The sequence below is a fragment of the Anolis sagrei genome, chromosome 1, assembly GCF_037176765.1.
Source record: "Anolis sagrei isolate rAnoSag1 chromosome 1, rAnoSag1.mat, whole genome shotgun sequence".
Classification (NCBI taxonomy): Eukaryota; Metazoa; Chordata; class Lepidosauria; order Squamata; family Dactyloidae; genus Anolis; species Anolis sagrei.
The window spans coordinates 101,225,653-101,369,831 of record NC_090021.1 but is presented as its reverse complement, the minus strand read 5'-3'; the positions used below and the strand labels follow the sequence as shown (position 1 = coordinate 101,369,831).

At 39.2% G+C, this 144,179-nt stretch overlaps 1 protein-coding gene across 5 annotated transcripts; it reads left to right on the top strand.

Annotated features, from left to right (window-relative positions):
• Positions 1-28,415: 28,415 nt before the first annotated feature.
• Positions 28,416-106,508, top strand: FUT9 (fucosyltransferase 9). Of its 5 annotated transcripts, XM_067467447.1 has the most exons (4): positions 28,762-28,849; positions 84,034-84,136; positions 87,399-87,628; positions 101,611-106,508. In XM_067467447.1, the coding sequence occupies exon 4, from the start codon at positions 101,619-101,621 to the stop codon at positions 102,693-102,695; it is 1,077 nt and encodes a 358-aa protein (XP_067323548.1). In that variant the 5' UTR covers positions 28,762-28,849; positions 84,034-84,136; positions 87,399-87,628; positions 101,611-101,618; the 3' UTR covers positions 102,696-106,508. The 5 variants fall into 5 exon arrangements, with proteins under 5 accessions (XP_060609038.2, XP_067323548.1, XP_060609040.2 ...); XM_060753057.2 differs by lacking the exon at positions 87,399-87,628; XM_060753056.2 differs by lacking the exons at positions 28,762-28,849; positions 84,034-84,136 and adding an exon at positions 35,657-35,672.
• The last annotated feature ends 37,671 nt before the right edge of the window (positions 106,509-144,179 follow it).

The window sequence follows — 144,179 nt, the reverse complement described above, 5'->3', positions numbered from 1 at the left end:
ACAGTTCCAAAGGCTTTGATAACAAATCATATTTAAACCTATGTGAAAAGAAGACAAAAAAGAGGACAGTGCTAGTGCCCATCGATTTTCAAAAGATATGTCACTCCACAACTTGGGTGCCACAGTAGAGAAGGCCCTTTCCACATCTTCACACAGCATATCGGACTTGATGGTGGGACACAGAGGAGTGTATCTCTAGCAGATTTCATTTCTCAGACAGGAACTCGTTCAAATATTAAGGTCCCAAAACATTTAAGGCTTTGAAAGTCATCTGCAGCTCCCTGAATTCAGTTGGGGAGATGTTGGCAGCCAATTAAATTCCTTTGAGACTTCACATTTGCAGTTTTGACTTTTGTAGATTTGATTGTTCACAGGTTTGATTAAAATGCCCTCTCTAGGATTTTCTATGTCATCCCATGTGATTCTGTGGTCAATTTCTAGCAGACGTTGACTATAAAGTCATGCTTAAGGTCTAGAAATTGCTAGAGCAATTTCATTATTCACCATTTTTCACTTTCATGGGGTCTTGTGCCCCTAACCCCAGTGAATGTGGAATGCTGATTGTAGGATTTCCGTAAAACCTCAAGTCAGCAATCAAGCTTCCATGCTGTAACTTTGAAGCAAGTTTAAAGAAAATATCCATATAAAAAAAACTGGTTGTCTTGTGATTTTTTTTTGCTTTCATTTCAGCATTCAATTTTTAGCCGTGTCAAGTGAACACAAAGATTAGCCTTAGCCTGTAAGAATTCTGAGTTATCTTTAGAATTTCTGTGATCATTGAAAGCTTCCCAAGTGTAAAGATAAAAGCTTCACTTGCAACATTTCTAGAGCTTCATGAAAAGGACACTGGAACTGCACCTAGCTAAAAAACATAAACTGCTTTGGAAAGAAGATTATTAACATACCAATAAGATATGGCTTTTCAGATTTTTTTTTTTAAGGTAGATCATAAAGATTGTGTGCATTTTAATAGGAAGTAGTTCTATAAAATGTTTTTAAGATCAGGCAGATTGGTATGTTGTCAGGATCTGTAGCCACAAATTAATATTTATTTAATATCCATAGCAACTAAACTTGATAGCCAAATACCCAAGTAGTGATAACTTTCCGCACACTTCAAGAAACTTCCTTGACTGGAGTAATTCAATAACCTGATATACAATAGAGGGGAAAAATAAACCTTACCTTGCAGATATTCAGCAGTCCTACTGATACAGTCTTTATTTAGACAACCCTAAAACTACTTGAACTCTTTTAAAACATTTTAGAAAAATTCATATTGCCATTAGACTACATATCATCCTGACTAGCCAAATATGTCATAAGATTGCAGGTTTTTATTGCAGAAGTAATCACTTCTTTTTCAAAAATAGAAATTACCTTTTGCTTTTCCTCTTTCTTTTCTGTCTCTTTTTATGCCTAGCAAAATAATGACTTTAGACAATAAATCCTTTCCAGTGCACTTGTGAGCATTTTGTGAGCATGATGTTTAATGTCCATTTCCCTCCATTGTTATTATTCATTTATTTTTATCCCACTTTACTTCCATATGTAGGATTCAAATGTGGTGTGCATGTTTCCCTATTTGCCAGATGTTCTTTATAATCTATAGTCTCCTACTTAACGTCCCCAAAATGCCTCTTTTCAATTGTTATATTAGTTATTTTGTATTCTATCTATAGAATCATCATTATATCAATCAATGCCAGTACTGCTATTGTTGTGGCAGGATGAGCTCAAACTCCATCCCACATATGAACACATTTGACATAGTGCCTTAAATCGGGGACTGTAGCCCCAAAGCTCCATTCTGGAACGTTCCAAACAGCAAGACAAGTCCATGGGAACTACCTCTTTTCCTCTCTTCATCCCCTTTTCATTCACTTAATACTTCTCACTGTCTAACAACCTTTATGAAGGAAGTTCATCTTGATGTTTAGGTGGAATCTCTTTTCCTGTAGTTTCAATCCATTGGTCTGTGCCGTAGTCTCTGGAGCAGCAGAAAACAAATTTGCTCCATTTTAGTACAACATCCTTTAAATATTTAAACATGGCTGCCATGTCACCTCTCAACTTCTCTTCTCCACGTTAAATATACCCAGCTCCCTAAGTTGCTGCTTTTGGGTCATGGTTCCCAGTCTTTTTGCCATTTTGGTTCCCTCTTCTGGGAACATTTCAACTTGTCAATATCTTTCATAAATGGTAGTGTCTACAACTGGACACAGTCTGGTTGGGGGGCCCTAGGTGAAGTCTAACAAGAGCAGAATAGATCTAGACCTTACACTTCTATTAATGAAGGGTAGGATTATATTGTCCTTTTTGCTGCCACATCTCATGGTTGATTCACGTTGAGCTTGTGGTTTAGTAAGACTTCTAGACCACTTCATACTGTTGTGAAGCCAGGTATCAACCATCCTATAGCTGTGCATTTCATTTCTTCTAGCTATGTGTAGAATCTAATGTTTCTCTCTGTCGAAACTACAGTAGAGTCTCGCTTATCCAACCTTCACTCATCCAATGTTCTGTATTATCCAACACAGTCTGCCTCCTGCTCAGATTCACAGCTGTTTCAATACTTTGCAATGTTTTGGTACTAAAGTTGTAAATACAGTAATTACTGCATGACGTTACCATGTATTGAACGGCTTTTTCTGTTTATTTGTTGTGAAACATGATGTTTTTGTGCATAATTTGCAAAATCATAACATAATTTGATGTTTAATAGGCTTTTCCTTAATCCTTCCTTATTATCCAACATTTCCACTTATTCAGTATTCTGCTGGCCCATTTATGTTGGATAAGTGAGACTCTACTGTTAATTTGAAGTCATCTGACAATCTGATAAGCATATTCTCTATTCCATCATAACATTCATTGATAAAGATGTTGACTAGCACTGGGTCCAGGACAGAACTCTGCTTCACACCACTGGTCACTGTTTATTTATTTATTTATTTATTTATTTATTTGTTGCATTTGTTGACCACCGTTCTCAGCCCTAGGGCGACTCACGGCTGTGTACAACATATAAAAAAAACAATTTACCATAAAGCACGACGAAAATCAACATATCACTAATACATACTAATATAATTACACTAAAATAATCCGCTCCGTCTTATCATAGAATCGTAACCAAACTCGTAATCCGTATTCCGTTCCAGTTGTCATTACCAGTTAATGTACACTTAGTTGAATGCTTGCTCAAATAGCCATGTCTTTAAGCTCTTACGAAAAGACATAAGGGAGGGCGCCTGCCTGATGTCAACAGGGAGGGTGTTCCACAGCCGGGGGGCCACCACCGAGAAGGCCCTCTCTCTCGTCCCCGCCAAACGTGCCTGTGAAGCAGGCGGGATCGAAAGAAGGGCCTCCCCGGACGATCTCAAGGCCCTCGTGGGCTCATAGGCCGAGATGCCGAGATGTTCTCCAGGTTGGAGCCATTGGTGAGCACCCTTTAGCTTCAGTCTATCAACAGCTAGCAATCCACCTAAAAGCAGCATAGTCTAGCCCATGAGCACTTTGTCAGAGGTCTTACTGAAATTAAGATATGCCTGCTTCGCAGTATTTCTTTCATCTACCAAGCTTGAAACTCTATGAAAAAATAAAGAGGTAAGTTTTGATTGACATGACTCTTTTTTTAGAAACTCATGCTGACTTTTAGTCATCGCAACATTCATTTCTGTGTTCTCACAGATTGTCTGTTTAATGATCTAGAGTCTTCCTTTGCATTGATTCTAGGATGACTGGGCAATAATTATTTCACCCCTCCCCTTTTTTTTTTTTTTTTTTTTTTGTTTAAATGGAGACAACATTTTCCTCCTCTAGTCTGCTGGGTCTTCTCCTGTTCTCTGGGAGTTCTCAAAGATTATCGCCGGTGGTTCTGAGATTACATTGCCAATTCTTTTAATACCCTTGGATGTAATACATCTGGCCCTGGTGACTTGACATTAAGAAAGCAAAGGAGAAAGCTTGCCAGATCAAATCTTTTCTACCTCAGGTTGTTGTTGTTCATTCGTTCAGTCGTCTCCGACTCTTCGTGACCTCATGGACCAGCCCACGCCAGAGCTCCCTGTTGGCCGTTACCACCCCCAGCTCCCTCAAGGTCAGTCCAGTCACTTCAAGGATGCCATCCATCCATCTTGCCCTTGGTCGGCCCCTCTTCCTTTTGCCTTCCACTTTCCCCAGCATAATTGTCTTCTCTAGGCTTTCCTGTCTCCTCATGATGTGACCAAAGTACTTCAACTTTGTCTCTAGTATCTTTCCCTCCAGTGAGCAGTCGGGCTTTATTTCCTGGAGGATGGACTGGTTGGATCTTCTCGCAGTCCAAGGCACTCTCAGAACTTTCCTCCAACACCACAGCTCAAAAGCATCTATCTTCCTTCGCTCAGCCTTCCCTAAGGTCCAGCTCTCACATCCGTAGGTTACTACAGGGAATACCATGGCTTTGACTAGGCGGATCTTTGTTGCCAGTCTGATGTCTCTACTCTTTACTATTTTATCGAGATTGGACATTGCTCTCCTCCCAAGAAGTAAGCGTCTTCTGATTTCCTGGCCACAGTCTGCATCTGCAGTAATCTTTGCACCTAGAAATACAAAGTCTGTCACGGCCTCCACGGTTTCTCCCTCTATTTTCCAGTTGTCAATCATTCTTGTTGCCATAATCTTGGTTTTTTTGACGTTTAGCTGCAACCCGGCTTTTGCGCTTTCTTCTTTCACCTTGATTAGAAGGCTCCTCAGCTCCTCCTCGCTTTCGGCCATCAGAGTGGTGTCATCTGCATATTACCAGATTGAATATGGTTACCAGATTGAAAATTGGAAAGAGGATTCTAGTACCTTGTCTTATTCTGCAGAAGAGGAAATTTCAGCAGATGCAGCAAAAGGAGAGAAAAAGATCATCAGGCTCTGCATTCTGTTCAAATTGCCATGTTCATGGTGCCTCAGAAGTGAGTTTGGGACCTAGACAACATACTTGAGCTTTGTGCAAGGCTGTTGTGGAATGGTGTGGTGAGGGATAGATTAATCATAGAACATCATTTAAGTGTACTGATATAATAATAACACTATCAAGAGATCACCACTTAATTAAATAGCAAAATTAATCAATTAAAATATTAAGTTAAAATTAAACAATTCAAATAATGTGTTTTTGAAAGAAATAGAAGAAAAGCATGGAATATCTTGTTTTTAAAAGGATAATTTGAATGGGAAAACACCAAGAAAAGTCCCAAAGCAACATTCTGTGACATTAATCTGTGTGGTACAAATGGGCACACACCAGCAGTCTAGATGAACCCTACAGCAAGCTTTCAAATTTATACTATGGACATTTTTCCTAACCAAGCACCAATTCTTATGCTTCAGGGTATTTTAATAATTGGAACACAAGGGCTTTGATCTTATAATTTTCAAAATAAATGGAGAAAAGGGGATGAAAATTCTTATTACATTAGCAGCATCCTGATATGCAATGTCTCCCAGGATAAATACCAACATGAATAAGGATTGTATTATATTTTTATGCTTCTGCTATTCTTGTTAATACCTATTAATATCTTATTCTTCAGGAGAGTTTTGTTTTGGCCACTGTACTACTATAGCTAGGACATACTTCCAGGTGGAGCTTTTATGTTTCCTCAGCCTGATTTCTTTACAAAGTTCTGCCCCATTCACAGAATTATAGCTGAAAGCCCACATGGCTTATTGCATTTATAACCTTCAAGTGTTTGCTCACTCCTTCCACTGTCTTTTCATTTCACCATGGGAAATTTGTTAGAGAGGTATAACCAAGTGATCTGTCAGATTTGACAGCTGGGTCTATCAAGAGACACGTTCCTCCTCCATCTTATCATCAAGGATGACACATGGGACTTCTCAGCTGAGGAGTAGCAATTAGTTTGACAGAAGGAAAATGGTGGATTCAAAGTAAAGCCCTTTCACCCTGCATAATTATAGTGCTATGATTCCACCTTAAATGCCATGATTCCATCTCATGGAATCCTGGCATTTGTGATCTAACGAGTAAGATCTGGAATACATGGCTGAAGAAGAGAAGCAATAGAAATAGCCCTCCTGCTATATCTCACGCGACACAGTTATATTTATTATTATTATTTACTACACTTTTATCCTTCCCTTTTCAACCCTATAGCTTCAATTTAACAACTATGGTAACATCCCTTGGCCTCCTGGAATTTATTTTTGGTCAGCAGCTTCAGCGTTCTCTCACTGAGACTTCTAATACCCATTCTCTAAACTACTTTTTTAATCTTTCTGCTAAAATTGTTGTGAAAACATTGTAATCATTATTTAATAAAGATACTGATCTATAGTTGCTTGGATTAGTTCATTCTTGTCCTTCTTTTGGTGTAAGTGTAACTATGGCCATTTCCCATGTATCTGGAATTTTACTTGATTCTAGAATTGAGTTAAATAACTTTTGCATAGGCCTTCTTAATTTTTTTTTCAAATTTCTTATAATGGATTGCTGAGTACTCATCTGGTCCTAGGAATTTATTTAATTTTCCGTTTGCTATTTAGTAATTTGGGTTTATTCAGCTCTTGGGTGAGTTGCACAGTCTTAGCCACAGAAAAACCCCTCTGAACAAATTCTGCTAAGAAAAACCTGTGATAAGTTCACCTTGATATTGTCATAAGTTGGAAATGACTTGAAGGCACACAACAACAAAATTGGAAAACAACTTCCATAGGTACTTGTCTGCTTTTCTGTCCTTGAGTCCCTCCAGGACTATGAAAATATCATTAATGTCAACAAGCAGTAAGACTTCAAAAGTGCTACATGTACAACCAGGCCCGTAGCCAGGATTTTGATTCGGGGGGGGGGGGGGGGGCTGAGTCTGAGTGAAAGAGGATCTACCCTAGCAAACCTTTTGTATCGTTACCCCAATACCCCCATGCATAAGGGATATATTGAGCATGGTGATCAGATCATGATATGAATAACATAACAGTTTAAATAATGTACCAGTAAGGACTTCTTGCGGACCACCATCAGAATTTGGGGGGGGGGGGGGGCTCAAGCCCCCCAAGCCCCCCCCCCCTTCGGCTACATGCCTGTGTACAACTCTGGTAAATTGAATATGGTCATTTTGCATTGGACAAAATGATCAACATAGGGGAGATTCCACATACATTAAAAACTGTTGATGAAAATTGTGTTCTCTAAATACTATGCAGTGCAAGCTTTATAAAGTCAGTTCCTACTTCTAGGAGAAGCAATTCACTTATATATATATATATATATATATATATATATATATATATATATCAGGACTTTTGGCACCCAAAACCCTTCAGAGGTAGACTGATTGTGGTCCAGGGCCTCATTTTCTCTGTTATTGATTTCAACAACTTCACAGTTAGTTTTAATGTAGCTAAGGAGGATGTGTGTGTCTTCAGGTCTCTTGACCTCTTATGGCAGCCCCATGAATTTCATAGTTTTATTTGGGCCCTTCCAGACAGGCCCTATATCCCAGGATCTGATCCCAAGTTTTCTGCTTTAAACTGGATTATATGTGTCCACACTGCCAGATAATCAGGGATAAACAGAAATTATAGGGACTGTCTGGAAGGGACCCAAGACAATATTCATAGGTGTGTCCCTTCCTCTGAAATATAGCCTATAGCACCTGGTATTCATAGGGAACAAATTCATTCCTTTACTGTTAAGTGTTGTACATGTTTTGCACAGTTGTCCCTGTGTTTCACCCATGAGCATAGCCCTTTTGACATGAATTAATTTTCCTCAATTTTGAGTATTCAGATAATCATCTGAGGTAATTTGAGATTCCTCCCTTCCAGTCCTGCCTGCAGCCTGCCTCCAACTGACCGCGTCTGCTGTGTCTGGATTGATGAAAGGTGAAGGTTTTTCCCAGTCAATCAAGGAAAAAATAGCGAAGAGGGAGAGGAAGGATAGTACCTGGACAGATCTGGGGTAGGAATTTGTTACTTATTAATAATGGAGACCCTCATGGGAAGTAAAAGAAAAAAAATACAATGTCTATTGAGAGGTAGAGTAAGCAGCAGCCATCTGTCTGGGAGGGTTCTAATCTTAAATTAAATCAAAACAGACTTACAGAGAGGGAGAGAAAGGGAGCAAACCTTTCCAATTAAAATGAAATTGGAAGTCACTTACGTCTCATTACAATCTCTAGCTACAATATACAAAGCATACCTTTAAGTCTTCCTCTATCAATAGCTCATTTACACCACACAGATGGACTGGAAAAGGAGTGGATCAAGACATTCCTGTAGCGAGACTTCTCTCCAGCTGTCACTGACAACAAGTGTGCCAGTCATCCTCCCCCTCCATGTGTACCTTTAACTGGAGGTAAGCAGCAGCTGATGGCATGCAAAACATTGAGCACAATGCTCCCACGAAATGCTTCACTTGCTGATTTCTGTAGAGCAATTTACTATTAAGAGCAGAGGGATAAGGCAAGCTATTTCTCCAGTAGCATAGCCATCCCACTACTAAATATGCCATACTTCCAAGTGTGGAGTTCAGCAACTGATCGGTGTGTGTGTGTGTGTGTGCAGTTATTCCTCTGTATGAATTTTTTCACATGACACAGGCAAACCAGCATTGGAGCTGGACTGATGCAGCATTGCAGCTACTGACTGCTGGTCTGTTTTCCCCCAAAACTGTATTGTGGGAAGGAAATATTTGCTTACACAGTTATGCAACTTGTTATGGGCTTGTCCAAATCTGGGGTTTTTATTGGGGGCTCAATCAGATATGTGCAGGCCCGTAGCCAGGATTTTGTGTCGGGGGGGGGGGGGGCTAAAAAATTTTCAGGGGGGGTTTCGGGGGGGGCTGAGTTTCGGGGGGGGGCTGAGTCTGAGTGAAAGAGGGTCTAGCTTAGCAAACCTTTTGTATCATTACCCCAATACCCCCATACATATGGGATATATTGAGAATGGTGATCAAATCATGATATTAATAAACATAACAGTTTAAATAATGCACCAGTAAGGCCTTTTCGCGAACCACCATGAGAATTTCGGGGGGGGGGGGGCTGAAGCCCCCCGAGCCCCCCCCCCTCCCCGGCTACATGCCTGGATATGTGTCTACTATCAATGATAATATGACTATAGTAGAATAGTAGGCTTGTGTGATACATCCTGTTCCCCTCTTTGCAGCAGAAATGGAAAATTGTTTGCTCTCCAAAAGCCTGCAGAAGTGACACTTCTTAAAATAAGACTGTCACCTACATTTGTTTTGTTGTAAAATATACACACATATACTGCAAAGGATTTTTTTCACAAAATGAGAAATGGAATACCTGTCAATTCCAGCTTAATTTTCTAAAGCTGTTCCATAAACTGGCTTCCATCCCCTTGAAAATTGCCCATTCATGAAGTTCAGCACTATCCAAAGTATTTCATATAAGAGGTTTGCCTATCATGATGCCAAACTATCTGGCATTTTTTTGCAGTTGTTGTTGGAAATATCAACCTTCTTCAAGCCCCTGCTAGCTATTTGTTATGTATATAATTCAGACTGCTTACTGTATTGTATATGTGTGTATTGGTCTGCAGTTTTCCTTAACTCTTTTGTTGTGGAAGGGGCTGCAGACCATGTGATCAGGTCAGGGCTTGTTCAGGACTTAGATTCCATTTTAGAAATGTATGCATTAGACTTTAGTAGGAACGCTATGCTTAGAGACTTCAGTAGGAACTGTATGTTTAGAGACTTCAGTAGGGATGTGTGCTTTCAAACTCTCAGACTGTACAGACTCCATTGGACTTTCAGACTAGATAGATACTCTATTAGACTCTCACAACAGAGAGATGCTTTGGACTTTGGACTGTTGATTATAAGAAATGACGCCCTGTGTTACCTACACAGAGAAATGACTTCAAACCCTATCTGTAACTGGATTACTATGCAAAGTAATCCATGCTGGGTACATGAAGTTTGTGAGTAAACCAACTATGTTACTTTTAAAGAACTCTACTTATTTTTGTCCCTTGAGACCATGAATTAAAGACAAATATATTTTAAGGAAGAGTAGATGTCTTTGGGCAACTAAAAAGAACACTTCTGAAACTCTGCTGTGTATATGTTTTTTGTGCATTGGCATATCTTTGTCCCTAACAGTTCAGTTGTCAGGAATTCTGGGAGGTAAAGGCCCAAACTGCTGGAGGGCTGCAGTTTGAGGATGCCTGCTCTACTGTAATAAAATCTCCAAAAAGTTATGGAAATTTCAATTTTCCAAAAGTCTTTTTTTAAAAAATTCTTCCACTTTCCACCAAAAGTGGGACTGAAAGCAATATACAGAATAAAAAAGTATACAAGGAAAACCATATGTATTTAAAACATATACTATATACAAAATGTTAAATACATACACCATTCCTATTTTCAGGAACCATGGGACCGACCTTTTAGATAAATCTACAAAAGTAATTTTAAAGAGGGAGGTCCCATGATGCTAAAAATAAAGGGTATTTGGAAAAGTAACATGCATAGAAAATTCAAGTAATGGGTTGAAAAGAGATCACTGGGCTAGCATCTCATTCAGTGACAACAACCAATAGCTAAATTTCTGACATCTTGCAAATCATCTCCATAGAAAGATTCAAGGAGCCTCTTGTGCTTAGGGTACTCAGCCTGTCTAGGTTGTTTCCTTAAATGTGACTCCTCAATGTAGACACTTGTTCAAATGAGGTTGCCTCCATGGAGGTTAGGCAGCAAGGTTGTTCATCCCCTTGTACAGGGCTCTCCTGTACTGCCTTTGCTGAAGACTATAGCTTGATATACAGGGTTAGTCAAAATGAATAGGCCAATTCGGGTACAATTAATTTTCTTATTGGCCTATTCATTTTGACTAACCCTGTATTGTACACTTTAAAGTACAGCTTTCTCCACAGTGCCTTTAGGTTATTTTTTCCATGATATTATCTGAAGCATAGTAGCAGTAAATGTGGTTCAAAGTGGTTTTAATGTATTTGTTATTTTTGTGAAAAGCCACATTTCTAAATCTGTGAGCCTAGTTTAATCAGGACATGGATTTTGAAAAAACAAAGAGAGCTAGAACTTCATTATAAATCCATTACAAGTCTTTATCTGCTGCTATAAGCAGAATGGATTACTTATTGAACTATACATGCAAAATCAAATTCTTTCATTTACGGTACGTTTTGAAGTACTGTTTGCTTTCTTGGAAAGGTGATTCAAGTGACTAACTCCTGAAACTTTTATCTTGTAACTCAAGGTCTTGTCAAGGAAATGGTTTCTAAAATCAACAACATGCATAGCACTTTACACTACAGATAGAGGTTCACATGATAGAGTTAGTGAGTTACCCTTCATGTTGCATGCCTTTAAGCCATTTATGACATATGGTTGTCCCAAGGCAAACCTATCACAGGGTTTTCATTGAAAGATTTGCTCAGAAGATATTTGTCTTTGCCTTCTTCTGAAGCTGAGATAGTGTGACTTACCCAAAGTTACCCAGTGGGTTTCATGGCCACTGGGGATTGGAGGCTTAGTCTCCGGTTGTAGTCCAACCCTTGTTCTCATAGGAACAAATGCCTTCTTTCTATAACAAAATCAAATTAATGCAGATGTATTTGTTTTTACGCATGCGCCATGAAAGCTCAGGAAAACAGAAGACATTTATTTCTTGGGAGGAGAGCAATGACCACTCCTGATAAAATAGTGAAGAGTAGAGACATCACATTGGCAATGAAGATCCACATAGTTAAACAATGGTATTCCCTGTAGTAACCTATGGATGCAAGAGCTGAACCATAAGGAAGACTGAGCGATGGAAGATGGATACTTTTGAACTTTGGTTCTGGAGGAGAATTCTGAGAGTGCCTTGGACCACAAGAAGATCAAACCAGTCCATACTCCAGGAAATATGACTGCTCACAGGAGGGAAGGATATTAGAGGCAAAAATTAAGGCCACATAATGAGAAGACAGGAAAGCTTGGAGAAGACAATAATGCTGAGGAAAATGGAAGGAAATGGAAGGAAAAAAGAAGAGAGGTGGACCAAGAACAAAATGGATGGATGGCATCCTTGAAGTGACTGGCTTGACTTTGAAGGAGCAGGAGGTGGCCACGGCCAATAGGGAGCTCTGGCGTGGGCTGGTCCATGAGGTCACAAAGAGTCGGAAGCAACTGGACGAATAAACAATAATGAAAGCTATGCACTTAGAATGGTAAATTTGGTAGGGACTACAAGGATCATCTAATTCACCCCCTTTAGAAGGCACACCATCAGGAAGTAACTTTAGTTCTTTCCAGAACCAAGGAAATCAGACAACTTTCCTTAGTGGTGGCTATTTCATCTTTTAAAAAATCCCTAAAAGAATTAAGATACTGTTGCCAATGCTTGGACTTCATCCAGTCCCACCGCTATGAAATCAAATGTGGGAACCTTATAGATGCCCTTGTGGTCCTGTAAGGGACTTTATTAATCTAACACAGGGGTCATCAGCTTTTTAAAGAAGATGGCTGGTTCACTGTTCCTCAGACTGTTGGAGGGCCAGACTATAGTTTGGGGAAAAACTTGAACAAATTCCTATGCACACTGCACACATCTAATTTTTAGTACAAAAAGAAAAAGAAAGAAAGAAACAATACTTAAAATGAACAACAGTTTTAACCAACATAAACTTACCAGTATTTCAAGGAGAAGGGTGGCCTGTCAAGTTAGTTAGGATTGTAGTTGTTGTGTGTCTTCAAGAAATTTCTGACTTATAGCCATCTTAAGTCTAAAGTTTAATGAACGGGCTGAGTAAATGACCTTGGAGGACCATATTCGGCCCCTAGGCTTTGGTTTGGGAACCCCTGATCTAATCTCTCCACTGAAAACCATCATTCCTGGTTAACTACTGCCACCCCATATACTTTGTGTTTGAATTCAAGTTTTCAAATAGCCTGTAAATATCATTCTCAGAGCTACAGGGGTCTGTATGTCTTCTGAGGAATTCCAAAATCCAGAATACTTCAAAATCCAAAATTGTGCACATGGGTGGCTAAGATAGTGCCACCTATACTTTCCAGAGGTTTAACAACAACAACAACAACAACAACAACAACAACAACTCTTATATACCACTTTTCTCCCAAAACAGCTTACATCATATTAAAATAATGCAAACAACAATTCATATACCTCAATAAGTATAAAACATCATAAAACAAGCAGTTTAAAACAATAATATACATTCATATTCTTATGGTATCATGTACATCATGTGCAACAGTGTACGTATTAAAATATTGTGGAGAAAATTGTATTTTGGTTATTTGTATAAGGTGGATATGAAACATTAATGAATTTTGTGTTTAGACTTGGATCCCACCTCTAAGATATCTCATTATTGTGTATATGCAAATACAGGTATTCTGAAATAGGCTGATTATGGGGCTGAAACCCCCTATAATCTCATGCATTTCAGATCAGGGACACTCAACCTGTAATAACAGCAATGGGTTGATGTTCAGAAATTGATCATCAAAAATATATCCTGACTGACACTAACTCTACTCACATATCTCACTCTGCTCCTCTCATATTCTCTGTGCCTAACTTCACTAACATCTCAAATTCTTCACCATAACAGTTGTAAAATCTGTCAGAGCTTTTTAAAAACCTCTCAGATAACCAGCCAATCACTAGTCAGTCCCAATGTTTCATTATCTCCCTCCCAGCACATACATATACCATATGCCTGCATATATAACTGTTCTTATGTACTTATGCGATCACCTCTATAGAATTTCAAATAACAATAACAGTAACAATAATAATTCTATTTCTTACTTGTCTCTCCTCAAGGCTCAAATAGTGGGTACAATACATCAATAAAAGCATAATGCCATTAAAAGAAATGCATTAAAAGATATAAATATTAGATGAAAATGTATTAAAATCACACATACTAAGAGTCATAAAATAAATCTGACTTGACAATTTCAGGCTACCTACTAGAGTTGGTTTTCTGAACTTAGGCAGAGTTGTGAAGAAGTAAAACAAGTTCTGGTCCATTTGGGTTTCTTTGCATGTTGTGTAATGTTAAATACAACATGCTATGAGTTTGTCAAATGTTTGGTCTTTTGTCTTATTAGTTTCTTTGTAATTTCAGTGTTAATCATTATTCTGTGCCAGAATAGCATATTGTTAAGTTGCTACTTAAATATGTTCACTTTCAGCTGAGTAAATAAATTGGGGTGTGAGTTTGAACCCATGAACAAGTGGGTGTATCTTAATATAAGAGATGTCCATCTACTGTGTGTTACCTTCTGTATATGAGGAATAAAATCAGATCCTGATTTGCTGAGAGAACAAAAGTCTTCATTTTCACAAGAGTTCAGGGATATCAAAGAAATAGATTGGGTTGTAGCACAGAAAGTTAAAAAATAACTCTGCAGACTCAGTTTCTGCTTTACCAATATATTTACACTTTCTCCACCTGGAAAAATTCCATATTCCATTAATATATTTTATTTGTCTCGGAAAGAATGGTGCCAAAGGGCTATCAAGTAATTTAGTCTTCTGCTGCATTTGCCAAGATTCGTCTTTCTGAGATGAGTAGTAGTGTCAGTCGAAAACATCAATTACGAGTTGTTGGGTGATTAAGTGGGGGGGTTTTTCTAAAAATATTCACTGAAAATTAATAGAGATCTGTAATTTCCTTGAATGGGAGACAAGACAAGTGTGTTCACATTTGGGGTCAGGAGACTGATGCTTAAATATTTCCAGCTTGGGGCAGGGCATAATTTGCTCCTCTGTGTATTCAAAATACTCATTTGGCAGTGAGCCATGCATGCACCTGTATAGGGCAAGCCATTCATATATTCTGTACATAAGTGCATGTGTGTGCCCCTTTCTATTACCATGCTCAAAATAGATACTCAAATAAAACTACTGAAAACAAATCAATTGAGAGGATTTCCTTATTTATTCACTTATTACTTGATTTATATTTCACCTTTCTTCCAAAATGGAAGCCAAACCATTACTTTTCTAGTTCTGACATTTAATGGCAATACTCCCTCTTGTCATTCAATAGTCTTTGTTTGTTGGACATGGAAATTGATCACCAGGGTCAGCAGAAATTGAAGAAATAGCTGATGATCTCACAAAGGCAGTCATGAATGCCTTTGAATTAATCTGTGAATTAGTACATAAACTACTCTAATTTCCTTTGCAATTAAGAGTTATTTCATTGATGATGCTGATGATGGCGAAAATGTATATGCAGGCTGTCCCCGAGTTACAAACATCTGACATTGTTTCAACAACAAATCCAAATTTTCTAAATTCTATTATCACAGGGACGGAAAGTAAGGTGAAATCTTCTGAACAGCAGCACAGACAGCAAAAAAATGTACCTGTTTGTTTAAACTTAAGAACAAATTTACAGAACCAATCTTGTTTGTTACTTGGGGACTGCCTGTACTTCTTTCAGTTATATCCCACCTTAGAATCCAGAGTAGTTGATAAAACCTATGAGATACTTTAACTGTGTTCTAAACGAATGCAGTTCAACACCACTTTAACTGTTATGGTTCAGTGCTGTGGAATCATGGAGTCATGGCTTTATGAGGTTTTCCCTGCCAAGGGGCTTCTTTGCCAATGAGAGCTGATGTCTAACCAAATTACAAATCCTACGATTCTGTGGCATTCAGGTTGGATCTAAACTGACCTATAATCCTGTTTCAGAATGTAGATTAACTGCATTGATCTGGATTACAGGGCAGTGTAGACTGATATAATCCTGTTCAATACAGTTAATCCACATTCTGAAACTTGATTATAGGGCTATGTAGATCCAGCCTCTGCCATGGTGGTTCAAGTGCAGTCAAACTGTTAATTCTACAGTGTAGATGAACCCCTAGAGCTAGTGAATGAACCAAGTTTTAGTATGGTGAAAATTAGGGTTGTGCATGGATCTGTTTTCGAAAATGGTCTTCAGCTGGTTCGGATGCCTGTAATAGCATGGGCTCCACCACATTTATTTTCCTGGCCACAACAGGACAGTGGTTGCCAAAAAATGGCTGCTTTCAGTTTCTTTCCGCTATACAGAATGAGGGAGGAAGGCAGCTGCTAAAAGGGAACGGATCCCAGAAAGGGTGGTTTCTTAAGCCTGTTGCTTTAAACCCAGGTCTCATTTAACAACAGAAGGGAAAGGATCCCAATGTTGTGACACAGCTGGAATCAGAGAGTGTTTCTGACGAAGATGATGGGACTCAGGTTCATAGTTTGATTCAAGATGTCCCTGCTATAGACAGTGAAGAAGAAGTGCCGTTTCCCACAGCAAGGCATGAGAGTGTGGAAACTCTCATATGATTGTATTTTTGCCATTTTAATTGTTTCAATGTTTTAATGTTTTAGTGTGATTTAGAAATATGAGGTTTTAATGACGGTCTGTAATATTGATGTTGGAAACCGGCCCGAGTCCCTTGAATGGAGGTGAGAAGACCGGTATACAAAACTACCAAATAAATAAATAATAAATAAACTGAAGATAGCAGCCAGGTGCAGATTGACTCCGAAAGAGAAGGTAGCTCATGCTTAGTTCTCAGCCTGATAATGAGCAAGCAGGAAAACAGGCTGCTAACGAGCAGATAGACCTTGATGATACGGGAACTTTAGATGGGGCCACCCGGTTGGAATTCCGTGTTCGAAGGAGTGAAAGGATAGCTAACAAGAGGGAGGCCAGAGGCCAAAGAAACGCTTTCATGTTTTGCAAAGGGTATTAAACAGGGGGTTTGAGACCAGATCTTTGTCAAAGCAACTTTTGCGTTTACCTAAGGAGTTTGCCTAAGCTAGGCTGGATTTACCTTGCAGTCTTTGTGTTCATGGTTCCAGGACTTTGTCATGTTCTCTTGGGTCTTGCCTTGCTGATGCCTATTGGATTATGCTTCAAGTGCTATGTTATCCTGATCTAAAACATTACCTTTGCTTTTAAGAACTTTTTACCTTTTACTTTTAACTTTTTACCTTTTACTCTGAGATGCGACACCCAGAAAGGGGAGTTTCTTAAGCCCTTGCCTTAAACCCTTGAACATCAGAAGGGAAAGGATCCCAGGAAGTGGGGTTTCCTAATCCCTCACCTTAAATCCAGGTCTCCTTGAAATACAAAAGGTAAAGGATCCCAGGAAAAGGGGTTTCTTAAGCCCTTGCTTTAAACCCAGTTCTCCTTGAAAGGCAGAAGGGAAGTATCGCAGAAAATGAAAGAAAGGGAAGCTTCATAAATTCCCCATTGCCACCAATCTTCCCAGATCTTCCCAGATCTTTTGGTTGCCGAGCTAAAACCAGCTTTTTCCCCCATTCGCTGATTTTGGGAAGCTCCCGAAAATAGATCCGGGTACCCACCAAAATTCAGATACCAAAAATGGATCACAGTCCAGCTGAATTGCACAACCCTAGTGAAAATTCTCCAATTCTTTCATCTTTCTATACAAGTTTCATCTTGCCCCCTTACCCACTGAGTAACCTCTCAAAATGTGAGTTCCCAACAGGCAAGTCATGCCCTTGAGAGTTTTGCTTGTCTTTTTCTACACATTGAAGTCTACATAGTATTTCAGATGCTGTCATGCCATGGATTTATCTAATAGCATAGGAACTGACTAATGACATCTATGAACAACCATTAATTCTTAATGGTAATTAAATGGTTGCACGCATATTTCCATTAGCTGATTAGAGCTTTGCATCTAAGTGGTCAGTTGGAAGCTGTAGTACAAGGTTTAAAAATGTCTCCTGAAATACTATGTCAGCACAACATCCACAGGTTTATCTTCTCCCGGGTATGATAGGGTACAGTGTGAAATGTGAGATGAAAAGAAAGTGTTTAAGGATACTGAAACCTTTCCAGGGACACAGGTATCACAAATTCTACTTTCCCTGCAATCTGTAAATTATGGGCAAATAATTTCTCCCTCTAACTATCATTCAAACATCCTTAAATATTAAAACTCTCACAAGCACAATATTACGTAGAAGTACTCTCCCACTTTGGAAGAAAGGTGGCATACAAATGTCATACATATGAATAATGTATTCAGTACAATTCTACACTGAATGGATTGTGGGCACCCTTTGTAATTTGGAATAATACCTGTCTTGATTGGTGTGTGTGTGTGTTTATATTTTAGTATACTTCTCATTGATAATTCTTGAAGAAACTGAAATACATAAAAATTTTGGTGATCCCTTATTTTCCAATTATTGGGAAGTGGCTCAGACACCCCTAGCGTAATCTTTGTGGAGTTTGGCCTTCATTTGCCCCAATGGTTTGAGTGTCATAGCTTGTGAGCTACATACAGCCAAAGAGTAGTTTCTTTCAGTCTCTGGTAAAAAAAAAAAAAAAGACCAAATTTTCATTATTGGAGGGGGCAGTTAGCCACTTAAATAAGTTTCAGGACTTTTCTGAAGTATCAAATTATACCTACCATATATACTCAAGTATAAGCTGATCCAAATATAAGCTGAGGCACCTAATTTTACCATGAAAAAACTGGGAAAATCTATTGACTAAAGTATAAGCCGAGGGTGGGAAATGCAGCACCTACTGGTAAAATAATAAATAACTTTGACTCGAGTATAAGCTGAGGGGGACTTTTTAGCCTTAAAAAAGGATTGAAAAAAGCAGCTTATACTCGAGTATATACAGTATTTTTCAAACCAGAACCACTTGTCTGGTTCCTTCCAATTTTTATTTGCAATTATTGGCCATTTCTGTATTTTCTGGTGGATTCCAGGAGCCAAAGACAGTGAACATCCTACCCTGAATTGTCCACCTCCTGTTTTAATGTCCTATTTCAAATAGGCAATCACCTGCAATCATTTAAAAATGCAAATGAAGGTTGTACATGGTGCATGTATTCATTGAAACATTGGTCAGTGACTATATATGAATACACATCTGCTAAAAACTGAATCCCTTGGCTAGAGAAGTATCAGATCTGCTCTACACAATCAGCTATTACTCCTTGAGGGCTATGTGTGGAATTTCCTTTTGTGGCCAGTTACAGTTTACAGAACTGGTGTGTAATTTTCCTACAAGCTGTCTTCTTCCTTTTCACCACAAAGATCCTCTTTTCTTCTCTATGTGACAAATGGTGTGGCCAGGAGAATGAATATTAGTCAGTGGCTTTCAAGTGATTGTGAAAAACCAGTGTTCTCCACAGTCCCAGAGGCATTTGCATGCAAATTAAGTCTTTCTTCTTTTATCCTTGGATGTGTCACAGGAAACCATGTGGTTATATATAGAATGTGCTACCGTAAGCCCAAGAGGAAATGCAGCCAGGTATTCCTAATTAAATACCAGTCTTAAAACATGTCACACAATTACTATACAGAACCCCAAGATGCAGCTAGCGCTTTGCAGATTTGTGGGCCTTGAGGCTCCTTTTCCATTCTCAGAAGCAAAGACAAAGATGTGCAGGTGAAGTTCAGAATGGTTCTACATCAACTGTTTTCAATATAAAAAGTCAGTGTAGCAAGGCAGTCATCCAGCTTAAGCCAATATGAGCTAAAGAATAATCATTTGTTCTTCCACTCCTCACCCCAAAGTTCCTAAATGTTTTTAATTGGTATTAGTATTATATCTGCCCTAATCCATACAGTTGTGTGCATTACATGAGAACTGCAGTGTTGACAAGAGCAAATGCAAACTCATAAAATCATAGAGTTGAAAGAGACCACAGGGGCCATCCAATCTATCCGCTTGTCAGACAGAGAATACACAGTCAAAGCACTCCTGACAGATGGCCTGTTTAAAAACCTCCAGAGAAGGAGAGTCCTTAATGCACCAAGTCAACATATTCTACTGTCAAACAGCTCTTACTATCTGAACATTCTTCCTAATGTTTAGGTGGAATTTCTTTTCCTTATTGTTTGAATCCATGACCAAGAGGAGGCCCAAATGTTGATCTTCCAGAGTCCTAGTCCAACACATAAACCATGGCAAATGGCAACAGTGAAAGTCTTGCAAACACGTAAACAAACAAGCAGGAGCATGCCCACTGCCACCAATTTTCAAGTCCCCTAAGAAGCAACCCACTGAGAACATCAGGGACATAGTGAGCAGCTGCAGCAGTGCTTTTGGGAACAAACCAATAAATGTGAAGGAGTACTTGCCACTACCAATCATCATATCCCTGAAGAAGCCACTCGCCACCACAAATTGCAAGGCAGCAAGCAGCTTCCATAAAACATGGCAAACAGTACTCCTCTTACAAGCAAGCAAATAAATGAGCAGGAATGTCCACAGTCCCTGCCAATCACCATGTTGCTCTCTCTTTCTCTCTCCCTCTCTCTCTCTCTATATATATATCAGATCCGTATTTGGTTAAACTCACAGATAAGAAATCAGTGGATACAGTGGACCCATTGTAAAAGGTTCATATGAGGTGGACAGGGGAAGAACAATGGGAGCAATAAGTAACTTGGAAGTTTCATGAAACATTTGTAATATTCTATCACTCCAGCAACTAAAGTGAGAAAGGGCAACATCTTTACTTTAGTATTGAATGCCTATTCTGAGTGATCAGTCTATTTAACACAGACACTGTAGACATTAAATTGGTATTCAAACATGGATGTCTTTATTTTGCATCGCAAAAAGGGTTCAAGCTACAGGACTAGAAAACAGTGAGGTTTGCTCTTAAGTAAAAATCTGCAAACTTTTTCATATTTTGAACATCATTACCACTTATTCTTATGCTGATTTTTTTTCCCTAGAGACTTTAGACTGCTTAAATTGAAAGGTTCTTAAAAGTGTTAAATCAGTGGTTCTTAACCTGTGGCTCCCCAGATGTTTTGGCCTACAACTCCCAGAAATCCCAGCCAGTTTGTCAGCTGTTAGGATTTTTGGGAATTGAAGGCCAAAATACCTGGAGACCCACAGGTTGAGAACCACTGTGTGAAACCATCATGATGTTCACTGCAGGAATCCTACAGCCCCAGCATCTCCAACAGATGGCTATCTAGCCTCCATTTAAATGTATCCAATGAAGGTGAGCTCAGTATGCTCTGCACTGTCAAACAACTCTATTAGATTGCTTTTTTTTGGGGGGGGGGGGAGTTTAATTAAATTTATTTGTTTTCAGTTTGTATACTTAGCCCTATCTCTTTTAGAACAATGGAAAACAAAGAGTGGGGGGGGGGGGGACAAAAAGTATACATCAAAAATTGCAAGGAATCAATGTGTCAGTATGTTTTCTAAGCTTGGTTTTGGAAGGAAGTCAGCTGTCTTTGGTTTTCTCTTGTTTCCCTTGACAATAGTTCCCAAAGTCCTGGATGACATTTATAAATCAAATTTCACTTATCACCAAACAAACCATTCACTTTTGTCTTGCTTTCCTCTTACTTTATTTATACATCAAATACCATTTTAAAACACAGGGAACTCATCACCTTTCTTTTGGTTGCTGCAGGAGTTGAAACTGCTGCCTTATGGAAGATTGGTGATCTCACTATTGAAAGGTGATGGTAAGGAATCTAGAACACATGGCTGCTTGAAAAACTTTCCTATAGGCTTGGGTAACCACAGAAAAATTTGGTTCTAAACTCGTTTCGTTTTTAGGGGGGGCCTTGCGTTTCGTTTTTTTAAAGAATTCCGAAATTTTCCTTTAAAAAAGTTCGAAATATACGAAATTTTGTAAAATTACGAATCGATTCGTTAATGGCGGACCCGATTGCGCAATATGCTAAAAAACCCTCCAAATGGGACAGGGGGAACTTCTGAAGCTTCCCTCTCCCTCTGTTGTTGACTGTTGGTGTGATAATTTATTTTTTATCACTGATAAAACAAACAACAACTATAAAACTTGCACCAGACATATGGAAATAATTACGAAACAATTACGAAACAATTACGAAACAATTACGATACAATACAAAATAAATTGGGAAAAATTGTTTCAATTTTTAATTACTCCTCACAGTAGTCCTGCATGGCTCAATATTGGATCGTAAGCTAATTTAAATACGAATTAATAACGAATTACGAAATTAATGAACGAAACTGCTCAAGCCTACTTTCCTACAACATCATCTTGTTTAATGGGAGCAAGAATCCACATTATTTATGTGACACTGATCAACATTAATTGATTATATTAACTCTAGATCACACCTGAAGTAGCCATGTTGATTTATAGAAAGTAGTATTTGATAAACCCAATCGTTCCTAGTCAGCTATGTACTCATTTTTACCAGTAACACCCAATGCAGTGTAGATAATTACTGTAGTAGAGCAACCTGTTTTGTATAGTTTGTGCCTTGTCTACATCCTGAGCCTTTCTGTATATTACTATATTTATTTTCTCTCTGTGTTATTTGATGTATTTGTTCTTAAATGTCAAATAAAAATAACGCACCTGTTGTGTCAAACTCCCTTCTAGTTTTCCATTTACTGTGTCAAAAGTACTGTACCTAATTTTGGGTCTAAGAAGTTCAAGATGTTAGGCATGGTTCAATAAACTAATTTCTATCATATACACATCAATGTAGCATGCACTTCATACTCTTTTTCCACTAAATCTGTTTATTTTAGACAGGGTAAGTCTTCCCTATCTGGAAATCTGAAATACTCCAAAACACAAAACTTTTTGCCACTGAAGCACCCACTTCCACTTTTGGGGAAAGAGAGCTAGTCACATGTCCAATGCCTGTTGAGTTTTTCCTAAAGGAGCTTTGATGTGGAAAAGAGAAGATGAACAAAAGGAGCAGACTCTTCTTCATAAGACCCCTGTAAAAAGCAGATGTTCCAGATGCTTCTACATTGACCTTCTGCCTCACCAGTGGCTCTGTGCTGCAGGGTGGGTGTCACCTACAATCACAGAGCATTCTGAATCTTACCAACAATAGAATTGGGACAAACTTCCTACACAGAACCCCCATGTGGGCCACAGCAACGCGTGGCAGGGGACAGCTAGTTTATTATAAGTAAGCAAATGTAGATATTCTATACTCTGGCAGTGGGGGGAGGGGGGTCCAAAATCTTTTTTCTAAATTCTCACCCTAAGCATTTAGTTAAGCGAGACTCAACTTGTTTAACATCAGTGCAACAGTGTTGCACTATTTGTACTATTAGGCTCACCCAGCTTTTCAAGTGGTGAGACGTTTTTAGGTGGAGTACTCACCTAAGTTTAATTCCCTATGGAAGGCTATCTCTGGTGACTTAATGTAGCTTTGGAGTATATATTTATTAAATGTACTGGATACTTAAACACTCCTCAGCATTCCTTTTTTAGATCCCTAGAGAAGGACCACCAGTTTCCCAAAATGCCATTAGCTTAATGAGCCTAGTGAAATAGTCTTTCTTAGCTCCTGACGCAATTTGCAGTATTCTCTTCCTTGCACACATTTGCCAGCTAGTAGTCGGAAGATAACAAAAGGCACATCCTACTGGAACACTGAGAGAAACACATCACCTTCATTCTCCCTGACAGGAGAGATATTTGGCCAGTTGCCTGAGGCCATTAAAAATGGATAGTCCACAGTACTTGGAGATCCACCAAACTTTTCCAATGCAGGTCACAGAGTTTACAATAGTATAGAAGTGCCACACCAGAATATGGTGTGGATGGTGCTATATAAAAGTACATTAATATTACAAGTACATTGTGAATTCAAAAGGAGAGTGGACAGCAAAGGTGTGGAAAATATTGTGAGATTCAGCTCTCAAGATTTCTTAGCCTTAAAACATGTGCACATTTTATTGTAGACAGGTGCTTGTGAAAAATAGGATTATTTGGTTGAATCATGTTTTGTTAACATTTTTCACATGGGATAGCTCATCTCCATCTCCCCAACTCCAGATTAACAGGAACATGTCCATGTTTTTCTTGCTCTTCAATGCACTATTTCAATGCAATTTTTTTTTAGTTTTCTCTTGTTCTAACAGTTGTGGATATATTTTGAAGAATCTTAAGTGTGGTTGTGTCAAAGTTTCATCTACATGCTAGGAATAAAAAGCATATTGATACACACACATACATTAAACATGTTTTGTAAATGTTCAGAAACCCACATGAGAAGAATCCTGGATTAACAAGAATTTTCGCAGCTGCAGGACCTATTCAGTGCAAAATCTGCACATGGTCCTTTCCCTGCAGAAAACAATATCTCTATATCTAAATACACTGTGTGTAGAAAGTGTTGTTTCTTATGTCAAAAATACTCTTGTGTATGTGTAAATCTTGCACGGAATAAGTCCTAAATTATGAAGAGATTTCAAAAGCCATGTAGTTTTTAAAGATTTTCTTACTGTGGGAAGAAAATTGCCAAAAATTCCTTGTTATTTTCTTTGAAAAGAAAATTACTGAAGAATTACATCCCTACTAAATGCAGTGCAGTTAGCAAGAGTAGATGCTGTTGAGAACTGCTTAAATATGAAGTGGTCTCATTTTTGTATAAAAAAATTGGATTCAGATCTATTTCTTCTTCTGGTAATACACTTCTTATTGTTGTTACATGCCTTTGAATCCATTCCAATTTATGTGACCACATTATAGGTGCCCCCCCCCCCCCCCCGCCGCCTTGACACGATTGATTCTGAAAAAGTTTGCTATTGCCTTCTTCTCAGACTAAAATAGTATGACTTGAACAAATTCATTCAAGTAGGTTTGGGCAACTGAGCAAGGATTTGAGCCCTAGTCTCTTAGTCCTCAACCACCACTCAAAATGGAGCCCTGGGTGGTGCAATGGGTTAAACCCTTGTGCCAGCAGGACTGCTGACCGACAGGTTAGTGGTTTGAATCTGGGGAGAGTGGGGTGAGCTCCTGTCTCAGCTCTAACTTCCCATGCAGGGACATGAGGGAAGTCTCCCACAGGATGGTATAAACACCAAACATCCTGGCGTCCCCTGGGCAACGTCCTTGCAAACGGCCAATTTTCTCACACCAGAAGTGACTTACAGTTTCTCACTCCTGACATGAAAAAAGCATTCAAAATGTTACATTACACCAGCTTTAACCAGTCCCTATCTGCCATTTATACTTAGTCATTGTTTTTGCTGCAACACAAAGGGTCTCTTGTCACCTGACAAACTAATCTGGGATGCAGGGAGTATGACAAAAGCTCTACAACAATCCATCTCACTAGACCGCTGCATGCTAAGCTTTGTTGCAAACAGTATATATGTGCATATGCTTCATTGGATGGAGAAATTGGAAGTAGTGAAGTCAGAGGGAAATGCAATACAAAAAGTTCTTAAGATGATTCTGACCTTGGATGCATGGGAATAAGAACTGCAACCATTCACAGCAATTGTGGCATAATGAAAAGGATAAAAAACATCAAAGCCAGAATCAATAGAGTTCAAGGAATGTTGTTGGGGAGCATACATAAGAGTTATTTCCTTCTCATATACTCCATTCTCATTGTGCCACACATCCAAACCAGGCTATCTTTTTTAGCTTTTTGCAATACAAAGCAGATGGAGACAAGTGTGGGGTTACACCTGAGCTTCCTTACATGTCTGAAGAGAAGACATTTGATATTCAAAATTACACTTGGCTGGGTGTGTGTAGTGTTAGGTATCTGTATGTTGGGGATCGTGTTCCTTCCTCTTCTGTTACTTAATTTTGCTCCATAAAAGTTTGACACAGAAAGCAGAAACACGACTCCACCTATTTAAAAAAGAAACGACATGACATGATGATACTAAGGACTATTTATTAATGATCATAAATGATCTGAGGTGCTACCTGCAGGTTTGTAACACTCTGCATTATCCTTAAACAAACTAACAAACAAAGGAAAGAGAGAGGGAAGCAACTCCCTGAACATGATGTCTTCTATCCAGTCAGTGTCAGATACTCATTTGTTTTGCTAAGAGGAATCAAATACAAATGGATCATCCTTTATCTGAAAGACTTGTGACCAGAAGTGTTTTAGAATACCAGAATTTGCAAAGACAAATATGAGCTATCCCGGAAATGGGACCCAAGTCTAAATACGAAATTCATTTATGTTTCATACAGACGTCAGATAACCTGAAGGTAATTTTATACACAATACAGGCATTCCCCAAGTTATGATCAAGGAAATGGTTTCTGTAGGCTTGTTCTTAAGTTAAATTTGTGTGTAGGTTGGAACAGGTACATTTTAAAGTGTAACTCCAGCCGTATATATAGAGGGGGGGGGGCAAGCTTTGAATAGCATAGAAATGGGAGAACATCCCGGTGGTGTTTGTTTTGCTGTCTGTGACCTCTTCAGAAGATTACCCTTCATTTTGTCCCTGTGAGAACTAGATTTTGAAAAAGTTGGCTTGTTGTGGAAACAAGGACTGACGAGAAAGTTTCAGTGGAGACACCTTTTTTCTCATGATAATCACTCTTTCAGGGGTGGATTTCCCTTCCGAGTGGCAGACTTCTCTCACTTCCTCTTGTTTCAGCCCCATTTGTAACTATGAGTTATTTCTAAGTCAGATGTTTGTAACTTGGGGACTGCCTGGACAATGGTTTTTGTTAACCTGCACTGGGGATTGGTAAGCATGGGATAAATGTAGTTTCTGGTTGCTTGAGAGTTACTACTGAAATAGGCTTAATAGTATACCATACCATAAACTCTGCATTGACACGATATCCATATTGAAATACAGTGTACAGTTCTATGTATTACGGAAACAGCATTGTGAATGCAGTATTAATTTTTGAAACCTTTTTGTTGCTCATTGCTTGAGACTGCAGAAGTCCAGCTTGCTTGAGTTCTATTTAACTGAGGTCCCTTCCATACAGTTGAACAGAATCCCACATTATCTGATTTGAACTGAAAATAGATATTGTGGATTACCTGCCTTGGGGTTTTAGGGCTGTGTGCCCAGAGTCTTAGTCCCTTTCACACAGCTGAAGAAAATCCCACATCTGCTTTGAACTGGAAAATGTGGCAGTGTGGAGTCAAATAACCCAGTTCAAAACATTGCCCCTGGTGGTGCAATGAGTTAAACCCTTGTGCCGGCCGGACTGCTGAACAAGTCAGCGGTTTGAATCCATGGAGAGTGGAGTTGAGTTCCCTCTGTCAGCTCCAGCTCCTCATGCAGGGGCATGAGAGAAGCTTCCCATTAGGGTAGTATTTATTTATCGTAACAGAAGCGAACCAAGGGTACATTTGTATTGCATTTAAAAAACGCAAAGTTTAAAAAACTTGGTATTACACTAAATGCCCTTTGTCGAGTAGCTGGCCACTTAGAGTGCCTCTGCTGTTGTTATAAGAAGGTCCTCCACTGTGCATGTGGAAGGATGGTAAAACATCAAACATCTGGTAGTCCTCTGGGCAACATCCCTGCAGACGGCCCATTCCCTCACACCAGAAGCAACTTGCAGTTTCTCAAGTCACTCCTGACACACAAAAAAGAAAAAGAAGAAACATTGTGCCTTGATATTCTGAGTTATATGACTGTGTGGAAGAACCCTGAGAGTCTATTGTAATTGACATCATGTTGTGTGTGTAACCAAGTTTGCATGGGTTGGACCACCAGAAAGCCAAGGCCCTGCTACTACTCCCTCAGCCCTCCTTGTGGACCATTTTGGAGTGTTTCGGTGTGGGAATCCCAGGCCAAGGGATGCTTCCTGGAGGCGCCCTCCTCCCCTTTCTTCTGATGGCGTGCCCCAAATTTTTGCCCGGCTTCACTTCCGAAGCAACGTTGAAACAGAGAAGTGGGAAAGGGGGAGGAGGAGGAGGAGGAGGAAGAGGAGCACGTGCGCCCGGCGCCGCTGCTTTCCGCCTGGCCGAGCATCGCCGTGTTTAGCCCGGGAAGCAACGGCATGTCGTAGACCTTTGCCTTGCGCCCCTCTGGCCCCCGCAGCTTCTCCTAGGACCCGATTTCGCAGGCAGGGAGGGGGGAAAGGGGGGATCCTCGGGGAAACCGGAGAAAGGAAAACGCGGCTTTCTTTGTCTAGTGCGGAACCCCGGCTCCGTTGCAGTCCCCATCGCTCCAGGAGCCGGTCAGGAAAGCCAAGGAAGGGACGCGCTTTCGACCCGAGGCCACCCCTCCCCCGCCAAAATAGTGAAGGCTTGGAAGGTCGCTATTTCCAACAGTGGGGTCGTTTAAAGGGACGGCGGGAAGAGAGCGAGGGGCCTCTAAGGGACGGCGGGGAGGGGGGGGAGGCTGGTTCCTCCAAGGCAGGCCAACAAAGGCGGGAAGAGGTGCCTTGCCTTCCTCTTCTTCCTTCTCCTCCTCCTCCTCCGCGCCCCCTCCTTTCTCCAGAGTCAGGGCTGCGGGGCTTTGCCGCAACGGGCGAAGGAGAGAGAACACGCGAGAGAGAGAGAAAGAGAGCAAGCGAGGGCTCTTCTGTTGCGCGGCCTGCACTGCTCCCACTTTTCCTTTCCTCCCTCTGCGACCCCACCAGCAGCAATAAGCGCGCGCTCTCTCGCTCTCTCTCGCGCGCTCCCCCCCCCTCTCTCTTTCTCCCCCTCCCTTTGCCCATCCACTTGCTCGGCTGCGCGCCTGCGCGAGCCCAGCGCCGGCTCTTCCCCGGCATCTCTTCCTCCTCCTCGGTGCGTTCCTTGCTCCTGCGCGCGCTCCCCTCCACCCCCTCCCCCCCCTCTCTCTCTTTCTCTCTCCCTCTCTCATCTCTTTCTCCCCCTCCCCACCAGCAGCCCCGCTTGTCTTGCCTTCCTCCTCCATCCAGCCCCGGCGGCGGTGGCGGTGTCGGCGGGGATGGGCAGCGAGAGCGCGCGCAGGAGCAGCCCGGGCTCCGCCGCTCCCCGCTGCGCCCGCACTTGCTTTTCCTCCTCCTCCTCCTCCTCCTCTTCTTCCCACTCCTGCTGCTGCTGCTGCTCCTCTTCTTGCCCCGCTGCCCCCAGGGCGGCGCCTCGGATGCGCTCCCGCCTTTTCCCGACGCGGACGGGTGAGTGAAGGGAGGAATGGCAAGGGAATTGGGGTTGAAGCGGGGGATGGTGAAATAGGGGACGGTGGAGGGGGGGGGGCTCCTCTCTCGGAGCACCTGCTGTGCTGGGAAGGGTGGTTTGTTTGGTACTCCTAAGGAGGTGGGGGTCACCGTTGTTTCCTCAGTTGTTTTCTCCCTCCGCCTCGCCTGCTGCTCCAGGGCAAGGTGCTGAATTCATCCCGCCTCCCCTACCAACCCTCAATAGAGGGGAAAGGAAAAGGAGGGAAGGGAAGAAAGAGGGGAGTTCTCTTTGGGATGGAAACCCCCATCCCCTCGAACCTCCCAGGTCCAATCCTCAGGGAGAACTTGAGGGGAAAGGAAGGGGAGGCAAGGCATGGGCTTCTCTTTGGGGTGCAAACCACGGGCACCTCCAGCCTTGAAGGTCCACTCCTCAGGGACTGGCTGAGAGGATGGGGGTGAGAGAAGAAGGGGAAGCAGAGGAAGAGCCTGCCTTCCCTCCAAAGTCAGAGGCTGTGGAGGGGAAGGAGGCAAGGAAGGGGCTTCTCTTTGAGATTGTAACCCCGGCCCCTCCAGCCTTGAAGAGCCAGTCCTCAGAGATTGGGTGAGGGGATGTGGGTGAGAAGAAGGGGAAGTAGAGGAAGAGCCTGCCTTCCCTTTGGGATGGAAACAAACTGGAAGAAAACAAGGAAGGGGCTTCTAGGTTGCTGAGAGGTTTCCGGGCTGTATGGCCATGCTCCAGAAGCATTCTCTCCTGGCACTTCGCCCGCATCTATGGCAAGTATCCTCAGAGGTTGTGAGGTCTGTTGGAAATTAGGCAAGTGGGATTTATATATCTGGGATGTCCAGGATGGGAGAAAGGACTCTTGTGTGTTTGAGGCAGGTGTGAATGTTGTAACTGGCCAACTTGATTATTAGCATTGAATAGCCTTGCAGCTTCAAAGCCTGATTGCTTCCTGTGGCTTCTCTTTGGGACGGGAACCACCTGCACCCCCAGCCTCAGAAATCCCATCAACCAACAGCACATCCAACAGCACATCCAGCATTAGAAGTCCATTACTCAGGACTGGGTGAGGGGAAAGCAAGGGGAAGGAAGGAGAGAGGGAAAGAGGGAGGGGGTTGTCTTTGGGATGGAAACAACCAACAGCTCAAGCCTGGAAAGTCTAATCCTTTGGGGCTGGTTAAGGAAAAAGGAAAGGAAAAGAGAATGGAAACAACCTGCAGCTCCAGCCTCGAAAGTCCAATCCTCAGGGACTGGTTAAGAAAAAAGGGAAAGGAGGTCTTCTCTTTGGAATGGGAACAAACAGCAGCTCCAGCCTCGAAAGCCCAATCCTTAGGGTCTGGTTGAGGAGAAAGGAAAGGGAAGGGGAGATATTCTATGCATTGTCGAAGGCTTTCCTGGCCGGAATCACTGGGTTGTTGTAGGTTTTTTCGGGCTATATGGCCATGTTCTAGAGGCATTCTCTCCTGACGTTTCGCCTGCATCTATGGCAAGCACCCTCAGAGGTAGTGAGGTCTATTGGAACTAGGAAAAGGGGGGTTATGTATCTGTGGAAGGACCAGGGTGGGACAAAGGACTCTTGTCTGTTGGGGCTAGGTGTGAACATTTCAACTGACCACCTTGATTAGCATTTGATGGCCTAGCAATGCCTGGGGCAATCTTTTGTTGAGAGGTGATTAGATGTCCCAGATTGTCCCAGTCCAATCCTTAGGGACTAGTTGAGGAAAAAAGGAAAGGGGATGAGAGGTCTTCCCTTTGGGATGGAAACAACCAGCAGCTCCAGCCTCGAAAGCTCAATCCTTAGAGTCTGGTTGAGGAAAAAGGGAAAAGAAAGAGGGGTCTTCTCATTGGGAAGGAAACAAGCATCAGCCCCAGCCTGGAAAGTTCAATCCTCAGGGACTAGTTATGGGGAAGAGAAAGAGAGGTTTTCTCTTTGGGATGGAAACCACCGGCAACATTAAGGACTGACTGAGGGCAGAGAAAGGGGAAGAAGGAGAAGGGGGCTTCTCCCTGGGATGGAAGCCAACCCACTCGTGCATGCCTTTGTCCAGCTGCCCTTTTTGAAAAGGCCCCGTTCCCGCTCGTGTCCCGCTGGCGCCCCTCCTCTCCCCCCCCCCCAAATCCAGGACTCCCCCCTCCCTCCTCCCCTCCCCCCAATCTCACAAGGGCCACTCGAGTGGCATTCCCACACCAGCACCCACCTCCCGCGCCCCTTTGGCGTCCTCTGCCCAGAGAAGAGAGACAAACCGTTCCTCGCGTCCTTTGACCCACACACACAGTTCCATCGCGGCTGCTTTTTTTCAAACCGCTGGAGGGAGAAAAGGAGAGGGAAAAAAAAACTTTGTAGAGAGGTCCTTTGATTTGGCCTTTTGAAGGCGGGGAGGAGGGGGAAGGAGAGGCCGCGGTCTCCGCTCCACAACCCCTGGTGTCCTTGGAGGCGTCTCCCCTTTCCTTCCCCCCCAACCCTCCTCCTTTTCGCCTCACAATGAAGCCTTTACAGAGATCCCTTGGTTGCCCGCTAGCTGGCTGATCTGGTGCCAGGACTTCTCCAAGTCGAGCGCTGGACCATTTCCTTGGCAAAGAATTTGATCTATGCAGAAGAGGAGGAGGAGGAGGAGGAGGGCGCGAGGGACACCTGCCTGCTCCCCGGCTGGAAGGTGATTTGGGGGCCATAGGTAAGAAAAAGGAGGAGGCTCCCCAGGTGGGCGCAGGAAGGACGAGACAAAGAGGAAGTTCCTGGCAAAATTAGACCCCCCCCCCAAATCACCCCTTTCTCTGGTTTTGTTTGCCTGTTTTCTTCTTATAACGGTGAATGACAATGGCTGTGGTGCGTCTCTCATGCTTTCGCTGTAAGCTGTGTAGTATTTTCAGTTTTTTCCCCCGGTATTTCAGTTGTTCTGTGTGAAAGGGTTGTTATGACAGCAGGTTCTTAGCTCCCCCCCCCCATCCGCCTGCTTTGTATATAGCATCACTAGTGATGTGAGGAATAGAGCTTGCTGAGCCTGTTGCTCAAGTCATTCTGCAGTCTTTGAACTGTGATTTATGTGTGTTTGTGTATAGAGCAGGCATGGGCAAACTTTGGCCCTCCAGGTATTTTGGACTTCAACTTCCAGAATTCCTAACAGCCGGTAGGAATCCAAAACCCCTGGAGGCCCAACGTTTGTCCTTGTCAGATATAGAGTGCCCCCACTCTCTCTCTCTATATATATATATACACACACACATATACTAGCCATCCCCTGCCACACATTGTCATGGCCCAGTCTGTTTATATGTGTTTTGTGTGTATATATATATTTGTGTATATGTGTGTTTGCATATTTGTAGTTTTGTGCATGAGTTATAATGTAATTTTTTGTTATTGGCTTTTTAAGTCTCTTCTGCTGTGTTTTTCAGTGTTTTAATGAGTGATGGTCACTCGTTCACCTGATATGTGTATTGTGTCCAAATTTGGTGTCAATTCGTCCAGTGGTTTTTGAGTTATGTTAGTCCCACAAATGAATGAATGAATGAATGAATGAATGAATATATATATATATATATATATATATTGATGCACACATACTTGAATCATAGAATCATGGAGTTGGGGGAGATCTCATGGGCCATCCAGTCCAATCCCCTACCAAGAAGCAGGAAAATCACATGCAAAGCACCCCCGATGCTTTTAACAGGCTGGATGGCCATCCAGCCTGTTTAAAGCCTCCAAAGAATGATCCTCTACCACACTCCAGGGAAGAGAGTTCCACTGCTGAACAGCTCTCACAGCACCCCCGACAGATGGCCATCCAGCATCTGTTTAAAAGCCTCCAAAGAAGGATCCTCCACCACACCCCAGGGAAGAGAGTTCCACTGCTGAACAGCGCTCACAGTTAGGAAGTTCTTCCTCACGTTCAGGTGGAATCTCCTTTCCTGTAATTTGAAGCCATTGTTCCATGTCCTAGTCTCTAGGGCAATAGAAAACAAGACTGCTCCCTCCTCCCTATTTTTTTTTCATGACAGGAGCAACTTGAGAAACTGCAAGTCACTTCTCGTGTGAAAGAACTGGCCGTCTGCAAGGACGTTGCCCAGGGGACGCCCGGATGTTTGGTGTTTTGCCATCCTTGTGGGAGGCTTCTCTCATGTCCCCACATGGGGAGCTGGAGCTGACAGAGTGAGTTCAACCCACTCTCCCCAGATTCAAACCGCTCACCTGTTGGTCAGCACTCCTGCTGGTAAAGGGTTTAACCCATTGCTCCACCTGGGGCTCCTCCCTATGACTTCACCTCGCATATTTATACATGCCTATTATGTCTCCTCTCAGCCTTCTTTCCTGCAAACTAAACATGCCCAGGTCTTTAAGCTGCTTTTCATAGGGCTTCTTCTCCAGACCCTTGATCATTTTAGTCGCCCTCCTCTGGACACATTCCAGCTTGTCAATATCTCCCTTCAATTGCACTGCTCAGAATTGGACACAGTTTTCCAGGTGTGGTCTGAACAGGGCAGAATAGACAGAATAGACTTCTCTGGATCTAGACACTATACTCCTATTTATGCAAGCCAAAATCCCATTAGCACCAATGTTTATATCCCTTATGTGTATTTTATCTCTGCTCTGCATACCCAGGCATATGTATACACACATTTTGAAGTTGCAAAGATGACAAAGAGGTCTTCCATTTAGGGTTATATAGCACGTCTATATAGTATTATATAGCACGTCTCCTTGTGTCTCTGTGTGAGATACGTGTGTGTTGAAGAGTTTTGCAGGTTTAGTGCAGTGTCTTGTTCAATTTGTTCAAAATCAAGGTTGCAGTGATTGTTTTGAAGCTACGGTCTTCTGATAACTCTTAGGTCATAAAAATGCAGGTAATAATATTCAGGAATAGCTGAAAGGTGTAAAACTATTGGTTGCATGGGTTGTTATGGAGATAACTCAGTCTTGTCATTAGTAATGGTGCTATTATGTCATAGCGGCTCTCCCTGTTGCACTAAGGAGTTGTATGTCACTCAAAGGCTGTTGCTCTGGTTTATGCTATCTGCCTTGTTAAATTACTTTCATAAAAAGATGAATACACATACACATACTTAAAAGTGATATGAGATGTGAGAATATGTAAAGAAGTATTCATTCCATATATGTTTGGGAAAAAATCTGCAGGAAGATCTTTGAACAAAGAAATATTAGTGGATGTCACAATGTAGGATCTGTGGGATTAACGGGAGTGCATTTGTATCACTTGCAGCTGTATCTGGTGTTCAATAACAAGTTTTATTAATAAGACTCTCCAAAGGTTAAAAAATATCTGTAGTAAGAATGCTGTAGCAATGCTATTTCAGTGTGGAAAATGGGATCACAAAGCTGTTTATTCAAAATGAAAAAGAAAGAAAAATGGTTATGTGTCTTATTGTTTCTTGCGTTATGTGTTTTATGGTGTTTGACTGTATTTGTATATTTTACTGCACTACCACATGCTTGCAAGCCACCCCGAATCTGTTTTGGGAGATGGTGGCGGGATATAAATAAAGCTATCATTATTATCACTTCTAATAAAGACAATAATATAGAAATTAATTATCTATATGAATAGGAATTTTGCAGATTTGTATTATGGCAAAAGTTTATTAGAGAAATTGTTTTGTTAAATAATTGAATTTGTTAAAACATTTGTTTTTGCATTTTATGTAACTGTAAAGTAACAATCCACCCGAGATTTTATCTCATGAGCAAGCAGCATCAGGAGTATTTACAGTGTGTTCGGAAACCTTATAGTTTGACCTGAGCCTGTTGCTGCTAGTTCAAGGGAATTCAATGCTGCTGCAACAAACAAGCACAGCTTCAGACATTATAACTCAATTCAGATCCTAGATTCTCAGTGTGTGATAGGCTGTCTTCCTGTTGACCTGCATTAAGAATTATGCACATGCTCCCACCAAACTTAGCTTTATTCTCCATTGAAATAAGTCTTATCTCTGGTAGGAGATGAACCTGCTGACCAGTTGCTATGAGATACATGTACAGAGAGGTGTGGTCCCCCAACAATCACTGAGATTGTAGAAACTGCTCCTGTTGCTGAGTGTAAGAGTTTCCTCATGCACAATCTGGATGGTGATCTATGTGGAGATTGGTTTTGCTTGATTGGAATTGAGATGTTGTTTTGCCTTCTGTATCAAGGAAAACATTTTAATTTAGACATTCCTCTAATGCAGAGAAAGTTGATTTTGATATGAACATAGACAATGGAGAAAACTGTACAGCACAGATGTGTGGGGCATTCTTGGGACAATTGTCTTTGGGTGGGGCTGTCCATTTGTATTTCTGTGTGCATTCAAGATGATATAAGAACACATTGGTATTTGTTCATGTATACTTATTTCACTGTGTCATTTTGTAACACAGTTCAAAGTAAGATAGGCTTTATTTTTTAATTTCACATCAAAAGCATTACACAAATAAGTATAAAACTGATAAAAATAAAGGGAACACAAGTGTCTAAATAATTTTGACCAAAAATAGGCAACAGCAACCGCATTGTCTGTAGCTTTAAACAATTCTTCCTCTGTGCATGAGGCACGGCATTGTAGACAAACATACATATGCAGAGTTGTTTGTTCTGTTCCGCAGTCACACAAGGTGGAGGGTTTTTCTAGGTAGTGCCATTTTGCCATGTTGTCTTTTGATCTGCCCACTCCACTTCTGAGTCTGTTCAGGGACTTCCAAGTTGCTCATTCTTGGTTTGCCTCTGGAGGCAGATCCTCATGGGAGGTGGGTCATTCAATTGTGATTTCCTGGTTTAGCTGCCCAGAGGAATATTCCTGCTGTTCCTGGGGAAACATTAAGAAATGGTAAGCATCCAAGACCAACAAGAAAGCTTCACGGTGAATTGAAAATATTCCGTTGTCTTGCATTGTCTTATGTATGAGTCTTGGCTAATAGTACTTGCAAGAGTAATTAGAAAGAAACACATATGTTGGATAAGAGAAATTTCCAGTTCTAATGTCCTAATAGTTATACATGAAATACTATTCAAGTGTCATAAATTATATTGTTTTATATAATTGTAAGGAATGTTATTATATTGGAAAAAGTTTAGAGAAAACTCTAGCATATATTAAAACATTAGGCAATAGAATGTGAAATGCCTCATGAAAATCTAAATAGGGAATAATAATCATTTGCATTTTTATTTAATTTTTTAAGAAGTGTAATAATCATGAATACAATACTGGAGGAAATCCATAATTATTTCAACTGTTGTAATAATACTTAGCAAATTACCCCAAAGTGTTCAAGACATTTCATTAGCATTGTTTCTGTAATCCATACAAAAAGAAGAATTGTATTTAATAGAAACTGTTTTTATAAACATTTTCTCATTTTTTCTCTCCAAAGAAACATGAAAAAATATGATTAAACAAATAAGATGTTTTCTTTTTCTTCGTATTGCCAATCTTTTTAAAAGCGTATTTTCTGTGGTCTCTTTCAAAATACCATGGTTTTGAATAAATCAGAATCAGCCATGCTAGACAAAAAAAAGACAAGGATGTAAATTGTTGTTGCTGTTGTTGTTGTTATATTTATTTATACCCTGCTTTACCACTACCACTCAAACTGTTGTGAAAGTAGAATGGGAAGGCAAATCATCCCTTCATACTGCAACCCCTATTCAATTAAAAACCATTAAGAAAGACTAGGATGCCCATTGTATTCAGTTGGCACCAAGGGCTGTAGGAAGATAGGAAAGGAAAGAACTGTTGATCTGGCATTGCAATATTGGTATGGACTGAAGTTAGGGCAAAATGAAGTAAAGCTGAAGGTACTAGCAGGAATTGCTGCAAGGCAATGGGGCTTTTATTATTTTACTGATTTCATGACCGGTTTACATCCTCCCCCATACACATATCTTATCACACACTCCTTATGAAATATATGTAGTTCATAACTCCCTTCAAGTGAGCTTTGGCTTAGGACGATCCTAAGAATGAGAGTCACCTTATTCTCAGGTCTTATAGACTCAGCTGTGATTTTTTTAGTCTATCCAAATTGTATGCAGCCTTTCTCTTCCTGCTATGATCCATCTTACCAGGATTATTGTCTTTTCTGATGAGCCATGTCTTCTCATGATATGGTCAGAGTACGACAGCCTCAGTTTAATCACTCTGACTTCTAGGGAGAGTCGTGGTCTGATTTACTCTAGGACCTATTTATTTTCCAGTTCATAGCATCTGTAGATCTTTTACCCCCAGCACCATACTTTAAATGAGCCAAATCTGTTCCTGACAGCTTTCTTCACTGTCCAGCTTTCACAACCATACATAGAAATGGAAAATATGGTGACTTGTACTATTAATTTAATATTCAGTGATATATCTTTACTTTTCAGAATTTTGTCTAGTTACTTCATAGCTGCCCTTACAAGTCCTTGTCTTCTAATTTCATGACTTCAGCCTCTGCTTCAGTTAATGATTGAGCCAAATTATAAAACAAGTTGAACTATTTCAAAGTCTTCATAATCTACTTCAAAGTTAAGTAAATTAACTGTAGCGATTAACTTTAATGTTTAACTGTAAACCCGCCTTGTATGAAAGAACAAAATGGCCATGTTTAGGTTATTTTCAATCAGATAATTGTGTAGTGTTTCAGTCTAGAAATGATGATCAAAGAAGAAACAAAGAAGAATTAATAGTGTGGTGGGATGTAACAGAAGCAGTCAGGTGATAAAATGCAGTATCTAACCAGATAATATCAATAAGACTTCATGGAAAACTTGTCAGCATACCATAGTCCAAGTGTATGCTTAAACTACAAACTGCTTGGCAGGGGGTTGGACTAGATGGCCCATGTGGGCTCTTCCAACTCTTATTATTCTCTGAATCTATGAGGAAGAATTGAAATGTGCTTTGCAGGAATCCTGAAGGTTGCCCACATCAAAACCAAACATGTTTGATCACTCTGAATGACTGGAAGAGAATTTGGCTTAGGAACAAGAAATTCAGCAGGCAAGTAACTTACTCAGTTGGGTGAAGCCAGGTTTTTTTGTTTGTTTTTTTTCAAGAACATTGGACAGACATCTAAACTGTGAACAAACAGTGTCTTTGCCTCCCTAGGATGAATGAATGTGACTTGTCCAAGATTTTTCAGTGGGTTTCTATGCCTAAGTGATTATTCGAAATCTGATTGCTAGAGTCATAATCAAACACTTTTCAGTGCAAATTGCATACATTCTCATTTGTGTGTGAGAGAGACATTGCTTCAACTATTAAGTAATAGATACAGTTTTTTGTTTTCATCCATAGATGGATGTGGGTGTTTGCAGCATTCTTTCTACCCATCTCTTTTCTTGGAGTGCTTCAGAAGATTGTTGGAGTAAGTAGGGAACCAAATTACATTTGATTAAATTATAGTTTGAATTTCTCCATCATACTAAGTAAAATGTAACTGAAAATAAGTTGCCTTGAATATTCAAGGATCGCTTCAGGCTTAAACATTTTAGTCCTGCATCAGTAGGTAAAAAGGGACAGGCTTAGGCATTTATTTCAAAATCCAAGTTAAGTAAAATGATAGAGCTATTAAAACAAGAAAACACAGTGAAATTACTATATGCTTTTACAAAGGTCAAGGCATTTGTGGTTATGTGTATTGTGCCTCTGCTTGACGTCTTTGTGTTCCTGAAATTGATTTCTGTATAAATTATTTCTATAGAGTATGAGGAAATAAAAATCCACTTTTTTGACAAATGCAATCTCAAGTTGAATAGTCAACACCTGCTTTTTATGACTGCAGCAACTACAGTTTCACTAAAGATGAATTTATGCATTCAGTTGTTTGGGAGTAGTGGGGCAAAACTTCTAATAAGACATGTATAGGATTACATAGCAAGGTGCTGTGGGCATTAAAAAAACAAATGGAATTATGGGAACAATTACCGAGTTATATTTACTAGTATTGTTTTACTAATAGAAGGCACTTCACCAGACTCCCCACCACCACCACACATGGTTAATGGGTCACGTCTCATATTCCTCAATCTATTGGTTCAACTTTCCAGGGTACTGCAGTCAATCGGGAACTAACAACCTCTGGTGCTTTGCATGATTAGAAATATTCTTTAGTAGCATAGATCCAGTAGTGGATATAGTTCTCTAATTGTGTATGCATAATTAGATTTCACTTTCTTGATTTTATTCTTGTTTGGCTTAACAAAAGCAGGTGAAGCTTTTTGTAACCTCATCATCCCCTGAGCCAGTGGTTCTCAAAATGTGATCTTCCAGATTTAAAATTCAACTGCAACCCAATATAGCTAATGGGCTAGATTCTGGGATGCTTACTCCACAACATTTGGAGGAACAAAGGTTGAAAACCATTACTGTAACCTATGCACAGTTGCTGTCTTCAGAGATCAGCCACAAATAGTTAAAGTGCCTGGCAGGAACTGAAAAGAATAGCAATGTGGGTATGACTTCCAAGGGTTTCCTTGAGGGTATTTCCCTGAGGGGCGAATGTGCACAACAGGTTTTAGTGTGTGGTATTGAGTATTTCAGAAAGGATTTGCTTTCTTTTACTGTATTACTCATCCCACTATCTAACAATCATCCCCCATGGGCTGTTAAAATTTGTCTTGGAAGGAGAGATGTAAAATCCATGGAAATGTTGAAGACATGAAGGAAAAAAGCTATGAGACACTCAGGAATTTCCCACAATGGTTCCACGTCATGGGAGCAGCTTCATCAGTCTGAAAGTTGAGCAACCAAATGTTACAGAGTAGGAAGATAAATTTGGGCCAACTGAAGCTGCAGCCATGTGAAGTTTTGTTGCACAGCATTCTCGTGTAACATTGCTGACATCTATGTAAACAAAAAAACAGCTTTTTACAACTGTGTAACTTCTACAAAGAACTAGAGCTTTCCAGAAGCTACACAGCTTCTCCCGAGAATTACATTTTAAGAAAATAACAATGTTGCACAAGAAAAATATTATGCAAAATTAGTGATGTTGCACAAAAATAGCCAAATGATTTTTTTGTACAACATTGCTGGGGTTTTTTTTTCACATAGTCAACAGCAATGTTGCAGACAAATGCTGTGCAACAAATCCTCATGTAGCTGCAGCTTCAGTTGGCTCGAATTTCTTTTCCTGTAGTGTAACATTTGGTTGCTTAATTTTCAGACTGGCGAAGCATACACCCATGATACAGAATGCTTCACCATGTTGTTCATATTGGGATATAGTGTGCAATTTAGTTTGGCAGTTTTTGCACTTTTCCAAATATATCATGAAAAACAATCTAAGGTGTATTTTTCTCAGAAACCTCAGAAAGCAGTTTTCTGTGTCGAGTAAAAGAGTCTGTAAGCATAGGTTTTGACTGCAGGGCTACGTATAAACTATGCAGTATATGTTGAGTTTGGAACAAAAAAAGTTTCCAGAATTTGCAGAAATGTTTGGCATGACATTTTTCTTGTGTTTTCTGATGGGTCTGGAATTTCCAGTTTGAATCCATGGATTCCATCCCTAGTATATTTAGAAACAAAATTTAACTTGGTGTCAAAACTTTTATTAACTTGCTTAGAATATCTGTTGAAGTTGGCTTATCATATATCCTCCTTTCTCCCTATTTTGATGCTCACAAATGCTCTGTAAGGCATGCCAGGGGCAGCTGCTCTTTATCTTGCCTATTGTGACCAGAGTAGGATTGGTTAGAGCTGAACCTTGCTCTTTCCCAGATCAAGTTTTACTGCATTGTTTTATGCATACACTCATCTGCAATCTGACCCTTAAAGTCTCTTCTTTCTCTGTCTACCCCCTTGCTATCCTTCTAATGCCAATGCTGCTAGAGTGTATATAGAAGGACCAGAAAAGGAGTCTCAGCAGGCATAAAAAGCTTTGTAGAAAGGAACTTTACTGACAGATTTTTAAAAAGTTATGTCTGAATTTTCACAAGCAGCGATAGCCCTCTAGTATTTCACTGTTAGCAATATCTCAGTATCTCAAGGCAGGGAAATAATCTTCAGGATGGATGGATGGATGGATGGATAGATAGATAGATAGATAGATAGATAGATAGATAGATAGACAGAGTGTATATGCTGGAATCATTAGTAGAAAAACTGAAAATGTACCCTTGGAAAAATGTGAGAAAGTGGTGTTTTAAAATGTTCATCTATTTTTCTTCAGGTCTTCAAATTTCTACTGGAAATTGGTATGGCAGTCCTCAAGACTTTTTGGTGTTGTAGGACTTAAAAATTTACACTGAGACTGACATGACTGAAGTTGCTGATGTGTCGATGGACTACAAAACAGTGCCCTTGTTTCACATTGTAACTGGCCCACAAATCAAATGTAATCTTTTTTTCTCAGGAAGGGGAAAAATATTTTTGAGTAATTGCGACAAAGATCATCTTGTTGACTTTGATGTAATGGCCACTTGTGATACCTGCAGGCTAGAAGATAAACTGGAATGATCCACCCATAGATATGGTGGAGATAGCTCATTTCTGGTGTCTTTAGACAGGTTTCTCCAGATCTAGTTGATGGTTCTGCTGAGACTCTGATCACTCTCTGTGATAAGATTTTTTTTTTTTTGTCGTGTCCGGAGTGACTCCTGGAGTGAGAGAATTGGCCGTCTGCAAGGACGTTGCCCAGGGGATGCCTGGATGATTTGATGTTTTTATCATCCTTGTGGGAGGCTTCTCTCATGTCCCCGCATGAGGAACTGGAGCTGATAGAGGGAGCTCATCCACCTTTCCCCGGATTTGAACTTGCGACCTGTCGATCTTCAGTCCTGCCGGCACAGGTGTTTAACCCAGTGCGCCACCGGGGGCTACGATAAGAAGATGAAAGTCCATGATCTATCTATCATCCCCTTCCTTGGCATATAGGTTCAACAGGTCAGCTGACAATCTTTGCAGGAGTAAGGTAATAAGACTGCATAGCCATTTGTAAATAAAACTGCATCCATAATGATGTCATGACATTGCAATTAGAACAGCTTATTGTCAAAGCTCTTTAGGGATATTTCAGATAGTAGCAGGCCTGTAGCCAGGATTTTGATTCGGGGGGGGGGGGCTGAGTTTGATTTGGGGGGAGGGGCTGAGTCTGAGTGAAAGAGGGTCTACCCTAGCAAACCTTTTGTATCATTACCCCAATACCCCCATGCATATGGGATATATTGAGCATGGTGATCAGATCATGATATGAATAAACATAACAGTTTAAATAATGTACCAGTAAGGCCTTTCTGCAGACCACCATGAGAATTTCGGGGGGGGGGCTGAAGCCCCCAAAACCCCCAAAGCCCCCCCCCCCGGCTACATGCCTGGATAGTAGCATGTGATAGACATTTGAGACTGATCACTTATTTTACAGCCCCTTCTACATTGTGTTTATTAAACAGCACCAAGAACTAGGAATTTAGTTAAAGACTAAAGTTCTAACTCATTTTCTTCAGGATACACATTTTATATTTGTACTATACAAAATGGTTAAAACTAGTTTACAATCTGCTGGTTTTAATGGATAAATCATGTGTGTGTGTGCGTGTGTAGATAAATAGATAGATAGATAGATAGATAGATAGATAGATAGATAGATTTTATTGTAAGCTATTCTGAAATCTTTAGATATACAGTAGACGCTCATTTAACTTGCACCCATGAAGATTTGTAGATACATGTAGTCATTTCTGGTTGTTTGAAAAATACTATTATAAACAGGCCTTGGGACTTCATCACGTTAGGAAATAATCAGTTTCTATCAATATGCATTCTGTATTTTTTCTGACTGCATACTGAATGTAGACAGGATGCATGCAGACCCCAATCCAAATACTGCAATTCTTATCTTTAGAAAATGCTATGCTTTGTCCTATCACATCACAGAAGGCTGGCTCTTGCCAATCTGTTCTGAAGACTACATTATTCCCCTCTCGCCCTAAATCTGCACAGTGATGTAGCCTCCAAGCCCCGAACTACCACTCTTGGGAGATTTAAAAACACACTTGTGTCTGCGCAGTAAATGACAAAAAACACAGGGATCTATAATACAGAGTTCTAAACAATAGATTATTGATTCATTAGATATGGCTCCTTTGCTGCATCTACTGCTGCTACTGTGGTTACTACTTCAGTTTTATGAGGTTGAACTCAAGGCGATGCAGAGGCAACAGCAGCTTCTGAAAACTTTGCTTCTCCTTCTGAGGAGGCATAATAGTTAAAATAAACATCTGTTGTTTCAATACAGATACAACAAAAGAAGAAATTGTGCAGATTCCAGTTAATTTAAATATATAAATAATGAGATAAAGCAGCAATTCCTGATTGCCTTAATCCCGGAGATCTTTCTCCAATGTCCCAAACAGAAATGGCATCATGAAAATTCTGGGGTCAAAATACTCCACCCACCAGGTATGTCTCCTAGTGACCAGTCATGTCATTGCTGACAGGATTCATACTGATTTCCCAATTACATGTGAAACCAGCGCTTTAGCAATGGAAAACTCCATCGTATTTCAATACTATAATTAGAATATTGTCTAGAAATATTCTGTTTCTGTGGCATTTTGTAGTCGGATTCTGATGGATTACAGATGGGATGGTGCAAATGAGACTGTTTACGCCAAATGGAGCACTTGAGCGAGAGCCCAAACCCTTGTGCAAAAAGGAATGTGCACACGAGTGCCAGCATGAGCACAAGATCCCTTCCACCAAATGGAGCTCCAAAGAAAGAGCTCAAAGGAGCACCAGAAGCACAACAGGGGGGCTTCCAGGTAGCAGCTCTCTTTACCTTATGTCTCAGTGTCTCTGCCTTTGCGCCTTTGCCTGATTGCAATGTGCTCTTCTCTGTGTTTGGAGACTTCTGCCTGCTTGCCTCTTCTCTGCTTCCTGAGATTGCTGTCCACTGAAAAAATGTGGTTTAGTTCATTTTGTATGCTTTTTATTCCTGGTGTGTTTCATGTCAAGAAGAGAGAGTGATAGCAATGCCCCGTACTAAATTCTGTATTGACTTGATATGGAAATACATTAATTAAAAGCAAACAAAGTCAAATGAAGATAAGCTTAACTTCATATAACATTTCCTGCTAAAATTATTTTATTTTAATGTTTATTTAAAATATTATTCACTTTTCTGCTGGTTACTTGAGAGTCCAGGTAACCTGACTTCTGCTTAACTGAGAATCTACTGTAGTTCAACTTAGAAATATTTTAATTAATAAATCAGTTAATAAATAAATACTGTAACCCTCAGAAGTGCTTGATGCTACTCTTCGGAGGCCGGAGGTGGTGATACTTCTGAAGGAAAAAATAGTTTAGGGCTGTGGCATGTTAGAAAATACAGTGCTGGGTAGTTTAGGACTGTGGTATGTTAGGAAATATAGTGCCAGACCAGTCCAGTCTCATGCAAGATTCTAAACAGAGAGTAAATATAGGGTGGTTTATGACAAAGAGTAAATATAGGGTGGTTTATGATCCTGGTAAAGCTATGCGTGGAAACAGTTTTCAGCACTAGGTGGAACTTGGACCAAATGAAACTGAAAACTGGATTTGAAGACAGATTATGTTGGGAAGAACTATTCAATCAATTCTGAATAGGGTTGTGCTTCTCCTAGTTGCTGAGCTCAAATGATGGCCTAGTCTTCATTGCATCATCTTAGATGGGTATGCCAGCAGTGACCTGTTCTAAGGAGGATAGACCTTTCTCACATCAATACTAGGCAACTGTTATACATTCTATTTAGGATTACTTTTGTTTTGGAAGCTTTAGCTGGTGCAAAACATTGCTGCTTCTGAAGTCCAGGCTTTCAGAGTAATAAAATTCTCTTTGTTGAGATAATTGTTTTTAGACACTGTCTAAAGATACCTGCCTGCCCTGACCACTCAAAATTTAAATATGGTTTAGTTACTGTTTTTGCTTAACCTCTGAACTTTGTAATTGGCTGTTGGGCTGATGTGTAGTATTCTGCTGCTTTTTGGATTTATTGAGCTTTGTAATTTAATTATGGTTTTTATGCTGTTAGCTCTCATTGGTTTGTTAATGGGGTTTTTGTGTATTGCTTTGAGACCAATTCATCTTCTTAAAGCAGCATAAACACCAGTAAAATAGGTACAACTGTTAAGAGAATTTAGTATAGCACTGCATGAACTCTTTTGCATGTTTTTGCACATGTTGCTGAAAGGTCACTAGTGGCACTTTCCTTCTAGGCATGGCTTTCTGGATTCAGCCCTATCTATTTAGTTACAATTCAGGACAGCCTCAAGAAAGATTCACACAAATGTCTCCCGGAGGTGGCTGGTAGCTTCCATGTTGTAATAGACCAAATCTTAAAGAAGCTCCATAATAAAGTCAATTAATCCACATTCTGATCTGAATTATGTGGCTATGTAGAAGCCATGGGTTTCATGGCCAAACAGGGATTTTAACCATTGGTTTGTATTCACTCAGTCATATTGTAACAACTTACTATATGGACATTCATTGTCATAGTTCAGACATGTATTCATTATTATGTTACATTTAATGAAATGGTGGATAAATGTATGAATGTTTATTTAAAGTTACCAATTTTGTTTGTTGTTAGAAATAGGAAATTTAGTATTTTTTAAGGAGATATGTGCAAGAGTGTGTGTCTGTGTGTAAGTTTATAAATGAGTTGTTTGGTATAATGATTTCCTGTAGCTGAATAATACTGTAGAGAATTCAGTTTGAAGATATGCACAAAACTCTCACCATTGTATAATTACAACCTGATCTATATGCAGTAACAAATTAGTAGGAATGACTAACCTTTTGACTTTTAAATAGGAAGAAGCCTAGCCACTTCTCATGTTAGAGATAATATGGCTACTAATCATTTTAATTGCAGGCTTCTGTGGAAGTTTTAAGTAGGAAGAAAGCTAAGAATAGTGGGCTGGAAAAGACAAAGCAAAAACAAAATAATCATATTTTCAAGGGACTTCATAAGAAGTTAAGAAACATTTGAAAAAATGAGTTTTCTAATATTTGTGGGTTGCTGCTGTTTCAGTGAACCTCATCTCAATAATTAGAGTAGGTAAATTTATCATTTTCCCAGAAGTGCAATTCAAAGAAGGAATTGAGAAGGAAGGGGGTTCATCTTATGTTTTCAAGAAGTAAGCAAACATTTAGACAAAAAAGGAGGGAGAGGCAAAAACATACTGAAATTTATTGTCGAAGGCTTTCATGGCCAGAATCACTGTGTTGTTTGTTGTAGGTTTTTCGGGCTGTATGACCATGTTCTTGAAGCATTCTCTCCTGATGTTCACCTGCATCTATGGCAGGCATCCTCACAACCTCTGAGGATGCCTACCATAGATGCAAGCGACACATCAGGAGAGAATGCTTCTAGAATATGGCATACAACCCAAAAAACCTACAACAACCCATACTGAAATTCGCCCCATAGAAGGTTGATAATGTGATAGAGCAATTTAAAATCAGATTTGGTTCCAGAATGTGGACTGGAATGCACAGCTTGTGACTTTGATATCTTGTGATATCCTAAAATAAGTAATCATTCTGGGTGGAAGGAACCCTGAACAGAAGAGTTCTGACGCAGCCATGGGCAATTAAAGACAGTAGTTTGCTGTCTCCCAGTCATCTAGAAACCAAATATGGATGTTCTCCTGTTCCTCAGATCCCCATACCTGTCTAAAAGGCACTGAAGCTTTGCTTGAAGTCTTTTTCTCTCTGTTACTGTGCCCTACTTTCATACACGAATGCTCTAGAAAACAAAATAAAGAATTTCAGACAGTGATTTCTCTGTCTAGATTCCCCAGTTTGTCAGTATTTGGTCCAGTTATCATTCCATAGAGGGATATGTATTAGCCAACTATTCCACACACCAGTGTTGTTGCTTTGTGGGGTTTTTTAAAATAAAGTTACTGAGGCTCTATCAATGCTCTTTTATTTACTCCCTCTCAGCTATTCGCCTTCTTCAGGCCAGATGTGATTGAGTTCATTGAATCATCAGTGTCTCCTTATACACATGCATGCATACTGTTAGGATTTTTTTCGACTGCTGATCTTAGTTGAGCAGTTTGTATGAGAGAGAAAGAGGATCCAGGAAAAGTGTTGGCTAGATCTATTTTTTGCTCCCAGTTCCACTCACTGCCACCTATGCTCAGCAGAAGGACACCTGAGTCCAGCATAATAATGTTGTCCTTTTTCAAGTTGCTTGTGAAGATAGGAATGCTTAGTAAATCCTTCCTGACAGCAGCTCCTGTGAGAGTTATGCTAATAAGTCTCGACAATCTGGGAGCCATCATATTTTTATCTATCTGAAATATGGTACAGACATTTGGCACCTTCAGTGTGATTGCTAGGAAATTTTCAAGGGGATATTTCTTCAGCTCTAAACTAAGATTTCTTTCTATGGTCTATAAGGAAGTTTTGATTGAAACAGGATGCCCTTTGGAGATTTGGGTGGAGGGGGAGGTCATTTCTTTGTTAGTTTAATACTTGTTGACAGTGGAATCATAGAGTTGGAAGAGACCACAAATGCCACCCAGCCCAACCCCCTGCCATGTGGGAACATGTAGTCAAAGATTCTATCACCTTCCAAGGCAACATATTCCACTGTCAAAAGAGTTCTTGCCATCGAGAAGTTCTTCCCAATGTTTAGATGGAATCTATTTTCCTGTAGTTTGAATACATCTCTCTGTGTCTGTCTATAATCAGTAATGAAGGCAAAAATTGGAACTTAATCCAGACATGACAGAAGTGCTCCTGGTCAATTGGAAGGCAGATCAGGAAATAGTGATCCAGCCTGTGCTGGATGGGGTTACACTCCCCTTGAAGACACAGGCCTGCAGTTTGGGAGTCATCCTGGACTCGGCATTGAACTTGGAGGCCCAGGTTTCTTCAGTGGCAAGGGGTGCCTTTGCACATTTAAAACTTGTGTGCCAACTGCACCCATTCCTTGAGAAGCCATATCTGGGCACTGTGGGACATGACTTAGTTACATCCCATCTGGATTACTGTAACACATTTTATGTTAGTCTGTCTTTGAAGAGTACTCAGAAACTTCAGTTACACTGACCACTTAAGGACCTCATCACATTGATGAGGTCCCTGTGCCGATTTGCCAGGCTCCATGGCAAATCAGCAGGGCAACCCCAGAACCCTGCACCCCTCCTGGCCAACAGCAATACTTCCCCATCACACTTGGAGAAGCGTCGCCACATGGCTTGTCCCCACGGTGGCCCTCTTGTTCCTGTTGCAATCCAGAGCAGGGAACGATGCCCTAAGATAACTATCCACCACACTTGGCTGTGAAAAACAATCCTTTTTTATTGAAGAAAAATGGTTACAAAATAAAGGAAAAATGCAAGTCAAAAGCCACAGCAAAATCAGCAAACATGAATTTAAATGGACAAAGCAAAACCAAAAGCCTCACTGGGAAAATACTGGAATCTGTTAGCAATCCACTAACCGTACTTGATATCCTAGAAATCTTTCCAAACTATGGCCAGGGAACCGGGAGAACTGCCAAGGTCTTCATCAATTCTGAAACGATGCCTGAACTGAGGCAATCAGCCTGGCGTATTGCAATTAAAACTCAAGAATCGGTTCCGTGAACCGCCCTTCTGTTTTGAAGCCAATGTCTTTAATTCTTGAATTCGGGAGGATCGACGCAAACTGAGTGTTTTACTTCTGTCTTCCCAAATTTGGCCCCTTCTGTTGTCATTACAGTTAACAGGTGCAGAAGGGAGGGAAAGTTCAAGGTCTCCCTCTGAAACATTCTCAGGAACACTGGTACTTTCATTTTCCAAATCTACAGAAGTTCCTTCCTCACTAATTTCAGGAACATTGGCATTTTCCAAACCTACAGCAGTTTCTTCCTCACTAATTTCAGGAGCATTGGCATCAAAAGGTACATTTCCACTAGCATCAGTAAATATACTTTCATTAGCATCAGGAGGAACAAACAGAATCAGGTTCAAGTTCAAACTCAGGCTGAACCCCAGCAGTTCCAAATGGAACTCTGGGAAGCTCCTGTATTAGTGGCGCAGTGTACTAAGATGCTACTGCCCCAGTTGAGCAATGGAACCTTATCAGAAGTGAGTCTACATCATGTGATGAGCAGCAGGGGGCTCCATAACTCAACTGAGGTAGCAGCGCCCTGGGACACAAAAATTCCTCATGTGATGACGTCTGAAATCAGTGTAGATTAGGATTAGCCTTGTGGTGACCAAATGCTGCATGAGACTGATCTGCTATAATGCAGTACAAGATTACCAGCACCATAAAAAAAAAGTACCACACAACACTAAATGCTCAATACTAATCAATTTGTAAAATCCTGATGACATAAAAATCTCTGACCTGCCAAAAGGAGAACAAGGATGGCACCACCCTGGCCTCTCTAGGGAGGGACTTTCAGATTCTTTTAAATAAAGCCATGTTTATATTGGGTTTGGATTTGGATCTCCATGAGCAAAAAGGCATAGAAATAATTATTCTCTCTGTAATATAATGAGAAGGGATATTCAGGGATGCAGGGAAAATGTGGAACGGGATAAAGATTGCTGCTTTGTCCCCATTGTCCAGTGTCATGAAAACTCTACTGAATTCCAGTATGGATTGCCAACATTTTCCATCCTCTGAATCCTCCTACATTAATATTTAAGTAAACTATTAACTGCATTTTTACTACATGAAGTAGTTAAAGTTTCCATCAGGCAACCTTAATTAAGAAAATATATATAGCTACAATTGTTTGTACTAAAGCTTTGATTAATCAGCAACACACTCAAGATTTGCAACTAATCCTTCAAAACATTTGTCTTGCCCGTATGTTGCTTTAAAATATGGATTTGATGATTTTAATTAAAGCTCTGAGTTTATCATATCATAGAGAGAAAGCAGATAAAAATAGAAACTCTTTTCATGTGTATTGTGATCAGGCTTAATTAATTGCGTGATCATGAGCATGTTTACTTGGAACTACTATTAAATTACATGGGACATAATTCTGAATAAAGTATGTAGAAGGTTGCAATCTTAAACTACAATCCTATAATATGATACTGCACGTGAGGAGGAAGCAAAGTTAAAGCTCAAGATAAGCTTCTTTTTCTTTTTTTCTTTCTTTGTACTGCTAATTAGCCTTTCAATCTGTCAAGGTGCATTTCAATTTAAAACTCTGCTTCCTTGTTCTACCTAGTAATGAGTGAGCTTTCCTTTTCCCAAAATTTCCTTTTCATGATCAAATGAAAGTTGCTTTCTTTGGTGTAGTCTACAGGTTGAATATCCTTTATACAGAATCCCAAAATTTGAAATTTTCCAAATGTGAGGTTGAGATAGTGGCAAATTAGAACCATTCCAGACAGACTCAAAAACTCATCTGAATGACACCTCAGGTTCCCCAGTTTTGTCTGGATTATTAAAACACCTGGAAAGATCCAGACCTTACTGAAAGGTCTGGATCTTTCCAGGTGGGGGCCTGTGGGAATTGACTCCTGGGACTGCATTCTGTGATCCCCAGTTATTCGGGCACCCCAACCCTCCCGTCCCAGCCCCCACCCACCATTTTCCCCAAAAATGTACTGGAGAGACCTAGCTGCATGTCCCCTCCCCCTCTCCAAAGCTTCCAATGTGTCATTTTGACATGTCAAGAACTTTATTTGAGGGGCTTGAGCATGCAGCCAGGGGGGCTGGGGCTGGCTACATCTAGCCACCCCCTTAGGGAAAGTGTGGGGTTTGGCTCTGTTGTGGGCCCCAACTTCCCCTCAGGATTTGGGCCTGTCTGGAAATAACCTTAGATTCCCCTCTCCAAGATATCTTATTATGTATGTATATGCAAATGCAAGTACAGGCAGTCCCCATGTCACTCACAATGTATATTATGTACATTTGTTCTTAAATTGAATTTGTATGTGAGTTGGAACAGGTACATTTTTACAGTGTAATTTAAATTTGGCTTGTTCTGGAAACAAGGATTGGTGATAAAGCTTCAGTGGAGACAACTTTTCCCCACAATAATCCTTATAGAAGGAATTTCCTTTCCTAGGGGCAGACTTCTCACACTTCTTGTTGTCTTACCCCTTTCTTAACTATGAGTCATTTGTAAGTCAGATGTTTGTTACTTGGGTACTGTCTATATTCAAAAATCCGAAGAAAAAAAATCTAAAATCAAATGTATTTCTGGTCCAAAGCATTTTAGACCAGCATTTCCAAGTCCTTCCCCCAGCATTTCCAAGTCCTTCCCCCTCAATCTGCGCTGTGAGCTGGGGAATCTCTGAATATCATCTATACCTTTTGTCAGATGAAACATTACCAGCATAAACATTGCCTTACATTGGGTCAGGCCCATGTATTATGTAGTCCAGCTTTTTTCTCTAAACCAAACGTAAGAGCAGGACATTTTCACCATCCTTCCCAGTGTTTCACCTAGTTCAAATTTTAAGAACAAATTTCTCCTACTGATGATTATTTGCAATGTTTAGCTTAACTCTGCCTCTTCAGTATTAAACCAGTTATTTCATAGCATTTCCTCCTCTTATTAATTTGTACCCCCTTTTTCTTCTGAGGAAATCAAGATAGCATGCCTATAGTTATCCCTTGCATAGCCTCATGAGGTAGATGAGGGTTAGAGAGGCTGACCTGCCTCAGGCCATCCAGGAGATATTTCAACCCCCATCTTCCTAGTAAAGATATTTGATAATTGTTGACATGTCTCTAATTCCAGGCTCCGTATATTTAGTTTCTTGAATATTTCCTCGAATGAACAAAAATCTGCTATAACCTAGTCCCATTGGAAATTAAAGCTGCCAAATGTGCTTCCCTGTAGTACATTTTCCTGTGGCATGCCTGAGTTTTGACTTTCTCTTCAAACTGCTGTATGCATGAGAAATATAGATATGCTCATCTACAGAAACAGTTCAAATGGATGACATTATTTTTTATTTTCTTTCAGAATTATTAATTATTATTGATGTACTACTGGCTATATTTCTGAAATATGAGATTGAGATTCAACTAAATGTTTTTTTTTTCCTTGGGACCTGATGGAACAAAGAGTAGGCTACAGAAAACCACATATTCTTAAAGCATTTGTAACAAAAGCAGTAAACACAATAATTGCATACAGTTTTCAGCTCTCTCTTGAGAACTAAAATTCTCTGCATAAAATTCTCTGCATAATAAGTGACAGTTTAATAGCTGACAGAAAAATAATACCAATATGATTGCATATATGCCAAATTTACAAGTACTACAATTAAAATTGGTCTTGGGAGTCTTTTGAACAATTGCTAACAATTGATTTTGAAATTATGAGTAATTTAATTGTATCTAATAAATGAAATAAAGTTGTGTGTTCTCTTTGTGTCACTGGCATGAATGAGGCCAGTATACTTCATATTTGTGGGAAATGCTGAATTGTTATATATTCCAGTGGATATGAGAGAGATGTTAAAATGTAACTTGGATATGTGAAAAACAGCAGTTAATTTTGTAAAGAAATAGATAGCTATAGATCGATAAATGTATAGATATATATTTACATACATGTGTATGTCTTGTATTTTGACATAGGGGAGATTGAGAACTATGGGAAGGATGTGAAAAACTGCCCACACATCCATACAATCACCCATCCTGATAAAGAGCCTTATTGGTGATAAACTCCCAAACTGTGAACCTAATCCTGTAGGGGTAAATTAACTACATCTAGAATAGACAGACAGCTATCTATTTGGCCAAATGAACCCTCTCCTATAAGAACATCTGTCTTTACTGGACTTGTCCACGCACTGTTTTAGAATAGAACTGGAAATTGTCAGGATAGTGATGTTATATTTTTTCAAATCTCCAGGTGACTCCCCTCAGTTATTTGATCATAGAATCTTAGAGTTGGGAGAATCTGCCAGATCATCTAGTTCAGAGATCCCCAAACTAAGGCCTGTGGGGCGGATGTGGGCCTCCAAAGTCATTTACCTACTCTGCCCCAAAATTTAGACTTAGGGTCACCCTAAGTCTGAAATGACTTGAAGGCACATAACAACAACAATCCTAATTAACTTGACTATCTCATCAGTCGAAAACAGGTTCACACTTCCCATTAAAATACTGGCAAGTTAATGTTGGTTAAAATTGTTCTTCATTTAAAATATTTTATTGTTCTTTCATATATATTTTTTCGCTACAGGTGAGATACGTGCAGTGTGAGTAGGAATTTGTTCATTTTTTTTTTCGAATTAAAGTCTGGCTCCCCAACAGTGAGGGACCCTGAATCAGCCCTCTGGTAAAAAAAAGTTTGAGAACCCCTGCTCTAGTTCAACTCCCTGCCTTGCATACCTAAAATATCCACAAAGAGGCTTGTCTCTGTATAAAGAATTCAAAAGATGGAGAGTCTGCTAACTTCTAAGGGCCATTCAGACAAGGCTTTAAACACAGGAGTTCCCATTTAAAAAGAGGGGTGGCTAGACAATGTCAGCTCTAAGTGTGTGCTGATTTACTACAAAGGAGGGAAACTACGGGATAAAAAGGTCCCCTTTCATCCCATTTCTGGCCAAAAGATACTCACCTTCATAAGTCTGTATGACCCTACATTCAAAAAAAAGTGTAGACTGCTCCAGCTGATGTCCCTTTTTAAAAGCCCAAAAACAACTGATCAGCTGATTGGGCTGGAAAATGGACGCACAGCTGATTTAAAAGAAGTGGGAATGGAGAACACTAGAACTCTCTGAAACACTTTATTTTACACTGTATAATATTAAGCAGAGCTTTAATAAATAATTAGAAAAGGGAGAAGTCAGGCAGAAGTTTTTTTATTCACTCTATTATGTGCTGAACCTCATATGTTCACATACATGTATTGGTTATATTTAGATATCCATACATGTGCATATATGGATCAGTGCATAACCATATAAGTGTATGTGTGTATGTATATATATCTGGCAGATGTCCCCCGTCCACCCTCCATTTTATCCTGAGACACAGAAAGGAAGCCAGTGAGGATAGCAAGGGAAGAAAGCCTGGGACTGGCAGGTGTATGGGGTCTAAGGTCCCAGGTTTTTTCCCCCCTCTTCTAAAATCCACATTTTGGCGCTGTCTGGAAGCGCCATAAGCCAACTGATTCTACTGTCAAATCACTCTCACATAAATGTCCATACTGTACTTAGAAGAGTTCTAATTTGTATGTGCGAAATATGTATGTCTGATAAGTATGCTACAATTCATATAGGGAATGTTCCATTACCACTTCAGCAGAGTCTCAGAGCTTAGAAGATTCCTTTTAAATAGTAATCTGATCCTATTTTATATCTTTTAAAGAGTAATTTCATTTTATTATATAAAACAGTGAAGAAAAGGTAGGCTGTGGCATATTGATTGTGATTTTTATTTTTCTGTACTTTTCCATAAAAAATACTAAGATGGATGGAAATGAAGTAAAACCTTTTAAAATCCCATTCAAAATGTCTGTTGAAATTCTGATTTAACATCATTAATAATATTTCATTAATTAAACCTAAAAAATAAGTCCACTACTCACACTATTATTTTTTGAAATGTTACTTCAGTATACTCTCTCCCCAAATATAACTACTGGCAGGTAATGATGTTACTTACAAGTAACTTCAATGTTCAGGTCTGATAGGTAGTCCTTCCTGAAAGAGAGCTTTTTCCTTACTTTTAACTAAAGAAGGATTGATATAAGGCCCCATCTACACAAGCTCAAAAATTCAGAATGATGTGGTTAAAAACACACACTCCCCTAATGTGTGCTGCAACGCGTATCCACATGGAAAACACAAGTTGAAAACAATAAGGAGAAAGTCCAAAATTGGCAATAAAATGCACTGCAGCAGATCAGTGTATGGCTGCTGCAGAGCAGAAATCATGGTGAACATGCACAGCACTCATGTAAACAGTGGAAAATTTGGATAAAATAACTGGATATGGCACTCTCCGGAAGGTAAACAAACATTTTTTCCTTCCATCCTCGAAAAGAAATTGCTTTCCCCTTTTTGTTTTTGAGTTTCTATAAATGGGGTAAGAAAAAAAATTCTGTTGGATCAGTTCAGCATGAAGGTAGCTTTGTAGACACTCCAGGAGCTTTTCACCATTCCCGGGATGCATGTGGAAACTCTCTGGAGTGGAACTGGATTTCTTTAATCCACATTCTGATCTGTATTTTGTTGCTGTGTAGAAGCAGCCTCGGACATCATGTATACAAGGTTTTTTTTCTCTGCCATTGAATTGTACTGTAAAACCACCCTCTTGCAGCAAAAGAAGAAATGGTTCATCATCATATTTTTTTAGTACATTAGTTGAGAGTATGTCACTCTATTTTGTTAGGATTTCATTTATTGTTGTTAATTGCCATCAAGTTGGCTTTGACTTACAACAACGCTATGAAAGAGAGACCTCAAAGACGCTGTGTTATCCTTGATAGAGTCCATCCACCTGTAATGTGGTCTGTCTCTTTTTCTCCTGCCTCCCATTTTACCAGGCATTATTGTATTTTCTAATGAATCATGCTATCTCATGATATGTCCCAGATACGATAACTTCCCATTAGCAATTTTGACATCTAAAGAGTGTTTAGGCTTGTTTATAAATGTATTTCATTTGTAAAGATTGCTAAAGTATATTGGCGTTAAATGTTTCACTGTTTTAAAGGATGCTGTGACTTTGTAATTGAATTACAGCTATGAAGCAAGGGGATATGATTATCATAATATAAACAAGAAGTGCTGCGATTGCTAATGATTAAAACATTAGTTTAAAAAGTCTATAGAGATTAGATTACATTCTCTAAGAAACAGTTCAGGGTGCGTATTCAGTTAGTTCAGGTTCCACTAATAGCCACAATAACCTGAAACCATAATGTATGCCTGGAAAACCCTCTTTTCATGTACCATAGAAACACTTTTCCTTATTTAATAGATAAACAGGAGGTGCTGAGCAATGACAGTATTTTATTATGGCTTGTTACATTAGATTGACTGTTGTTATCAGTCAATCTAATGTATGAGTTGAGCACACATTTTAGGGCCAAAATGATGGATTTTTATTTGACATGTGGACATTCCAAGGATAAAATCTAGAGAGTCATGTAACAAGCATACCTTTTCAAATGCATAGAGGTGGGCCTTTGCACTGGTAAAACTTGCGTGCCAACTGTGCCCATTCCTTCAATAGCTGGATCTGGCTATGGTGATATATGCCTTAGTTACATCCCATCTGAATTACTGCAATCTACTCTATGCGGAGCTGCCTTTGAAGAGTGTTCAGAAACTTTGGCTGATCCAAAGAGCTGCAGCTAGGTTGCTAACTGGGGAGCAGACAACCTCCCTGTTGCAGTGGCTCTGCTATTTATTTAATTATCATATCAGAAGTGAACCAAGAGTACAGCTGTAATGTATTTTAAAAACACAAACATAGTTTTAAAGCTTGACATTATACAAAATGTCATTTAACCAGTAGCTGTCCACTTGGAGTGCTATAAGAAGGTCCTCCATTGTGCATGTAGCAGGGCTCAGACTGCACTATAGTAGGTGGTTTGTAGTTTGCTCTTCTCCACACTTGCATGTTGTGGACTCCACTTTGTGGTCCCATTTCTTAAGGCAGCTCTGCTGGCTGCCAATTTGTTTATGAGCAAAATTCAGAGTGCTGTTTATGACCTTTAAAGCCCTATGTGACTCAGGCTATTTGGCTGATGACATCTTGTATGAACCAGCGTGGGCCCTGGGATCTTCAGGAGAAACCCTCCTTGGTCCCACCTCCATCTCAATCTCAGTTGGTGGGACAAGAGAGTGGGCCTTTTCAGTGACACCCTACCCATGGAAGCCTCTCTGCTGTCCTTCCAGTGACAGGCTAAAACCTTTTTTATTTAGGCAGACTTTTAAAGAAGAAGGTTTTAATTATAAAGTCAGGGGGTGCTGTGGTTTTTAGCTTTGATTAGTTTTATAGATTAAAACTGAATACAATTTAATACCATTTATATTTAATTGAGTTTTAATGTTTGTATATTTTAAGATTTTTAAATTACATTGAAATGCTTTTAATGTAAGTCGCTTTGAGCCTCCTTGTGAAGAGAAAATGTGGGGTATAAATAATAACAATAATAATAATAATCATCATCATCATCATCATAGAAACCTATTTAAGAAGAGCTAAAGAGAAAGGAGGGTTACCGTTGAGGGCATAAAACTGGACTTCTGATTTTAAAATGTCTACATCTATATAAATACAAATAGGGAAAGGAATAGAAATGACGAAAAGGAATGAGAATGCAGCCTGGGGGGAAAAGCAAGGGAGAAGAGCAAGGGAAACAGCCTGCCTGTATTAAGAACCAGGATGAAGGCAGCAACAAGTGGCAGAAACGAGAAGCTCTCCCACCTCATTACTCCTCCCTTAGTCAAGTTGGAGAAAGAAAGGTAGGCCTTTCTCCTCCCTACCTTTTTTTTTTTTTTTTTTTTTGCTTATGGTATCCACAATTCTTCTGTTGCAGAATTATCGATATCACATGGATAAGGATATGGAAAAACACAGAATAGCAAAATCTATTGAAATGAAGGACTTCTGGGCCAAGAATACAATAGAGTTGCATTATAGGACCTAGAGATTCCTTAAATATGTCATATTTTATTAGATATGAGTAATCAAAATTCTTGGTATCATTCCCATGGATATGAGGTTGTAGTGTATATGTTTCTTATAAATAGCCCAGAACAGTTGTCTAGCAGCAGCAATTTGGACCTGCTGAAGTTTCTGAATGTTTTCCAAAGGCAGCGCTGCATATAGCGTTATAGTATCTCAGACAAGATATAATCAGGGCATGTGTTACTATGGCCAGATCCGATATCTTCAGGAATAAATGCACCTGGCACAATAGTTTTAATTGCACAAATGGACTCCTGGCCATTATTTTAAAAAGTTGGCTTCAAGATTCTAGTCCAAGCTATGAATCTCAGATTTTAGGGAGAGTGTATCTATTTATAGCACACGCTGAATCTGCTTTATGTCTACCAAAATCCATTTTGTCTGGAATGTGTCTCAATTTGTTCACTCTCATCTATGCTTTACTGATAGAAGGTACTGGACTTCAAGGCAGACAGAAGAAGCAGGACCAGGGAGGAAAAGGAAGAGAACTCACATGAGTGGCCAAGATGGTGACAGTGATGGTTGAAGGAGGGCAAGGGCAGAAGCTTCTCTTTCCGTGGCAACTTTGCTGGGTCTTTCCTTGTGTTAAGCCCACATCAGTTGTGATGATTGCCATAAGGGTAGAGGCCACAGCCCATTCCCACTGTCATCCCATCCACTGACTTGCCCTGATTCTCCTTTTCTCTTCTACTCCTGTTTCATGTGGCCAGGCCTTGGAACACTGATATCATTTACCTTTTCACATGTCTACCACATATGATAAAATGCCCCCACACATTAATATTTCCAACACGCATTTGGAACATCTTTATATATTCCAGATTTTTTTTCTGCAGTTAAACAGCATTAATAAATCATTTTATAAACATCTTCATAAGATCATAATAGTAAATTTCAACCCACCTGAACACATGATTTTCCCATTTTTTCATTTATAGTAAAACCAGAATTCTGAGCCCAGTAGTTCCCTGGGTGGTGCTTGTTCACATAGTGTATCTTTCTTCATCTGAATGTGTCATACAGAGATTTGTCTAGTATTTTCATTCTACTAATGTACAATTTCTACCAATTATGGAAATATGTTCTCATTTTTGTGCTAGTGTCATTTCCACCCCACCCCCCAGTAATACAATTTTCCTAATACAGGATTCAAAGTGGCTTATAAGCATTTAAAGACGGTATATCTAAAAACTATTCATACAAAAGTTAAACACAATTACAGTTTGATTTTTTTAAAGTTAAAAACAGCTTTTAAAAACATTTAGAAATACAATGAAATAGGATTATAATGCACACTCCCACACGCTCACACACAAATCAAAAGCTCCATCTGCCACATTAAGTTATACCAGTGAGTCCCTAAATAAAATTAATTTAGCACAAACCACAAATACTTTATCTCTAAGGTACTGGCAAAAAAAGGGGATGGCTGAAATTTTACACAATTTTTTTTAAAAACAGCAGCAGCCAAAATAAGTTGCCATAGCAAAATGGATATAGTGAAATTTGTTTTTCTTGCATTTGTACAGAAATATAGTGAAATGTGTCAATTGCAATTCCTCATCATTTAATCACTGCCATATATATGTAAATAGACATTTCTAAATACATACATACATATATTTAGAAACGTCTATCTACATAGGTCTGTTTGCCTATTTTTCTAATGTTTTCAATTTATCACCAAGGAAAGGAGAAATCAAAATATTACTCATGTATAAGTTGGCCTCATTTATAAGTTGAGGGCAGATCTGGGGGCTAACATTAGTGATTTTGATATGACTGGTGGGTAAGTTGATGGTCATTCCACAGGGAGGGGAAAGTGCTAGTGCTGCCTCGGGATAAGTCATCCTTGGCCGCCACCACATTTTTTTGATCAGACATTGAATAAGGCCAGAACTATTGACCCATGGATAAATGAACCCAGACTTCTTGGACTGTTTTTTTTTTTTAACGAACGTTTCCAGACTTACACATGAATGTTTACAATAGATGCTTTTTATACTAATTTTATTTTCAATTTTAAAATGAAATGCTGAGACAAGGATTGGTGCTAAAGTTGACACACCTTTTCCCCATGATAACTGATCCAGGAATGAATTTTCCTTCCTCGGGATAGATTTCTCTCACTTCCCATTGTCTCAGCTCCTTTCTTAACTATGAGTTGTAACTATGAGTTGTATGTCCCAACCACAATTGCTCACCCATGCATTAGATGCAAAAGCAAACTGTACAGCATTATTTAAGCACAACATTGCACTCTCATCGTGATTTTTGTTGTTGTGGACAGTTTGAATAACTTAATCTAAGTGTAATATATTTTGAATAAATGTTTACAATGATAGTTTACAGCAGGGATTCTCAAACCTTTTCAGCCATGGAGCCCTTTTTTAAAGCAAAAGTTCATCGTGGAACCCCAATAAATGTGTGTGTGTGTGTGTGAGCATGCATCAGGCATGGGCCGGGCCAGTGGCAGATGGATGGAGAGTAAACTAATTCACACAGTGGAAAAAGGAAAGAAGGAAAGAAAGAACAATAGCCCAGTAGACCAACGCCTTTCACAAATGTGCTATCAAATTGAGACAAAGCAGGTTTTTCCTGCTTTGTCCGAAATTAATTCGGTTTTACTGGATATGTTGTTTGGATGCCTCTGGTAAAACTGCAGGAGCTCCCGCATTATGAACCCTATCTGGATGGGCCCATAGTTTGCCTATAAAACTCATTTGCACAGAGCTCACTGTGACCTCATAAACTTCATAGGACTTTTAAAGGCAAGGAATAACATTGCCTTCCTTTGACATATGGCCAAGCGGATGTAGCATGTCTAAGTAATCTCCCTAACTAGGCCTGATCCTGCTTACTTTCTAAGATCAGTTAGGATCTATAACCATCTCAAATCAATAATAATAAATCTTGCATAGTTATTACCAGGATTAAGAGCCCCTGGTGGCACAGTGGGTTAAACCTTTGTTCAGCAGGACTGCTGAACGACAGATCAGTGGTTCAAATCTGGGGAGAATTGACTGATTTCCCTCTGTCAACTCCAGCTCCCCATGCAGGGACATGAGAAAATCCTCCCGTAAGGATTATCATACATCCAGGCATCCTCTGGGCAATGTCCTTGTAGACAGCCAATTCGCTCACACCAGAAGCAACTTGCAGTTTCTCAAGTCATTCCTGACATGAAAAGAAATACCAGGATTGAAAAGGGAAATTCAGAGCACTCTCTCAAACTACCTCTGAATAGTCTCACCTGGAACTGATTTTTAAGAAATATGGAGTTCTGCAGGAGAAAGAAGGGAAAGATGTTTGGGTTTATCTTACAGTTGAGTGACAACATGATATTTGTTATAGGACAATGCTTTGGTTTTTATAATGCTTGGCTGTTCCAAGGGCATGCTAGTGAGTGTTTTTCTTGAAGTCCGTAAGTTCAGTCCCCACCATCATTCAGAAACATCCAGTAAATAATGTTGTTGAAAATTATTGGAGCACGGTGTGTACAGTATATACTTCTTTTTACAAGTGGCTATACAGTTAAAGCTTACATTGTGACTTGACCCCCCTCCCCCCCCCTTTATTTATCAGATATTTTCAGTTGCTTTGCTATACCTTTGAAGAGTCAGTGACAGTGGAAAGTGTAACTGATCACTCACTTGAAGCTGTCCTTGGCAATCTGAGGCATATTTGCTTGCATTCAGTTTTGTTCCATTTGGCTCGTCCCATTTGTCAATAGGTAAAAAATTTCAGGTTCCCAGGAAAACAGCATACCCCTTATGAATAGATGTCACAGACAAGCTCTCTTTTGTTTGAGCATAGTTCACTCAGTAAAAAGAGTTGTATAATGAGCATGTCAGGTTAATTTCCAGTCAAAAATGTCCAGTTTCCTTTTGTTAAAAATAGAAGAACAGTCACAGGAGTTATGAATAGAGTTCTCCTTTCATGAGTATCAGAAGCCTCAAAGTTTGAAGTGCAATAGTGGGAAACTGCCTGGCTTTGAATCAAAAGGCAAAACTGTTTTCAGTAAAATAATTGAACACTGTAGAAATTCCACCCATAAAGAAACAAGCATATAGAAGCTGAAATACACACAATTCAAAAATGGTTGACAGAGTTATAGTGACCCAAATGTTGCTCTTGCCTCCACTTTCCAGGGCAGAGAATGCTGACTATTTGCCTTTATTTCCCAGGGTATGCTTTGCCCATGTAGACATATGGAAGGCAGACAGTTTCCCACAGTTGTACTTCAAACTTTGAGACATGTGAAGGGTTCGGAGGAAGAATTGGAAGTATTCAGGAGGGGAAAATGTGACTTCTTTTAAGAACAAGATGGGAGAAAATAGAATGAAGAATAACTTTCTTTCAAAATAGTTTAACATGAGGTGCTCACAGTTTTACAGCCCCAAAACATTTTAAACATGTGGGAAGTGTTGCTCTTCTGCGGAGGATCTCTGCTGGCTCCATTGGAGCCAGCACAACACAGGAAGCCTCCCAAGTTGTGAGGGAAGTGTCCAAGGATGCTTCCACCCCAGTTGGAGGTGGGGCCTCTGCCAGAAGTCACATGATGTCATGTGATTGCTGGTGTGGGGCTCCATCCCCAAAACAGGCTGGAAGCACCCTAGGATGCTGAATTTGGTGAGTGTAATTGGGCTGTCAGTTATTGTCCCCATATATAAAAAGAAAGCAGGATGACCCTGCAAACTATAGACCCATCAGCCTCCTCAATACCATCAGCAAAATATACACAAAGCATCTTCAATGGAAACTGCTGGACTAGATGGAGCAAGAGAACATACTTGCAGAGGAGCAAGCCGGCTTCAAGGAAGGATGATCCACCATCGATCAATGTATAGTTTTTCAACATCTTATAGAAAAATACTCCTCCCACAGGCCATCCTCCCTCTATGCTGCATTTATAAACTTCAGAGCAGCTTTTGACTCCATCTCCCGTACCAAGCTATGGGAAAAGCTTGGGTCCACCTCAATAAACAGACGACTTCTACAACTATTACGAACAGACCATGAAGGAACTACTCTGAAAGTAAGATGCAGTCCCCAGGGCCATCTTACCAAAGCAGTCAAAACTGAGAAAGGCATCAAGCAAGGGTGCATTTTGGCCCACTACTATTCAATTTCTATATTAACTCCATGGTGGAACACCTATACAACTTGGACTTCCACCCTCCAAAACTATCAGAAAGGCATCTATCCACCCTGCTTTGTGCTGATGACGCAGTTCTTCTTTCTAGAACTCAAGTTGGACTGAAAAGAGCCCTGAGAGCATTAACAAATTACTGCCAGGCAGAAGAGCTGCATCTCAACTTTCAGAAAACTAAAATTATGGTGTTTACTAAATGACCCAAGAAGCACAGCTGGAGAATAGATGAAAACAAAATAGAGCAGATCTCAAGTTTTAAGTCCCTGGAAGTAACTCTCCATAGCACTAACAGCAGGAAAGCCCATACAGAGTATGCAGCAGAGACAGCACAAAAGAGCTCATCCGCTATCTTAAGATATCTCAGGATGGGAGGAGGTCACTTTATACTGAGGGCACTTAAACTTTTTGAAGCAAAACCAATGCTGTATGGAGCCCAGCTTGGACCCTTCTCAAATTATGCCCCACTAGAATGTGTCCAATCGAAATTCCTAAGAGCAGCTCTACAGGCTCCCAGATGTGTCTGTAACGCCACCCTGGGATTGGAGACAGGCTTTGTGAAATTGGAAGCAAGAATACGGTCAGCTATTCTCAATTACTGGCAACACCTATCCTCCCCACGTTGTCTTGTCCCCCTAACCATGAGAGACAACTTCCAGTCCACATGGATTAAAGCAGTGGCAGCAAAGATTGCAATTCTAGGGACAATGCTTACCAAGGACAATTGGTAAGCATGAGATGGGACCAAGCCAAAGATCTCATTAAGCAATGGATCCTGAACATAGAGCGCCAATCTGACCTAGCCTGTTCCCCAGCCTTTATAATTAGGGAAGCCACTAGATACCTCACTGCCCCCATGGCATACCTAACAGACCTGGAGGTGCCCAAACACCGAAGGGCTTTTACCCTGGCAAGATGCCATGCCCTTCCATCGGCTGTATTGGAGGGGAGGTATCAGAAGACCCCCTTCAAGCAGAGACTATGGCCCCGTGAGTCTGGTCATGTAGAAACAACTGAGCACGTGCTTCTTCAATGCATGTTCTACAGAAATTTTAGAACTAATCTCATTACACCATGGCTTCTAAAATACCCAGGACGTAGTGAAAAATATTATTCCACCCTAGTGCTTTCAGACTCTAACGCTACAATAACTTACAGTGTTGCTAAGTTCTGTGCTGCTGCACTTAAAATTGGATGGATTATGATTGACCCCACAAGACAACACCCTGTTGGGAATGTAGTTAGAGCAACATGTTACAGCTGAAATGCTATTTGACTTGCAGTGTGCCCCTCCCTTCCCTTTAGTGCCCCTCCCAGTGTTTTTGACCCCTCCTATTAATCTCTCCTCCCCCTCCTTGGTTCCATACCTGTTACAATAACCTGTGTTTTAAAAAGTGGTTTTAATGTGTTTAACTGTCTTCTAATCTACTTTTAAATGACTGCTTCATTGGGGAATTGGCCTTCCCCTCCCAGGGTGCTTGTGCCCCGCTTTGTGCTGGTCAGTGACTGTAATAAAGTTTTGTACTTGAGTGTAATGAGGTCGTATAACATTTTCAAAATATTACAATTCCTGGTCCTGGTTTCCTTCTCCCCACCCCCATCCCCCAGGGAATAAGTGCATTATGTCTGCCTGACACTAGGTAGTGTCACAATTTAATTATCTATGTTACTTAATGTTGATGGTTTCTTATGTTATGGGTTTTTATTTATCAGTTCCTCATAGTTCAAGTGTTTCATATTGTTAATTACTAAGAATTTCCAACTGTAACAAAAGTGTTAAAAAGATATGTTTAGTTTATGATTATATTTTGAGTGTTAATGGCACATCAAATTATATGTAATGCATGTTTAGCTCCCAAAGAAGCAAATTGATTTTCAGTCTGAAAAGATAATATTGCATTATGTTGTCAAAGGCTTTCATGGTCAGAATCACTGGGTTGCTTTGAGTTTTCCAGGCTGTATGGCCATGTCCAGAAGCATTCTCTCCTGACTTTTTGCCCACATCTATGACAGGCATCCTCAGAGGTCACAACCTCACAACACCCCCCCCCCCCGCCGCCCAAAAAAAACTTGGGGACAATATTTTGTTTTGTTTTTTCCTGTGGCCTCTGCATTTCCAGAAATTTTATATATTTGATCCTGTTTGCATTGCTATTCATTTCTTGCTACCAGATATGCAATCGATTCCTTCATTCACTCCCTCTTTCATCTCCCACACAAACATAAACTCTTATCCACTCACTTTATTGCCTGCCTTCTTTTCAAGACTGGGATCCATCTGAGTTGCAAGGATAGGTTGACTGAATACAACATATTTTAAAGTTTTGAACCTCTGCCTCCTTTTCATTTAACTACATCTCATTATACTTAGACTTTCTACCTGAATTTATGTGTACCTTTTTTGACAGTATGATAACAACAGACATAACTTTGCTATTTAACATTATAAAATCACTTTGCAGCCTTCTGTAGTATAGCACATATAAAGGTAAAACAAATGCCATGCTATGAAGTAGCATTTTAGTGATTTTGTGGTTATATGGAAAGGTTTAGAGCTTTGATTTTTAAGTCTACTAAACTAAGAGCAAAAAAAACTGAAACACTGTAGCTAGCATTTTATTATTACTCAAGCTAAGGAACTGTTAGAGAAAGGTCAAATGTCCTTTTTATTTCAGTATGATTTTTTTTTCTCAAAAGAAATATGTTTTGAATAGGGATATTTCCACCACTGTCTTTTCATCTCTTTCAACGTTTCTGCCATTCTGTATTTGTTACTGACTCTTCCTACTTAGTGTTTACAGCCACACTGCATGTTCTTCAGATGAAAAACTAAGATCCCTACATGTCTCAAGCTATTTTTTTCTTAAATTAGTCAGATGTAGGAAGAGGGAGTTTCCCCATGTGTGATTTTGAGTAAAACAACAGGACAATAGATAAAGTGTTAATAGATCTCTCTCAAATGCGTGGGTGCCTTTACCAGAAGCAATGTCTCCAGCAAGGCTCTGAGGAGGAGCTTCTTCTGGCTGCCAAAACAGCAGTGAGAACTCCCAGAAAAACAGGACATTCATGCTGATGTGTAGTTGAATCTGCATTATATGATCCATTATATGATCCATATAAGGCAATTTAACTGCATTATATAAATCTACACTGACCATATTATGCAGTTCCAAACTATTTTATATAGATACAGTGACTGTATAATGCAATCCAAACTGCATTATATGGCAATCCAGCTACAATGAAGCCACTTTTTCAATACCAGTTTGAAACTGCATTAAATAGACAGTGTAGATGGCCTCATCAAGATGGAAAAGGAGAAGAAGTAGAATCATACTGCTGCAGCCTCTCCTAGCTTGTGTATTCTTAATCGTTAATAACTGTTGCCATCTTGACCCCACTCTGATGTTGCTTGGCCATAGTTATGATAGTATTTATCTGTGAAAATGTTGGAGGGTATGAAGATCTTTCCTTTATATTAGCCCAAACAGGACCCCTTCCATTTAGAAGCTACATTATATTGAATCTATAGAATACAGTATTATTGAAATTGAAGTAATCTGCTTTCGGTATTCCTTTACTCTCTGCTGCCACCAATTGGTTGTAAATATTCTCTTGTCCACCTTTTATTATGAAGTAGCTGGGTTTCAGGAAAATAAATAAAAGAAACCAAATCCCATGAGATCATGAAATCTAAGGGCACTTCCAGACAGTTCCAAAATGCGGGATTAATATGTGTGATAAACAAACTTGGGACCTGCCGGTCCTGAGCTTTCTTTTCCCACCATCCTCGTAGCCCTTCTGGGTCTTGGGAAAAGACAATGCTGACTTTAAAGTAGCTGCAATGGGAATTTACTTCTTTTTTTCATCTTTTAATCTGTAGGCTGAAGATTCCTGCAGTACAAGGATATATATTCTAGTACAAGGATATATCCAGAACATGCTTTTACTATGGCATCAGTGATGCTTTGCAGATATTCCATGTACAATGTAAAGCAGAACCAGGGAAAGTTGGCCCACTGGTCCATGCATGGACAACACTAAGGCTGCAGATCTCTGTTCCAGAATTCAAGATTGGGGGGTCTTACACCCACTTCCAAAGCAGACAAATTCACTCAAACCCCCTAAGGTGAAAAATAGCCAAAACCCCACTTAAATTATTATCAGGGGCTGAAGGAATGTGAGTTGAAATAGATATGAAAATCACCACCTCACATTGGATGCAGTTTTCCACACCCTATAATTTTTTCTTTTTAGTCTTACCATATTTACTTGAATCTAATGCCAAATTACATAGAAAAAAATGAGATGAACATTACATTTGATGGCACATTAGAATCATGTATATAAACACACCTGCCCTCCTCAATGAGGCTGAGGCTGGCAAACTCACCAGCCTCAGCCTGACAGTGGGGCACGCTTCCCAACTGGCCCCATTTACAAGGCCTTTGAGTTGGGAAGCCACCACCCAATTGTCATATTGAGGGTGGCAGTTTTGCCAGCCTCGGCCTGATGGAGGAGTATGGCTTCCCCTTTGCCTGCTGGCTGTTCTGGTGCATGCAGCAGAATGGCCAAAGGGCAAGGGGAAGCTGCACATTGCAGCCAAAAACAATTTTTATTTTATTTTAATTTTTTGCAATGTGCATCTTCAAAATTAAGATATGCATTGCAATCGGTGGTGCATTATGACTTTATTTCCTGGAGTATAGTGCATTATTCTAAAGTTAATACAGCATTTGTATTCCACTTTTTCACTCTTAAAGAGACTCAAAGTAGCTAAAAACAATACAATATACAATTTAAAACCTAAAGGCTATGAATAGAATTCAGCCTAGGACTACATAAAAATAAATAGTTCAAACCATTAAAGCCACGAAAACCTATTTAAAATTCATAAAACACCACAAAACACCACCTGGCTCGGTCTTTAAAAATTTCATCATTAAAAGCCTGCCTGAATAAAAAAGTTTTATCCTACTGCCAGAAGGACAACAGGGAGTTCCAGAGTTGAGGGGAAGCCTTCAAGAAGACCCTCTCTCTCACTTTAAAAACTAACATGTTTTATTTCACATACTCTTTCATGCACCACAGCTGACTTCACCAGATGCATGGAGCATGCATAAATATTTGCCATGTGAAGAAACATTTCATGCATCTGAAGAATTATGCTGTGATCCATGAATGCCTATGCCAAATAAAATGTGTCGGCCTTTGAAATTCTGTAGGATAACACCATCTCCTCATATGCAATTATGAAAAGCAAGGTTGTGGCTTCCTTCTGTTCAAAAGAGCAACAAGAGCAACTCCTGCAGCAAATATACCCATTATTTTTGTGTGTGTATACATTGTATTTGTAGCTAAATGGAAACTGAGTTGCGAGGCTTTGGTAATAACCACTTAAAACCCTTCCCATCATGCTTCTTTTTTCTCCTTTTCCCCTGACATTAGCATCAATAAGCAAGATGGATATGCACAGCCATCGTGGCATGGTTGCTTTTTCCTGATTATAAATATAGCACTTTTGGCTGTCAGGTTTTGCTGTTAAAGATTAGGAGTTTGAAGAGTAGCCAGAAGCTCAATCACCATAGCAATGAACTGTGATTCAACATAGCTAAGTACTATATAGCAGAGAGAAGATAGACTCCAATAGCCACTTAGCTAAGCGGGTTGGTCTTTGCCCTTTGCAAGTAAGTGAGTAACTAACTTCAAGCTTGCAGAAAAATGTAAAACAACATGGTTAATTTCTGTATATGTTTATACATCGAGTTTCTTACAGGACTGTGGTCTTACGAACTTGTTCACAATGATAGTAGCAGCATTTTCGTGTTCCGTGTTCACCTTTCCACTTTCACCATTTAGTTGGAACTAAACGATACCAGTGTAAGGCAGGAACAAATTTAGATGAATATCAGACAAGTATGTTGGTTCCTGTATCTTGCAAGGAAGGGTCTAATACTAATAAGAAATCCACATTGGGCAAACGATTCTCTGCATAGAGAGAATCTACATACCTATTGGTGTTCTAACAATAATAATCCTGGATTGCATAATTGCATATTGAAAACTTCTCTATGGAATCTGGGATGAAAAACGGAATGTATATCTTTCCAAGTGAACTGTTTTTCTTTGTGTGGAGAGGACCTTCTTTGTGTCAGGGGAGAAGGATTCAAATATAGGGTTAGCCATCTTCATCCTTAAAATGTAGTCCATTGAAATGTATCATCAGCAAGGAAGAAATCTGTAAATTGTTAAAACGGATGTTATTTTACACCAGGGCTAATCATTGTTTCTTTCTTTCTTTCTTTTTTAGCTTGAATGAAAAATATGAAAAGCTTTCCACTTAATGGGTTGAGTACTAATTGTTTCAGTAGATTAATAGATAGTTCAGTGCAATTTTATTTATGTAAACATTTCAATTTGCAGAAAATGTTAAAAATGTGTTTTCATACCAGTCTCATTTAAAATGTCAGGGAAGGGAAGATGTATTTTTACTCTCTTTGAAAAATGAAAAGTCTTGTAGCAGATGACATCCCCCCCCCCCCCCAACTGGTTATCTCTAAAACCCTGTCTTGTAGAGAACAAGAATATTTGTGAGCATTTTTACATGCAAAGTTGGTATGAGCTGCCATGGTTGGATGTATTCTTTATTTCACAAGACCTCACAAACTTTCCTCCAGCATTGGATGATTGTAATAAAATTTTAGGGGATTATTTTAGATAGAGAATTAGTTGGAAAAGCTGTTAGAATAAAAGCACAAATTCATGTCTGGTGGAGATATCCAGCACGTAAGGAAGTATTATTATTATTTTTTTTAAAAATCAACAAGAAATTATTCATATTATAACAGATGCTTTGGAAGTATTATTATTCATTTATATAATGCATAGACAGCTAATATTGGTCATTCAAAAGCGTGTTTGAAAAAAATGCAGAAAGGAGTTCATATTCCAAGATCTAGTTGACTGGGTTCCAGCTATATTGCTGTATAATGGAGTTTGAAACTGCATTTTATAGTCATTGTAGATTCATATAATACAGTTAAACTGCATATTGATGGGGTCCAAGAAGTGGCTTCAGTGGAAAAGATCAGGTCACAAGAAACAATGTAAATCAAGCAACAGTATTTAAAAATAAATTAAGAACATTTATGGAATCACATTTTCCAGACATTTCCCATTACCCCTATGCAATTGTAGATAAAAATACATGACCAGCATCTCATCAGAGAATGTAAAGTCAGATGCTTAACAATAAGAGAAAATAGCCATGCTGAGGTCACAAGACAGCTACTTTTCACTGCAAAAGCTTAACTTAGGTGTTTAGGCTTTTATATTTAGCCAAGATCTGACTATTCACTTTATACCCTAACTTTTTCCCAAATCCATGACTCAATGTGAATTACAAATTAAAAGAAATATGTCATATTTAATTAATGTTAACATCATGATAAGACCATGGACAACACTAAACACAACTTAAAATACACCATTAATTTTTTAAAATGTAAAAAAAATCACAGTTTCTTTCAAAAGCATTCGGTTTTTAAAAGCATGTCAGAATAAAAAGATTTTTTGACAGGATGACAGCAAGGAAATCATTCTAGCCTCCCTAGGGAAGGACATACAATCTGTCATGTAGCCTGGACCTAAGCCATATATGGTTTTATAGGTCATAACCAATACTTTGAATTTTGCCCAGAAATAGACTGGGCAGCCAGTGAAGCTGTTGTAGTAAGAAAGTCATATGGTACATTCTCTGTAATCAGCTCTAGCTAACAATTTATCTTCATTGTATCAGTTGAATTTCCAAAACTTTCGTCAAAGGCTAGCAGGCAAAGCATGTCACAGTAATCCAAGTGGGATGCCACTGAACATGTGCTACTATGGCCAGGCCAGGCATTCCCAGGAATGAGCAGTTTTGATGCACTAGCCTTAAGTGCAAGAACACTACTGGCTACACAGAACCCTGAAAGTTTAGGTTCAAGGCTTAGTCCAGGCTTCGTGTATTCTATAGGAATGTAACCTCATCCAAGAGAGGCCCATTCCTTTATCTATCTTGATTGGTCGGGAGCACCTCTGACTTGCCACAATTAAGTTTACTTTTGTTCCTTACTAATGCCAGACAATGGTTTATAAAAGGGGTCCTCAAACTTTTTAAGCAGAGGGTTGGTTCACAATCCCCCAGACTGTTGTGAAAGCAGACTATAGTTGGAAAAAAAACAGAAATGAATTACTATGCACACTGCACATATCTTATTTCCGATGCAAAAAGACATGAAAGAACAATACAACATTTAGAATGAAGAACAATTTTAACCAATACCAGTACACTTACCAGTATTTCAATGGAAAATTTGGGCCTTTTCTTGGCTGATGAGATAGTCAAGTTAATTATGACAGTTGCCTTAGAATGCCTGCATAGGCATTGATGGTTGCTTACATCGAACATCAAGGGTGTCAAAAACAGATTTAAGTATTTCTTCCCAACACAATGCCATTTCACTTGGGTATTAAATAGCATCTTTAAAGGTCAGAAGCTGAAATGTGTTATTAATTTGCAATATTATATCTAGCTTATATTCAACGAAATACCGACTTTCAATAAACACAAAACAGTAGAAAAGGTTACAAGTAATAATGCAGCATGGATACTCACGGAGGCTAAATATGCAAATATTATGGGATTTTTATGCATTACCACCACACTCTTCTCCAGGATGATTGGTGTACAGCTCCATTCTACTGTAAGCATCCACTTCAGGAGCATTGTGATCAGCCTTAGTTTGCTATGGATGCCAGTATTTTGAAGTATTGTCCCATCATGCTTTCATTGAGGCAATATCACAACCTCATTGGCATTTAACATTCCACATCATTCACTTTTGCAATGATTCCCTCAGCTTGTTCAGCCAGTCCTCCAATGGCTTTTTTTTTTTTGCATCAGATATGGGAATTCCTATGGAAATGTGCATATTTTGTTTAATGCATGTAATAAGATCACAGTACACAGTGTTATTGAAAGCTGAAGTGTTAAGTATATTTATGTAGTTGTGGGAGTAGGATACAATGTAAGAGGATCCCTCACAACTTTAATATCACTCTGGATTGCATCCAAAGAAGTGGATGTTCCTTTCTCCTACTCCCTTCCTCATTTTATGCTTCAAGAGACTAACACAATTCTTTGGAAACCAAATACACTAGTATCCTTTTGTTGTTGTATCTGGCATTGAGCTTGGGGCAGGAGAAATCCAATATTATGATACCGCCTGAAGCATTTGTACTGAAAAAAAGTGTTATTCCTCAGTACAAGTAGACTTAATAAAGGAGTCAACTTCTTTTTTTCTCACATTGCTTTAACATGTAATTCTATCACACCTATCAAGCATGTGTTGATTCATTCATATTCTGCGGTGTGATAGAATTGCTTGCTGCATTTCAAAGCTGTGGGTAACTGGCATTGTTGTATAAAAGCGGGAACTAGTGGTATCTCTCAAGTAAAAATTAATCCCAGGAAAATGAAAGCGATTGTTTTAAAATTATTTTTTAAACAATTACATGTAAAGTAAAAGATAACATTTATTCAGAATGTCCCCAAGACTGTCTGAACTAAACCGGCTCTTATTTTATTCGTGGCGTGGAATCTAGTTGTTGACATAAACTGACATAACCTAAGATTACATCAGTCCCCATGAACTTGGTGGCGTTCTTGGACCCTTGGATGATATTCTTGATATTCCTTTTTTTGAGGGTATAAATCACTTGTTAGAACTTCACCTGAACTAGTGATCATATTTCTGCCACTCTCTCTTTCACAGAGATCCATGAAAGAGGTGTTAGTTGGCCATTTCCACCTCTGAAAATCAAGATAAAGTAAAATAATAGCAACAACAACAGCAATCCCAGGGGCCATCTAGTCCAACCCCCTTCTGCCATGCTGGAAAAGCGCAATCAAAGCATACCCCTGAGTGGTGGGAGGGATATAGGGTTTTGGAAGCAAGGAAGGCAAAAGGAAAGGATCCGAGCAGCAAGAAAGGTGAGGAAAAAAGGCTTTCAATGGCAAGGGAGGTTGCGGGGGAGGATAGCTTTTGGAGACAAGGGGGCAGGTAAAAAAGGCTTTTGGTGGTGAGGGAGGTGGAGGAGCAGGAAAGTCAAGGAAAGGCTTGGGGGGAGCAGGGGGGAGGAGGGAATTGTGGAGACCTTCAATATGCTTTGCAGTATGCCTTTTCTGTGTAATGCTTATCCTGACCATCAAAACAATAACAATAAAGGGAGTGTTGTTATTGTAGTGTACCTTAAGTAATTTCCAATGTATGGTACCCTAAGGTGAACTTATTACTGGTTTTTCTTAGCAAGATATGTTAAGAGGGGGTTTGCCATTGCCTCCAACTCAGTGTCACTTACCCAGGATCACCCAGTTGGTTTCCATAGCTGAACAGGGATTCAAACTCTGATTTCAAGAATCTCAGGCCTCTACATTATACTAGCTCTCAGTAGACGGTTGAAATAAATGAAAGTAAAAATTACGTAAAAGTAGATAGATACATTTTATTGATTGGCCTATTGGCCGTATCAAAACCTTTAACACATAACACAATTAACACATAGTCATACATAGTCATACATACAACATACAACCCTCGGTATAAAAGAAGTTAAAATAAACAAGCTGTTAACAAGATCTCGTTCAGGTCAAATGTCTGCGTCACCTCCACAGTTTACCCCAATTGATTCTAAATGTGCAATTCTCAGCTGTGTTGCTTTGAATAGAAAAAGGGCTGTTTTGTGTGTTATTTTAAGGTTCTGACCGGCCAACAAAAATGAGGTTTTAATAGATGGGTCCCAGTGTGTATGGTCCAAGGCAATGGTCTCTCTCTTTCTTATACAGCTCACAGTTGAACAGTACATGTGTGATATCCTCCACCTCTGTTGCTCCACAAATACAAAATTGTTCGTTGTATGGGACTTGATTAAACCTTCCATGCCTGACCATTGTATCCAGCTGTTCAAAACGAGCTCTGGTAAATACCCTCCTGAGGTGTTTAGGCATTTCTGTTTTTAAATAGTAGGCTTGGTGGAGAGACACAGGAGCAAATCTTTAGAGAAAACAGATTCCTAATTAAGGGCAGATGATTATACATCTTAGAATATCTCATAGGAATAATATTTTTTAAAAACAAAGGAAAGGTTAAATAGATGCAGTGTGTGCCCTGTCATTCAAGATCTATTCAGGAACTAGGCATTCTATTTTGTGCCAGTTTAAGGCAACCCAGGTTCATGGAAATTTAAATGAGTTAAGTTCTTCTGCTTAATGACCAGCATGATAAAAGGTATTTCCTTGCTATTTATAATATAGTATATATAATTTGGGCTGCTGTGGGTTTTCCAGGCTATATGGCCATGTTCCAGAAGCAAAGGTTTCACCTACATCTATGGCAGGCATCCTCACAACTACTGAGGATGCTTGTCATAGATGTGAGCAAAGCATCTGCTTCTGGAACATGTCCATACAGCCTGGAAAACTCACAGCAACCCAGTGATTCCAGCCACGAAAGCCTTCAACAACATACATACATATAAATGTATATGTATTTCCATTTTCAAATCAACTTAGTTGAGCATGCTTTGCTTCAAAGCATCAATAAGTCTTGAATGGTTCTCTTTTTGCAAAGAAGAAAAAATGAAGATGGTTTTCGTGAATGAATGCAATTTTTCGTCTTAATCTGTAATCTAATATTAAACAGTACTTGCAACTATAAAATGTTTCTAATTCAGATGAGCATCATCCTCCAATCAGTTGACTATACAATCACAAGATTGATAAAACAGCAAAATTCTTACATCTTTTATTCTGCAAAACCCTTGAATCTTTCAAGTTGCCAGAACCTCTTTGTTCCATTGCAGTTGTGGAAAAGAATTACAGGTTGAGTGCCCTTTATTCAAAATTCTTCAGATTAGAAAACTTTAGATTTCATGGGGGGGTTTTTTTGTATTTTTTGAATATGTGCATTACATAGTGAGATATCCTGGCGATGGGACCCAAGTCTAAATTCAAAATTCATAGACATGTTGCACATAGCCTTAAGATAAATTTATATACAGTCTTTTAAACAATAGTTTGAGTACATTAAACTGTGAAAAAGCAAAAAAGTCACTATCTCATGTGGACAGTCTGTGGATTTTGAAGTATTTTATTTGAAGTATTTTATTTGAAGTATTTTGAAGTATTTGAAGTATTTTAGATTCCAGAATTCTGGATAAGCACCGGGATTGTGGCGCAGCTGGCTGAGTGTCAGCTGCATTAAGATCACTCTGACCAAAAGGTCATGAGTTCGAGGCCAGCCCGGGCTGGAGTGGGTGTCCAGCCATTGTGTAGCCCGTTGTCGACCTTTGCAACCCGAAAGACAGTTGCATCTGTCAAGTAGGAAAATAAGGTACCACCTTAAAGTGTGGGAGGCTAAATTTAACTAATTTATGAGGCCATAAAGAAGACTCCGGGGAATGTGGAATGCGGAAGAACTTCATCGGTGTCGCGTTGATGGACGATGAAAAGCAGCAGCTCCCCTGGCGGCCAGAAAAAAAAAAAGTTAAATAGCCTTGGTGTATTTGTCGTTAAATGTTGTCTGTCAAAATGGCATTGAATGTTTGCCATATATGTGTTGACTGTAATCCGCCCTGAGTCCCCTGCGGGGTGAGAAGGGCGGAATATAAGAACTGTAAATAAATAAATAAATAAATATTCAACCTGTATTGCAATGGCTAATGGAAATTACTTTACTTAGGCAATCCCTCATAGCCCAATAATGATGGTCCTCCAAGTTTAGTATCTTGGCGGTAGGTTATGGAAATGGGAATAGGATTCCTATTATCTAACATGCTTTGTTGTGTTAATGAATGCATAAAAAAAACTCCTGATTCTCTGACTGCAGCCCCACCTCTTTCATTTTATTTTGAAGTGTTGAGTGAGATTAAATGGTATGCCTTCAAATGTCCTCCATAGTTCTAGGGATATTAGCCAACATGCTTCAATAAAATTAGTAAGTTTTTTTTCTCCTCAAGAATAATCTGTATTGTATTGATTTAGTAAAGGTAAGAGTGCAAGCAGAGGTGTGTGTGTAATTAGTCTCCATGTCATAAATCAGAACTGGAAGTGATTTAACACATTACAAGCCATTTTTAAAGATAAGGAATTTGGCCAGAGCTGTTGATGACAGCTTGACTGGGAAGTCTCTAATTTATATGACCACCATAAGTCAAAATCAACTTGATGACAGTGAACAATAAATTGGGCCAGGTCTTCCCAAATTACAACAGCTTAAGTCAGGGGTCCCCAAACTACGGCCCGCGGGCCACTTCCGGCCCGCCAAGGGCCCTGATCCGGCCCGCGGAGGAGGAGCGCCCCCCCCCCCCACACACAGTGCCCCTCCATTGGCTGGCTCACGCTATCCGTCAGGCCCGATGGACAGCGCGTGCCAGCCAAGGGAGGCTGCTCCGCATGGTCTACTCGCGCGTAAAGCAACTCGCGAGGTGCTTTACACGCAAGTAGACCACGCGGAGCAGCCTCCCTTATTCGCAAGTAAGCCGCGCGGGCCTGCTCCTCCCTTGGCAGGCTCACCCTGTCCATCGGGCCTGATGGACAGCCTGAGCCAGCCAAGGGAGGCTGCTCCGCGTGGTCTACTTGTGTGTAAAGCACCTCGCGAGGTGCTTTACTCGCAAGTAAGCCGCGCAGGCCTGCTCCTCCCTTGGCAGGCTCGCGCTGTCCATCGGGCTTGAGCCAGCCAAGGGAGCCTGAGCCAGCCAAGGGAGGATGCTCCGCGTGGTCTACTTGCGCGTAAAGCACCTCGCGAGGTGCTTTACACGCAAGTAGACCACGCGGAGCAGCCTCCCTTACTCGCAAGTAAGCCATTCAGGCCTGCTCCTCCCTTGGCAGGCTCACCCTGTCCATCGGGCCTGATGGACAGCCTGAGCCAGCCAAGGGAGGCTGCTCCGCGTGGTCTACTTGTGTGTAAAGCACCTCGCGAGGTGCTTTACTCGCAAGTAAGCCGCGCGGGCCTGCTCCTCCCTTGGCAGGCTCGCGCTGCCCAACGGAGGCTGCCCTGGTGCTCCATGCAGTCATGCTGGCCACATGACCTTGGAGGTGTCTATGGACAACGCTGGCTCTTCAACTTAGAAATCCAGATGAGCACCACACCCCAGAGTCAGACACGACTGGACTTCATGTCAGAGGAAAACCTTTAGCCAGGAAAATCTTGGAAGATCCAGGGTGGGAGAAAGAACTCTTGTCTGTTGGAGATAGGTATGAATGTTTCAATTGGCCATCTTGATTGCCATTTCATAGCCTGACAGTTTTTAGGGAGAATCCTTTGTTGAGAGGTGATTAGCTGGCCCTGATTGTTTCTTGTCTGGAGTTCCCCTATGTTTGAGTGTTGTTATTTATTTACAGTTATAATTTTAGATTTTGTTCAGACTAGAAATAGGAAGATTTCCCATTCTCTGCTCCTGGAATTACTGCCTAAAGAGGTCTAGAAAGAACCCCCTCTAAGGGTCCTTCCACACAGCAAAATAAGATATGTGCAATGTGCATAGGAATTTTATAATTGATTTTTTTTTAAAAAAAAAACTATAGTCCGGCCCTCCATCGGTCTGAGGGACAGTAAACTGGCCCCCGGTTTAAAAAGTTTGAGGACCCCTGGCTTAAGTTGTTGCACACGTTTTTACCAGTAGGCACCTGGCAGTTTCCATGTTAATCTGCTTTCACATTAGTCTGAATTTAAAGGAAATAGCCACAATAGGTTCAGTACCTTGGATAGCTCCATCAGACAGCTCCACCATACTACTGAAATGGGAGCTGCATCCTTTTCAACTTTTATTTCATTTTGTTATAAAATGAGTGTGAACATACATGTTTAAAACACAGCAGAGTTGTGTTATAAAAATGAAAATTTAAAATTGTGCAATTTCTTCCTTATCTGTTAGTAGATTTTACCAGAAAGGAAGGGTTGTATTATAGTTGTGTTCCCTTGTCCTCCCCCCCCCCCCCCCCCCCCAATTGTGCTTCAGTATCTATATTTACATTTTAAATGTACTAAACATACCAAGTCCTGTGCTGGTCTGTGACCAAAATAAATGATTTGATTTGTGTTCTCTTGTCATATTTATACTGCAAGCCATAAAAATTTAAAATTAAAGTTAAAAATTAAAATTAAAATCTTCAGCTTATTATTATTATTATTAATAATAATAATAATAAAAACGTTATTTGCATCCTGCCTCCTCTCCCAAAAGGTGCCTTACAACAAAAATACAAAATACATAGTAATAATCAGCAACCAAAGCTAATTCAGCATTAAAATCATATGCTAACATGCTGTAATAACATTATACAGTATGTTAATAGTTGAACATATCATGTTTTCATCCACATTTTCTGTCAGTAATTGAAAACTTTCATCTACTTAAAATATCAGTCAAAATTACATATTATCTGGAGTTCTAATTACCATTGTTATGCCTATTTTTAAATATCGTTAGTATTCTTTTAAAAATCATATCTCACAGCTGTTCACATTTACTTAAACTGAAGCACACCAGCATGTGAATTATCCCAAACTATTAAAATCAATAAAAAATCTCTTAATAGTAAACATGGTGTAGTGCACATGTGTCAAACCCAAGACCTGTGGGGCAAATCAGCCCATCATGTCATTTTATATGGCCCTCCAGATGCTGAACTACAACCCCTGTATTCCTCATCATTAGACATCATGACTAGAGCTGATGGAAGTTGTGATACTGTAACATCTGGAAGGCTGCAGTTTGTTCTGTTTAGTCCAGTGGTTTTCAACCTGGGATCCCCAGATGTTTTTGGCCTACAACTTCCAGAAACCCCAACCAGTTTACCAGCTGTTAGGGTTTCTGAGAGTTGAAGGCCAAAATCATCTGGGGACCCCAGGTTGAGAACCACTGGTTTAGTCAGAAGAGTGAGGGTTGAGATTAGATACAGGTCTTGTTGATATGAAGTCTGACTTTAAAATGTCCTTTCACTTTTTCTCAGTCTCAGAGCCACAAATTCTGTTGGGTTGCAACACACCTACACAATCAACATACTTTTCAAACAATTTCAAGAACTGCCTGCCACTTAGAAAGGCATATGGATATTACTGTTATCCTATCAAGTTCACGCACTTTCTCTGTCTATGCCTATGCAAAGAGAAAGGTCCTATCCCAACTACGGGAGCACAGTTCAAAAGTGCATTAAGGAAAACAACCCACTGTCAATGCAATCTTTGCTAGTTAGACTTTACACAAGAAAGGAGAGTAATGGTATGAGTGCTTTCGAGTCAGTGACCCTATTGAATCTTACTTTTGTAATAATGCAGTCCTATGCAAGGCTTTACCTTGAGTGCTTCAGGACATATGCATTTCTGGGTGGTGAAATGAAACCCTGCCAGTTTAAAATATGCTTTTGATTATAGTCTTAAAATTTTATGTTTATTATTAATAGAAATCTTTTTCAAAATGGGTTCAGCCAAAGATTGATAACTGCCAGCAGAGCTGAAATCTGTCCTTTGGCAGTGGTTGCTTTTAGTCATCCCCACACTAAAATAAAATACTGAAAATAAGAGAGGAAAAGAGCAGCACAAAAATAAAATGCTTTAAAGTGCACCCAACAGAATTTTGCATGGTGAATGGTTTCTTTGTTAGCTGGTAACCCTTTTGCATCTTCTGTTAATGTGCTTTCCTCTTCCTCACTGTTGACCTGAGATTGCTGTAACTCTGGTGAAGAATGGAAAGTACAAATCTTTGTGAGTGGCCAAAAATGGAACAAGCTATCAAAAGATCACAAATCCTTGACTTCCACTAGAATAATATAATCTATATGAAATACCATCTTGCAAACTGTAATATATATATAGTACAGCAGAAGCCAAAATTAAATTGACTTGCTGAAATTTTCTATATAAATACCTACTACTTCTTTAGGATATATGCATATTATTTTCACAGCTGAAGAACCCATGCCTGTCTGTGACAGAAACACATTTTCTCCAGCTTTTGCATGAAAACCAAAAAATAAAGGAGATTGGGGAAGGAGGTACCCGATATTCTATCACTCTCTCCTTCCCTCCCTTTCCTCACAACCATAGATATCTAAAAGGGCCATATTCTAAGAAACATCTATCCGAACTGGAGCAGTTCTGGGTGCCTTACCTATACATCAAGGTTATCTGAAGATGCAAGTATATTGCAGAACTAATGCAGTTTGACACCACTTCGATAGTAATGGCTCAGTGCTATGAAATCAAAGGAGTTGTAGTTTAATAATGTATTCAGCCTTCCATGCCAAAATGCTGGCTCTTTATCAGATTGCAAACCCCAGGATTCCATAGTATTGAGCCAGGGTAGATAAAATGGTGCCAAACTACATTAATTCAACTGTGTAGATGCACCTTACATCTCAGCAAATATGTCAAGAGAACAACTATCATTCATGATTGTTCTCCATACTAGGAAATGCTACAGTGTTGTTACTTTTTACTGTAAATAAAACTTCATGTGCACAATATGCAATCACGAGTTTTCCAATACTGCCAAATATTGGTGAATGTTACCAGTGACACATATTCATTTAATGTAATGGAGCTTCATAAAGAACATTGCAGTACCCTGCTTCAACTGTAGAAAGATTATTACTTCCAAAGTGATTGATTTCTCTATATTACGTGTATGAACTGTAGTGTAAAAATCTGCAATCACGATTTGGAAGTTCTATTTCAGTGTTCCGTGCACTGCCGTCTAATAATAAAATACAGCTAATTTAATAAAGTTCTTCATGTTATCATTAATTCCTTTGACAGACTATTTCTTAAAAGCCAAAGTTATGACAGCAATTAGAAAACTATACAGCTCTTTAGAGCTTGGTCATAAGAAACTCAGTTCAATTTCTTATAAAATATGCAATTTATTTCAGCTTAATAAATGCAATATTTTGTTCCTTTTCCAGCACAGGTATCTGCTGCAGAGGGGGGCTGTGTTTCAAAGAAACTTTGTGTTCTTACCTATGTATGTGTGGCTTTCCTCATTTTTTGCTGACCTTTTGTCAAGCAAGCCTTGCGGCACAATATGAATGATGATGGTGATGATGATGATGATGATACATTTATTACTGGCCTCCCTTTGTAGTTCAAGGTGGGATACACATTGTTAAAACAAAGAGATAAAGCACTATTAATCTAAGTAAATACATAGAAACAACAAGACAATAAATCCATATCACTTTCCATGAGTTATACTTGGTTTCCATAGCTAACTGTTGTTGTTCAGTGCATATATGAACCCTATTCTCTGAGAGTTATTCTGTCTGCAGGTCTAGTGGTTTCTGGTGAGATTCTGCATCTGATGGACTGGAGCCCATCATAAGGGTGTCATAATGTAGAGGAAGCAGACTTGTTTTCTGCTGCCATTGAAATTAGGACGTGGAGCAATGGGTTCAAATTCTAGGAAAGGAGATTCCACGTGAACATTAGTAAGAACTTCCTGTCTGTAAGAGTTGTTTAGCAGTGGAACTCTCTGCCTCAGAGTCTGGTGGAAGCTCCTTCCTCAGAGGCTTTTTCAACAGAGGTTGGATGGTCATCTGTTGGAGGGTACTTTGTACTTTTCCTGCATGGCCGGAGATTGGACTAAATGGCCCATGTGGTCCCTTCCAACTCTTATGATTCTGTGATCTCATCAAATGGGGTAGTTTTCAGCAGCATGTGCTGGTTCCTCAATAGTTTTATGATGGAGCCTGCCAACTCCCATCCCACAATGTAAAACTACTTCTGGTGGGACTCCATGGCTGCAACATGAGAGGCTTCCTGTGTTCAATAGGAGTTAACGGAGGGAAGCCGGGTGGCTGGAAGGTCATCTGTTGGAGGTGCTTTAACTGTGCTTTTCCTGCATATCAGGGTGTTGGACTGGATGGTCCATGTGGTCTTTTCCAATTCTATAATTCTGTTATCCTAAGTGAGATTTGCAACTTGTGTTCCAACAATGCAAGTAAAACATCACAGTGCATGCACAGCAATGTGAACAGTTTCCATAAAATCGTAATTTCAGATGAAATTTGTAACACTGATTAAGTCATTACAATAATATATAGTCTCCAATATAAATGTATTTTCTCAGCCTTCAATAGTTACTATTAGTTACTATTAGCTATTAAAGGTTATATACATTTGGGGCGGGGGGTTACATCCTATATTCAACAACCATATGGGTCAAGTGAGTAGAAAGTTTCTTTCCACATCAATATTATGCCTTCTTGGGAGATGGCACTGTAGGCAAAAGAAGAGATCATATCATGAATCTGAACTGCATATGTTTTGTTTGGGTGATACATACTAAGATGCAGATCATTGATTCTCTGGGAAGTCTCATCAGCCATAAGGGTTCAAATGAAACTCTGTGTCCTATGACATTTAATTAGCAAATCTATAAATCACTATAATTTTATAGATCTCTGTGCTTTTACTCTTTTTTAACTAGTTGGTATAGATGTCTCTTCTTAATATTTGTACAGAATATTTTCCATCAGCATATATTATTTAAGCACTCATGGTGAATCCCTTAGATACACTGGCTTCTTTAGCTTACGCTAGTGTGTCTTCATACCTCATCACCCCTCATCCCTGCTGTTGTGCACTTTCAGATCTATTTTCTCCAGGGGAGAAAATGTACTACTTGGATTCTTGCCTCCAGAGCATAGCCTAGATTTTAACAGACTTCTTCCTCTGTGCAGTAGTGCCAAGAGAAGATGTTTCAACTGATTTGAAGTAGGACAAACAGGGAATGTGACAGAAAAAGAGAGTGCAAAGCAGTCTAAAATTAGAAAGCATGTAAATATAAGATGCAGAAGTCTGAAAATAGATCTTTCCCCCCTGAAAAATGAGGACTGGGCAGAATAGTACAGAGTATCCAAAAAGGGAACGGATGAGTGGGAGCAGAATTGAATAGAAAATAAAATGGTGAAGAAAAAATAGTTCTTTAGCATATATATTTGTTGATTAATACATTGCAGCATCAAAAACGTCATAGACTCAAGTTATATTTAATCAGTTTTAAAAACCAATTCTCATTCTTTTTATTGAAAAGTAAGTACTAACAGGTTTATTCTTACATCTCAAATGAGGATCTAAAGGAATGCATATTTCCATTTCTCTATATGTTTTCATAACGATAAGTCTGAATGCATATTGTTTGCCAGGATCTTTTACAGCAATTCAAATGAACCACAGTCTGAATCCATAAAAATAAGTAGAGAACTCACAATTGACTTGAGGGAAGTATAAACAATATCTCTAAATAATAGACTGCTGCAAGGTTCCTAGGTAACACATAATAAAATAGTCGGAGGCTGTTAGAATAACAAATTTTCCTATATCTACATTTTCTTATATTTTTTGAGATATATATATATATATATATATATATATATATATAAATATATGGATTTTCCTATAAATTCAGGTATAAATATAAATCCCCAATCAGTTTCAAAGGCAGCCTCAGTTTCTGCTCCTATTAATTTAGCTGAAAAGAGCAGCACACCATTCTTAAAAAGAGACAAGGCTACAAATGACACACAGACTCAGTTTTATGGATTGAAATGAATGCATAGCTTAACCATAATTGCTAATGAATATTACTTCTAGAATAATAAAATGTGTGTATGTTGATGTCCATCATGTTTCCAAGATACTTGGCATGGATATTAATAGGTTCTTGGGGGTATGCAAGGTTATTTTGTTTTTTAAATGGTTTAGTTAATTTTGTTGTTTGTTTAATTTGTATTCTGCTTGGCATGAGACCAAAGGTGCCTAATTCATTAATTAAAAACCATCTGCAGTTTGTGCACTGCAATGAGTCTGCTGCTAGTATCAGGCACTAAGCTGCTTGCCAAGAAGAGAGATCTTGATCTTTAGAAAAGAGAGTCTCCTCAAGAAGAGGAAGCATTGAGATTTGGTTTTAAATACCTAGAGCCAGTTTTAGGTGGAATTAGAAGTAGTCAATTTAAGGCACACCTCCCTATTTCTGTTCTTTTTTTGTTCTTGTTGTTGTTGCTGGATGAGCAAAAGTCCTGCTATGTAACTGTTCTCTGTAATGTCTGCTGCCTGTTACAGAATATGGCAGTCCGAGAGAGAGCGATACATTCACCCCTCCATATTTTTATTTTTGACTTTTGAGAATTTTATTATGCAGCAATTCAATTAAAATGTTATCTCAAGGAATATCTTTATATTCTGTGGTCAACTTCCTCCAGTCATGCTGGAAGACCAAGAGATTTCTAGAAAGAATGCCTCTTTAGGAATCTCTAAGTCTTCCAATTATTATTATTATTTATTTATTTATTTATTTATTTCTATTTATACCCTGCTTTTTCTCTCCACAAGGAGATTCAAAATGGCCAATGTGATTATATTGCCAGCTTCCAGTGGAAGTTGACCATGGAGTCATGCTGGAAGACCTAGAAATTCCTAAAGAGATGTTTCTCAGGTAAATACCAAGCATTTTTTCACTTCCAGTTTTACACTTTCTTAGGGGTCCTGTGCCTCTAACACCAGATAAAGTGGAAGGATGACTGTATTCTTGAATTGTATAATGGTAGAGATAGAAAGGTAAGAGAAATTGAATTAGAATGATTCTGCTTAGGGATGGCTAGTGAATTTTCTGCGGTGAATGTGGTGAATTCACTTTTCATTTTACTGCCACATACCCTCACACTGCTCCAAAGTAAATAGGAATTATTTTGGTGAAATCAAGAGTGGATTCACAGCCATTATTATGGGACCCACTGGTTGACATGACTTGCTGGGTATATGAATATTTATTTTATTTTTGATTTTGTTTATTTATATCTCACTTTTTCTATTCATTCGGAGACTCAAAGCAGCTCACAATGAAAAGCATTTTGGTACCACTTAAATTATGCAAATATACAAATATTAAACTGGTATTAAACAACATTAATATTAAAACAATCCAGGTTAAAAACATATAAAATCACATCGCAAAATCACATCACCAAATCTTTAAAACCTTCTTCTTTAAAGGCCTGCCTGAATAAAGGTTTTAGCCTGCTGCCTGAAGGACAGCGGGGAGGTGGCCATGCTGGCTTCCCTAGACAGGGAGTTCCAGAGTTGAGGGGCAGGTACTGAAAAGCTCCTCTTGTTCCCATCACTTGAGCTTGAGATAGAGATAGGACTGAGAGAAGAGCTTCTCCTGAAAATCTCAGGACCCAGGCAGTTTCGTACAAGGGGTTAGCCTGGACCTGAACTGTGTAGGCTTTAAAGGACATATCCAGAACTTTGAATTGTGCCCAGTAACAGACGGGCAGCCAGTGGAGCTGCTGCAGCAAGGGGTTGTCCGCTCCCTGCAGCCAGCCCCAGTGAGCAATATGACTGCAGCTCTTTGGGCCAGCTGAAGTTTCTGAGCACTCTTCCGAGGCAGCCCCATGTAGAGTGCATTACAGTAATCCAAACAGGATGTAACTAAGGCATGTACCACTGTGGCTTCTTAAGGAATGGGTGCAATTGGCACACAAGTTTTAATTGTGCAAAGGCCCTCCTGGCCACCACCGATATCTGGGCCTCCAGGTTCAATACTGAGTCCAGGAAGACCTCAAACTGTGGACCTGAGTCTTCAGGGGGAGTACAACCCCATCCAACATATTCCTTGGTCTGACCAGGAGCACCTCTGTCTTGTCTGGATTAAGTTTCAATTTGTTTGTCCTCATCCGGTGCATTACTGATGACAGGACAGCTTCCTTGGCATTAGGTGGAAAGGAGTAGTAGAGTTGGGTGTCATCTGCATAGAGGTGGCACTGAGCTCCAAAACTCTGGATGACCTCTCCCAGCAGTTTCATATATATATATATATATATATATATATATATATATATATATATGTTAAACAGCATGGGGGACAAAATGGAACCCTGAGAAATCCCACATAAAAACAATGGCCAGGGGTTCAAAGCACCACCAAAAAGGATCAAAGTCACTTTAAAACAGTGCCTCCTAGTTCCACCCCAGTGAGATGACCCAGAAGGATACCATGGTCAATGGTATCAGAAGCCGCTGAGAGATCCAGGAGAACCAACATGGACACAATCCCCCTGTCCAGCTTTTTTCGTAGGTCATCCACCAAGATGACCAAAGCTGTCTCTGTTCTAAGAGCTGGCCTGAAACCAGATTGAAGTGGATCTGGATAATCCATCTCATCCAGAAATCCCCGGAGTAGGGAGGCCACCAAACTTATGGGTATTTTTGAATGCCTCCTCATAATATTCCAGGTTTTCTGGCATTTTCATTTCTAGAAAAGGTACACTTGAGTATACCTACATTTCAGGCAGTGTGAGATGAAATTTTTGTAAAGAAAAGGCAGCTCAAAAAATCAAGCCATCTGCATTACATCTAAGGAAGGGTTGCTTTTGAATATAAAATTAATGGGATATATGGGTGGGGGAAAGATCTAGGAGATGGCAAATCTGAGTGAACTACAAGGGTGGAGGGAGTTGGGTGAGAGAGAGGAGCAACAGCCCTGGACTTAAAGTGGGGCTCAAAACATAGAGCTTTTACTTGTACTTTCATAAATGGCTAATTAACTGTTATCAAGATTGTATCTGAAAAAGAAGAGAAGTGGGCTTTGATAGCTTTTCAAAGTACTCTAAGCAAGAGTGTAATGGAGCTCACTAAAAAAGGCATTCTATATTGCCAGAGCTCTTAATAATTTCCAAGCATAAATTGATGGGTTGGCGAGGCAGTCATGATTTTGCACATCAGGCAATTAAGCAATAAGCAAAATTGGAAGATTTGTGCTTTCTGGTTGTCATGGTTGAAAACATATCATGTTGAAAACATATCATACTTTTAAAATTAGTAAAATCATTTTAAAAATGTTAATGCATATATATTCATACCTTGGGGCTATAAATGCTTTCAAAGATCTGATGTGGCACCTAGCTGCACATTGAAATTTGAGGAAAATATAAAAGGATTTTAAAAGAATCATGACTGGTTCAAGGTTCTGTCCATACAATGACCAGACAGTACCATGTGCCTACAAATGGCATAGGAGTGTGGCTGCATCCTCTGCCTTACTTCATCATGCTTTTATATTAACCATTGTCTCTAGTTGCCACCAATGGTTCACCTCCATAAATGTATCTAATCTCCTTGCAAAGGCGTCCATGCTGGCAGCCATCACTACCTCTTCTTGCAGAAGTGAATTCCACAACCAGATGCTATGCAAAACAATGAGAACAATTAGAATATTTTCTTTCCTAACCATGTCAGTGTATTCATGAGAGGACAGCATAATATAATATATCCAACCATGTGCTGTGTAGGTTCTATGTGAGATATGCCCAACTGTCATGGCTCCATATACTCTGTGCTTGGATAAAAAAAGGAGTATGTATTATGTATGTGGGAAATGTTCAGCCTTGCCCTTCCAGTGGCTGTACATTGATACCCCCCAAAAAAGTTATCTCCTGGATTTCTGAGGCAGCATTTCCTGAGGCTTGATACGGTTATTGCAAGGAGAAGAAATGAGTAAACCCTCACCCTTAAATGCCTAAAATAGGAAAGTAGACAAACTGTGTGAATCATCTGGAAATGTTTTGGATTTTTATAATGTTTTTAGTTCATTAGCATAAGCGAATGAAAACAATATAATACATATATTGAGGAACTGAAAAGAGCAGGCATTTTAGATTGAACAAAGAACATTGTTTTCCTTTGTGTGTTTTTTGCAGCTATCATTAGAAGAAGTGAAAAGAAACCATGTTCTTTAAAACAAACCCTGATTCGTGTAAAGGCCTTTCTGAAGACAAAGGGACTTGCACTGATAAAGTCCTTCAAAGCATAGCATCTTTCTGAAGATCAAATTAAAGGAAACTCTTGATAGGACAGTGAGTGCAGGTTCAAGTGTGTACACAGGAGATGAAGGAAGCCATCTGATCTTTTTAAACTGATACAGAATACCGTAAGTAGAAAATGCATTTTAATCGAATGCTGCCTTTCTAGAGAAAAAAAGGAATGAAATCTATTCAGTTGTGTGTGAACGATGTGAATGATATTGTAGAGATAAGAAAACGGGATATTCAAAGTATACAAGCTTTTCAAGCTTCGTCAGAAAAGTATCAGGAGTTTTTCATTCTATGTCAAAATTAGCAAACTAATGATAACAGCCATTCATAAAAGCACTTATAATTTACGAGGATAAAAGAATTTGGATGTTTGATACATTTAAAGATAAAACATGATATTGGGAGATTTTTACATTTTGTTAGTGAATGTACGATAAATAAGCTCTAGTTCTTTTGCAAACACAAATATGATACATAGCACTCAAATGGAAATGTCAACCATAAAAATCAGAATTGATGGCTGTCCTTTCTGTGTTCATTTTGGAGATCCATACATGTTTTTACCCCCGCCCCCCGGTGGTGTAGCGGGTTAAACTGCTGAGCTGATGAACTTGCTGATCAAAAGATCGGTGGTTCAAATCCAGGGAGTAGAGTGAGCTCCCACTGTTAGGCCCAGCTTCTTCCAACCTAGAAGTTCAAAAGCATGCAGATGTGAGTAGATCAATAGGTACTACTCTGGTGGGAAGGTAACCATACTCCATGTAGTCATGCTGGCCACATTACCTTGGAGGTGTCTATGGACAACACCTGCTCTTTGACTTAGAGGTGAGATTTAATGTCAGGGGAAACCTTTACCTTTAATATACATGTTTTGTTTTGTGTGTGTGTGTGTGTGTGTGTGTGTGTGTGTGTGTGTATATATATATATATATATATATAAATTTTTATTAGTACATTTTCTTTGTACAGCTATAAAAACAGGGGAGGTGATCATAGGGATATGTGGGGGGGGGAAGGGGGGAGGGGGGAGGTGAAAGGAGCGGAAGGATATATATATGTGTGTGTGTGTGTGTGTGTGTATATATATACATATATATATATATACAAGGAAAGGGAGGGGGGTGTCTTCTTCCGTTTCTCTTCAAAGTGGGGTTTTCTGCTTGTATTTCTTCCTTCTTAGGTTGGGGTATTTCTTTAGATTATCCCCGGAGGTGGGACACTCCTTCTTTTATATTTATTCTTTGCAGTCCTAATCTTTGTGGAAGGCAGAACATTTTTTTTCTGTCTTTTTATTGATCTCTGAATTGTTGCTGCTGCTATTATTTATTTGTATGACACTATTAGAAACCCCCAACAAATCCTAGGCTTCAAATGCATGTGACATACATCAATATTGTTGGTTTATTTGTACAAAATATATCTCTCTTGTTTCCTGATGCTGAGGATGTTGTCTCCTTCTTTACAATATATTTGCATTTCAATTTTCTATATATGTTGAATTTGTCTGTAATGCTATTTATGGCTATCAGATATCAGAGTTTTCATTCAGTAACATCACTTTTGCTTTCCCCCTCTTCTCATTCTTTCTGGATGCTCCAGAGTTCTTGAGGATTGTCCTTATTTATCACATATTATCATTTAATTCACTACTAATATATTTTGATGTTACTTGGTAGTAAGTATAATTATTATTATTTTTGCTTTTTAGTGTAAAAAAATGTTGCTCATCTAAACATATTGTTTATATGATCCACTATTTGTGATATAAAACACAAGTCAACAAAAGGTGAATTATCAGATCACTGAAACTTTTTACTGATAACTGGTTAGGTCAATGTGAGGTCTATTTCACTCTTGAAATGTCAGATTTCTCCCTGAAGATCTCTTTAATGAAGGGTGCCGATTTCAAGGATATAGCTATTCCAGTCATTTTTTTCCCTTTTATTGCTTTCACTGATTTTGTTTTTAAAAAGCAAAATAATTCTTTTCAGGGTAAACCATTATTTTTTCTTTTACTCTTGGGAATTCTGTTATTCTTAGGACTCACAAAACAAGGAACAAAGTGTGTTTGCACAGAGAGTAACATGATCATAGTTACACTGTCAGAGATACAACTTAAAATAACAATCAAATAAAAACAGCAGTACCTATTGGTGATATGTTAATACATTTTAGTGAATGTTTTAAGCATGTATTTGACTAGAAACTTCACAACTAGAGACTTCACGTTTATTTTAATTAGTGAAATCCATCTCTTTTCATCTTTCTATAACCTTTACCAACAAAATCACACATCTTCTTTTAAGTTGTAGATGAGCTCATTCTTCATTCATCTGTTTTAAGGAACTGGGTGTAACAAGCAATGATAAATATCCACATTTCCTTCATAAATTACATTATAACCATGTATATTGTTTTGTATTCCTGAAGGATAATCTAGAAAGACATGTATGAGAAACTGCACATGTCTACCCTAGGATATGTATCCAAGAGCATACACACATGTTGCTGTTTCTCCCTCTCCTACTTCTTTTTTTTTCCTTCTCAGATCTGGATATATTTGCATATTCCCACCTATTTCTCTTCATGCACATTAATGCCATATTCTCTCATTCATGTGGTTTTCAGATTATCTTCTATGTAAATTTCGTCTACTAACAGCTATTCCAAATTACTACTGAGAGCACTTTGTCGCTCATAAGATGTTGTACCATGAAGCAGACTTTTCTCCAAGCCAGTATGTCAGTAATGATTTGGAGTAGGGGTTGTTTGTTTTTGTTTTTGCATCATCAGATATCACATGCAGCCTATCCATGCTCCAATCATGGTGCCTCATTTTCAGCAGTGCCAAATCGATTTCTGAACAGAGAGCACTCATACAATTGCTTGCCTTGTTCTGTTAGGCAGAGCTTTCTCCAGCTACTATATTATTTTGTCATCTTGAATTGACTAATAGGGGAAATTCCACATAGGCATGGAATTGCATTTGTTGTTGTTTTTTAATGCAAGTTAGCTCAAAGTAAGTAATATGTATGGTATCTTGTGTGAGAGACATTTCCACATGAGTCTTGTCACAAGGCAGTTAGGAAAACCCACTGTTGGAGCTGATGTTAATTTGAGTCTATTTTGAGACTTAAATGGGTGAATTATTAGGATGATCAGATTTTTAGATGTCGGTAGCTTCTCAATGGGTTTACATTAAAATTCAAATCCTTGTCTAAAATTCAGTAGTTTGATAATACACTGCACAACATTTTTATAAGCAGCTTTTAAAAATTAATTTTATGTATGACTTTTTTCTACTAGAAGTATAAAGCAAGCACTTGCTGACCTTTAATATTTAATCTTCTGGATGAGCATCATCGTATTTTTTTTCCTTAGTACTTTTCTTTTTTTAGCTCCAGCACAGAAGAGCTTCAGAGAGAAAATGGAAATTACCCTTTTATTGAAAGTCATCAAAGATGCTTCATTCCACCATATTGTCATTCTAGAAAAGCACGTTAAACAAAATGATGAATACCCTCAGAATATTTTTCATAAGTTTTACCATGGAAGATTTCTGAATTACTACAGAAGAAAAAAATGTACAGTGGTAATCGGCTACCTACCTCCCTGATCAGTGATGCAGTACATATCTAACCCAAGCAAAATAGAATTGATTAGGAAATATCAGCCTTTCTTTTATGAAAGACAAGGCTTAACAAAAAAGGAAAAGAATAAACACTGAGAATGTTTGGTACTGAGCTTTCATGCCTGCATAAAAAAATTGTTATGCCAATTTGTTGGAATTTCTTTACATATTTTTTTATTAATAGATGCACAGCATTCAAGGGGAGGAGTAAATTACATATAGAAATGTAAATAGTTGGAAAATATTCATTTGAGGTAAGAATTACATTATCAGTTTCTGGACAGTTGAAAATGGCTTGGTTATATATCAGCCCCTGTGATTCAAATAGTAAATCATGCCTGAGATTGCTAAAATGGATATAAGTTTCAGTTCATCATTGTAACCGGTAGAATTTGCTTAAAATTAAACATGCATCGCAGCTAAAATATATATCTGCCTTGGCAATATTTTGGTTCTTCTTGGAATTTGTAAGAGCCAACATTACAAAATACAGCCTGTGCCAGATTTGCCTTGGCAGCATCCCTTCCAAGATACATCTTCTAATTTTAGCTAAGCAAGTGGCAGTATAAATCCCCAGTGGGGAAGCCGCAGCGATAAAACTATTACAAGATCAGCTATTTCCAAATTACGCCTTTCCAGCTTGCACAAAACGACAATTTTGAATACTTTTCCAATAGCCTCATGGGAAGTTGATTCTATTCAGTCTGGTTTGGAAACTGTATTTGAACTTTTCTACTGCGAAGCACTTCCAATTCACTTTGCTAGGCTGTTCTCAAAATGGTTGAAATTTATTTCATTTCATTTATCCTTATCAACTAGAGGTTATCCTTCCAAAAACGTATTTGGTGATAAAACATTTCATTCTATTTGTCGTCTAAAATAATACAGAATTCTAGTCAGGGATTACTATCTTTCGAGCACTGAAAATACTGGGAACACTTCTGAGTCATCTTTTATCTTTGTTGAAAATGTTACAGACATGAGCTTTTTTTTTAACCATCTACCTTTAAAAAAAACCTTTCATCTGCAAAGAATTTAAAGGTCTTTGCTACAGAACCCACCAAATGCTATCCCTCTTGCACAGAAGTCTGGGGCAGGTTTCAGGATGCTGTTCATAATGCACAGGGACTGGGGACCAGTTTCCCACCCCTGACACCCCCATAGGTTGCAGCCCTTGAGTCCTCCAAAATACCTAATTTGCCCTTTGTTTCCTTTCAAAATGTCAACAAGAAATGTTGTTGCATCACTTCTTGTGACCATTTCATGGGCAAGAGAGGGAAAAGAAGGATTTGAGAAGGCGGGGACAATTTTAGAGGGTTGTGTTTGCATTCATTTAGGATCTTTCTCATTGAAAATATTAATAATTTGTGGGATTAGGGGGTATTGGGGGATGAATGTTTTGGGGGTACAAAAATAGGATCTTGGGGAGGCATGGGGGACTATGCACGGAATCAAGAGATTTATAGTTTTACAGTTTAGCCTTCTGTGCAAAAAAAAAATTATTGGTGCTTCAGCAAACTACAAATTCCAAAAATTCATACATGCAGTTCAAGTGATATCAAACTGCACTAATTTTATAGTACAGATGCACCCTAAGACTTCATCATGTGGTCTTCAGTGGTGCCTTTTGTGTCAGTGGTGTTAGTGACTCCACCACAATTCTGCCTTCAAGGAATTGAATCATATCTTCAAAAGAGGTTTAACAGCATGATTAGTTACTTTAAAATTCAGACTAAAACCTGTAGCAGGTTCACCATCACACTGATAGACAAATGGTCTCTTCTGATAAGATCATGTCAGGTAATAGCTGAGTAAGCAAGATCACATTGTTTTCTGGGATTGAGATTGAATGAAAAGACACATCCTAATGCAGATAGTCCTTTTCAGCACCACAGAGAGCTCCCAATGTAATACTGTTGTGACTTTCATTCTCCCTTATGCTTCGCAATGGAAAGGCATTGTAAAGAGGTAAAATGTGGAAGCTGGCCTTGGCTACTCTGCAGCTCCATTGAGTTTTGTAACTCCTGGCTTCTGTGAACCATTGAACATGGAGTCCAAGGTAAATTGAACAGCCATGTCCTCAGCCTGGAAGAACATCCAAGAGAAAATGCTGATATTTCTTCCTGAATAAAAGCCCTCCACAGTAGAGTTCATGAGACCCAGCCATTATTTTTCAGTCTTAGTATATTGACTGGATCACTGTGGGTACCTTGGGTTGCTTCCCAATGACTGATATCTTTCTGTGTAATCACAGCACTATGTTCAGAATATTAACTCTCTGTATAAATCTTACGTGGTTCACCACACTCACAGAACTGCAGGACAAAATAAGTTAATTGCTTCTTTTCCTGTTGTTCCTTATATCTATGTTATTTTCAAGGGAATTTTGTTTATTTTCATGCAAAGATTTCAGGGGTGATGGACAGGATGATCTACTAAGTGTAAATTTCCTTAGCAATTAAATCTTGCATGTGTTTCTTGGGCTAGGGCATGACATTTTTATAGTAACCCTGACCTTTATTCTTGTCAGATTTCCCCTCCTAGACAAAGCTCAGATCTTTCAGCAAAGTCAGTCCAGCTATAATGAGTATACAAAGTATTGTTGTTGCTGTGAATTTAAATGTGAATACTTGTTGCTTCTCAACCCTCCAAAGTCATTGGTCATCATTAGTTCTGATACCTTCCTTAAGTTTCTATCCCTTGATCAATTCTTTGTTGGCCATTATCTATATCTGTGGTGTTCTATGAGTTCTTCCTTGAATGGTTTATAGCTGGGAAATAGGAGAAAGAAATGGAAATATTGGTAAGAAGAAATATAATACCTCCTTATTTCCACTTGAAACAGTTACAATTCTGCAAAGAATGGGAATTGTATAATTGTAAGTTTTGGCTTATTGCGCAGAGTCTAGGAGATCATCCAGAGACTTCCCAAAAGATATGAGTTATTATAAGAAAGAAATAAGGCAAGAGGCATAAAAGACAGCAAAGGGAAATACCTAGAGTTATTCTAAGGACCAAAGGTCCTTTGTGTAGCTAAGCATTGCAGGTACTTGGATAACAAAAAGAAAGGATACATCCCAGACGATGAAAGGTGACTATGGCAGGACAGTATATAGAATAGCCTGAAGTACAGCCAGTATATAGAATAGCCTGAAGTACAGCCGATTAGTATAGTTTAACAAAGGAAGAAAAGTGATTATATTATTGTTGTTGTTGTTGTTGTTGTTGTTGTTGTTGTTATCTCTTACCCGCCTCTCCTCACAGCTCAAAGCTAGTTACAACATTGTTACAACATTGTTAAAGCACACAATCAAAACACATAATCATTTATAACACTCTGTAAAATACACATATTAAAACATATTTACATATAATACATATTAAAATACACAAACAAAAATTAGACATAAAATTGAAGTTTAAAATTTGTCATTAAAACTGTCTGGGTAGGTCTGCTGGAAGAGACAGGTCTTCACTTGTATCTTAAATTCCAACAGCTGATTTAGCTGTTGGAGCTCTACCTGCAGGTCATTCCACAGCCTTGGGGTAGCTGGTTAACAGTTGCTAGTCGGGTTCTGGCAGGCTGGAGTAGGACCTCAGTGTTTGGGCGGATTATACAAGAGAAGGCGATCCTGTAAGGAACTGGACCCAGACCATATAGGTCAAAACCAACACCTTGTACTTTTCCCAGAAACTGATTGACAGCCAGTGGAGTGGCTTTAGGATAGGTGTGATATGTTCATTTCTGGATGTTTCCATAAACAATCTGGCTTCCATATTTTGAACCAACTTGTGTTTCCAAACTTGGCACAAATGTAGCCCAATGTAAAGTGCACTGCAGAAGTCCAATCTTGAGGTTACCAGCACATGCCCTGCCATTTTCAAGCCCTCCAAATCTAGGAAGAGATGCAGCTGGTGGATCAGCCAAAACTGATAGTAAGTGCTCCTGACCGTTGCATCTACCTGGGCTGACATTTGGAGGAACATATCCAGGAGCACTACCAAGCTGTGGACACAGTCTTTCGGGGGAGTGTAACCCCATCCAGAACTGGTTGGCACACCTCCATCCCCAGATTAGGACCCTTGATGGCAAGCACCTCTGTTTTGTCTGGATTCAGTTTCAATTTGTTTTTTTCTCATCCAGCTCATTACCTCGTCCAAGCATTCATTCAGAGGAGACACAGTATCCTTAGCTGAAGCTGTTTTGGAAGGCATGGAGAAATATATTTGGGTGTCATCAGCATACTGATAACATCTTGTTCCATGTCTTGAATGATCTCTCCCAGCTGCTTCATGTAAATATTAAAGAGTATTGGGGATAGAATGGCACCTTGTGGGACATCACATAACAGCTCCTTCTTTGAGAAACAACTATCCCCAAGCACCACCATCTGGAACCTGCCTGTGAGTCATGACCAGAACCACTGCAACAGAGTGCCTCTGATTCCCAGCCCCTCCAGGTCTTCCAGAAGGATACCATGGTTGATGGTATCAAAGGCCGTTGAGAGGTCTAGAAGCACTAACAATGGCACACTCCTGCTGTCAGTGTTAAGACAGAGATCATCCATGAAGGCGACCATAGCAGTCTCAACTCCGTATCCTGCTCTGAAACCGGTTTGAAATGGGTCAAGGAAGTGTGTGTCATCCAAGACTGCCTGGAGTTGGAGGGCAACTGCCTTCTCAATCACTTTGGCCCCAAAAAGGGAGGTTGGATACTGGTTTATAATTATTAAGGTCCAAGGGATCCAGAGAGGGCTTCTTAAGCAGTGGTCTAACTACTGCTTCTTTTAAAGGGGAAAATTCTCCTCCCTGAGAGATGCATTAATAGTTTGTTGTATTTGAGATGAAATTGTGTCTCCTTCCTGGACAACCAGCCAAGAGGGACAGGGATCAAGAAAACAGTTCTTACCAGCCACAGCAGCTTGTCCACATCCTCAGTACTCAGTAACGACTTGAGAAAATGAAAGTATTTACAAGAAAGAAAGAAAGAAAGAAAGAAAGAAAGAAAGAAGAACAGTTGACCATCACAATATGAGTGATAGGCGAATGCCGATGCAAATGAGACTAAGTCTGGTAAGACAAGTACATAAATGACACACAACTTTATTGGATCTTAAATATAAGCAATTTCATTTGCTATAGCCGATAGATCCCTGACACTGAATTGGTGAAGCTTGTATACTGGAAAACTTTTTGATCAGTGTTTTTGTTATTCTGGAAATTATGACAGTGGCAGTTAATTAGATTTCATTTTAAAAAACAGCATATATCAAAATGCTTATCCTCTCTTTTTTGGAAGGGAGGGAAATGTTGCATGGCGTTAGGAGGAATATTTGTAAAAGCAGTTAATAATAATTTATTTGACTAGTCATATGACCATTTCAAAATATAACAGGAATAAAATACAAGGCAAAAAGGAGAGGACAGCAGCTGACCTTCTATTTACAGTCATAATCTTATTTTCCTGGTTCTTCTCTCAGGAAATGTTCTCTTCTCTTGATAGCTTTCAGAATAAAAAGGCTTATTCTGATTATGGTGGATCTTTCTTGAGGAATGTCATAAGATAATTTCTGTTGGGGGACCTGCAGTTGGATAATATTGGATGTAAATATCTGTATTGCAGTTCAGCATATGCTGGACAGTCAATTAAGAAATGTTCAATATCTTCCACTGTTTGTTCTCCCCATTTGCAGAATCTCTCACTTCTTGGGATGTTACACTAATGCCTGGTTTTCATCATAATACTGAGCTGTTCAAACCTAGTCATTGCATTAAGAAGAATAATCCACAGCAAGATTACATTGTGTCTATTCAGATACAGATTTTGATGTGTTTTCAGAGTGACATACTGAATTGCTTAGGTAGTTAGGTATAGTTAGTATGGCTAAGACTTTCAGGAAATATAAAATGGATGCTGTTAGAAGACAGTCGAAAGGATGTATAACAGAAAAGGTTAATGAAGGTATTCAACATATTTTTCATTCCACGTAATTTTTAGCTAGTGGATGGGTTTTTCATGAGTGTTTTTGTTTACCTATTTCAACAGGAATTTTCATAATGTAACAAAGCTCCCCCAAATCTTGTGTACACTACGTGTGTAGTGAAGCAACTCATCTTTGTCATTATAGAGCTCGCAGTCCAATGCCTATGGCAGTACTCTATGGAGAGTAAAGAATAGGGTAAAATCTGTATACATGAAATAGGTTAACACAACCCCTATAATGGTTATTTAGCAACCTCAGAAGCAAAGCTATGGTAGAAGCAAATGAACTTCTGAGATTCTCTTATTCATAAGAAGAAGAAGAATTGTGAATCACATTAGCCTGGGATTTTAGGACTTGTAGTCCAAAGTAATTTGTCTAAGCAAAACTCAGAAATTACAGATGGGGCAAGCACTCAACAATGTTCTCAACTTTTCCCAAATTACGTTTTATTTAGTTATAGTGTTTGTGATTTAATGGAGTTTGGTCATATCTCTGATTTGAAATAATCTGTGGGGGATATATATGTCTAACTGTATTTCAAAAAATAGTCAAATATCTTCTTTGTATTACAGAAATAAGCACCCTAAAAACTTGTTCCTATGGATTTGTTATATTATATTGGCTGGATGCAGTGGGAAAAATTCATCAATGGAAGTAATTTGGTCAACAGATTTGAAATGAGGTGACCTCCCATCGCCAGGCCCCTATGCATTCCAAAACCCCACTCTTGAGAGCTGGAAACCTCTCCAGAGTTGAGAGAAGAAAGTCCCATTGTCCTGATGCTGTGAGGCCAGTGGAATATTAGATTTAGACCATCCAGTCTAATCTTTACATGTGGTTATCTCCTCAGTCCCATTGTATCCTCACAAGAAGCTTGTAAGGTCAGTAGGCAGAACAAGAAAGAAGAAGAGGTAGACTTTTAAATGATAACACAAGCAGATGGGAGTCTAAAACCAGAATTTCTTGGTCCAAATTATAATTACAACAGCACAAATTACTGCATATTACAACTATACAGACAATAGTATAACTTATACTATTGATAATTTCTCTTAAAGATGGGAAAATTGAATATAGGCACCATAAAAATGACCAAATGGCTTGCTGCTACATATAAAACCATATTTAAATTGCCACTGAGCTCATCTACTGAATTGCTTTAGATTGGAAGGTTAGACATGCTTAATCCTTCTTCTATCCACTGCTTTTGCACAGGAAGTCTTGCATCCCTTTCAAGACTCTGGTTTCTAGATGTATATTTATCCTATCACACTCATGTCACAAGTCCTTACATTAGCTACCTCTTCTCTCCAAGGAAATGAGTGGCAGGGAGAAGACTCAACATGTTGATCAATTCTAGTATTTCCTCATGGGTTGCTCTTTTCTGACTCAATTCATTGTTCCTCTTGAATAATCCCAAGTAGTCAGGCTACTGTCTGTAGCCAGAACTGATTGATCATTCAGAAACCTGGTCTTGCTTCAGGCTAGCTGTCTAACAGAACCAGTTTGCTGGGTTCCTGAGAAATGTCGCAGGAATTCAAGTTAGCATGTATTCTACTCCCTCCAGGTAAAGATGGACCAACATATTTAGGATAGCCTTTCCCCTAGAATATTTTAGACATACAATTGAAACATCACCACCCCACACAAACACATACACATACCACCAACTTTAAGACTGAGAGTGCACCTACACTGTAGAATTAATGCGCATGGGAATTGTAGTTTTATAAGGCTTTTAGCCTTCTCTGGCAAACAGTGCTGGTGACTCTCCAAACTACAACTCCCAGAATTCCACAGCATTGAACCATGACAGTTAACATGCTGTCAAACTGCATTAATTTAATAGTACAGATGCAACCTGAATAAGTGTTTCATTAACCTTTTAAGGCATTTGGGGAGGAGTATCCTCTCATTTGATTTAAAGTTCCCCCCTCCCCCAATGTTGTGTGATTTGGTTCCTTAAGGAGCCCTCTCGTATACTAAGGCAACACAAAAATTGTAGAAATTCTACCCAAAGCCTCAGAGAATTGAGGTGAGCATTACTCAAAGATATTGGGATTATAATCTTTGTGCTGGTATGCCAGAGTGAGAATTGCCACAAGAGAAATGTGGCGTAAAGAGTTTTAATTTTTTTTAAAAAAAAATGTGTGATCTTTTTTTGAACCTTCTCAAAGTATTGCTTCAGGTTGGCAATTCCAGTTTAGTGAAAAGAGATCCAGTTTTGTCCTCTGTTTCTTCAGTTATGATCTGTTTATACAGGTGCTGGCCTGTGTCACATATAATTAGCCTCTGGTGAAACCTTTTTGAAAAAATCAGAAATGTCTGCTTCTAACCTGTAAAATGGTATACACTGATAATGCTGAACATAACAGGAACTGTATGCAGATACAACTGAGCATAAAGTGGCAGGAAGTGGTAACAAAAACCATCCAAGCAGTAATAGAACCAGTTCCACTCATATACACACACTTTCGTGGTTGTCTCCACTTGTTATGGTTAAAATATGGGGGAGACAGGTATCAGGGAAGGTATATTCTAGCAGAACACAAAGAGATGGGGAAACTTAGCTGATAAGAGAGTCAGCCCCATACAAGGATAGTGGAAGGTAGTGGTGCAAATCAGACAAGTTACAAATGTGTGTTATTTTTGCAGTCCTAAAGCTACTTACAAGGGAATAATTCCCATTGAGTACCATGAGATTCACACTCAGAGAATTGCACTTCTCCAAAAAAGCAAATAACTTTGTATCTACTTCTGTAAAAAGAACATTAAGTTCTCCAACTTTGCTATTAAATGAGATTTTAGAAAAAACATTAACTAAATTTCAATGACATGAACTCAGCTCTTGAGCTTTTACACAATTAGCCTTCTTTATGTGCACCCCTTCAAGTTGCCTATCAATTTATGGTAAACCCACACATTTCATAGGGGTTTCTTAGGCAATAAATACTTTTAAGGTTTTTCTGCCAGTTTCAGCCCATTGCTTTAAGAGAAGAATACTATATCACATAGGCCCTTTCCACACTGCACCTATATCCCAGGATCTTATCCCAGGTTATCTTTTTATCCCACATAGCTGGCAGTGAAGACTTATATAATCCAATTTAAAATAAATAATCTTGGATCAGATCCTAGTGTATAGGGCAGTGTAAAAGAGGACTTAGGCCCCTTCCACACAACTGAATAAAATCCCACATTTTCTGCATTAAACTGGAATATATGGCAATATAGACTCACATAATTCAGTTCAAAACAAATATTGTGGGATTTTCTGCCTTGATATTCTGGCATATATGGCTATGTAGAAGGGCTCATAGTTTTCAATCATACTTGTGGATATTTATCCAAACTTATTTGATATATGTCAGAGGGAGATGGTGAAAAGATTGGAAATTAGAGAAAAGGTCATAGCACTTGCCCTTCCAAATAGATAGATAGAAACAGACATACACATACAGAAATGGAAGGGCCAGTGCTTAAAGCCCTTCTTTTCCTTTCTAAACTCCAAATGAGAATATATAATGGAAAAGATCTTTTGCTTAAATTTGTAGGTATACCAGAAGGTATGAATATAGTAGAAATTAAAAAAAAACATTAAACTATCCAATTCTGGAATTACTTGATTTACTCGTTTTATATTCCTATGTCCTGTCCCATGAAACCATACCAACATCTGGACCAATCTGTGTTCTAGCAATATTTCATCCATCTTAGAAGATCTACAGTTTCTCTCTCTCATTCTTTCCGTCTTGCTCTCTTACTCTTTATATATGTAGTGTTTGTAAGAGATACCCTAAACTTCATTTATAGAATCTTGTCAAATATCTATATCCTTAGCAGCACTAAAACAAGATAAATAATATATGTAATCAATTGTTACATTTTCTGTTCCATTGGTAAATATTATGGGCAAGAAATTTGCTGCATGTTTTTGTTTTTTGCACACCATCTCTCCAGGATAAATACATGTTTTAGTAATAGTTGTATTTTAACAAAATTACTACAGTATCTCTTAGCAGTCATCTGTATGATGTGTCTCGGAACTGTAAGTACTTTGGATATTGAAGTGTTGTGTTTGTTTCCTGTTCCATGAATAATGTACCACTGATTGGAACTAAATATATGTTTAGTTAAAATGGTTGAGATTTAGAGGACCATGGAAGCTTCTAAAATACATTAAAATCTCAGAGAGCTTCATTTTTTGTTGTTTCTTTGAATACGGGGGTGGGAGGGAGGGCTGTTCCAGAAAAGCGATAAAAAGATTCCTTTGGATTAAAACAAGCCTAAAGTTGAAATCAGATTAAACATGCCAGATTCAAAATATAGTATAGTATGCTGGATTTGTTAAATAGTGTGTGGCAACATATTCAAATAACCAACAAATACCTGTAGAGAACTGTGAAAATACATGCATCTTCATATAAATGTTTGCAGTTTTTACCATGAATCTCAAAATGATTATCTTTTATTTCCTTCACAGATCAAATTATGACATCATCATCCAAAGGGATTTTCCGGCCATTCCTGTTTATCTTTATTGTTCTGGGCTTCTTTATGACATGCCTGCTTATTTATATCAAGCCGACAAACAGCTGGATCTCCAGCCCCATCGAATCAGCAAGCTCAGTTCTGAAAATGAAGAACTTCTTCTCTACCAAAAGTGATTATGTCAACGAGACGACTATTCTGATATGGGTGTGGCCATTTGGCCAGACATTTGACCTGAAATTTTGCCCAACATTCAACATACATGGATGTCATCTCACTACTGACCGCACACTGTATAACCGCTCCCATGCCGTTCTCATTCACCACAGAGACATCAGTTGGGATCTGACTAACTTACCTCAGCAACCGAGGCCGTCATTTCAGAAATGGATCTGGATGAACTTGGAATCGCCAACACACACTCCACAGAAGACTGGGATTGAACATCTTTTCAATCTGACCCTCACTTACCGCCGAGATTCAGATATTCAAGTGCCTTATGGCTTCATGATGGTCAACACAAACTCCTTTTTGTTTGAAATGCCAAATAAAGAAAGGCTAGTTTGTTGGGTAGTGAGTAACTGGAACCCTGAACATGCAAGGGTCAAATATTACAATGAACTAAGTAAATACCTTGAAATACATACCTATGGGCAAGCATTTGGTGACTATGTGAGTGACAAAAATTTGATCCCAACTATTTCCACTTGCAAATTTTACCTTTCCTTTGAGAATTCTATTCACAAAGACTATATCACGGAGAAACTTTACAATGCCTTTCTGGCAGGATCTGTGCCAGTTGTTCTTGGCCCTTCTAGAGAAAACTATGAGAACTACATCCCAGCTAGTTCTTTCATACATGTGGAGGATTTTCTCTCCCCGAGGGACCTTTCAGAGTATCTTTTGATGCTTGACAAAAACGACAAACTGTATATTAGCTACTTCAACTGGAGGAAAGATTTTTCAGTGCGCCTTCCTCGATTCTGGGAATCACATGCATGCCTTGCGTGCGACCATGTAAAAAGACACCAGGAATACAAATCTGTTGGTAATTTAGAAAAATGGTTTTGGAATTAAACTTTTGAACCTTTTGCACTTTATACTTAAAAAGCAAGAAAAACAATTATTTGAAGATGGAGAAAAACTTCATCAGTCAAGGGGATCACTGTTTTTCTTGTCCATTCTTGGGTACAGCATATTCCGTTTAGACTATTGTTCCTAAATACGGATGATTAAATTCAGACCCTAACCTAGAACCTTTCTCTAGAAAGTAGGAAGGTATCTGATTATTTAGATATGCCTTTGAAAAGAAACTAAGAACGGGCAACCTGAGAGAGATTTTGATGGCATTGTGGAAGCAACTGCCCAACATGAAAATCTAGAAGTAGCAAATCTTGCAGGGGTGGAAAACCCAATCAGAAACTCAAATGGAAGCTTTTTGGAGATCCATACATGTGTCTGGCACAAAATGGATGCACAAATTATTTTTTTCTGAGCCACTGGCATGGGACCTTATTTATTTTATTGGAAATCCTGCTATGTATATAGCTGGTTATATGCACTGAAGAGTAATGTTATTGTTTACCATTCTTTTAAAAAAATATCCCATTTTTAAACAAAGCAGTCACTGGCCAATATATGTAGTGATGATGTTTACATTGGCTAAGATCATTTCCTCTAGGAGTGAGGGAAGATGATAAAAATAATGATTTTTTGCAGTGTAGAGGTTCATGGTAGACTTGTGGATTTGAGCTTGTGGAACTAGATTTTTTTAAACAAAAAAACTTTTGGTCATCCTCTATACAAATATTTTTAAAGCAAAACCCCTCAGAAAAACTTGGATTTTCCTCTACTTAAGCTTAATGTCTACTAAGGTTTACAAAATTTCCATATTTAGATATATGTCCTAAAGTGCTTTTTTCTTACTTTCTTTGTAATTTAAGATTTCAGAAAGCTTTAGATTAAAGTTTATTTCAGTTTGGGTCAAAGAAACATGCCAGGTCAGACTATTTATCCATTCTAGTCCAATGATTCTCCCAAGTTTTAAGCAGAGATCAGGTGCTCCAGTCTGGTTCTGCTTAGCTGTCAACACTCACAAATGGTCCCAATATATTCAAGACACAAATTATGTGATCTATAGCTCAATCAAGTTCCCTCCCATAATAGTAATCATAATGGTCTTATCTAAAATAGAATGGGAAGACATATTTGATGGTCAGTGAATCAGTCTAAACTTTCTAAGCTGAAGACACAAATGGGTTTTTTAATGTCTTGTTTTATGATGGATGTGAAGCCCTTTATCCTAGAGTTTTTGAGGCACAGTGAAAGACTGCAGCCTCTTCACCAAGTATAACATAACTGCTGACAGAACTGCTCACCTGTTTGAAATGGAGAAGAGGCAGTAAGCCAGCGACCAGATGATTACCAGCACCATCAATATCATGATTTGTTCGACACTGTGAATACAGTTTGGGAGCTGGTGCTGGATATAATTCCCTCTGTGCTCCCAGCATTGTTGATCTGTGAACAGAGACCTATTTCTAATTGTGGTTGTTTTCACTGGGTAGTAGAACATTTTAATTCTATTTCAATGACATTTGTAAATATACCATATTGTCCAGAATGTCTAGTAGACGACTGACTTGGAAGATACTGAAAATCAAGAAATATTTTTTCCAAGTATAGAATAGTACTACTCTGAAGATAAATGAGGGTGACTTCAGTGCATTGAGATACTGCTATATAACTCCAGGGTGTATATTTTTGAAATGAATATGGGAAGATGCAACCATTTTTTTTAATTTTAGAGGATTATTCCACTGACTTAGCACTTTGTGGCTTGATCTGCTCCTCTCCATTTGTGAATGTATTAATTGAAGTTTTGCTTGAAATCACATAAATGCAACAGAAAACAGTGGCTTGTTTAGGTAGTGTGGATGGGTTGCCAGAAGAAGTATGTACTCAAAGTTCTTCTCTCTCTGATTTCAACAGGGAAGGCTGTGCTGCTTTCTTCAAAGTATATTATTGAATAAACAAAACCTAGAGGTTTTAGAAGGCAGCAGTTTCCCATAAATATAGTTAACTCTAAATTCAGTAATTGAAGAGACAAAATGTCTATGGATAAGAAATGAAAGGGTAAAGAATTAAATGTATTTTGAAGTGTGTTGCTTTGATACTATTTATTGTGCTGCTCCAGTGAAGCACTACATCTTTCAAAATTGTTGTGGATCCTTGCAGCTAATGATATTTAACTGTGATACACTCACACTGTTTCAAAAGGTACAAAACTAGTCTAGTTTTGTTTACAAAACTCTCAAAACTCAAATTAAGCATTTACCTCAGATTTCTCTGCAGTATTTGAGTTTTGCAGTTGCTCATTTCTAATTCTGTCAAAATCAGTTCAAGTTTCCCCTGTCACGAGATTAGCAGACTCGTGGAAGCATCTCTGAGGACATGGCTACTTGCTTCGCTCACCACTGTGTCTTTGTCTCCACTACCAGTATCCATAAACTCAATAGACACAAACCTACATATCTGTTTCTCATGTGATCTAGAATCCTATGTGTTTAATATCAACATTATGGGCAAAGATTGTTCATGAAAGCACAGTTCTTAACCACATGAAGGACAATCTGTCCATCTGCAGTGACCCCTTCTCTCAAAATGAGGGCGAATCAGCTTTGTGGCAGTTGCACATTGCACAGAGCCAATCCGAGTCACTAAACCCTTGAATCACATTAACAAAAGTCATTTTTGCTCCAAATTCCCCTTGAGAATCCAGAGCAAACCACAACTTTCACTCTGTGTATGGTGGAGCAATACACAGCTATTTACATGGTGACCCTTCCCATTTTCATAGTCACAAAGGGCATAACATCACGAGTAGCCATCACTTGTCACCTGAAGCGATGCTAATCAGAGCAACAAGGTGATCAGAGAAGAAATGGGGGAAGAGGGTAAATTCCTCCTCTTTCTGCTGCCATGCCACTTCGACACCTTCATCCATGTCACTTCAGATGATGAGCCAGACAGTTAGGACTCCCAGAAACCAAGGAGTTCACATCAAAACCATCCTGGTACTAATTCGGCATTTGCTATTCTGGGATAGCCATGGGATAAAGGGTCCATGTAGAACTGCCTAATATTCACATTGGCCTGACATATTAACCCAATGGGCACTGTGATCAATTCATTCCACTGTATTTGTTACATTTTCATTTATTATCCACCAGCAGATGTAAATCTATATTTACTGTTCTGTTACCATATCGCTTATGGCAACAAGCATATCATATTAAATGAAGATGTAGTCATGTTTAGAGTAAATCCATTTTTTTTCTATGGGAATGTTACTCAAAAATAACCTACTCCCCATTGACCAATTATGACCAAGTCCGGATTCAACCTGATAGTTATGTTTTCAAAATGTTAATATACAAGTTAACCTTTGCTGTTTGGAATATAATTATTCATAGCCATTCATAGCACAGAGTCACTGTAGATTTGCAATGTAACTCTGTGGTAATTGTAAATGAACAATGTTCCTTTGTACCAGAACTTTGGACATTGCATGTTCCATTAAGCATCTAGGCAAATGGATCTTCATGCATTGCAGTTTTTTCTGTTCTTCTCAGATCAGACATGTGGCAATTACTTCTTAATACAGTAATTGTTTATTGAGAGAAGTGTCATACAACCTGTGTACTACTTACAATAGAAGAAAGCTATTGGTATGCACTTCCTTGAATGAGAAACCATTCCTTTTGTGAGCGCTCTCATGTACAGTGTGGTGCACATAAAATACTGGTTCAGAGCAGTAGCCTCTGAAGTATAAAATCAGAAGATGAAACTGACATTTCCATTTTAAAATGATTGATTTGATCCCCCCCCCCCCCCCCCACCATTCCTGAACATTTGTGTCACAGTTACAGGTATTGCAACCTTTAAAAATGTATTTCTTGCTGGAAACTGTGAATCCCCTCTTTTCACCAGCATTTGCATTATGAAACTAAAAGGGAAAACTGATATGCACAAAATGATACAATAAAACAGTTTTTAAAAAAACTAAATTGAGTAATATAACTTGAATCTAATGGTGTCTGTTACAAGCAGAGTAGACTTTTGCTTGTAGTGGGATATGGGGAGGAAAAGGAGATGCATTATCTTCAATGTTTCTCTCCAGTGGGACCCCCCTGTGCCATAATCCATACATTCTTACACCTCTCCAAGCTCCCAGATTGACTTGAAGGGCATTTTGCGTTGCTATGCTATGCTAGAAAGGGAAGGCAGAAAAGCCCACATCTGTGTTCTGGATTCAGTTCATAGGACCCAAACTTCTTTGTTTATATTATATAATCATACATTGTATTTTTCTTTGTATTTTTGGTCAAAGCAATATGCCACAAATCATAATGAAGGTTGTATTTCCAGAACCCTTTTTGTGCCATGTTAATGAAATCTAAAAGAGCATACGATGTCAAAGTAATTTTGAATTGGAGTTCTTCTCACTTGAGTCATAGTATAGTTCCTGCATGTTTCACAGTAGTGACTGCTTCTGTCCCTTAAATATTTTCCTTTTCCCAGCTGGTATTCTTTCCTTCTTTTAAATATTAAATCAGATTTAAATTGTATCATTGCCTTTACATCCTAGCTTTTGGATGCACCTTGGCAGAAACAACTGTGAAACAAAAAAGTTCAAGTTTCTTTGTTACAAGTAATCACATAGCTTTGGTCCAGCAAAAACATCATATTGTGGCCTTTTGTGGGTTACGTCAAACATGGCTCTCCTGTGCTAACTGCAGTGTTCTTCTGATCCTTAAGGTGATTTGATATATTCCTGATGGAATTTCTGATTTTTCATACAAAAAAAATAGTTTTTTCTCAGCCTAAATACCCTAAAGGTATCAGAGGTCATCTGATATTTGAAGCTAAGCTCTAGTCAGTACTTGGATGGTAGATTGCCTTTGAATTTCAGGTGCTGAAGGCTAGGTTTCAAAGGAAGGAACTAGTAAAACTGTCTCTGAATATCCGTTGTCTAAAATCACTGGATTGCCTTAAATTGACCCCATGATGTCTTGGATCCCATACTGAGAGAAAGTTCAGATGTACATTAAATAAGCCATCAGGTGGCTTGTGTGCACCTGCACACAAAAAAGTCAAGTTAAGTACAAATTAAATCAGAGGAAAGTGAGAAATTGATCTTCTTGTCATGAGTGTAGTCTTGTTTGGATAGGGAGCAGTTGTTTGTTTTCTTGTTTGGTTCATTGTTTTTCCTAGGAGAATGGAACCAAAGCAGAGCAGATGTGTTAATCTCTACAATTAGTTTCACCAAGAAATGTTTCTGGAAAATGCATTGAAATTATGTGCAGTATATCATGACCAAAAAATGTCCACCAGTATATTTAGTAAATTTATCTGGAGACTCCAATACATCTCTGTCATAGCTATGCTAACGTTTTGGTATAATTGTTGCTGAAACACTGACACCAAACTGAACATGAAAATAATTGTTATAGGAGCTCTCCACCTGATCCACTGGTTCCTTGTATGAGACCAGACACCCATTGCATTGCAGCATTGTGCATCTCTGTACCTTTGAAATTGGATACAGACTATTTTTTTAAAAAAAATCTAATTCCAAATGGATCACGTTAAAGGGGCAGTAGTACATTTTAAGTTTGTGGGTGTTTGCATTACAGAGTTATATAGCTCTTCACACTTACAGAGTTGGCAAAAACAGCATGACAAGTTAGGTTACCTCTATAGAAAGAAAATAGGTCCTCAATAATTCTGAGTTGCACATCAGTGCCACTATATACAATTGTAGCAATTATGAAGTATCACAAGAAATAGAAATCATGCTTTGATTTGCTTTTAAATGTTATGATTTTATGGCAGAAAGGATTAAAGAGACCAGATTTTGAAGACTGATATTTTTATGTTTCTAATCACTTTAATTGCCACCCACATAATTCTAAAAGAAAGTTTAGTTGCTCCAATTGTGTAACTGTATCTTCCTTGGAATCCTATTATTGCATATGGGTAATGCATAGGTTAATATATACATTATTCTGTGAAATGTTAACAGTAACCCAATGATTACAAACATGTCTGTTACATTTTACTAAACAGATATTTAAATGCCTACAACTTGAGTTTAGCACAAGGACTTAATTAAACATCTGTTTGAATGTGAACATCGGGTCTTGTTCTACAACCCTTGTAATGAAGATCTTAAACTGTTTTAAAGTATAACAACAATCTATACTGGATCTCAAATTTTGGTTTAGTACAAAGCACAGCTAGAAGACAGGTTTGTGGCATGACTTTGCACAATATATGCCCCCAAGAACTGGATTTCTTATACAAGCAATATAGTCTCAAAGTAGCTTTTAATCTGTTCTTTTAATTATTTGATCTGAAAATCATTGGATGCTTTTGTTTAATATTCCCTTATTCTTTCTACTATTCTTTCTACCATTTTTTCATGGAAGAATGGACAGATTGGTGATGTGAGGAAGATAAACAAAGCCTTGCATTTATGAATTGCTAACAAACTGAAACTAAATTGATTTTGACAGTTGTTTAGTGCTTAAAGTAATGATGTCACTCCAGCCCTAAGATCTCAGTTGCAGAACCTTCATCTAGAGGGCAGTTACAAGACTTCATATTAGATTGTCTGTATTTGTTAGATGCAATAATAATAGCAAGAGCAGTCACAACAAGAATGGGTCCGTAATGCACTACATGAGCTTTAGGAGCCTATATGATGCAGTGATTTGAGTGTTGTCCTGGGACTTGAGGAAATAAATTTTCAAACCCTTGTTTTAGTCAGGGAAAGCCTGGGAGATGATTTGAGGAAAATTGCTCTCTCTCTCCTCCCTCCTGTTATTATACCTAGAAGAGAATGTCAGGTGAGACACCATGATCACTCAGGTGGTTTTCCACTGCACTCCGGATGAGCTGGCCCCTGCAGTTTCCAAGGGAAACCTGACTACACAATTTGTGAATAAATCTTGCCAAGTAAATCCTCAGACAAGATCACCATAAATCAGAGTTGACTTGAAGGCACATGATAACAACAAAAGTACTAGTGATTAGAATCATAATGGCACATGCCAAAAAATACCAATTCAGAGAGAGGGATATGTACTATGACAATGTGAATTTATATCATACTGGTCTCAATCGTCTCCCCACACTCAAAGAAGCATTCTGTTACTGCATGTTTATTAGCTAGAAGCCATGTTCTTTATACTGTATTTTGGCTTTTCAGCCCTCCTTTTTAACACAGTTCCTCTTCTGTGTATCCCAAAAATCCTGCAGTTCAACACCCACTGACCTCTATGTCATGGTCATGTTGTACCTCATCCTTGGAGTAAACAAGTATAGTATGCATATATAGTGAACACAATATCTATTTCTACAATAATGTTATTAGAGAAGTCAACTAAAAATACTCTTTGAATCCTTTGAGTTATTTCTAACGTGGAATCAGCGTGTACTGGATATACATACAGGATTCTGTATATATATTAAGAGTTAGCCCATGTCCAACTCTTCTTGTAAAAAGAGAGGGGTTTAAAAATGCTTAACTCCTCTGGTAAAATAAGAAGGATTTAAAAGTCTATTAATTTTGCAGTTAAGCACTCCTACTTACTTATTTTCTTGCCAAGAGGAGAAAAATAGATTAATATTTTATCAATCCTAGACAGACAGCTAAAATAAATGTAAGAGCACTTACAAGTTTCTCCAGTCAGCACCTTTAATGAACCAAAATGCTTTTGCTGGAATAAAACTATCTGTCAAGCCATCAGTAGTAGGATTCAGTACATGGATAAAATGCTTTGCTATCAACTCACTTCTATTTGAGACATTTTGTTCTTCTTGGACATCTACCACTTAAGGGATTATTGGCCTGGACCATCAGGCATAGCTACAATGATGGCAATCCAGGGTCAATATCATCCCCTAAAAACCTACCTCTTAAGGTCGGCACTGCTCCAACCAAAGAGTTTTTAAGGTATTGCAGTTCAGGGCACTGAAGGAAAATGAGTACAGCACTCTCCCACATGTGAAATGCACTGAGAATCTTATCACACGAAGCAAGCCATTTGTAATTACAGTTTGACAATAGCATCTTTGCATTCGATTTGTCAAATGATGTTGTTCCCGTCCTGCTGCTCTCCCAGTGAGAAACACCCTGGAAAGCATTGCTTTTACAAAAACATAATGCATTACTTCTAAAAGGAATGCTTTCCAACACTGGGAGAAGGAGCAATATCACGTGACAAGTCCAAGGCAAAAACTGTTGCTCTGCTGTAATTGTGATTTGCCAGTCGGCTGCGATAAATTCCCCAGGATCTTTCCACAGCTGCTTTTGTCAAGGCATCCGATTATTGAGAGAGCATTACACTCATTTCCTAGTGTTCCAATCTGCAGCCCCTCAGAAACTCTTTTGTTGGGGGTGGCTTTTGTTGGGGTCAAGGGGTACGTTTTGGAGGTCATGTTTATTAATTAGCCCCAGTAAATGTGAACTCCAAAAGTTACAATTTCATACCTCTGATGAATGATTTTGTGAATACAATGTCAGTCCATGTGCCATTTCTATGCTATTCTATTTTATCTATATGCAACCAGAAGGTCAATCTGAAAATGTTACTTTCATACAATTTAAATGTTTCAAGGGCAAATTTACACGTGTGCAAGGGGAATTTCCTCATTTCAAAGTCTTCAATTCTGTATCTATTTACCTGGAAGTAGATTGCTGGGACTTTCTCTTAGTAAACAAGTATGGGATTATGGTTTGTATCTTAATGTGCCAACTTGTTTCCAATGAATGAGCACAATTTTTAAAAAATAGGGGGGATACTGGTTAAATATGATTTCTTGAATTAATGCACTGCAATTTTGCACTACTTTATAAAAAAAAGGAAGAAATCTTTTTAAAAAATCTAAAATATGCCAAATATACAGTATGTAAAATTATATTTTTCTCACTTCATTTCATTGTCCTGTTTTATGATTGTGTTGATACGTGTTAACAATAATAGGACCCAACACATCAATGAATCACTTTGATTTTTATATTGGCTGCTTTCAGATACCACTTTTTCTACTTATTTTTGTATTTTCCATATCAGATTAATAAATAATCTTAGACAACATTGGTTATGATTTACAGATTGGTAGAGAATATGTGAATAAAAAGAATAGACATTCTGTTGGCCAGAAATTGAAACTATGTGTAAGTACTTTCAGATAACAAAATCACTTTAATTTGCCAGATTACTTTTTGTGTTACAAAATGGGAGAGGGTGCTATTAGTCTTGCTGTCCTTTCTGATATTGAATAATGTTGAAATGCAGTAGATGTGTACTGATCAAATTACCCATAATTAGTATTCTGGTGAAAGCTGAAAATCCTAATGAAGAGCCTAGTTCTGTGAACTCATAATGAACCCAAAGGCTTGATATCTAGTTCATTCATGGTGGGCAATGGCTCCACTGTCAAGGAGACATGAATCCACTCTGATTAAGCATATCCAAAATGATGAGTTCTCTTCTCTAGATAGATTTAGTAGCTCATTAAGACAGCTCATGTAAACTCAGAATATTTTATAGAAATTACCACTACTTGGGGTTGAGGTAGCAATTTTACATGTAATATGATGACAAGATGGATGGATGGCATCCTTGAAGTGACTGGACTGACCTTGAGGGAGCTGGGGGTGGTAACGGCCGACAGGGAGCTCTGGCGTGGGCTGGTCCATGAGGTCACGAAGAGTCGGAGACGACTGAATGAATGAACAACATGATGACAATGCAATACTTGGTTGTTAAGAAATGGATAAACCACAGAAAAGCAATTCTTTTGTCATCTTTACTATGTATTGTAAATGGTGAATGGGACTCAAGTCAGCTTACAATGAACAATATAAGTAAAATGGGAGGAGACCATTAAAATACAAATAAAAAATAACCAGATCTGTGTCTATGAAACAGGGTTCTAGGGAAAGTAGATAGATACCTTCGGTGTGAGCTACCAAATTTTAAAGGGAGGCAAGACACAATGTGTCATTCTGAAAACTCTGTTAAACTCTTCTCTAAGGCTAGAGCAGCCTGACCAAAAAGGATCATACACCCTTTTCCTGTCTCTCAGAAGTCAGGAATTGCTTTTCCATCTACAATCATAATATTCAACTGCTTTTGTATTTCAGACACTTGTGTTGTTGTGTTTTGCATGTAATTTACTGTACAAAAATGAAGGCAAATATCCAACTGTGATTTTTTTTAAAAAAGAAAAGAAAAATGCTATCATGGAAAATTATAGCTTCATTCTCAAATACACATTTTAAGAAGCCATGGAAAGACAGAAGGCCTTGTAAAAATGTGTATACTTTTTATTACAAGTTGAAGCTCTTTTTGTCCCTCGAGTGTTGCTCCCAAACTAAATGAGGTTTTCCTGTTGTTTGAATTAACATTTTACCCCTTAATATGTGAAAGTAAAATGATATGGTTGTATCCCCTCTCTCCTTTCGTTGTGAAAATTTATGTATTTTTGATAATATGTGATTATGTTCATGAATTCATATTACACTGAATACAGTCTGCAATGATCCATTTTGTGGAATGCCAGGAACAAATAACTATAACAAAAGGCTTCAATCTTTAGTCTGGAAATTTATTTTCCACAAGATTTCAAGCACTTCATTTGGGGGTTTTTTTAACACACACACAAATTTATTTATTAAGCATTCTTCCCAACGAATAATACACTGGATATGTAAATAAGTGTCAATAGATGCATAAAGTTGTTGTAACAGATATATTTAAAATAAAAAGACACAATCTAAAAGTTTATTCATTTCAGCCTGATTTTTACCATGGTCTTTAGCAAGACCTCACTCAATTCAAAAGAAAGACTGTCTCTTACCTTCATTGTTATAATATCCAGGATTCCCAGCATATCCTCAAGGTACCAGATTCCATCTGATCTTGGAAACTAAGCAGGGTAAGCCCTGGTTATAATTAGATGGGAAACCAGCAATGAATACCTTGTGTTGTGGGCATTTTATAAGAAGGAACTGGTAAAGCCACACACTAATAGAATTAGATGTTTCTGGAGAAATATATCTGCAGTGGCAACAACAGGCATATATCTCCTGTTCCTCTCTTTAAAAAAAAACAGTGCTATTATGCTCTAAATTTTCCTGGTTACATTTTAGTTCACTAGGTGTCATTTGCAGGATTGTAAATCTCTATGTAATGTCACCACAATTTGTGTTTTATTTTACTACATCTTGCAGGGAAGAATTAAGGACCAAGTTATATGTCTTTGGTGGTTTTTGTGGATGTTGTGGGAACTTGATAGTTTTGAGAAGGTGCTGATGAAAACTATAAACCTTCACAGATAGCAGCTTGGTTCTGATATGTTCTGACTCACAGCTTCTGGAAATGGATTCTGTTCCATACTTAGAGACACAATGTGGCCAAAAAGTCAGATTCTCATAGTATAAAAAGTCACAGCTGAATCAAGTCCATTTCATACACATGCAGTCTATAGTTCAGAAATCAAGAGTGGCGTGTTGGGGAGATCTCAACTATTACAAGCCAGCCACCCTAATAAAACAAAGCTGAAGGGAGAAGACAGTAAGACACAGAACTCAAAACCAGTCCAAGGTTCAAGAATCTATGTAATCCAAGAGCATGTTAGAGAACATACACCAGTCTGAGGAACAGTTGTCCAGGAGATTTATAGATGCTTGACTTCAGTATGCCAGGGAGTTAATTGCTCTTATTTAAGACCATGCACAATTTATTGGTTTTTCTTTTCAGTCCTTTGTTATTCACTGCCCTTCTGCAAATAAGAAAGCCTCTCCTTGTCCTGTATGTGCCCTTGCTGAAGAGGTTTAGGGATTTATCTTTCAAGAAGTTGGATCTCCTGTGCCTACTTTTAATTTATGGGGAAAGGCCACCATCAGGTGCTGGAGTCTTCCTCTAGATCTGATTCCTCTGAGTCCAAATATACTGGATGAGTGAGTTACAACAGATACAGCACGTATCTAAATCATATTGGGAAATGACAACTATTTGTTGGATGGTGGTTAGAACTATTCTGTCTGTAGTTATACCACTGAAGTATGAGATCCACCTTTGAAATGTTTTTCAAATCCATTGCCCAGACATAGCTTGAGACGGGGGAAACATGACCGTTTTCTTTCCCCTGCCTATTAAAACCATAGGGAGCTAGATCCACACTTCAGTGCCTCTAACAAATTTGATAGAATATCTGGAGGAATGAGACAAGAAAGCAGAACATCTCAGCAGTCTAACCTTTCATTTTGCCCTACAGCAGCATAACAGTCCACCAAAAGTTTGCAAAAGATGTAAATGTTATTCATTCAACTGATATTTATCAGTGGTCAAGAAAGACCTCTTTATCACATTCTTAAAATGCTACATCTGGTTTCTTAGGATTATTTGAATTGGACCTTAAAATGCTTCCAGATGAGAACATATATCCTGGGATAAGTTTACAGCCCTAGCAGACCTATCCTATTCAGATCCATCCTATTTTTTTCAGACAGAAAAAGAACAGACATGGAGAATTGAGTCTTGCTGTTTCCCAGTCAATTTCCAAGACTATATTGAGGAGTGGTGTGAAAAGCAAAAGCAAAAGGAGACACCTGGTCTCCTTTTGCTTTTGCTTTTCACACCACTCCTCAATATAGTACTTAGGAACTTAGGAAACGAGAGGGCAGCAGAAATAACAAAGGGTGCTGGGGGTCAGGGATGTCAAGTTGCAAAAGGACTGAGGAGGTGACCCTAAATGAGGGGAAATGAATGGGTTTGGCGTTTTGTGAGACTGTCCAAAGCCATAGCAATGTTCAGTTTGAAATTATACCCATGACACTGTCTCAAAAAGTCAAATGTCTGCAGTGGGCCAAAAGTTTGGAGACTTCCCTACGAGTCAACCTTGTAGTCTGCCTAATCATGTGTACCTGTTGGGTGAGGTATCAGGTAAATGTCACCTTAGTTAATGTATAATTCACCTTTTTTCCATTCAACTATTATGGAATAGTGTCATGAAGAACTGAATTTACCATTTCGAACTCAACTGTCCTTGGAATAGAAAAAAAACTTTAGAATCTGGTAAGTTTTATAAGAGACATACATAGGAAGGTGCCCAAAAAAAGCTTCTAAGTGAATACAGTGGGTCCTGGGTATCCACTAGGTTTTGGTTCCAGGACCTCTCATGAATATGAAAATCTATGGATGCTCAAGTCTCAGTATATACAATGGCATAGTAAAATAGTATATCTTATATAGAAATGGCTAGCAACTCAAGTTCTGAAGAGAGTCTGGGGATCTGGGAACTAGCAGGAGGCTATTCTAGGGCATGCGTATACATCAGCATAGTGTTCAGCATGTGGTAAAATCAAGGTTGATTTTTCCCCAGATGCCTTTGAGCCATATTTGGTTGAATCTATGGATGCAGAACCCATGGGTATAGAGGGATGAGTATAATTTGAACTATAGTTTATTTGTATTACATTGTACATTGCCTATTTCTATTCCCTAGAATTTATTTGAGCCACAATCTGATCAGTTGTCAGCTCATCCCACTAGCTTGTTTTTCCTAATGGACAGTTGTGTGCTAAACTGCTGTGATCATCCAGATGGCAGCTGTCAAAAGAGCCACCTTTTACCAGACTGCCTTTTATGTTGCATGTAAAGAAGTGCCCTTATCTAGCATTTGTTTGGTATAAAAAGACATTTTCATCTCCATGTGCTGTGAAAGCAATATCACTTAATATTATTACTCAGAGCCTCTTAGAAAAATTGCAAAAACAACCTTAATCTTTGAGGAGATTTTCCTTTCCCATTATGTTCTTCCTAGACTGCAGTTTAGCTGATGATAAAGATGAACACAATTTCTTAGAAAAACATATTACCCAGCCACAGATAAACTTGGTTCTCTACTCCCAGATCTGGAAATGAGGAAATATAAAATAGGGATGTAACAGAGAACTGCTTTCTTGCAACTTAAATGAAAGCATGTCTTAATGGCATTGTATGTTATTAAGTTGTATATGATATAGTACCTGAAAATAATATCACATCTCACAGTGCATAAATGTAATTGTGACAACATAAGATCAAAATTTCACCTAGCACAGGATTTAAGGTGCCTTATAATAAGGTACCGCTTTTAGCAGTACCTAATTTCTCTAATTATAGCTAAAGCTGTTTTCAAACTGCTTAGGTAAACAGTGAGCAGGGCTGACAGTCAGATGCTCACACTGACCCGGGGCTTCAAACTTGCAACCTTTTGGTTGGTAGATCTTATAGTTGCTGGTGATTTGTCAGCTGTTCTAAACCTCCAGCCTTTCAAGAGTGAAAACAAACAAAATAGAACACACCCCACTGAAAGTTTAATGTGCTGCAACAAGTTAAAAACTAAAGAATGCTCATTTTATGGGTCTCCTAACCACTTCCAGTTTTCTAGAAATGAGCATTCTTTAGTGTGTATGTGTGTGTATGTATATGTATATGTGTGTGTATATATATATATGCACACCCACACACATATACAATTACATCTGCAAAATTAACAAAGACATAAATTCAATTGCTAGCCCCAGCTATAGCAGACACTTTAAATCAATTACTAAATAGAAAATCAACACTGATATATAAATCCCATTGCCTCAAAAACTCTTTTTGAATGAGGATTAATTATTGGTGTCCCATTTCAAAACAGGAAAGTACCCAGGAGCAGAGACCTCCAGTCTGCAGAGACTGCCAAGAAAAAAGCCAAGTGGGTTCCAAGGTGTCTGTGGAAGCAGAAATATATGAGACCAAACAAAACTGTCCTGAGCCAAGTCCAAGATTGTATCCACACTGCAGAATTGTAGCAGTTTAACACAACAGTAACTGCCATGACTCAATGCTATGAGATTCTAAGATTTGTCATTTTTTGAGATGTTCGCCCTTCTGGATCCACAACCAACTGTAAATCCCAGGATCCAATAGGATGGAGCCATGGCAGTTAAAGAGGTATCAAAGTGATATAATTATGAAGTGTGGATCATCTCCAAAACAGAAAAAAAGAATTACCAGAGAGATTAGTACATATTCAAGCCAAATGTTAGAGATACACAAAGCTTAGGGTATCAAACAAGGCAGGAAGAATCTGATCTGTTGTCTGTAGGGCCACAATGACCTTGGTTACCTTAATGTGTACTCAGAAGTAAAGTAACCAATCTACCTTCACTAATTCAGCCCAGTTTACATAAGATGTGGAGTACCAACTCTGGCATTTCTGTTCCTTGCATTTTAATAGTTGTCATAAGGCAGAGTGCGGAGCGCCCTTCAAATATGCAGGTGCTGCCTGCTATGGAATGGATAGTGATTCTATGACAACAAATATGCCAGCCTCCTTGGCCCCTTCCACACCTGTATAAAATCCACATTTAACTGGATTATATGGCAGTGTGGACTCAGATAATCCAGTTCAAAGCAGATACTATGGATTATCTTCCATGATATTCTGGGTTATATGGCTATGTGGAAGGGCCCTAAGTCTCTGACTTGGAGTCATTTTCTTCTCCTCCTTCTTCATGCAAGAGAGCCTCTTACAGATAAGGCATGGCAACTGGATTTAGTCTATTAACCACACTGGCATTCTCACAAGGGTCCTCACACATAGCAGAACTTGCTGCACCTTCATCAACTCTTAGGCCCCATCCACACAGCTGAATAAAATCCCACATTCTCTGGTTTGAACTGGAATATATGACAGTGTGGACTCATATAACCCAGTTCAAAGCAAATATTGTAAGATTTTCTGCCTTGATATTCTGGTTTATATGATTGCATGGATGGGCCATTAGGTACAGTAAATTATCAAAGGGCCCTTCCAGACAGCCATATAACCCAGAATATCAAGGCAGGCAGATAATCCACAAATAGTTATGCATCCTCCAAAAATGTGTGACTGGATGGCAGGAATCCTAATTCCCAGATGAGGCAAACCCTATGAAACAATTCTTGAATTGCAACATATAGGTAAATCCAATGGATTCTATGTTTATCAGAACTAGCAATACAATTTTGGTCCAGGTGAAAAGTTACACTTACAGAACTTGATTTGCACAGCCATGAATCCATGATACATTTTTTAGAAAACAATACAACCACATTCCTAAGGAAACTTACACATAGGAGGATTCCACACCTAATGGTTCAATGGGTCTATTTGTGTCAGGGCTCATAATATGATAACAATATAAAATGTTAAGTACCAGTGGAATTCTGCTTATGTAATTAGCTATGAATTGAATACATCAATTACATAATGGCAACAAAGGAAAACCTTTTCGGCAAAAAAGGGCATATGTGTAAGGCAGCTCACATGTGTATGATGCCAATAAGATTCCAGCCTATGCAATTAGTGTACAAAGGCCAGGAAATAAGCCCCCTGTAAATATCTTCTTTTAATTTTGTGTCTATATGCAACAGGGAAAAGATATGTATTCTACTGCTCAGCTCATAAAATCAAGGCTTCCTTTGCTGGCATGGAAGTCACTTGACACCACTCAAACATCCTATGTAGGATTCTGAAGCATATATTATTACCACCGTAATTAAAATTCTCCAGGAGGTACAGTTTCAAGACGAGGGCATTGTTGATTACATAGTTTGAACAGCACAGTGCTAAGAGGCATCATATTACTACACTCTATCCCCAAACAGAATTAAAATAACTGTTTAATCCTTTGTGTTAATCTATTGTAAAGCTAATTATATTTATTGATGCACTGCCTGAGCATGCATCCTATTTTTTAATATATTTCCCAAAGATAAATCCCAATCTAGGCCATAGAAAATGCTACTGTATTAGTCACACTCCAGTTATACAGTGCAGGCAGTCCCCAAGTTACGAACAGGTTTGTTCTTAAGCAGAATTTGTATGTAAGTTGGAACAAGTACATTATTAAGTGTAACTCCATATATATGTGTATATGAATATGTGTGTTTGTGTGTGTAGGTTGATAGATAGAGTATATAAATACACTTTGGATAGCATAATTTCCCCATGTGAACTTGGCTGTTGCCAATCTCTGAGGTTGCCAGGATAAGACAATTTACTGTATTATACTCAGGTTGAAACTTGCTTTATATACAATATATTTGCAGTGTTTTTACCTTTGTTCATGTGCATCTAGCACTGCACTCATCCAGCTTTTAAGTGGTCTTATCAGTTTATGAATCTGCTGTGCACTTTTTCTGCTGAGCAAATTGGGTTTTTCCACTGTAATAAAGATTGACTGATTGACTGATAGCTTAAGGAAGAGTTCACACCCCTGTGGTGTTTGTTTTGCTGTCTGTTCAGAAGATTTCACCTCACTTTCTGTGCCTGCGAGAATTAATTTTTTAAAAAAATGCCTGTTGTGGAAGCTTTCAGGAGTGAATTTCCCTTCCAAAGAGCAGATTTCTCTCACTTTTTGTTGTCTCACCCTTATTCTTGACTATGAGTTATTTGTAAGTCAGATGTTTGTAACTTGGGGACTGCCTGTACAGACTATTGTAATTTTAGCTGGGCAAACCTGTAAGAGTGGAGTCCCTAGTTGTTCCAATTTTATAGCAGCTATCATTTCCCCATTCTGTTTCAGGCAGTCACTTGATTTGTAGTGGTCTGTTGCCTTCACAAGAATAAAAGGAAGATTTTACTGCTTGTGTTAATCATTTATTTAATACTAGCAGTGAGCAAGTTGAGCACAGAATGCACAAGTAGTTGATGGTCATCATCACCTGGCACCTTATCCGATCTTATTAGAAATGATCAAAAACAGAGATTCTTCTTGATTTCATTAGATAAAAATTAAGAATAAGCTTGCCTAAATAGAAATGCCCCAATTGCACAAGATGTGTAATAACAGGGACCGATACTGGCACTTCCTTCCTCTCTTCTATCTTCTTTCTGTCTTTCATTTGAAAAGGGAGGAATGCTCTAAATGCTTCACTTTACCTGGAAAATACTTATTACAAATAGTGAAGTAAAGGGGATGTAGGTAATATAATACGATGAGCAGAAGAGTATACAATGAATGACTTTTAACAATGCAAGGCTATTACTGTCTCCTCAAAGGTAAGAAGTAGGTAAGTTAGTTCCATGAAACTGACAAACAGATTGGGGTAAGTTTGCAGGGAAAGCAAGTCTGAGGCTCATTTCTGTTCCTCAGTACAGGCAGAGGGTGCAAATTATTGTTATTGGAGGTGGTATCAGGTCTACTTAATTTTGCTGATTGAAGTTTTGGGCCACCAAAGATTCTGTGCGTTGTCGAAGGCTTTCACAGCCTGAATCACTGGGGTGTTGAGTGGCTTCTGGGCTGTATGGCAGTGTTCTAGCAGCATTTTCTCTGAAGATGCCAGCTGCAGATGCAGGCGGAACATCAGGAGAAAATATTGCTAGAACACTGCCATACAGCTCAGAAACCACACAACACCCCAGAATTAAATTCTGTCCAAGAATGTTTCACTGACATTTTCTTGGATAATAGGATATATTCCAAACAGGATCAGCTTTTGAAATTGTGAATGTATGGTAGTTTCATTCAGACATTTTGTCATTCCACTTGGACTTGTTCCCAGAGCACCTAATTACTACTGGTATTGGCTGGAATACTACTGGGCAGTTATGACAGATTAAATTAGAGTTACATGCTTGTGAGCCATGACTGTTTCATATTCACTCTCCTTCTGTAGTCCTTGGCTTAGAGACTATGTGCAAACTATGAAAGTCTCCAATCTCCTTTTATGGTGTTGCAAATGATGGATATCTGTTTTTTTTTTGTCAATCAAGTAGTAGAATGACAGTCCTTCCCTCTTTGCATAAGCAGTCTCTATCATGAGGGGGAATCATGACAGGGATCTTGCTTCTGCTTGTTGCTCATGAGCAAGAGTTAGACTGTCATGCAACTACTTTGTAATTCACAAGGAAGTGGACTCCAATTGATCACAGCAGCTATTCAGTGGAAACTGGGGAGATCAGGATGGGATTCAATGCATAGGACCTCAACTGTGTTGTTTACATGTACATACTCATAAATCCCCATCTGGATTGCCTCTCAACCTCGAAAATGACAAGACCAGACAACAGTAGCTTTGGGTTCAAATTTGGGCAACTTTATTAAATGTTACCTATTTAACTTTTCAACTGAACTAAACTTATATGTCACTGGAACTTGGTGTAGCAAAGCTGAGATAGCATCCTAATGTGGGCTACCCCTCAGCTGTTTAGGGCACAACACCTGGGTCCCCGGTACCCAAACCCGGGCAACCTCTAAGGGAAACGTCTGGAGAAGCCTCTCTCAAATTATTGAGAGCAGATTCTCCCATTTCTGGGCCATACAATATCCCCTCACCCTTTAAATGACATCTATGTGAGTGTTTTGTGTAATGGCCCACACCCTTTAAGGAGTCCTTTGGGTTTACACCGACCTTTGTATTTTCCTATGCTATTTATGCTAGACCTATTTATGAACTGCACCATCCCAACTAGCCTCTAATAACAGTATAGGGTAGGTGAAAAAACCCTCCTAGAACATAGGAGGATAAAAAAATTCCTACTGGTCCTGATAAGCAACCAATAATTATACTGCTTGTGGGATGGTGTGGTGAGTTGATGGCTCTGAGCAGAATGAGGAGGGAGGCTGGTTTCATCAGCCAGCCAGCCAGCAAGCCCCACCCCCTTTCTTCTGGATGGTTCCAATGGAACCATCCAATCTCTTCTCCGAGGGAGGAGGCAAACTGCTCTCACCACCCCAGCTGTGCCAGGGTGGGAAAGTCCCTGCTGACTGCTGCTGCAAACTTTATATTGTTGGTGGTGTTGTGTACCTTCAAGCCACATAGTTCAATGGAGCTGATCTGGATTTCAAGCCATCAGTTGCTGAGTATATTCTTTACCTATAGGTTCCATGAACTGGCAGCAGGATAGATACAATGGCCTTTGGAGTCCCTTCATCTATGAAATCAATGGAAGCCACATCCTAGAATGTACTGCTGAAGACTGGGTGAAAAGTGAAGGAAGAAGATAGTCAACAGACACCACTATTAGTTTGTTGTAAAGCAATGCTTTTAGGTTGGAAAGATTAGCTGTTTACAATAAATGTTGCCCAGGGGATGCCCAACTGTTTTTACTAAGTCTTTGAGGAGGCTCTTTCCATGCCCCCTTGTATTACTCAACTGCTGAGTATGCCAGTTCCATCTGGTATAAATCTACCCACACAAAGCAGGTGAATATAGCACTGAATTAGGCATGTAGAATAACCTACACCTGTTGATAACTATAAACTAGATGGCATTGCTCCCTCTCCCAATGTGTGATGGGAAATTACTGCCAACTGTGAGAGAAATAAGGTTGAACACTGTGAAAGCCACCCAGTGTATGGTTACCAGCCTCCTCACAATGGATTTGAATCAAGTAAAAGTTTCATGAGAACCACCAGTCCTCTAAATGTTCCTCCAGCAACAGTAAGACTATCCCCGTGGGCAGCAAAATTAGGCAATTCCCACTGGTTTGCGTCCTTCAGGAGCAAGCCAAGAATGGGCAACTTGGAAGTCCCTGAACAGATTCAAAAGTAGAGTTGGAAGATCAAAAGACAAACCTGGCAAAACAGCACTACCTAGAAGTACTCTCCACCTTGTGCGACTGTGGAGCAGAGCAAACAACTCTGCACCTGTATACTTGCCCACAATGCCCTTCCTCATGCAAAGACAAAGAACGGTTTAAAACTACAGATAATGCAGTTGCTGTTGCCTGTTTTTGGTCTAAAACTATTTAGCTGCTTGTGATCCCTTTATTTTATTAGTTTAAACTTATTTATTTATACAATGCTTTTGACATGAAATAAATAAAACTAATAGTTTTATGGGGCCGGGTGATTCAAATATGTAAGAAAATAAGTAAAACTTTATTTCTATCCCGCCCTATCTCCCCATGGGGACTCAGAGCATTCACAACGTAAAATACAAACATTCAATGCCAAAAAAAATATAACAATAGACTAAACAATTTCAAATAAATAAAATAGAACATTCAGCAGTAAGACAAATTACATGAAGGCAACGATAACAGATTACACAATATTAAAATAGGGATTAACAAAACAGAGTTCAAAATGGTAAGAGGGTATTAATTGCAACCCCAACTCTGCACCTATAACCCTTGTTATCAAACTGTTCATGTTCCTTCCAGGTAACTTTCTTACAACTCTGAACAGAATTCTCTGAATTATGTAGAAGCTGAACTTAATTCTCTCTTAAACATCTTGAAGGATAGATCATCTTACCACCTGAGATTGTGATCAAAGCCTGCTTCTATGGTTCAGGAATACAGAGTAACTTTAATATTTTGCATGTGAAGAAAGTGGAAAATACCTTCTAAAGAATACATGTATTATCTCCACCATGAATCTGTCCAGGGATTGATCCCCCAACCTCTCTGTTCACAAAAGACCACCTCAATCAATATAATTAAAAGGGAGTGAGATATGCAGGTGATCAGATTCCAAAATAAAGGTTATGAACAATGTGAAACTGATACTGAGTTACACTAATGAAAGAAAGTAGGAAGCTTTTGCCTACAAAAAGCAGAGAGAAAAAAGCTGGAGTGGGACAAGCAGCTGGGAATTATGATGCACACCTGAGTTCACCAATCTGGAAGGAGGAGGAGGAGGAGGCAGTTCATTACCAGAACAGAACAAGCTAACACCTTGTAATATAGGTTTTTGATTTTTTTTAAAAAAAAGGTTCAACTCAAGTGAATGATTTCTCCTCATTTTCCACATTTTCTACATTCACCGAGCCAACACATCACAAAATCTACTCCTCAGAATTGGAGGGCTCTCTGTAGTACATTGGAGAGATGTGGAAGGATAGCAGGACAGGAGAGACTGGGACCCCAACTACATGTAGTTCATCTGCAATCTGAAACTGCATTATATGGCAGTGTAGGTCCAGCCTAGAAAAATGTTCTCTTGAGCAAGCAGGAAGTTATTTGCACCCCACTGAATGCCACTACATGTTTACTTTACCATATGAAATCTATCAGTCTACTTATACCTTTTGCAGACTGCTTGCACAACCACACAACCCATCACCACTTTTCATGTTAAACAATGGAATCTCCAAAATAGGATGCTCAAAAAACACCCCTGTATTCTGATGGCTGTTATCTTTAATTAGTCAACTCGTTTTAAATAATAATGTAATCACACTTCTGCTTAAAATCAAGCTCTACTAATTAACGAATCCCCTTGTTGATAAATGCCCATATTGTTGCTGTGAAAAGGAATTAACAGGTACTAATCTTTCTTGAACTTAATCAAAGATTTCTCCTTAATGAGCATAGTCAATTTGTCCATTTCTTTTGTTTCACAGATCTTCCTCATATGTTTGCCGTCTGTGGAAAAAGGTTGGACATGAAACTCCAGTTATTCCTACCAGTTTCCCTTTCACACCGCACAATTATAACATGATGATTTCATTGTAACTGCTATGGTTCCATCCAATGAAATCCTAGAATTTATAGTTAAAGGGGAGACATTTAGAATTCTCACCCACAGAGCTCTTCTTGTGTTCCACCCAACTGCAAACCCAGGACTTCTCAGGATACAGCTAGGACCTCATCAGAAACTCAGGCAAAGTGTCTTGCTTTGCTGGGCTTCTGCGAGGAAAGATGGAGCAGCAGGGCAAATCCGTAGCCCCACACAGCTCCCTTTCTGTGACACTTTCCCCATTACATGGCGAAAGCATCATCCTTGCAAGGAGACCCCGTGCTGGCTCCATTGGAGCCATCACAACACGGGAAGCCTCCCATGCTGGGGTGGAAGTGTCCAGCAATGCTTTCACCCTAGTTGGGGGTGGGGCCTGTGCCAAAGGTCACACAACACCATGTGAAAGCATCCTAGGATGCTGAAATCATCTCGTCTGATGAGGTAGTAGGCCAGTGAAAAAGGATTCATGATGCTATGTGTAGCATGAAAGGGCTTGAGGCTAAAGTTCTTTTGGAGAGGCAAGAAAGGGATTTCTGTTTTCTTACTGACCCTTAGATGAATGTTACCTGCTGCAGAACATTGTCCTCCTAATGCATGACCCAATGCATTTCATTCTTTTCTTGGACTACAGTGGCAAAAGTGACTGTGCATTTTTTCCCTTTTATGAACCACCTTCTGTTTTAAGAAGGCTGGAATGCAGCCAAGATTTGGCTAAAAATCTAGGAGCAATTGAAAAGTGATAGCTTTTGCAGGGCTAGCTTTTTCAGATCCATTGCCGGGCAATAGCTGAGAAGCTTGTCCTTCTCCACCTGCGAGCTGTCATTTCAGTTCCTATGTATGAAAACTACAACATACCATTTGAATCTCGCAAATGAAAATGAATTCATTTATGTAGATGAAAATGAATTACAACCCATAGCAGAGATGGCCAAGATAGCCAAATCATTAATGAGAAAAAACACACACAGGCTGCAGCAGTTTTCTTTTACCTGTGCCTGTTGGGAAGAGCAACATTGGTTTGGCAGGGACAGTCTCAATTAATTCTTTGATACTGCACTCCTAGCTTGTGTGTTTTTCCTCATTAATGATTTGGCTATCTTGACCATCTCTGTTATGGAGCCAAAGCTCTACTGCTACATCCTGCCAATGCCAGCAAGTAAAACGACCCAAAAGGATACCATGGTTTCAAAAGCCACTGAGGGGACCAGGAGAACCAGCAGGGACACACTCCCCTGTCTAGCTCTCTTCATAGATCATCCACCAAGGTGACCAATACTGTTTCAGTTCCATAGCCAGGCCTGAAACCAGCTTGAAATGGATCCAGAAAATCGGTGTCATCTAAGAAACTCTGGAGTTGTGAGGCCACCACCTTCTCTAGAACCTTGCCCAGAAAGGGGAGATTTGATACTGGCCTGTAGTTATTCAGTTGAGTGGGATCCAGTACAGGTTTCTTTAACAGAGGTCTTACTACTGCCTCCTACCTCCTTGAATCAAATTGGCATTATGCCTTGGGTCGAGGAGGCATTCACCAGCATCTTCACCCACTGCCACCCCCCCCCCCAAACCAGGCTGTTTTTGTAAGCCAGGACAGGCATTTCTTGAAAAATCTTGTCCAGGTCCTCAGACCAAATGAGCTGAAAAGAATCCATTAAACAAGGACAACCAGATGCCTCATTCACATTCATGGAGACTGCATTAACCTAGGTTTCTACGTTGGAACGGATCCAAGTGACTTTATCTGCAAAAAAAGCCTTGCAAACTCTTCACAATGCCTGCCGATTGGCCAGGGGTCCCTGGTTGAAGAGGATTTAAAAGTCAGCTGAACACTTTTAAACCCTGTTTAAAAATAAACAGTTTGAAGGCATGCGTTTCATTAAGTTCCCCATCCCCAACATTATTTGCCTATGAGACTGTGGGCCAGACTTTTGGGCTACACACATATAACATTATGATCCCCACTTAACTGCCACTGCTTCATCCTGTGAGATCCCACAATCTGTAGTTCAATGAGATGCTAGAGGTCCCTAGTTGCCTCTTCTAAATCCCGCTCCCTAAGGCCCCTTCTACACTGCCAAATAAAATGCAGATTATCTGCTCTGAACTGGATTATATGGCAATGTAGACTCTTAAAATCCAGTTCAGAGTAGATAATGTGGATCATCTGCTTTCATAATCTGGATTATACAGCAGTGTAGAAGGGGCCTAAGGGTGCTTCTGAACGGCACAAAAATGCAGGTTTTAAATGGAAGACAATAACCCTGGGACCTGAGGGAAAAAAATCACTTTGTTATTCATTGCACATGCAAATGTCTTAATATAAATACAAGTTGATTCGAATGTGCACATATGAGGTTCAGCACATAACGGAGGACATTTAAAAAAAACTTCAGCCGGATTTCTCCCTTGCCCCAATTGTTTATTCAAGCTCTGTTTAATATAAAAAGTTTAAAATAAAGAGTTTCAGAGAGTTCTAATTGCTCTCCGTGTGTGCTTCCTTTAAATCAACTATGTGTCCATTTCACAGCCCAATCTGCTGATCAGCTGTTTGGGCTTTTTTAAAGCGGACGTGGGCCGGAGGAGTTTCCACAGGGAGGAGGGAAGGAAATCACATGTTTTCCTTGAGTGAAGGGATATACAGTGATGTGAATATGTGCCAACCAGAATCGGGATAAAGGGGGACCTTTTTACCCCATGTTTTTCATCCATTGAGACAATCAGGATGTCATGTAGCCACATACCCCCTTTTAATCCAGGAACTTCTGTGTTTTGGATGCCATGTAGATGGACCCTAAGTCTCAGGATTCCATAGACCGTTGTTGTTGTTGCTCTGCCTCAAAGTTCTGTCATTGGAATATACATCCCCCCTCATGGGAAAGCTTGCTTCCACAACTTCCGCTGAAATGTTTCCTCCTCCGTAAATTACCTACTTCCCTCTTTTATCTCGCCCAACTTTTTAATTAGTTTTAATCAGTTTGTCCTTTTGATTACTACATGTTGCCCACCCATTATTATTGTGCCTGTGCATATTTTTTATTTTTCATATTGTTATATATTCATGTGTGTTATATAACTATGATGTTATTGTTTATTGTTTGCGTTTTCGGTTTGTGTTTTTAGTTTTTCTTTATTGTAATTGTCATTTGGGCTTGGCCTCATGTAAGCCGCTCCAAGTCCCCATTGGGGAGATGGTGGCGGGGTAACAAAAAAAGTTTATTTATTATTATTGTTGTTGTTGTTAAGTCTCAGGATTCCATAGGCTGTTATCATGATAATTAAAGTGACATCATAATGCTGTGATTGTGAAAGGCCCACATCAATGAAATTTTATAATGTAATTTAAGGGAGAAAAGTTTCTCTTTTTTTCTTCAGCCAGACTTTTCATGATAAATCTTTGCCTCTGGGCAAATACGCCTATGTGGTCCCAAGCGATTACAAATGATTTGTAAAGAGTATGACAATGTTTCATTCTGCCAGCTTGGCTGAATTCATTCCTTTCCACATAATTAATAAGTTCCATTCTAGCTTAACAAATAGTTCTCAGTGTATTTTAGGATTTATTTACCTTTCAGGTGCTCACTAAAGAGCCATTAGTCACTGGGATCGGTTTCTTACAGCTTTGTGTTTTCATTAGGAGATTTAGTTGTGGAATTAATCAAGGAGGCTAATCAAACTGGGTCAGTTGCAGTTTATACCCACAGGTCATCCACTCTCAAACTATTTTACCTTCACATCTAAATTCAAAAGAAATTCACACTCTGCAAGTTTACAAAGACGTGGGAAATATGTTAGTGAGTTGATTAATCTACTTTCGGTTTTAAAGAATCTGTCCAATATGTTGTATCACTTGGGGGGGGGGGTGAAAATGGGGATAAGTGTCAACACCAAAGAAATGGTCTTTAATGTTTGTTTAATGTGGATACAATGCCCAACTGACTTGGTTGCCATCTCTGTGTTCAAGGCAATTCCTGGTGAGATGCGTATAGAGTCAACTCTCCACATTCACTGTTCCTAGGAGCACAGGATGCCTGTGAAAGTGAAGAACTAAGAATAAAGAAATGACTATTTTTTCTACTTGAGAGAATGTTTAGGTCTTTCAGCATGACTTATAGTTGACATGAGCTAGAAGTTTACTATAGAATCTCACTGAAGGACTTGGAGATTCCTAAAGAGATATTCTTTTTAGAAATCATTTGATTCTCCAGCATGACTAGAGAAAGTTGAACATAGACTAGAGGATCTAGAGATTTCCCTTTTTAATAAAATCCATGAATAATCAAATATGCAAAAATCAAACCACAAATGCAAGAGGATGACTGTCAAGCTAAAAGCTACCAAACACTGCCAGTGGTTCTCAATTATTGATCCTCCAGGTGATTTGGATTTCAGCTCCCAATTACTGTATTCACATTTCTTAGTGCAGGGGTTCTCAACCTGGGGTCCCCAGATGCTTTTGGCCTACAACTCCCAGAAATCCCAGTCAGTTTACCAGCTGTTAGGATTTCTGGGACTTGAAGGCCAAAAACATCTGGGGAACCACAGGTTGAGAACCACTGTCTTAGTGCTTGGTCATTAAGGACACTTCTGATTTGCAATTCCTGAAGAGGTGAGGGATTCTGAGGAGTACATCTGGGGAAAAACAGCAGGAGTCTCCTACTGTAGGTATTATCTGAACTACAGAGTTATATGAGTTTCATGCTACTTTTATTCCTTAGGCTCCATCCTAAGGAATTATGGCACTTTTAATTTGATGACATGCTTAGAAGATACCAAAGTATTCTGAGAAAACAAGAACAGAGGACTAAGCAATTTTGATTCTGTAGTGAAGACAAGTGCTCAGAATACCTGAAGAGAGTTAATGAGAGCTCTCTAGCATAGAACCAAACTATAACTCCCTTGCAGTGCAGATACTGGAATCACACAGCCCTCCAGATGTTGTTGGACTGCACCTCCCAGTAGCGACACTCAGCATAGCCAATGTTGAGGAATGGTTGGGCTTGAAGTTCAGCAACATGTGTGTGGCCAGATGATTTCCACCCCTCATCTATACCAAAACAATAATTATATAAGAGTAGCCAAGCAGGAATCAGCAAAATGTTATAGGACTGCATCAACAAAAAGTAAAGATAATGGGTGCATAGAATCTACAAGTGCTATGGTAATACATATACATAGATACATGTTTGGAAATAATTGTTATATTTTAAATATGAAAGCAACACATCTAACTATGACCAAATGCACAGTTTTTCTACACAAATGATAACTGACTGGACATCTTTAAAGCTCTGCTTTCTTTTGATGGGGTTTTTGATCTTCATAACAGGCTAAGATAGAGCAGACCTTCAAAAACATGGCAGAACCACACTGAACACTGTCCTCTGTAAAGAAGGGGGCCCTTATCATACAGATTTTATTCAACAACAACAAATTATGACCCAGCTCTCCTTGTGGCATGGTACAACAAAGTTAAAACAGAGAGATAAAACACAAAACTGCTAATATATAACAAAGATACAGAGATAAAAATGCAGGTTAAAATTCACAAGTTAAAATTGACTGAGTGGGCTTCCCAGAAGATATAGATCTTCAGTTGTGTTTTGAATTCAGATAGCTGATTTAGCTGTCAAACATTTTCTGGCAGATCATTCCACAGTCTTGGGGCAGCCAATGAAAAGGTCCGCTGGATGACAATTACCTATTCAGTTCTGGCTGGTTGGAAGCAGGACCTAAGTGTCCAGGGCAAATTTTACAGGATTTTAATACTGTCACACAATAGGTCAGAAACACCTTTTCCCCCAGCATCAATCAGAATCCAGCAGTTGCTAACTACAGAAATTTATTTACAAAGATCAAAAGTCCAAACCAGTGATGTCCATGAAAATTGTGATGGCACACTCAAGCCTTTGGTAAAACTATATTGTCAGGCTTTACTCTGTTAAGATTAAGACTCTTAGCAGACAGAGGCACTTTAGGCAAGGTGAAAAGATAATCAAATGAGTTTACTGAAACAAGATGAATAAAGGGTTAACTCCACCTGGGACTATCATAAGGTAACTTAAAACAATACATTACAAAATGAGCTTTTTTAAGTTGCAGTCATTTTTCTGGGATCTTTGAAAGTCTCTCTTGCCTCTGGTGCAAAGCTCCATACAGGGAAAGGGAATAAACCAACTAAGACTGGTCCCTGGGGGGAGGGGGGTTAAGCTCCACTCAAAAACTAATACAAAGGAAGGTCTCTACACTATCGGGAAGGTCTATAAACAGGGGGAACTAGAGGAGAGGAGAAGGCAGAGCCAAGACTTCACAAAAATCCAGAATATAAAAGGACAGAACAGCCAAGAGCAGGATACGTGAGGGCCAATATAAAGAAGGTATGTGAAAATTTAAGGAGTCAAAGCATAGTCAATAATCCATAGCATGAAAACTAAGCAAGGCAAAATCCATTCACAAACATAGGCAAAGCTTGAGAGCTGATCATGAACAGGATTGTTTAACGAAGTTGTCCGTTCTGAGGAGCTCAAACCTGACCCAACAAACACGAAATGGCCTTCAAGAACTACAAAGCCTGCTTCTCATGAAGTCTTTCCAACCTCCTCATTAACCTTTCTTTGGCTATCTCTGAGCGGAGACCTAGTCTCTTATCAGGAGTTAACTCTCCATTTTCTGAATGCTGGGAAGGCCCAGCCAACTGATTCTCAGGAAAAACATCTTTTCTGGCCCTGGCTTGTCTCTGTGATTTGTGGCCTGCATTTCAACAGACTCAGTAAAAAATCCCATCATCTCCTTCATTCTCTGAATCAGAATCTCCAACTGGCTGCTGAGCCTCAACACAAACAGCAACGAAGACCTGTCTCTTCTGGCAAGCCTATCCAGGTGATTTTTAAATTATGAATACATAACTCCATGGTAAATCCTCATGAGGGTCACTGGCTGACTTTTATATCCCAATACATGAAGCATCTGAAGTAGATATTAGCACAAACATGGACTGCCATTGGAAATTTCTTGTCTTGCTGTTTGTTTCTCCACCTCTAAAAGCAGCAGCTGGTACATTAAAGAAGATTCACGGTATACCAAACACACTTGTTTAAAAAGTTACGGTTGTGAGATGAATGGCTGCTAGAACACCATTTTCAATATGTGATTGCCAGATTTAAAAATAGGGAGGGCTCTTGTACATGTAAGGATTGTGTTGAAGATAGCATTTCAGCAAGTGTTGCTTTTACAAGGTTGCATGACAAATACAACTATTTGAAATTCCCTCTTCTACACAAAGGATAAAGGTAAAAGAGCATCTCCAGTTTTCAATCTAGCAACCTAGGAGCCAACTTCCCTCCCACCTGTTGTAATTTTTAGTTATATCCTCAACTAGATATTGAAGTGGCAACCTAGGTGAATTTATTCCATAAGTTGTAAAGAAGGATTTATCTTCCATGTTATAAGAATACTGAAAGAGAAATGATCAAGCTACCAACTCATTAATAATTAATGAACCAAAAAATTGGCCATATCTAAGCTGAGCATCGCCAATGCAGCAGCATTTAAAGATCCATAAAAATCAACAAGCTCATTATTTATGAATAGACATCAGAGTCCAGCTCACATGCCATAGAATGAAAGACAATGCCCTTGGCTGGAGCACTAAATGATCAAAACAAGTATTCAGTTATAATTCTCATCTCCTCCTATGCCAGTCACAGCAGTTCTTTGTGTGTACGCACTATGGACAGAAAGATGATGGCATGTCATATTTCTTCTCGATTCACCTTAGTTCCCACTGTTTGAATGAAGACGTATGCTAAGCTTCATGGAAAACAAGAAGAGATTTTGACCTACTTAGGGGTGTCATCAGCAAGTTTTCATGAAAAATGTCAAAGTTTCCTACTACTTTGTGACATTTGAGCTTGTATTTATGGATGTTTTAACTATGAGCAATATTTACAGGGCTTCCCCAGCTGCTACAACATAGCAATATAGCTATGTGAAATTCTGATAAGCAAATATATGGCCAATGCAAAACTTGAATAGTAGCAAGACAAGAGACGAAAAATGCCACATCTCTTAGGGGATACTTGTGTCATCATTTATTTTTAAGTTAGATTTAAAATTTCAAGGTGAGGAAGGGGCGTAACATTGGCAGTTTGGTTATTATTAATCTTGGCTCCATGCGGGGAAAATTGTTGTTCCTATTATTGTTAGAACATTCTTAAATATCAATACTCTCAGAAGTATGTGGAACTCTATGAGTCCTGTGTAACTTACCCCTCAACTACGTCCGCATAGATTGTTCTTCCTGAGGAGGCTCTACTCCATTTGAGTCTTGGCAATCCAATTTTGTCAGATCATTTGGCGTGGGGGTCTTCTCCCTAGATCAGCCTTAGTGGGGCCCAAACCCCCCTGCACCCCACTCCAGTTTCAGGTCCATTGGTAAAATTAGTTTACCCCGTAACCTTACATTTAATTCTATTTTTATTTTAATCTTACCCTTTCAAACCTAGATAGATTTGAAATTATACCAAAAAAAGTATTGCATGCCAACAAAACTTATTATTGAGTTTATTGGGATGTACCAGGGGAAATAAATTGGTGTTCAGTATTTTTTTTCTTTCATATTCCAGTTCTTTGCTATTTATAATAATATTTTTTAAATAGAATGTAACAAGCAAAGTAAGGGAACTCCAAAAAATAGTATTTTTAGTGGGCCTGTGCTATATGTTGGGATTTGATTCCAGCCCTCCCCATATCCGGGTGGATGTCAAATCGATGCTCAAGTCCCATGATATACAATAGCATAGCAAATGATGTCCCTTATTTAAAATGTCAAAATCAAATTTTACTTTTTGGAAAAAAATAACATTCCAAGCCATAGATGGTTCAATCTGTGGGTTCAGAATCTGTGAATACAAAGGGCTATATGTGAACACCATAATTACAGTGCTACATGGTGAATTCCGTACCCGTTTTCCCAACCCACATTTACTGGGATGCAGCTGCTGTGTTGATGAGGTCTGCTCTGCTGTCCATTATGACAGGCCCTAGAGATCACTAATGCAAGAGGTGGAATTGGAACAGCAGTCAGAGGCACAGAAATGACTTTTGACCTCATCACATTGGGAAAATTCCCCACGGTAGAATACTTCACGTATGTAGCCAGCACAGAGCCTACCAGACCTGATGCACAGCTACTTCTGGCAGGGCTCCATACTGGCTGTGTCGGCAAAGTGTTTTGCGATATAGCCAGCATGGCTGAACATGGGATCTACCTATGTTCAAATTAAAAAAGCTGGAGACAACACGGGAGCATGCTGGAAAAGTATGCTTTCCGGCATGTGATGAGCAAGCAGGAGATGCAGGGTACTGGGTGATAGATCTGCCAGCTGCCCCATGATTTGTTCCACTGCCCTATGAATTCCCCCACTGTCCCCTGCCTCAAGGGCCTCCATGTGATAAGGTCCATAGACACAGTACCTCATTGATTACAGTGGCTGCTTCCTGGTAAGTGAACTTGTGCGGCTCTTACACATTGCCACGTAAGAACTACATAGAGATCATGAATATGACATGGTTACAAATGTGTAACTCCAGGCTTCCAGTCCATAGTTATTTATAAACAAGGTCAGTGGGAAATTTGCAGCTGTTTGCATAAATGCAAGCAAGAATTTTAACTCTTTCATTCATTTTACTACAAAAGACTGTGGAATGAAATGACATGTGTTGTCTTATTAGTTTTTTAAAGCACTTTGCTGCTGGCAAGTGTGGATATAGCTAATGTAATTGTGAACGTCAAATGTGAGTCATAGCACTCCCCCCCCCCCCAAAAAAAAAGAAATGTATGAGAATTGCAGAATTGGTTCTAGTCAGCATTTAATAAAATGCATTTAATTTCAAAGTAATTGGAACTTTCATTTTGCTTTTGGAGACTGGCAAAATAAAAGCATAGGAAGCTGCCTTATACTGATGACGATTGGTTCATCTATTACTATCACCTTTGGATGGCAGCAAGGGTTTTGCAAGCCCTGCCTTGGATATACCCAATATCTCCTGGTAGTTTTCTATTCAAGCAGTAAGCAGCAGGGCTGATTCTGCTTAAATTTTTCAATTGGTCAAGATTCTGTACTGGGAGACGTAAGCTGCAATACACTATCCCATCAGCATAGCATAAATACCCCATGCATCAACACAATGCAACTGCCATGCAGAATAGTAACACGTACAATACATATCTGTGAAGGAGTGCCAGTGTGAAATGCACAATAGCCATAAATTTTATGATTAACATTCCCCAAATAGCCTTCAGTATATTAGAATTGTTCTCAGATTCTATAGGTGGTTGAATATTGCCCAGTATGTTTTCCACATATAAACTTTTTCAATTTTCTAAAACCTGTTGAAAGAAATGGACTGTAGTGATGGTTTTCCACATGAGAACTATATTCATTGTCAATATTCACAGTATTTAATACTGATGAAAGTCTGGAGAGGATTCTTAACCATACCAATAAAGCAGGCGTTCTCAGTGGAGCCCTTGGGGCTCTGCAAGTGATAGTGAGGGGCTCTGCCACAACACCTTTCCTCCTGAGAAATGCTGGGAAATTAAAGTGCCAAAACAGCAACAGCAGCATCCACCCAGGGCACAGAACCTTTTCCCTTGTCTTCCTCACCACCCAGGCCCTCCCCGCAACCTTCGTTGCTTCCTAAATCCTACTTACTTCCCATCACTCAGGTGGTGTTTTGATTGTGCTTTGCCTACATGGAAGAAGGGGGTTGGGCTGGATGGCCACTTGGGCTGCTCCTATTGTTGTTGTTGTTGTTGTTGTTGCTGTTGTGCTATGATTATTACAAAGACTGGATGGCCATCTGTTGGGGGTGCTTTGATTGCGCTTTTACTATATGGCAGAAAAGGGTGGGACTGGATACCACCTGGGATTGTTGTTGTTACAATAATATATAAACATTTCTTGGGGCTCCCCAAGGAACCTTAGCTCTATAGTTGAAAATGTTTGAGACAACCTGCTATAAAGAGTATAAAAGGCATTCAATTGCAAATGACATGATAACCACTCTATTAAAATCAAGTGTATCTCCACTTTGGCTCAGATATTTGTATTGCGTATGTCTGATAATTCTGATGGGTCCTTCTTTTAAAGAGGAAAACAGGTATCCTATCCAATTCCACTTTCCTAGATAGTTTTGAATCCTTATGGTCCATCAAGTAATTAATTATAAAGGACTAACTAACCCAGGCATCCCATATGGTGTCAACAACTGCAGGAACCTGACTTTTGAGTTTCTCAAACAGAAGCTGCTTCATACTTAGCTGCACCAAAAGTGTAATCTTCTTAAAGAGGCTAATCCTACCAAACTACTGTAAACATCTAGATTTTAGACATTATCTTCTAGGATTTTCCTGATTTATGTTCTCAGTGGGCACAGAATCAAGGGCAGAGGTGAGGAATAAGGGGAAAGAGTCAAGAAAAGGTTGATTCACAATTCCAGGCTGCCAGAACCATCCACTGGGATTTGGAATAAACAAAATGGTTGGCACACTATAGTATAGCCTGAATGAATATTTTTTTAAGGAGAGCAACTAAAATTATCAAAGATCTGGAGACCATGCCCAATGAGGAGTGGCTTAAAGAGCTGTGGATGTTTAGCCTGCAGAAAAGAAGGTTGAAAGGAGACATGATAGCCATGTTTAAATATGTGAAAGGGTGTCATAAGAAGGAGGAAGCAGGCTTGTTTTCTGCTGCCCTGGAATCTAGGACCCAGAGCAATGGGTTCAAATTAAGAGAAAGAACTTCCTGATTGTAAGAGCTGTTCAACAGTGGAACTCTCTGCCTCAGAGTGTGGTAGAAGCTCCTTCCTTAGAGGCTTTTAATCAGAGGCTGTATGGCCATCTGTCAGAAGTGGTTTGATTGTGTTTTTTCTGCATGGCAGAGGGTTGGACTAGATCTCTTCCAACTCTATGATTCTATGACTGTTAATTGAGGCTGGCTAAAGGGAGTGTACAACTCACTTGTTGCAATAGTTCCACTGGCTGTCAGTTTATTTTGGTTCATAATTCAAAGTTATCTTTATGACTTATGGAGTTGAGGTCCAGGCCATTTGGCATTTGTATATTCCAGTATGAATCTGTCCATGCCCTAAGATCTTGAGGAAGGGCCCTTCTCTCAGTCCCACCGCTATCTCAAGCTCTGTTGGTGAGAACAAGAGAGTGGGCCTTCTTCCTCAACTCTGGAACTCCCTTCTTTCCAGGGAAGTCAGAATGGCCCACCACTCCTTGCTGTCCTTCCAGCATCAGGTTAAACCTTTTTATTCAGGCTGGCTTTTAATGCAGAGATTTTTTTTCAAAAAAAAATGTGCTGTGTTATATTACTGAGTTGTTTCTAATAGCTTTTCAAATGTATTTTAAATTGCATTTTAACTGAATTGTTTTAATAATTGCCCTAGTTTAATTCTATTTTAATATTTACTTTTTGTATGTTTTAAAAGGTACCAAATCTAAAGAAAGTGAAAAATGAGTTATAGGTGTCACCATATTGTTGGCTAGGAGTAAAATATTATATACAAATAAGAACTATTAAAATATATCACATCACTTTGGAACAGATCTTAGAAAATTACATTTTATAGGAAAATAATCCATATCCTTAGCCCATTTATTTTTTTTCTTTCTGTAAAATTTATTTAGATTGGTTTGGTACTTTTAAAACAAACTCTACTTTGGATCTTGATTCCTGAGATAAAAGCAGGGTGAATAATAATAATAATAATAATAATAATAATAATAATAATACAGTTTTCTGGCATTGTATATTTCTGCCGCTTCTGTGATTGTTCATTTGTAATTTGATTCTATTGCCCATTTGTCGATGGATGTCCAGAATCGGCAGCATTCACCACAATCCTTTTTATCCTGGGCGACTACTGAGCCAGTATAGACTTCAGTTTGGTTTGTTTCTCCATAGTGCTAATGTGTTAGGTGCTCTTAGTTCCACTCCTCAGTTGAGACCTCTCTGGCTTGGTTGGACCTGCTGGTAGTTACACTACCGCCAGGAAAGTTCTCAGCATCCTATTATCAGATGGCTTGGTTCAATAGCCATGTTTTTACTTTCTTTCTGAAAGCTAGGTGGGAAAGGAGCTGATTGAATATCCCGAAGGAGGGAGTTCCACAGCCGAGGGGCCACCACTGAGAAGGCTCTGTCTCTCATCCCCACCAACCGTGCCTGCGAAGGAGGTGGGACTGAGGGCAGGGCCTCTCCAGAAGATCTTAATGTCTGAGGTGGTTCAAAGAGGGAGATATGTTTGGGCAGGTAAGCTGGGCCAGAACAGTTTAGGGCTTTATAGGCTAAAGCCAGCACTTTGAATTGTGCTCGGTAGCAGACTGGCATGTTCTGCTCACTTGTTTGTGCATCCTTGGGAGCCTTCCATAACCATACTGACCTCTGCTTTTGCAAAATGTGTTGTAACAAAAACCCTTTCAGGAAACTGGAAGGCTTTCTGGAATTTCTGTCGTTGAAAGTCTTCCGATGCAGTAAATCTTTTTTAAAATTAAATTGCAATCAACCTACCTGCATATTTAAAAATTTTTTTAAAAGGGTTGATCCCCCAAAAAAGACAAAGAATTGTCCATGTTTAGTTCCAACATATCTTTTCATGGAGATGAGGACAAATACAGCTCTCGTGGGCTCTGAGGAGGAAAAGTATTTCCCCAGATCCTCTGACTTAGTCTACTCTGATGTTAAACTTCTCACTGATGTAAAACATGCCTAGTTTTAAGCACATTATGTCCAGGGAATACAGGGCAAAGAGGTATGAATCTTTTATTGGGTGCTGGTTTCAGAAGACAGAATTACTCAGGAGTGGCAAATCGACAAGGCCAGTGATTCATTTGCTCTGAGGTGAATCAACTTTAATAAAACATTGATATTGTCTTTCCCTATGTGTCAGGGTAAGCGAGAAAGATGCTGGTTGCAACTAACAGAAAATCATCACCTGTCAGCCCACCATGGCCATGAGATGAATTTGTACAAAAATCCATTCAAGGGCAACTTTGGGTGCATCTTCATTGTAGAATGACTGCAGCTTGATATGACTTTAATGCTATGGAATCCTGGAAATCGTAATCTAGTGGAGTACCAGCACTCTTTCACAGAGAAGACTAAAGGCCTTGTAAGATTACAATTCCTGTGACTACGTAGGAGTGAGCTATGGCAGTTAAGGTGGTGTCAGAATGCATTAATTCTACAGTGTGGATGCACCCTTTGGCGATTCTAGGCTTTGGGATTTTTTTTCCCAAAAGTAATTATTCACACAAGAACTAGATGAAGCAGGGTTGTTCTTCTCTATTTGAAATATTAATCTTGGAAATTCCCTTTTTCAAAGAAAAATTAAAGCTAGAAATACATCACAGTAATGCATGTGTTGCTGATCTAAATTCAAAAGGTATAAGGTTAGATCTTAGCAATCCCAAATCTATATTTTTCCTAAATCTATGTCTTGGAAGGAATCGAGGGGACAACGACCGCTGGTCTGTTTGGATGTTTGATGGTTGAAAACTTTGTTTTGTTTTTGATGCTAATAATTTGTCTCAGTTGCCTGTGCTATGACAGAGCATTTTAAATTAGAAGAGGAATATCTGATAAAACCTTCGAGCCTTGCTGAAAGCGGTTAGGTATCCCTGCCAGTCAGTCTGAACTCTTCATAAGCAAACAAGGGAGCAAAGCATTGCATTGGAGTCCCATTTAGGATTCATGACAAGTTTGCTTTTAAAATGCCAGATCTCCTATGGCAGAGCTGTCTCCTCACAGGACCTCGCTTCCCTTTCAAAACAAGGCACAATGCCTCTAAGGCTTTACAGAGAAAAAAACCCAAGTTTTCTCTCACACCAAAGCTGTGATGTCTTTGCAAATGCTGGGATGCCTCATAAAGCTTTTTTCCAAAGTCTATTTCAATGCCTAGCTTTAAACATATAATGCATTATGTGCAGGAAACACAGTGCAAAGAGGTATAAATGTTTTATTGGGTGCTGCTTTCAGGAGGCAGAATTAACTCATGATCGGCAAATCAACCAGCTCTGTGATTCAGGCTCTCTGTGGTGAATTGACATCAATAAAACACTCATATTATCTTCCACTGTTTGTCAGAATAGGAAGAAAATATATTTGGAGTTTGGAGAAAGTTGTGGACTTAATCCAATTGCCAGTCTCAAATAAAGTAGATTCTTGGAGTCACTGGGGGAATCTCATGTGTCACCCACACACAGGTGGGAAATTGACCACTGTGCTTATGCTTCTGTGCCTAAAATCCTAGCAGGCTGCTATGCTCCAACTATATTTATATAATAAGTCAATCTCAATTAAGACTATGTCATTCCACCTTTGCAGGTATTTTTATATGTCCCAGTTTACTCTCTGAAGAATTTTTGCTTATCTACTAATGCATTGGTTCTCAACCTCTGGGTCCCCGGGTGTTTTGGCCTACAACTCCCAGAAATCCCAGCCAGTTTACCAGCTGTTAGGATTTCTGAGAGTTGAAGGCCAAAAATCCAGGGACCCACAAGTTGAGAACCAGTGTACTAATGGCTTTCCCTACCCCATCCTATTTTGCAATATGGTTATTTTACCTTTTGGGACCTGAATTTCTTCATTATTCTTCTCCTCTCCAACTAGCAAATGGTTTTTTTTTTTCAACCAATCATGGGGGTACTTATCCACATAAATACATTTATTCCCTTACTCCCCTTCCCTCATTCCTATAAATCAGTAAGGGAAGGGGAGTAAGAGAAGGGGATATCTGTCTGAAATTCCATTCTGGCCATTTGCCATGAATGGGATACTTCTCACTATCATTCTGTACAGGCAGGTTCCAGAGGATTTAATATCCACCTCCCTGCTGCCAACCTCCAAGATAGACCTTTCCCAAACTCTGCATCTTGCATGATAGATATTTATTCAGAAAGTAATGATGACTACATGTGGACACTTAATCTTCTGCCCTGTCAGGTCACTTTTCAAGGAACAGAAGTCCTGATATGGTGAGTAATTGGCAATCTTACAAATGCACCTTTTCTTCTCAGGATCATCTCCATCCCTGCTTCTGTTTGTCGTGACAAGCTGTAATTCTGGCACGTGTATACTTGTGTCTTCTGCTATGGCTGCTGCATAGTGGTTGATGGAGATCACTGCCTTTCCACCTTAATTTGATGTAGCTTTAGTCAGTATTCTTGATTGGAGGGAAGCTTCTCCCTGGTTTGCTTGGTTGAGTTTCCTTAGAGTGGTGTTTCAGTTGACATCTCAGTATCCATGCGTAGGATAGATAGTTTTGGAAATGGTCTAGAACACAAAGAGAGAAGAGAAGGGAAGATTGAGAAGATTGACAATGTTCTTAAATTAGCATGGAATTTGTCCCAAGATAATTGTGGCAATCAGATAGAAGATGGTCTATGGGTGGTGATCCCCATGAAATTCCGAGGAGATGAAACATGAGTCTTTTCTCTGAGACCATGCAACATAATTATAACAATGTATGGTTTGTGTGTTTTTAATGCTATTTTATCAGAGATGAATGCTGACACTCAGCTAAAGAAAGCTCAGTCAGTATTATTTTCTTTTAGGCTATCACAGCATGACACATTGAAAGGAGTGTGAAATCTTGTTAGCCATCTGAAGGCCATCTGTATTTTCCTAATGAATACCAGACTGTTTCTTGAAGCATGAACTATTCAATAAATTGTTACATCTAAAAGAATTGCCTAGATTTAGACTTCATATGCACTTGAAACATTCCTTTATCATGGGGAAGTTTTGGTGAACATATCTATGTGATATTCAAATATTTAGTAGCTACTACAAATAAGACCTCTTCAAAAGATTAAGTTTTATGCATAGAGGAGGCTGAGCTTCTTTACTTAAAACTGGCTTTTATTTGTTTGCTATTTACCTGTAACTCTTATGAGTTGGCTTTGGGGACAATTGATTTTTAGTCCAATCGATTTCAGCAGGAAAAGTAAAGCATTTGCATAACTCTCCCTTTAACAGAAAGGAGTGCTATGGGACCTTAAAGTCTGACAAATTAATTGTGTCATGCATGAACCTTCAAATAAACTCTCATCCATGCAGGTTTATGTCACAATAAATCTTTTACTCTTCAAGACATCTTACATATTGCTCTTTTCTTCAAAAAAAAAAAACCTGCAGTGGCTTCTCCTCAAGAAGTCGGCTCTCTGTTTGTAAACAATGTTGAAGGACCTGAATTTAGAGATGCTTTAGGAAATGCTTGGAAGTGATTTTTGCCTCATTTCCCCCTTCATTTAGGTGGCAGTCCACACCAATGTCACAATTTGCTTCCAACCCCGCCCCAGTTTCAAAGACCATTTCTCAGACGGCATGGCATTGTGTCTCTGCATGTAAGGGAAAAAAACACTGTTCAGAAACATACAACAGTGCTCCCTTTGCACTGCGCAACTGTTCCACATCCAAGTACTAGTCATTTGTTTCTCTGGATATTGTCCAATAGCTTTGTAAGTGCAATGAATGTCTGTAGTGATATGTGCATTCTACCAGACATGTTTTCTCCACCTCTCCCCTTTTTCCCTAGAATCTTTTGAGGGAGTCTTCAAACAGTATTAAACCTTAATGAAGAGTAACACTAGACATTCAATGGCATTCTTACAAAGAGACAAGTATTTCATCCATCTCTCCACAGACTGAAGAGATGCCCAAACTCATAAATCATTACAAATCAGACTACTTAACTTCTGAATACAAAATCAGTGTTGCTTCTATTATGAACACTACAAATGGGGCATACTGAAGTCTCACAAAAACTTTCACAAGTTTATGATCCTATAAGGCCTTTTCTACACTGCCATGTAATCCAGATTTCCAAGCAAATAATCCACATTATCTGCTTTGAACTGGATTATATGAGTCTGTACTGCCATATAATCTGATTCAAAGCATATAATCTGGATTTGATATGGCAGTGTAGAAGGGGCCTGGGAAAGGAGGAAGACAGGATTTCAGATGAATCAGCTCAACCAAGGAATCCATGGTCTCAAGCCTGCAAGACCTGAGCAGAGCTGTTAATGCATTATATGGCAGTGTAAATGGGGCCAAAGAGATCCTGCAATCCTCCACTCCATGGAGCTGTCTCTTTACAGCATGTTTTCCCTCCTTCCTCACTCCATGAGGAGTGAAGGCATGAGGGACAGTTACAGCTATCTCAATTGTAGTCTCAACCCAGAAACTGTGACATAAGGGAAATAGATTGGGAGGAGTCATCCCTCTGTTAAATCAAAAATGCATTATTTTATTAACTACAGAAAGGAGAGAGCTGAATGTGAAGTGGTGAGCATGTATCCAGCCCTCATCTAGCCATCTTAAACAATAGATCAGTGTTTCTCAACCTTCCAAATGCCGCGACCCCTTAATACAGTTCCCAAATGGGAACACTGGTGGAGTTTGGGGGAAATAGATCTTGACATTTTGGAGTTATAGTTGTTGGGATTTATAGTTCACCTACAATCAAAGAGCATTCTGAACCCCACCAACAATCGAATTGTGCCAAACTTCTGACACAGAACCCCCATGACCAACAGAAAATACTGTGTTTTTTGATGGTCTTTGGCGACCCCTCTGACACTCCCTGGCAACCCCCGCAGGGGTCCCGACCCCCAGGTTGAGAACCACTGCAATAGATTGTCTACTGAAAAGACATTTTCCACAGGATGTCCCTAGAGTAAAAGGTAAAGGTAAAGGTTTTCCACTGACATTAAGTGTAGTCATGTCCGACTCTGGGGGTTGGTGTTCATCTCCATTTCTAAGCCGGAGAGCCGGCATTGTCCATAGACACCCCCAAAGTCATGTGGCCAGAATGACTGCATGAAGCACCGTTACCTTCTCGCTGGAGTGATACCTATTGATCCACTCATATTTGCATATTTTCAAACTGCTAGGTTGGCAGAAGCTGGGGCTGACAGCAGAAGCTCATGCTGC

Coding starts and splice junctions, on each gene's coding strand:
- FUT9 (XM_060753055.2), top strand. CDS start 28,660: ATGGGCAGCGAGAGCGCGCGCAGGAGCAGCCCGGGCTCCGCCGCTCCC. Junction 28,850..101,610: donor CCTTTTCCCGACGCGGACGG/GTGAGTGAAGGG, acceptor TTTCCTTCACAG/ATCAAATTATGACATCATCA.